The sequence below is a fragment of the Zalophus californianus genome, chromosome 7, assembly GCF_009762305.2.
Source record: "Zalophus californianus isolate mZalCal1 chromosome 7, mZalCal1.pri.v2, whole genome shotgun sequence".
Lineage (NCBI taxonomy): Eukaryota > Metazoa > Chordata > Mammalia > Carnivora > Otariidae > Zalophus > Zalophus californianus.
The window spans coordinates 64,482,164-64,626,342 of NC_045601.1; positions in this window are offsets into that span (position 1 = coordinate 64,482,164).

A 144,179-nucleotide genomic window follows, 5' to 3' on the forward strand; every position below is an offset into this window, starting at 1 on the left:
TCTATCTAAAGAGCAAAATTACACTAAATGAAATAAGCTAGTCACAGAAGGGCAAATATTGCATGATTCCACTTACATGAGGTATCTAAAATAGTCAACTCATAGAAGCAGAGAGTAGAATGGTGGTTGCCAGGGTTGGGGGTGCAAAATGGGGAGTTGTTCAAAAGGAAATATTTTCTAGAGATCTGTTGTACAACATAGCGCCTATAATTAACAATACTGTATGTGCAGTTAAAAAATTTGTTGGGAAGGTAGATTTCTTAAATGTTCTTAACACAAAACAAAATGAACAAAACCAAAGGGGTGTGAAAAAAATTTGAAGGTGATTGATATGTTACCTTGATTGTGTTGATGGTTTCACAGGTGTATGCTTATGCTCAAACTCACAAAATTGAACACATTAAATATGTGGGTATTTTGTATATCAATTACACCTCAATATGGCTGTTAAAAATCAATCGATCTGTATGGCAATTCTAGAAATCAGAATCCTCTTCCACAGGCTTTTTGTTGATGTTGATGTTGATGTTGTTGCTGTTCATTTAGTGATTTTCCTGGATTAAGTATGTACAGTCTATATTCTTTGTCATGTGTGGCCACTGAAATCTATGATTGATTTGCTTAGTGCTCATCTAATGAATGAACAGAAATTTCCTCAAATGCTTAGATCAAATAGGTCTCTTGTTCTTTGAAGAGCACTGCGTGTGTTGTGGCTTAATTTCCATGCTATGGCAGGCAGTTCACCACTTTGCATTAGCTTTCATTTTCTGCTTGCAGAGTCTCAAAGTCAGTCAGAGGTGAGATATTAGGGCCCTTCCAGGTCTTTTCTGGACATGTAAAAGAGTCCTGAACATGGGTTTTTAGTTTTCTTTTTAGATTTCTGGAATACACCTTAGCTTTTCAAGCTCCTTATGAACATCTCAGTTTCCAATCTTTCCCTTTTAAGCATTTTGGTCAGCCTTTTTGTTAACCCCAATGAGTAATGCCACCTGAGACAGACGTGAAGTTAAACAGCTGCTACTGATTGTTTCTGACAGATGCCATAAGGGTAGACTCCTCGCTCAGGGGGAGAGTTGTGACTAAGATCAAATAAAGACCAATCCTGAGAATGGTGCTTTTCAGCATGCTTCCAGATAGGCACATTAATGACAAATCTCTGGAGACGTGACTTTGCAGGCACTCCTAACTCATTCTGCCTCAAACTGCTGGTTTTAACAGCTACTGTATAGCAATTTTTAATATTATAAAAACATAAATCTTTTTTTTCAGAAAAATTAATTTTGACATTTTTGCCAGTGTTCTGGTTGCTTTAACGAAGAAGTGGATTTTCAGAGGTCTTACTCTGCCATTCTGAAAGTCAAATTTCTTCAAGTTCTAAAAGTACCACTGGTCCTTATTTGGCATTACCCTAAACCTGTGAGTTAATGTAACAATGTAAATTTGTAGCATTCTTTCCAGTCCAAGTATGTAATGATGCTTTACTTTTTTTTCTGACAGATATTGAACATCTAAGTCTTGTTGTATTCTATTTTCCTGTTGATATTACCCAACTGCTTTGTGCTGGCCTCAAGAAAGACTACCCGTTTCTGTATTTTTCACATGGCTACTATAATGAATCCTCTTAATTCTAACAGCTTTCAGTTTATTCTCTTGGATATCCAGTGGGATTCTGAATTTCCATATGCAATCTCATACTTAATGTTTGCTCTCTATACATATTTTCTCATTAATTAAACTCAGGCTTGAAATGGATTTCTTTACGGGTTATTATGATTTTTAATGCTGGAACACTTACCAATGATCACAAGGGCCCACCCTCCCATATCTGTGCTAAATATGAGTCCAAGTTTTGTGGTGAGAGCAGAAAACATCCTGGTCAGTAAACTAGATAGTTCTAGTTTTGCTAGGTGGAATATGCCAAGCAAGTAAGAGCATATGAAAGGTATTCTTTAGATTGATCTATTCTCTTGCAGTAGAGCTTGTGCAAAACAGAGCTGGGTTGACACTGTGGAAAGTGAGGCACTTGCCTTGGGCATAAATTTAAGAAATTACCAAAAAAAATTCAGTAATCAAGGTAAATATTTAATAAAGTATTTAAGAAATAAAAAATAATGTAAACATTTATGATGAATAAAGCATCTAATTTTTTTTAAAGTGCAGACTTCTGAGCCTTATTGGAGCCTGAGCTGAAAGGAAAAATCAGTTAACTGTCCTAACTGCCTCATCCTAGGACAACCCCATAAATAACAGTTACACCAGTAATTCTAGTGTTGCATTTTTTGTGATTTGGTTATATTTTTAATTAGAAAAAAATTCAGTATCATGAATGTGACCCATTATATTAAAAAATAACCATATATAGTTTTTTCATAATTTCACTGTTGGAGAAATATCTATATATGGCATCCAATGGCACTTGGTGTGGGACAGAAATTTTTCAAGACTTTTAGAAACAATAGTGAGAAAAATCTCCCGGTGTTTCCCTCAAAGTCAGGAGTATTGTGTCATTTCTTTATATACGGTCTTTATAGAAGACTGAACAGATTACAATGACTAGGTATCTAAAACCTTGTCACTGAATACAACACAAAGGAAAAAGTTTTGAATAACAACTTCATGCTTTTAATTAAAATTAATTAACTGAGCCCTTATGATTCAAGCACTGTTTCAGCATTGGGCATGTGGTGCTGGACCATATACTCAAAACTTTCTGCTCTTATGGATCTTATACTTTTGTGGAGGAAAGAGGTATAAATAACATAAGTGAAATACCTAATGAATTGATGGTAATAATTATTAAAGAGAAAAAGTAAAGCAAGAATGTCGGATATAAAAGATATAAAAGATATATTTCAAATAAGGCCAAAGAAGATCTTACTGAGAACTAATATTTGTGTAAAACCCCGAAGAAAGAAAAGGAGAAAATCATAAGGCTATCAGCAAGAAAAAAGATTCTTGCAGGGAGAAGAGCTGGTGCAGAAGTGTGAGAAGAATTGTGCCTGGCAAGTTCAGGAGGCAGCACAAAGCCAATGCGACTAGAGTCAAATGACAAGGTGAAGGGAAGCTGGGCATGGGGCTACAGAGAGAGAGACTAAGGGTGTGGGTGGTGGAGCAGGGCATATAGATATTAGATACTTTGTTTTTTTCCAAAAATGAGATAGGAAGTGAGGACTTTAAGCAGAAAAGCAATATGAGTTGGTAGCATTTTTTTTTCTAATAAAACTTTTATTTATAAAAAGAGTTGGCCAAAAGGATTTAGCCAGTAGGCCATAGTTTGTCAATACCATTCTAGATCATATGCCAGGCACATAGGAAGTACTTAAATAGACACTGGATGAATAAATGTATGATTTCCAAATGGTTTTAGTTAGAATATTATCAGAAAAGATAGAGCAAAATTGCATGACAATAAGTTAATTTTACTTTCTTTTGTCATAGCTCTTTGTTCAAGGGTGTCTTGTTTGATATACTTATTGCAGTGCCTATTGCTCTACTAGCTACTATAAAAGCAGTTTATGATATAGAGTTTTGGTCTCAAGGATCAGTATAAGGACAGGAATATTAATGTGTGGTTTTCATGTATCTGTACAGACATCACATCTAACTCCAAAATTACAATAATCCCTAACAGTTACAAAAACACAAAACGCTAATAAAAAGCAGCAAAAATACAGTCTTTGAACCCTACGGTATTAAAAAAAATAGATGCCCCAAATGGTTTCAAGATATTCCAGAAGTTGATTTCTCTTTTTCCATTAAAAGGTAATACTTAGGGAGAGAGAGAGCAAATATATCATGGAAAGAGGCATAACTATAAATCATTGCAAAACAACTGTATATACACAGGGACAACTTGATGTGTAGTATGCTATAGTGAAAAGAACAAAGAACTGACTTAATCTTAAAGCTGGTTCTGGTTCTGCCACTTCCAACTTAGATAAATGGTCAGCCTCAGTTTCCTCATATTAAAATTTAGAGTGAAGGACCCCTGGGTGTCTCAGTCGGTTAAGCATCTTCCTTCGGCTTAGGGCATGATCCCAGTGTCCTCAGATCAAGTCCCACATTGGGATCCTTGCTCAGCAGGGAACTTGCTTCTCCCTCTGCCTGCCACTCCCCCTGCTTGTGCCCCCACCTCTCTCTCTGATAAATAAATAAACACAATTAAAAAAAAAATTAGAGTGATACCTGTCATTTCTAATTCATAGGATATAGGGAGGATCAAGTGTGAAAGTAATTGTAAAACATCTTACAACCCATAAACAGCAATATAAATCTCAGAATTGGGTGGCTTTTTAAAGTCAAACATCTGCAGTACATAATGAGATGGAGATTTGCAAAGTATTAGGTATTTAACAGTAGCTTCATTCAAAGGCCCAAGACTCTTTATTTACCCACAGCTAACAAATAGCAGGTACATGAAAGATCTCCTCGCCACATAGACATGTCTGTGATTGCCTCCCTTCCTACTGAGACGATACAACTTTTTTGATTACAAGTATGAGAGAATGGTTTCTAACACATTCCTCTCAAAACTTTATAAAAGGACACATCGGTTATTCTGGATAACTGCCAACAACAACAACAACAAAAACCTTACTACGTGCTTATATTTAGTACTTATAATTGTGGGGGAAGGATAAAAGCAAGAATGTGGTCTTTTCGGGGCAGAGAATCCTAGTGCCTAGAATATAGAATGGTGCAAACTGACCCTAGAAACAGAGTAAGGCCATATCATGAAGGCTTTGTATCCATGCTAAGGAATCTGAATTTAAACCTATAGGCAGTGGGGTATCTCATCACCTTAGAAGGGGACAGGGGTGTTAATAAGTGCTGTTTACTAAACACTTCACTACTATTTTTATATACTCCATGTTGTTCTGAAAAGGATTTAAGGTGACTGTAAAAAAGACTAAAAATGCTTGCTGTATGACTACACTAGAAGTAAGCAAAAATGCTCTCTGCTCTTCCTGGTTCAATAGACAATCACATATTCTGGCGCACAGTGATGAAGATCGGAGTAAACAGATTTGGCCATATTGAGTGCCTGGTCACCAGGGCTGCTTTTAACTCAGGCAAAGTGGATATTGCTGCCAGAAGATAATGGTGGCAGGGTCCAGTTGAGTGACACTGGAGATGGTAAAAAGTGATAGAATACTGAATTTTGAAGACGATCCAATAGGATTTGCTTATTTTTTTAAAAAAGATTTTATTTATTCACTTGACAGAGAGAGACAAAGCGAGAGAAGGAACACAAGCAGGGGGAGTGGGAGAAGGAGAAGCAGGCTCCCTGTCAAGCAGGGAACCCAATGTGGGGCTTGGTCCCAGAACCCTGGGATCATGACCTGAGCTGAAGGCAGACGCTTAACGACTGAGCCACCCAGGTGCCCAAGAGGATTTGCTTATTAAAGAATTGGATTCGTGACTTTTAGAGAAATAGATGAATCAAAAATGGTACCAAACATTTTGACCAAGAAATTTTAGGAATGGAGTTGCAATTAACAGAGGAGGTGGTTTGTGCTGGAATCTCAGAAGCTCAGTTTTGGCCATTTTGTTTGAGAAGACATTCAAATAGAGGCTTCAGTGGGCAGTTGGATATTGTGGCAAACTGAATGATGACTCAAAGAAATTCATGTTCTAATCCTTAGGACCTGTAAATGATACCATATGTGGCAAAAAGGACTTTAAGATGTGATTAAGAATTTCAAGATGAAGGGATTATCCTGGGTTATCCATATGAGCCCGTGTAAGCATGAAGGTCCTTATAAGATGGAGAGAAGAGATCAGAATCAATAGTAGGAGATGTGATGTGATGATGAATGCAAAAGGTTGGAGTAATACAAAGACATGACCATGAGCTAAGGAATGCAGGAAAATTCTAAAAACTTCAGTTTCAAATCCAAGGAATAAATGGATTCTTTCCCAAAATCTCCAAAAGGGAACTGCTCTACCAACACTGTGATGTTAGATTTGTGACCTTCAGAACTGTAATGAAAATAAATTTTTGTTGTTTTAAACTTGTTTGTGGTAATTTGTTATAGCAGTAATACAAAAACTAGTATTATATATATATGCATATATATACTATATATATGTGTGTATATATATATAATATATATAATATATATATATATGTTAGTGTTCAGGTGAAGGATCTGGCTGGAAATATAAACTTGGCATATACATATACTGTTAGATGTGATCTGAAGAAGGAAGAGAGATAGAGAAGAGAAATCATCTAAGGAATCTAAGGAATGAGCCCTAAGATATGGCAACACTTGGAAGCTGGAGACCTGACAAGAAAGACCCATAAAAGAGACTGAGAAGGAGTGGCTTGAGAGGCAGAAGAAAAATCAAATTACGTAGTGTCCTAAAGATTTAATAAAGAGACAGCATTGGTGCTATTAATAAGAGAGTTGTAGAGGGTAGTGAGATGAAATCCTAAAATAGTGGACACATGAGAAAATGGGAAAAGGGACATTAAAGAATGCAGGTATAGAGAAATCTCTCAAGGAATTTTGCTGTAATGGGAGCAGAGAAATGATGCTGTCCTGGAAGGCAAAGTGAGGTCAAGAGACAATTTATTTTTTAATGATGAGAGAAATAGTATATTTTTGTCTGATAAAATCATCACTTACAAATGGAAAGACTGGCAATTATGGAAATAAGGAGAAAATTGCCAGAACAGTGTTTTAAAATAGGCAAGAAGGCATGGGAGCAAGTGTACAAGTGAAGAAATGGCCTTGGTGAGGAGCATTTTCAGCTTATCTGTAGAAACAAGAAGGAAGTGCATGGGCAGAGGTGTAGAAAGTTGATAGATACAGTAGTGGTAGTCTATAACAGTTTTTCTCTGATTGCTTCAATTTTGTTGAAGAAATAAAGTCAACAGATGAGAGTGAGGGTCAGGAATGGAGATGTTAGAGGGTTGAGGGGGAAGCATGTTGTCTTTGATATAATACTTCCCATATTTTTCCCCAGATGTTTTTTCTATCCCTAAAATCTCCCCTGTGAATATTGTATTTTTTATAAACTCTGTTTAGAGCAGTTTTAGGTTTACAATAAAATTGGGAGGCCACAGAGATTTTCCCCACACCTCCTGCTTTCACTCATGCATAGCCTCCATCATTGTCAACATCACTCTCCAGAGTGGTACAGTTTTACCAAGGATGAACCTACACTGATGCATCATAATCACCCAAAGGCCATAATTTACCTTAAGGTTCACTCTTGGTGTTGTACATACAGTTGGTTTGGGCAAATGCGTAATGATATACATCCACCATTATGGTATTGTACAAAGTACTTCACAGCCTTAAAAATCCTCTGTGATTTGCCTATTTATCTCTTCCCTGCCATCCCTTGCAAATACTGGCCTTTATTACTGTCTTTATAATTTTGCCTTTTCCAGAATTATATCATAGGTAGCCTTTCCCACATTGGCTTTTTTCATTTAGTAACATGCATTTAAAGTTCATCCATGTCTTTTTTTTTTTTAAGATTTTATTTTTTTGAGAGAGAGCACGGGAGGGAGAGGGAGAGAGAATCTTGAAGCAGATTCCGTGCTGAGCACAGAGCCTGACACAGGACTCGATCCCATGACCACGAGATCATAATCCGAGCCGAAACCAAGAGTCAGATGTTTAACTGATTGAGCACCCAGGTGCCCCATCCATGTCTTTTTATAGCTTGATAGTAGCTCATTTCTTTTTAGTGCTGAATAATACCCCATTGTCTGAATTACAACAGTTTATTCACCATCACCTATCGAAGGACATCTTGGTTGCTTCCAAGCTTTGGTAATTATGAGTAAAGCTGCTTGCTATAGACAAAGCAAAGCTGTGTGCAGATTTTTATGTGGACATAAATTTTCAATCCCTTTGAATAAATATCAAGGAGCATGATTGCTGGATTATATGGTTAGAGTGTGTTCGTAAAAACAGTTTGTAAAAACCATTTGTAAAAAAAACTGCTGGACTATTTTCCAAAATGGTCATATATTTTGCATTTCCACTAGCAATATAGGAGAGCTTCTGTTGTTCTACATCCCTGCCTCGGTGTTGTCAGTGTTTTGGATTTTGGCCATTCTAACAGATATGTAGTAGTATTTTGTTTTAATTTGACATACTCATTTGCCATGTCTATTATGTTCTTTGGTGACCATCTGTTAAGGTATTTGGCCCACCTTTTATTCAGATTGTTTTCTTATTAAGTTTAAAAGTATTTTTATATATCTTTGATAACCATCCCTTATCAGACATGTGTCTTTTGCAAAAATTTTATCTCAGTCTATGGCCTCCCCCCTTTTTTTCTAAATCTCTTGATACTGTCTTTCACAATGCAAAAAGTTTTTAATTTTAATGACATCCAGCTTATCAATTATTTCTTTCGTGGATCATCATTTTGGTGTTGTATCTAAAAAGGCATCATCATACCCAAAGTTACCTAGGTTTCTCCTATATTACCTTCTAGGAGTTTTACAACTGTGGATTTTATATTTAAGTGTATATTCCATTTTGAATTAATTTTTGTTGTATTTAATTTTTGAATGAGTTTGGGAACCCACTTAACTGGAGAGTAATCTCATACTGGGATCTGTCTCTACTATCCTCTTCTTCCGGTTTTCTGCTTCTTTCACCTCTATCTTCCCCTTGTATTACCATTGTTCTTCCTCTTGTTTTTTTCCGTTGTTCATACTCCATCATATTTTAACCTTGTGGCCTTCTGACCATGTTTTATTTTGTATTCAAATATTTTGGAGGCCTATTAAATCAATGATTATTAAATAAAAGCTCAGAATGTTGTTAGTGATCATATAAATGGTTGGAGATGAAAATTTTTATTTATATTGGAAAAATGTAAAGGTAACTAGAAAACAATTCTTCATAGAATATTTTGACAATCCATAGTAACATGAAGACTATAAAATAGGAGCAAATATTATCATGAAAAATGCCCTATTTATTTCACTACAGAATTAATAAATCTAGTACTTCTAAGAGTAAAAGAAAAATGTTCTTCCATTTGGCATAATAAGAATTTCCCACTGGTCTCTTAAGTTTATTTAAATGAAATTTGTTTTATCACTAATTATTAGAGAAGCAAAATAATTAAAAATAATTTAAGCCAGGGAAATATGATGCCCCTATTTTCAGACATTTTGTCAAAGGAGTACTTTTTTAATTAATTTATTTATTTGAGAGAGAGAGCACAAGCAGCTGGGTCAGAGGGAGAGGGAGAATCTCGAGCAGACTCCACGCTGGGCATGGAGCCCGATGTGGAGCTCAGTCTCATGATCCTGAGATCACTACCTGAGCTGAAACCAAGAGGCGGAGGCTTTACTGACCGCACCACTCAGGCGCCCATCAAAGGAGTATTAAGACAGATTTTATGCAATGGAATTATAGAGAAAGAGTAATATAATTACACATTTTAAAAGCGTTATGTTTTTGGTATAAATTATGCTATGCTAGGCTACCAAAGAGAGATAATTTGGCACCTCTAGTGCTTCGTAATCTATATTAATATTAATACTATAGAGTTGATAGATTTCATATTTATGCTATTCCAAAAACATAATTTTCATATTTAAAACTATATTTACCTTAATGAATATTTAAAAAGTCATTAAATATTCAAAGTGCATCTTCATTTAGGTTGTCTACAGAAAATTTTAAAGAGTAATGCATTTATTAAAACGCATTATTATAATCAAATGTAATTAGTCCTCAAATTTATTTCACATACATATTGACCAGAAAGAAGTTAAAAGAGACAGATTATATATACATATATGCAAATAGCATGAATTAAGGGTACTGGTTCAAGTGTGATGCAATGTTATTGGGCCCTGATTTTGAATAATGAAGAGCAATTCCTCCACGGAAAGTGAATATTCTATCATTTTTATTTTGTCTGTTTTAGTTACCTTTAACTATAACCAACATGTGTTTCGTTAGCATTTGCACTATCTGAATCAGGAATCTATATTTCAGAATGCTCAAACACTTTAATATTGTTATTGAAATATATATGGGCAGGGGTTATTGTTATTAGAGATGTTTGCAATGTTTTTTCATCAATGAGATGAGTGGTGTTAAAAGACATGGTTAGACTAGAAATATTTTACTGGTTCCCCACCTTTGCTGAATAACATGTAAGAAACTAGTAAGTCTAACATTCTCATACATGGAGAGGCCTCACTAAATGGAGAGTCTTCCAACCAATCTGACCAAAGTTTTGGCCGATTCTACCTTACAATATTTTTCCTCTACCTCTGAGTGAAACATCCTATCAAGGTGCTCTCTAGAATATATCAGGACAGAGGGTGAGATCTTCATTAAGCCTATATGAACAGATTGCTTGGGTGTTTTGTGTTGGCTTTCTAGTCAATGTTTGTAGCTTTATCAGAATTTGGAATAAGATTTGCAGTTATTGTGACTTACCAGCTGGCATTGAGATGGTGGGAGAAAAGATGCATAGCTCCTACTTACCTCTAAATGCCAGGGGCTACCAATATTTACTTAAAGTACCCAACAATTGCTGAACAGCCAAATTGGCATGGGTCCATTCAACACAATCAGTTAAGAACAAAACCTTGAAGGTGCTATGCAAATCACTAAAGTTTTGGAAGCACAGACAACTTTTCCAGAAAATCTTCTGCAACCAAAAAAGTGACAATTTTCTTTTGGGATAATCTCATGAACATGAATTCCAATTGTACTTAGATAAGAGATCAACTAATAACTAGAATGGAATATATTTAAAAATAACTGAAGAATTTCCAATCACTGCATGTTTTCTCTGGGCTGGAACTCAACTGATGAAAGATAGAGTCAAATATTTTTATCGCAGTTGCATACAGTGTTCCAACTAGAGGGACAGAGTGTTTTATGTGAACTCCCTAAGATCACAGATGTGGAGAGGCCATGATCCGAGAAAGAGATTTGTCAAAGGAGGCACTGATCTTGGTTTGCTCTTATATTCCTAATCTCAATTAGGTTCTTTGTATAACCAGGAATCATGCTACTCTTCACATCCACTCTTCCATGTGACTAGTGCATGCAATCTCCTCTCTTCAACATGTTGATCTACTCTTACCCTTACTCACTGATAATAAAGATGCAACTGGAGGAGAAATTCTCCATGTTCTCTATCACATCTACCTATATCTGTGCAAATATTCATCCAGAGGAATTCTCAGTGATCCTAGCCTTGGTCATGCCCTCTACTTGTGCACTAGAATCCATCCTATTTTACCTACTTAATCCCATCATTCCAGCAATTTTCTCTGTTCCCCAAATCATATTTTTCCCCATTCTGCTGGATTTTTCACATCTACCTATTTCCCCAATTCTAAAAGCAAATTTCTCTCGATTCTGGTGTTTAATGCAAAAGTTAAATCTCAGTTTTCACTTACTTGACTCATTAGCAACACTTAATACAATTGTTTTCTTCCTCTTTCTTGGAGCATGTCTTTCACCTGGCTTATAAAAAAAAAACAAGTTCGTCCTTTCTTCTCTTCCTTTCTTTCTTTCGTTAGTTTTAAAGGCCTCTAGTTTTTAAGACATTTAAATAATTAAAAACAACAATTCAAAACATAATTCCTTCTTTTCATTTCTAAATCTATTCCTCCCTCAATCTTTTCCATATAAGCTATGGCAACTTCATTCTTCCAATTACACAAGCAAATCTTAATGTGATCTTTAATTATTCTCTTTCTCTCATACCCTATAATTAATCTGTCAGAAAATTCCATTGGCTCCATCTTCAAACTACACTTGGAATGTGACTATAGTATCAATACCACCTTCCTAGAAAAAGACATTTTCTAATTTTTACACTTCTTCATTTGCTTTGCACACTCTATTCTCCACATTAACAGTCAGCTACAATCCTTCATAAGACTGCATAGGATTGTATTTCGTAGACTTCTGACTCCAATATTAACAGCTAAAATTTCTGTAGTGGTCTACAAGAACTTCCATCATCTAGTCACTCAATTCCTCTCCACCCACATCTCCTGTCCTTTTAGTTGCTCATTCTGAGTCTCTCATGTCTCCTCTTCATTGCTATTTCCTTCACCTGGCAAACTCTCCCCCCTATTTATACACATGGCTCACTTCCTTGACACTTTCAAGCCTTCGCTCAAATATCACCATCTCTGTAAGACCCTCTCTGGACAATCTTTTAAAATATGCATACATGCTCTCAGCCTCCCAAACTATTACCTCTCTTCCTTTTTAAAATGTTTATTCCTCGCATTTAAAACCTTTTGTGCATACTGAGTATTTTAACATCTTCTTTAAACTTAGGAATTTGAGATGCACAAGCCTGCCTGCCTGCCTGCCTGCCTTCCTTCCTTCCTTCAAGTCCACTCATTTAATCTTCATATCTGCCTTTTGGCATGGGTACTATTATCCTCTCCATTTTCTAAATAAGAAACTGAGACACTGAGGTTAACTAATTACTCCAGATCCCAGAGCATATAAGGTGTGAAGCTGAGATTCAAATCTAGGCAGATTGCAACCACAGTCCATGATCATAATTTCTACTTTATTTTGTTCACTGATGAAGAGTGACATAACAGGTGTTCAAATATTTATTGATTAGGTTATCCTGCATCATCTGGGGGACGTGTCCTGTGTTGTCTAGAAGCATAAGCTGTTATTATACTGTTTTCTGCAGTGCCTAAATGGGATATCTCTCAATTGATGGGGGCCCCCCAAAGGTGGTGTCTCAGGAGGTGAAAGGATTCACCCAAGGCAGAACAAAAGAGACAGAAGATTACTGAATACACCATAAGGGCGCAGCAAGCAAAGGAGAGGCTGTCTGCAACAAGGTAGTAGGTGGGAACTGTTTTTAAAGGGAGAAGAGGAAGAGGTATGGTGACCTATGGAATTCTTCCTTTTTTGGTAACTGTGCCTAGTTGTAAGTAGCCCACTGGTCAGTTAGGGCCTATGGATATTTTGAGGTGGGTCACCTGGTGAGCCTGTCTGTATTCCATTGCTCAAGCCTTTTTGCCTGAAAGTGGCCTTTACATTCCCCCCGACAATCAACAATAACAAATCTTTTGCGTTTGGGTGGAGGTCTCATCGTCAATAGCTTCTTCCTGCTAAATGAGGGGCATAGAGATGTCCCTACCAATAGCTGTCAGTCCCTCAGGGATTCTGTACAGTTACAGACCAGAGCACGGTATTATATTAACGTGCTGATAGGCGATTTGAGGGAAATTCCATGGTGGTCAGGTCCATGGGATTTATGGAGGGGACCCTCCAATGGTATGGACTGGAATCCCTGTTGAACCATCATTCATATATGGAATTGTTGGATTCTAGAAGAGGTAAATTTAACAAAGATATTAAAGAGAGGGGGACTAATAATTAGGAATATGAGTTTTGAGGCCAGGGATCCTAAGAAGGGAAGGAGTCAGGATAGCCATCAACAGGTTTCTTTCCAGGAAAACCATCCTTGTGCTGTATGGTCCCAGAAGGAGGGAACAATGAGAAGTTATAATGAGAAAGACAAAGCTTGGCCTGAAAAGGGGTGATGATTGTACTGTGAGAATAGGACATTAATGGGGGACAGCTCCAGGTAAGTTATGATTTCTGACCAAGTAAATTTAGAGAGGTTACCCTGAAGGAAATGGTCGAAAATGAAGTCTTGCAATTGGGAAGGAGAAATCCTGAGAGTTTTGGTAGGAAAGTATTCAGGGAGTTTTTCTAAGACAATATCCTAGAATGATTGTATGTGAGAGAGTAGGGATTGGCAATGGGCTGGATTCATGGGCCTCTAGGCCCTGGGTGTGTATCACCCGAGTCTTATTTGAATAATAGTCATAGATCTCCAACCAGCTAGCAGTTGTACTTGGCAGAGAGCTCCTCAGCTGGAGCTAGAGTGGTCTTGACTGATGGATCCTGGGGAGCAGCCACAAAGTTTTACCACTGCAGTGGTCAGGAGAACCTGATAGGGCCCAGTCCAGACAGGTTTGGGTAGTTTTTGGTCCTGCAGAGTCTTAAGGTGTACCTGATCCCTGGATTTAAGTTTTGGATATATATTACTTAAGGAAGAGGGGTCAGGTTTTGGATTGTACTAGTTCTGGTGGTCATTAATGGCAGACACAGTTTGCCCTAGGGATATTCTTTGATAGTTGACAAAAATCTTCCTCTAGTCCAGGAGTTTAACCAATCATTAAATGAAAGATAGGTATTGGTTAAAGTGCCAATTTGAGTAGTCATGTTTTCTAGTAACCCTGTCACATTTTTGTAATAATCTGGAGTATATACATAATACTCTGTTTTAATAAAGCATAGGTACCTCCCTGAGCTGCAGTCAAGATATCAAGGGTCATTCGGTTTTGGAAGGCCATCTTTTGAATTTGTGGTTGACTGCATGTCGAGTTTAGTTAAAGGTGGTTGCTGTATGCTTGACTAAAGCCCCTATTTGCAATTTTATATCAATAGAGGTAGCTCCTGATGCAAATATGGCTAAAGGATATAACCATACAAAAAGGACATGGCTAAAGGGAGCCCTCTTTGTTTGTTTCATGTCTAGTCTTAATAAATATCCTAATTATGAGGAATCACTGGCAAGTCGGAGAAGACTTGCCTCAGGAGTTGCCTCAGGAGATAAGGGCATTCCCAAGTGTATCACCTAATCCAATCATAGGGGAGGTGGGGCCATCCATGATCTCCACAAGTCCGTAGTTAACTCTATGGAGTGGGGTGCACTCTGGCTTTTAAGGAATGATTTTGTCATTACAGCCACACAGAATTGGTCAAGGTGCTAGCTGAGTTATACAATTGTTGGGGAATTAATCCCATTTTCCAGCTGCTTAACTAATCATATGCTCATGGAGTCCTGTTACTATCCTCACAGAGTAATAAGTAATTGTCTATGAGCTATACACAATTCCTGTATTGTGGCAATTTCTCTGAAGGTTACCTCAAGTTGTGTTCCTGAGGCAAACAACATTCAAAGACAATCAGAGCTAGAATTTAACAACCACAAAGATATGTTTAGACATAAGTTTTCTCCCTAAAATCACCCTTACTTCCAGAGATAGCCAAATTAAGACTATTCATTTGTAAAACAAGTCCAGTTTTAACGAAATTTGCCTAATTATTTACATAAGCTTAGCAAGTACAGCAATTAGTTATATAAATCTTTTAAAATCTGCTTTGCTGGAACTTTTATAAGGAATCTATATTGAACTTTTAGTAGCCTCTCTAGGCCAGAAACCAAGCCAAGTACTTGCCATCAGACATGCCTGAAATACCTGTACATTTGGGTGAACTCCTCTTCCCAAGCTCCCCAAAGCGTCCTGAGATTCCTGCACCTGCCAGGAAGTGAGATTCCTTATACACCTGGTAAGGCTGCTGGGAACTCTGTAAGCAAGGTATCAGGCCAACATTCCCAAGAGGCTTTATGGCTCCATGTTCATAAAATCAATTTCAGTTCCTTAAAGCTGTCCAGTCATATCTGAGTCTATGCATGTCTCTCTCAAATATGACATTCCAGTCAAAGCCTTGGTAAAACAACCAGTGTTTTTAAATATTTATTTACTAGAGAGAGAGAGAGAGAAAGAGCACATATGTGCACACAGATGGGGGAGGGGAAGAGGGAGATGAAAGCTAAACTTGGAGCCCCATGCAGGGCTCTACCTCAGGACCCTGAGATCATGACCTGAGCTGACATCAAGAGTCAGCTGCTCTACTGACTTGAGCCCATCAGGTGCCCCAATAACCAGGGTTTCTAGTGGTGTCCTGTTACAAGGAAAACAGATTCTTATTGAACTTATGCAAATGACTATGATTCCCATGGAAGAAAGAATACTGAGACCTTTCGAAATTCAGAGGTTTCAGGTAGAGAGAAAAGTTAAAAGCTTCAGTTTGTTGACAAATGAATAAATATTTTATTACATTTCTATAAGTCATAGGTATCCTAAGAGAAAATTTCCTTAATCTGGAAGAGCAAACATTAGAGAACTAGCAATGTTTAAAATAAGTGTCATGAAACTATAATAATTTTTCTCAATTCATTCAGTGCTATGTTGCTAATTCTTGTTCAGTTTGAATACAGCTTTAGTTAGTTCTGGAAAGTCTCACCCATTTCAGTTTTACAAAGATACTGAATACCTGTATTTGTCCTAAAAGTAAATCCTTTTTATGAATCTCCATGAAGATGAAACTCATTTTGCAAGAGAATAAGAACAATTATAAATGACAAAAACTCAAAAATGGACATTGTTAACAATCTGAAAGTTCATTATGATGCAATTGACAAAGAAATTCAGTTATTTCTGTGACACATAACACTTCAATAATCACAATATCAAGTGCTGATCTTATACCAGAACATAACATACCAAATAAGCAAGCCTAATTAGTCGAAGAAACTTTGTTTACAATTTCAATTGTGGGAAGTTTGTTAAAACCTTAGAAAGTTTTAAAGCACACGCCTAAATAGTATGATGGAGCATTAAAGACTTGAATAAGACAAAACATAGAAACTGGTTTTACTGGCCAAAGAGAAAACAAATTTGTTTATATTTTCTTTTTCTTATTATGTTTTGTTACTCACTATACATTACATCATTAGTTTTTGATGTAGTGTTCTATGATTCATTGTTTGCATATAACACCCAGTGCTCCATTCAGTACGTGCCCTCTTTAATACCCATCACCAGGCTAACCCATTCCCCTACCCACTTCCGCTCTAAAACCCTCAGTTTGTTTCTCAGAGTCCATAGTCTCTCATGGTTCATCTCCCCCTCCGATTTTCCCCCCTTCATTTCTCCCTTCCTACTATCTTCTTTTTTTAACATATAATGTATAATTTGTTTCAGAGGTACAAGTCTGTGATTCAACAGTCTTACACGATTCACATCGCTCACCATTGCACATACCCTCCCCAATGTCTATCAGCCAGCCACCCCATCTCTCACACCCCCCACCACTCCAGCAACCCTGTTTGTTTCCTGAGATTAAGAATTCCTCATATCAATGAGATCATATGATACATTTTCTTATCAAGTGCAGACCAACAATTCAAGAAAATTTATCTTTTTTTAACAGAGAAAGCAGAATTTCAATCTTATATCAATGCACTTTAAAATCCATTCATTTCAATCTTAGTCCATTCTGACCACACATAAAATTCCTTTCCAAAGATTTCCATTCACAAACCTCCTACAACTTTGCTCTGCATTCAGATTTTGTTCCAAGCCATTTCTCTCCAACCGGTGTCATTTTAGGACAAAACACTTTCTTCTACCTTCAACAAAAATGCATTTCCATTCCTTAGATCTTTCTTACACATACAGAATTGCTTCCCTTATTTCCATCAGTTTTAATTACGTTCAGTAATATTTAACTCTTGGAAACCTTAGTCTCCAGTGAAAACCAATTGTGAACTATTACACCAGAACTCTTTAGATGGCAAATTTATGAATCAATTAAGCACAAAGCATGTTTTCCAACAGACCCAAATATGCTTAGTTTCTTTGCAATAAGTCAAAAGCGCAAACCTATCTTCAGTAATCAGTGCTTTAGTATTTTATCTCATGTGGAAAAGATTGAGATGTCCAATGAATTCAATCCAATTTATCACCCAAGCAAAACTTTAAAGCTTCAGGTTACCAAAGACTTTGAGAGCTACCTTAACAATTACCTATGAAACCTTTGAAACAAAATTAACCATCATTTAAGTCATCTTCTGCTGACAAATTGCAACAGAGAACACAAGCTTATTTGACCTTCAGTAATCCTTGGCAGACTAAGTTTCAATTACTTTAAATACCAAATTATGTTCCACCTGGGTCCACTTAAAAGTCAATCAATTTTTTCCCCATTGTCAGTTTTTACCTGGGGCACCCTGGGGAAATCTGAAATGGGCGGTGTAGGCAGGCCACACCCAAGGTGGTGCAGAGACAGGAGGAGGAGGGGGAGGCAGAAAAGGTGAAGTGCTGCCAGAAGGCAGAGAAAAAAAAAAAAAAAAAAAAAACACCTGGTTCTAAAGCTGGGCTCATCAGCTCAGACAGGTGAGCAGACACCAACAAGAGGGAATAGGCAGCCCATGGAGGAGGGAGGGAGAAAACAGGGAACTTCCCCAAAACCAAGGGAGTTTCGACAACTGGTTGGTTAAAGTCTCTGTCCTGAGGAAGATTAACCACAGTTGGCTTTACTGATTATAGCCATTAATCCAGGAAATGAATGAGCAAAAGAAGCCATCACATCTATTAGGAGGAGGAACAGTGATATAGTCAGTATCTAATAGGTAGGGAGGTAGCTGGTTATTGGCCAAACACATTCTGCAATGTGTTTAGGTCAGGGTCCTGATTTAGGGCCATGAAACCGAACGAGATATGTATGGGACTTCCCGCCAATGGGAATGGAGCTCTGACTCGTGGTCGTGACTTCAGTCAGGGCCTTGTGCTGACCTGAGAAAGAGCCAGACCTAACATGAGGCAATGGACTCTTCTGGTGGCATTCCTCCAAAGAAAGGAGTCACAGCAAATATGGGGGACTGACTTTTTGGTAGTGTCCCACCACATTGGGGTGTTCCACCAAGACGGTCACAGCAAATGACATGGCACTTCCTGTTGTGGCATCCCCTGGCCACGGGTAGAGCCGGACACCAGTTCCACCAGGGGGTTAGAAAGAGGAGGGAAGGACTCACCACTCAGACGCGTGGGAACACGTTTGCCGGCAGATCAAGATGGCGGCTGGGTCCGCGGGAACAGAGGAAAAGGGGCGGAGGTGAAAGAAGCCAGGCTGCTGAGAGTCAGCCAGGGTCGGGAAAGGCATAGGAGTTAAGGAATTGATAGGTGGTCAGAGAGCTGGGCTTAAGCAAGTGTGCACAAACATCTGAGGGAAAGGTTTATATGCCTAAAACCCGACAACCAGCCACTGAACAAAGAATCCACCAAGGGACCTAAAGAAGATAAAGAAGTTGAAAATACACTGTGTAAGGCTAAACAATGGGTCGGGATAACAGGAAGCTAAGACATAGCACTATGCCCCACCAAGTCCTTGGCGCCATAGCCTTATATAGAAAAGTTCTTGCCAGGAGCCTGCTTCTCCCTCTCCCTCTGCCTGCCACTCCCCCCTGCTTGTGCTATCTCAAATAAATTTTAAAAATCTAAAGCAAAACCAAAAAGAAAAGTTCTTAAACTGACTAATGGGAAAACTGTTACCGGGGGTACACAAACTCTGGCCCCTGCCTACGTAAGACTCAAAAACCTTTAGACAAGCCATTGCCACAGCTTTCTCTCCTAAGGCCCTCCCGCAGGGAGTCTTTTTGCTCAACTAAGCTATTGCTTCTCGCCCTCTCCTTGCGTCATCTGGGACTCTCTTTGAGGACTCAAATCTGGGAAACACCTGACCCTTTAATGTAGCATTAAAAAAGAATGTAAATTATCTCATATTGATTTTGTGTTGAAATGATAATATTTGGAGTTTACGGGTCAAATATATTATTAAAATTAAATGTACCTGTTTCTTTTACTTGAAAAATTACATACGTGGTTTACATTACATTTCATTTGTACAGTGCTGATCTAGACAATAGCTGGGAAACAAAGGCTGGCCTGGAAAGTCAGTGGTGTGACCTCCCAAGGTTTAGTTTCAGCAAAGATGATGACTGAGCTTTTAGAACAAGACCAAGATGATTAGCTCATACTTAATGACATTTTAAAGATAATTCCTCCTGTTCACTCCCATCCTTTACTCTGATACTCTAGAAAGCATTTTTTTTTGTTATTTATATTGTCTCTCTCCAATCAAATGAAGTTTAAGGAAAGCGTTAATGTATCATCAGAACAGATCTCTAGTAATATAATGGGCCTTTGTATTTCATCAAGCATAAAATTGAATTATGTTATCTGACTAGAATTTGGTAAAGTTGATACTTAAATTGTTAATATCTTTACATAGAGAGGATAAGAGACTCCATCTCTGGACTTGATCTTGGAGTACTTATTTGTGGCCTGTATGTGTTTTTCAGTGAAGTACCTACTGAGTGCTTCACACAATCTCCCTTCAGCATTACAGATTGAATATTAACATCACATCTGGAAAAATATATTGAGGATTTCTGCCAGGACATGTTTTCTTTTTTTTTTTTAAGATTTTATTTATTTATTTGAGAGAGAGAATGAGATATAGAGAACATGAGAGGGAAGAGGGTCAGAGGGAGAAGCAGACTCCCTGCCAAGCCGGGAGCCAGATGTGGGACTCGATCCCAGGACTCCAGGATCATGACCTGAGCTGAAGGCAGTCGCTTAACCAACTGAGCCACCCAGGCGCCCAGGACATGTTTATAGTTTATTTTCTAGGAACCTATATGCTCTGGGACAAGAAGAAATATCTAACTGATCTATAAACTTACCTAAGGAAACTTTTAGAAGATGAATTTTTTCTGACATTAAATGTTTGTTGTCTGGCAATCATATATGCTACATATAATTTCAAATGAATTACTTAATTTTCTTTGTAAAATCTGAGAGCAATCAAGATTCTTCTATGGCATCCTTAAAACTTTGGACTACCTATAATTTCTTCACTGAAACATATCAAGGTGACATTTGACTACATCCTGTGCAGAAGTGTTATACCCAGATTACAACAATAGAGGCCAGTAAAACACTAGTTGTGTAATTTCACAAGACGAAATCATCTTGATAGAGGAAAGAAAAAAACCCAGCACTGTAAACATGTATGCCTCGTTCAACTCTAGCTATATTATCAAAATACTTTATTTTCATATGGAAGAGAAAATGAAAGAGCTTTTTAGAAATGTAGTGTTTGGCACAAAAACTGAAGATCATATGTGAGCTCTGAGAATATGGTTAAAATTTAAACTTTTTCTTGTTAGTGAAAATTTTTACTATTTTATAATAAAGACTTTTGGGGAAAAGTATTTTTTAATTTAGCTCCAATTTTTTTCTATGACCTTTGAACGCTAATAATAAGAATCTAGTCACCTCCAATGAATCCCTTTTATAGTAATAATACAATGAAATACGTGTAGTTCATTTACTGTACACTTTTTAACAAGCCTGAGTGTAATCAATTAAAAGGAGGAGCATATTCTAAGTTCATGAACACTTTTTTTTTTCCCTCATCCACAGACCTGATCCCAAAGTAAAATTTTAATTGAATTTTGTTGGTGTTTTAGAAGGGTGAAGAGTGGATTTTTAAAAACTATTAGCATGTTATAGACCTTTTTCAATATAATTCATAACAGCATAATACAGGCTTATTTACTTTTGCCAAAATAAATATTGGCAAAAAATATTGAAGCCTGACTAATTAGATTAGCTTTTAAAAATATGAGCCTGTTTTCATCTAAAAAATTTTAGACAGGTCAGTGGAACAACCTTCAAAGCATAACAGCTGAAAAAAAGTTTTTTAGGAAAAGCATAAAAATCTGTTCAACATATGGTAGATCTAACTGCATGGGTAATAAGAAAACAGTTATTTTTTTTTAATTTGGGATTTTTATATACCTTCCTGATTTCAATTGTGATAAAATTTGGAACCATAAATGCTAAAGATTTGAAGTTCTCTACCTTTCTGCCAAATCTAAGATAGCATTATTTTAGTTATTTAAATCTTATTTTTCTCAGATAAGTTACTTCATATCAGAGGAGGAATGAGGAATGACCTTAGTTACAGGCTCATAGTAAACTGTATGACACTTTGTGGTTTGAAATAACATGTTGTGATACTGTTATACTTTTTTTCTTATATATAAAACATTAAGACTATTCCATTCAAACTCTTTGCTCTTCAATCACAGTAAACAGAGGATAACACATAAAAGTATGAGTTTGCATTTATGTTTAAAAGAAAAGAAAGCAAAATTCAGTTAATTTCACCATGAATACATTTTTAAGCAATTGTCTGAATAATAAATGACTCAAAATATTTTATTAAAGATTTATTTGCCTCACTGCCCTAATCACATATCATGAAAACACTATCATGGTATATATTCTCGATTTATGCACACCATTCTAAATCATTTAATGCTCTCTACCTTCAGTCCATTTGCTGTGGATCCTCTTACTTTTCATGAAGTCAGAAAATTATATGGATAGAAATAAAACATTTAAATAACCATTCTTACCATTAACTTTATGTTGGTGATTTAAATCATTTTCTGGGAAATAGCTAGAGTATTATAACTCTCCTTATGGCCCTTGATGATGACATGTCAAATGGAAGCCTCAGTTGTGCAAGACTGCATGGACTACAGTTATGATAAACTGAGTCAGAACAAGGTGGTTGCATATCATGTAGCCCAATAATTTAACATTAAGTAATTGTTTACTAGTTAGCATGCCTTCATTTAAATAGCATGAAGAAAAAATATATATATATTTCATGTAAGAAACTATGATGTAAATAGGTCTTCACTGGGGCTAGATTAAAACTCATTCAAGATCTCTGAATCAAAACCTGAGAGACTAACCAGAAAGTCATTTATTTACTTGTGAATTGAACTAGTCTTAGAGTAGTGAATTAAGATCTAGTGTTTTTATGCAGTAAACTTTACATTCATTGAAGTTTTTATTCTTGAGGTTTCCTCACTCTCTGTGTCTGTGTATATATTTTAATATTTTAAAGACAAATTTTAATATTTTAAAGACAAATGACCAGTAGCATATTCATCATATAGAAAAAAGAATTAAATATTAAAAAGAGAGTAAGAAGTTTGAATAAAGTTATCCTGTATCTTCGAGGTAGGTCAGTTTTGTTATTTCTTTATTCTACCTGGAGCTCGAGAAGAAGGACTTTTGAACTGGGAATGAGCTTATTCACCAGAAAATGTCAGTAGGGTGAATAGTTCAACCAAAATGTAATACACATTTTGATGTATTTGGAACCAAGATCAATGAAGAACTTTTTAAGTGTTTCACTAGGAGGCATTAATGAGGCTGTTATCATTGGGCAGTTTCTCTTGGTAAATCCCAAACTGCTAATAACATAATAGTACAGAATAAAATCCTAACAGAATAATTTTAGCCAACAAACCAGAATAGAAACTAACTTTTATTGTGAGTGTTACAGGGTCATTTGTGTAAATGTTCCAATGAAGTCAAGCAGTTGTTTGTATTAGTGTTACTTAGAATTCCAGAAGCTTTCAAAAAGAAAGCAGTATGTCAATTTATTTAAAATCCAGTTTTTTTTATATCCACTTGACTAACCCCCTCACCTCTCCTCCAGCTTTGCTCAAATCTCACCCTCTCTTTGATCCTACCCGACAAATGTATTTGTTACTGTGCCCTCCACCCCTCTAGTCTCCACAACCCCTTGCAGTCTGATTCCCATCTCCTTGTTCCATTTCTTCCCCTTTCCCCCATACCATTGCAAGACTAGACTTTCCAGAAACGTATGACTTCTTGAACCTTTCAGCATAATAACTATGGTACTTGAACTATTCATAAGATGACTGTTTTCTAGGTTGGGACTTAGGTATCTCTAATAAGTTCTTCACCTAATTCAATCTTCACTTGAGAAAGAGAGAGAGAGAGAGAGAGAGAGAGAGAGAACATGAGCAGGGGGGAGGGGCAAAGGGAGAGGGAGAAGCAGACTCCCCACTGAGCAGAGAGCCCAATGAGGGGCTCGATCCCAGGACCCTGGGATCATGACCTGAGCTGAAGGCAGATGCTTAACTGACTGAGCCACCCAGGCGCCCCCACACTGGAAATCTTAGTTAAAGAATACTTATTAAGGAAATTTCTAAATAGAGAAAAAAGTTGCTAATTAGGAAAAAAATTCTCTTATTCTCCCATGACCCAAAGCCTTTCATTGTTAACTTCTTTGTGTGTCTTCTTCCACTAGTTCTTCTGTTCCAGTTATCATTTTTAAAATATTTATTTATTTATTTATTTATTTATTTACTTATCAGAGAGAGAGAGAGAGAGAGCACAAGCAGGGGGAGCAGCCGAGGTAGAGGGAGAAGCAGACTCCCCGCTGAGCAGGGAGCCTGATGTGGGGCTGATCCCAGGACCCCCGTATGATGACCTGAGCCGAAGGCAGAGGCTTAACCTACTGAGGCACTCAGGTGGGTCCCTCCAGTTATCATTTGATATCTGATTTTATGTTGTGATTTTTTTTAACAAAATATAATAGTGCAAGTACTTCCTGAATTATCATGAGGTCTTCAGCATCTTCATTTTTATTTTTATTTTTTTTAAGTTTTATTTATTTTTATTTATTTGAGAGAGAGAGAATGAGATAGAGAGAGAGAGCATGAGGGTCAGAGGGAGAAGCAGACTCCCCGCTGAGCAGGGAGCCCGATGCGGGACTCGATCCCAGGACTCCGGGATCATGACCTGAGCCGAAGGCAGTCGCTTAACCAACTGAGCCACCCAGGTGCCCAGCATCTTCATTTTTAATGGTTGCATGTTACCACATAAAATGTGTGTACTATACTCCCTCACTTCCTTATTTCAATTTATAGTTTGCCTGAAGAGGTTCTAGGTGTGCAGTCATCTTTAACTCTAGTCCTATGGTTATTACCACGTTCGTAGGAATTTTTGTAACTTTCAAGGCTCAGGCACTTGAAATCAAGAAAGAAAAGTGTTTATTTTTACTCCTCACCTATTGGAGAAACCTATGCTTTAATGTGTTATCAGAGTCTATAGAAGTTTTATTTATCTTATCCTCTTTCTATAGATTTGTTTTTGGAAATTTTCTAAATTTTCACAGAAATTCAGATAGGGCATATTTTATCCTGTCCTTTAATTGCATTTTAAAGACAATAAATCCCTTTCAGATGTTTTTTAAAAGGTTTTCATATTATTATTCATAATTGCTGTGCCTTTCTCTGTAGTGCAAATCAACAGTCTCATGCCATGCTTGTTGAAGTATTTTCCATAACCATTACAATCCCCAGTGATCTTTCAAAGACCTTTCTATGTAGCCACTCATTTGCATAAAATCTTTTATTAACATGTTATATAACTAAATATAACTTACATTTTATTATTTAATCATGTTTCATATCTTAGCATGAAACTACCAACGCAATAGGAATAAATATTTTATAGGAATCAAAACAACACTTTTAAACCCAGTGAACCTTCCTCAATCCCCCTTTAATTTTGTTGGACAATCAGTCCTATACTTTTTAGTCTAATGTATACATTTACAAAACTCATTGTGCATTCCCTCAGAGAGCTGATGATAAGATACATTCAGGTAAAACTATTCAGAAGATCCTTTCATCGAAATGCTTAACATGGCCCAGTTAAGAAGGACCCATCTTATTTGTTAATGACCTGTTTATTCAATAGTGTCATATTAACAGTGCGATTACATTGGCCAGGATGATTCATGGGACAAATTAAAGCACTGAATAAAGTGTATTGTACTCATTACGCTTCATTGTAAGTGAGCATTTTCACAGCATTCTGTAAGTATTATGCAACATAAAGTTAATAGGGAAACGGTACTAACCATGTTTCTGCTTTTTTATTTGATTTATGTATATGAGTTTCCTTTGGTGTTTTAAGTAGTGACATGAATATAATGTATTATTGAAACCATTACCACAGAGTAATAATTTCTCATACTGTGCTTAGGATTCATGCCCACTTTAGAATGATTGCATTTGTTGGTATGTTACAACTCTATCTAATCTGCCCAGTGTATTTAGAATACAAACATTATATGCAAGAAGGAGAGTTTTGATCAAGTTGTGTTATTATCAGAATAGCTTTTAATTAACAAATTATACCTATGGTATATACAGGTACATATGACAAATGTCCTGCTTACTTTCTGTTTAGTGTCGACTTACTGACCACAGCAGCTCTAGCATTCCCTTTGCTACATCCTGACTGGTCTAATCAAGGAAACTTGATAGCAATAAGGTGATGAGGCTGACAAAAATGGCAGGAAATAAAACTTACAAATTTGAAGATATATATCTTCTATTTTCGGACTGCTCATTAAAAATGTTATTAGTAATAACTACTGAAGCCATCTTAAGATGCATTAAAATTTTAATAAACCAATATTTTTTCAGAAAAAAATTATTTCTTTAGTGATCTAGGTAAGGAGTTGTAAAAGATGCTATTATAGAAAGACAATGTCTGACCATGTGCAGCAGCTCTCCTTTTCTTCCACTAGTGCTTTTCATTAATTGAGGTTGTTTATTATTCTGTTTTCCAGCCTCCCCAAATTAACAATACTTCTAATAGAAATGAGTCTCACTGGTCACCTAATACTCTGTCCAGCAAAAAAGGGGCAGAAATAAACATCATCTTCTTGCTTTTTAAAGGCTAAACCAGAAAAGCTAGGATGGCCAAGCTGAAGATTCACATTTTTATTATTGCAAGCTGTTTGCAAGATAGTAAAAACACATGGTTAAGTTAAATCAAAGAATGGTTTGAAAAAGCGTAAGATTACTAGATAAGTGCATTTATGCTAAGATGTCATACTTTCTTCAAATACTGAAGTTTAATATATTTATATTGCAATTATGGTTAGATTATATTTAGTGTATATTTGTATCATATGGTCAAAAATAAAATTTATGAAATGTGCAATTATACAGTTTTTTGTTTTAATCTCATAGAAACATAAAATCTTTTATTAACATGTTATATAACTAAATATAACTCACATTTTATTATTTAATCATGTTTCATATCTTAGCATGAAACTACCAATGCAATAGGAATAAATATTTTATAGGAATCAAAATAACACTTTTAAACCTTAAAAACCTGCTTAACTGACTGAGCCACCCAGGCACCCCTCCATTTCTCTACTTCCTATGCTTTTCAATGTCCCACTGAAATAAGCAAAAGAATATTAAAACATTTAAAAAATGATTAATGTAAAGGTGTGAGTCTATGTTCCCTTGAAAACAATGTTAGTAGAAGGGTAAATTGTGCCAATTTAAAAGAACAGTTTAACAACATATGTAAAAAATTAATTAGAAGATATTAGAAATGTGCAAATATGTATGTCCAAAGATATTTACACATAATTACTTACAACAATTAAAAAAAATACCGGCAGGGAAAAAAACACCCATCAGATTGCTCAAATAATCTATGCCTTAAGTGTACGTTACATTGCTTTAAAAAATATAGCAATGAAGACCATAGTAAACTATTCAGCCATTTAAGATATAAGTATATGCATTGAGTTAAATAAGCACTCAAATGCATGTGTGTGCCTATGTGTGTATTTTTCTGAGTCCAAAAATATGTGCTATAATCAATTTGTTTTGGCAGTTAAAGAGACAAATCTTAGAGTAGTCTTATAAGAGGTTTTAAACTTTGTAAACCTATTTTCAATGAATAAATACATATTACTTTTATTGCAAGCTAAAGAAAACGAGTTTCCATTTTCAAAAATATAGATACATAAGCCATTTAGTGTTTAGATATTATGAATTTTTCCATTTAATTTATTCATAATTTTATTACAGATCTTCCTTGCCTGTTTGAGGCCACACCAGGATAGGTCACAAGGATCAAGAAGTAAGACGTTGATAAGGATGAATTAGAGGAGTAGGGGTTAGGTGAGGTCATTGTGCACTCGAGATTTGTAGAGATTAGTTATGGTCATAAAGGGCAAGCACGGGGCTTATTGTTTTCCATAAATATTTTCTGAGAACTTATTTTATTGATTTATTCTTTAGTCCTTTGTGAATTCTTTAGCCTTATCAGAAGTACTTAAAGTCAATGTTCCAACAGAAGGAAGGCCTGGGTCATTTCCAGGGTTGCAGGATTCTGTTCTACCAGGCAAGGGAGTATGGCAGGGCAAAAGAACTGCATTTCCATGGTTAGTGTCCCTGGAGGGCAGCTTCTCCAATAAAACCTTTTGTCTCTGGAAATTTAAGACAGTCTCTTTATGTTTCTCTGAGTATTGAAGAACCTCTCTGATGTATATCAAGCAAATACTCCAGAGGCTCTCCAAGGCATTTTTGTAACTACATATCACATGACTTAGCTCAGGGCTATGCTTGTCCCTAAATTTTCTGGCAGACAATTAAGATTCACTTTGTCATTTGAGATTTTATCATCTGGGGGTGGGTAAAGAATACAATGCTTAACAGTCTGAATTTGAATACTGATTCTACCACTTTCTTGCTCTGAATCCTTGACCAAATCTTCAATTTTCTGAGCCTTAGATCCCTTCTCTTTTAAATGCAGATAACAATAATATTTACCTCATTGAGTTTTGTGAGGATTAAATAAGGTAACATATATAGAGAACTTAGAACTATGACTGGTATATATAGTACATGCTTAATATTTCTTTAAGAAATGTATTTTCAAATATTTTTTAAAATAGTATAAGACAATACCAAAACACTAATTATGTTTTTCAAATGCAAATAATAGACTTTCAATGAAAGTTATCTTATGCTAAATACTCTATGGGGCTAATTTGTTCGAATAGGTATCAAGGATCAACACCATGAAGCTGTTACTTTTTAGGGAAAAATGGTAGAACATTCTTCATTGTATGCCTTTATTTTTAATTGTGTAATACTGTTATACAGGTTATTATTTATATAGTGGAAGAAAATACAAGTTATTTTATGTGCAGTCAGTATGTTACCATCAGGAAGTGTTTTAATTGTGTAATTAAACTAAAACTAAATTTGCTAAAGTATCTGTAGTATATTGGACAGTACTGCCATTAGAGAAATACATCATGGAAACCACTCCCTGAGAAATATAGTGGATCAATATATTATCTAACTGAGATGTTACCGTAAAGATGTATTAGAAAAACACATCCAAATGAATCACTCCAGAAGCTATTACTCCAAAATGAAAATTCAATAGGCAATGTTTGTCATCCCTCAGTCCTAATTGTGCCACATTTCTATACTTCCCTGGTGTTATTTGTTCTTTTCTTACTTTTATAATCTTTCTTTTCACTCATACCTCCTCTTTCTCTCCTTGTAAATTACGTTTTTTCTCAGTGAGGACCCTTTTTAATTTTGTTCTTTTACTTCTACTTTCTTCCCTTTGTGAAATGATTTTGTTTTTGAAACTCTATGCTTATGTTTCTCTAATCAGTATCTCTTGCCTAATTTTAGATCCCAATTTCTACGCCAATTTACTATTACTGTATATTGGCACTAGCTATGTCACCCAAACTCATTGTGCTTCAGTCCAAATCCTTTACCTACTCCCACAAATTAGTTCCCACATTCCCAGAGTTTTTTTAGTTTTGCCAGTTTTACCTTGTAACCCATTCTAGTCCATGTGCTAATAATGACTCAGGGATCACTGAGCCTTAAGCCTCAAGCACTGACCTCTCTCATGGGTATTTGCTCAGACTTTGCTCCTGTTCTTTCAGTTGGCCAGTTATTGGCTCCTCTCATCTCCTTTGTGTAAGAATTGTAACTAGTGGTGGGTTGCAGGCTTATGTTATTTTGGTAAGTGATATAAATAATGTGCTTGTTACATAGTATGTGCTCAATAAATGTTAGATGCTATAAATTTCTTTATAGTTTTTCTCTTGGTCCTAACTCTCACTTCACCTCTCACGCACCTCTCCCAATGTTTTCTGCACATATTACATGTTCCCTGTGTTTTGCAACATCTTCCACTCAAGAAATGTTCAGTTTTGCCAATGACTTTGCCTTGATACGACCTGCATTGTTTGGACAAGCAAATGACAGCTACCATTATTGTTCAAGTTTCTAAATATTGAAAACTGGTGGGCATTTTTAACTTCATCAAGTAAATTATAGTACATAAGTATTTATACTTAAATTTACCATTTTTTTAACTGCATAAAATTCTAAGGAATTACCTTTTAAAGAAAAGACTTATCTTAAGATTATTACTGCTTTTTGGACATAAAGGTATTGTATATTGCAGGATAAGATGTGAGAAACATTGCCCTGATTGCATGTGGAGTCTGATAAAGAGGACATAGACATTACAGCATCTCCTCAAGTAACAGGACCCTAGTGGCTACATCAGCTTCCTTCTACTGCCAACTAGGCTAATTCTACACAGTGATGAGTAGAGCTAAAAAAAAAAAAAAAAAAATTAATTAGATGGGGAATATGGATAAAATATATAGATTCCTGCCTTAGGAAAGGACATTTAAGGTTAGCTACCTTAATAAATTCTTGGAAAATTCGGGCATATATATGTATTTATATTAATTTGAAATGAAATTGATACTAACAAGAATCATACTTACTGGTTTGCACTTTTGGAAATTATATAGGAAATTATTTGTTGAAATAGAATATTATTTTAGGGCCTCAGTATACATATACTTGTAAAGTACCATCCCATTAAATCTGAATTGGCTCATGACCTGCTTTATCTAACAGAATGCAGAAGAATCGAAGGTGTGCCTGCTGAGGATCAGAGCCGTAAAGAAGGCCTAGCAAATTATGCTTTTGTGCTTGGGGGTACACCAGCCAACTTGTAAGAAGTCTGACTTCTTTGGAGCCCCAAAGCTCCCTCGTCCATCCTGTGAGGAATTCAACCTACCCAACTGGAGAGACCACATAAAGAATAACCAAAGACCCTAGACAGCGGCTTCTGCTGAGTTTTCAGGTGGCAGCCTGCACTAACTCTCCAGAAGTATGAGAGGCCACTAAGAAGTAGATTGTCCAGCCCTAGTAAAGCCACCCTGTTGATGCCATGAGGGACACAGATGAGCTGTCACTGCCCAAATTGCAGAACTGTAAGCAAATAAAGGTTGTAGTTTTTAGTCACGAAGTTTTGAGGAAATTTGTTATGCAGCCATAGATAATGAAAACATTTTTTTTTCTGTCTATACTGAGGTATTTAAATTAAGCCATGACTGCCAGAGTTAATGTGATTTCTTTTGAAATATATTTTTAAAAGTACATTTGTGAAGTTTTCAAGTAGTAAGGCAAATTGTTTTTTTGTTATTACACCTTGCTGTGAGATTTATGGCTAATAACAATTCAAGATGTACAGAGTAATTTACAGTTGTATGACTAGGACACTGAAGTAGGAGCTTGCCTGCTTAACTATTAGTTTGATATACAGCATAATTAACTAAGTGATAGCAATAAAATTACATAGCCATGTAATAATTCATTTTGTGTTCATACACCATGTCCAATTTTTTCTGCGTTAACCTTTAACCTGTATTTTATCACTCACATAATGAATTTGTACAAACAGATGCTCATTTTATTTTATTTTTTAATTACATGAGGGATCTGGCATGATTATTTATGCAACTATTTTAATAAGATGTGGCTTTAGAACATTGTTATTGAAAAAGAACAAAATAGCTACTGAAAATACTTTAGTATAAAAAAGATTGATACTTCACAATGAATGTCAATATAAATTATTAAATTATAGCATTATTTAAAAATGAATCATAACATATATGCACATGCAATAATAGAGAAATAAAAGGAATAAGAAGAGGCAAATAACTGTTGATCATACTTATATAACCACTTGAAAAGCATATTTGTGTAGGGTGAGGTAGGAGACATTAGTCATCAGCCAATGTTCCCTAATGACCAATCTGTCCTTTTTTGAATGTGGATGTACTGGTGGGTAGATGATCCTATCACATCAATTATCTACTTCCTTTAGAATTAAAATACAGAATTTGAAAAGATGGTAGGAAATGATAGAGAACATGATTTTTCTGATCTATAATATTTCATTTTTCATTTATGTCTATTTATATAATACTTAAATGGAAATGTATGTAACCGAAGCAAAAATAAATAAATAATCTTATTTCAAGTTATATGTGTGTATATATATATATATATATATAAGTGGGTGACTCTTCCTTTATTCAATTAGGCCAATAGGTTAACATTTACTAGGCTACATCTACTTTTCCTGAAAATAGTTCAATTCTCTGTGTAGAACAAATATTTGGTAATTTAGAAGTTTTGTTGTGACATTTAGATGACTTCATGCTTATGTAAACAGATATATTTGTACACACCATTTTAGTTCTCCTTTATTTTCTTTTAACTATTATTTAAGGGATATTTTTCCAAACGTAAATGAGGCAGAGCTAACAGAGGCTGAAAATGTTACGGTGCAGTGATGATCATGTATATTAGATTTGTGTGCTCTCATTGTATTAATGTTCTTTCATTTGCCCCAAGGTTAGAAAGCATTTACTTTATTTTATATATTTGCCTCTTCTGTTCATAATTATTTTACCTGTGCTCCTTAGTACTCTACCGGAAGAAACTGGAACTAATAATAATTTTGATTCATAGTACAAATAAATTTCTAGTGATCATAATTAAGAAACTACTCTGATTCTTAGTTGACATAGCTCTACAGAGGTTTTGTTGATTGTAGCAAAAATAGCTTCTTTTTCAATTTCCTTAATTTCTTGCTGTTTCTATTTAGAGAGTGATACTTTTAAAAACTGCCACTAAGGCTCTATTACGGTTCTGCTGGGGGTTTAACTTATTAGATTTGGACCTAACCTTATCAAACGAGCTTCTAACTAATGATTATACTCTAAAGACCACTTTCACACTAATTGGCTTTCCCTGTTTAATTGTTTTACAAAATTGATAATTTAGGAGAAATATAATAAGCCTTTAATATTTTAGATAATTTGGCCCCTTTGTGGTCTTTAGAGGGTTCTCACTTAATAGAAAATTGGAATGCACATTGTGAAATTTAGGTCTTGCTTTCAGCACATGATTTGTAAAGACTACAGGACAGTATAAAGAAGATTTTGACAGTGCTATGGTTTTGTCATAGATGTTGAGATGGTTATGCTGAATGTTATATACTTTATCTTAAATTTTAAACTGCATAAGAACACTAATTGGAAAGTATTTGGCAAGGGGGATTTTAAATAATAATGCAAGTTTTAAAAGGATTTTTTAACAAATTTTTAATTTTCAATAGAGGCAAAAATCTATTTCTATTTCCCACTTCATACATTAAATTTGTGTCATTATTTACCCAGTTTTACTTTACAATAGCAGAATTTGTTTCCTGATTTCCAGAATAGTACATTCTACTGAACCATTCTAATATACCACTTTGAAGATTCTTGAGTTACTGTAAAATATTTATTGGCAGTGTTTATTTCTGAACTTCAGGTGAAGAGTTGCTCTGAATGCTTTTCCTAACATTTGCTCATGAAGTTGTAGTATGTGCTAGAAAGTTACTTACTGCATTGTTTTTTTAATAGTTTTTATGTCCTTACCAGCATTAGGAAATGAGTTCTCTAAGGACAAAACCCTGTACTAGTTTAGCAGAGACTGCCTTGGGACTAGCTGGGACATTCTATCCCATGAAGCACTCGGTTTTCCCAGGGTGGACTGGAAATGGGAAATCAAAAATAGATAAGCTCAACAATATATAGTAAATACGCCTTGATTATGTTTCTCTTTTGAACAAAAAACATAGAGTATTTTTTATTACAATAGAATATAAAACAGAGAATGACCATCCTACTATGTTATGGAGTGAACAAACTACCACAAAATTTGTCATGCTATGTCCATAAAATAAAGGTTGTTTGTTAGAAGGGTGGTGGAATAAAAAAACTTATGTTCACCCTTTTCTAGTTTCTTTGGTGAAATTTGGAAAAATATTCTTTTTTTTTTTTTTTAAAGATTTTATTTATTTATTTGTGAGAGAGAGAATGAGAGACAGAGAGCATGAGAGGGAAGAGGGTCAGAGGGAGAGGCAGACCCCCCGCTGAGCAGGGAGCCCGATGCGGGACTCGATCCCAGGACTCCAGGATCATGACCTGAGCCGAAGGCAGTCGCTTAACCAACTGAGCCACCCAGGCGCCCGGAAAAATATTCTTTTGGTGGGGGGAAGTGTGGCTGCTGGATTGACTTTTCTTCAAGTTTAATGGATACATGTGAAAGTTAACTTTGGATTTAAGGACAAAGTGAAATAGCTCTTATAACCATACTTTTAAGCATTTAGTAAGAGTAAAATAGTATTAAAGACTAAAGGATAAAAGAATAGCCATATTTCATACAAACAAATCAGAGATCAAATATATTGACAATTTTTAAAAGGAAATTGTTTAATCTTAAAGTCAATTTTTGTTCTTTACAGTTGCCCCCAAATTTAGATGTGTATTTTCTTCCTTTAGACACTAATTCTAGCTACACACCCTCAGTAGCAAACCTAGTTTCCAAATACTTTAAAATAGCCCCAAATTTCAGAAAACCAACATATAGAATTTTGAATAATACAACTGTAGATATGATTTAGATGTAGTTTAGAATATTGTACAGCATGATCCATAGGGTATATCCCACCAGATACACCATCTAATCTCAGAACCCAGCAAATGCCATCAATAAAGTAAGAAGTGAAGTTAATTACAGGCTTCCATTCAGGGTCCTTTTGCCACTGGTGGCCCATTATAATGAATCATTCTTCAAATTGAGAAGAGATTGACAGAAATTTTATAAACTTTTCACTCCCCATGTCTTCCCAGTGTAATAAGTGCCTGCTGTACACTGGGAAAGTGATTAAATATCAATTTCTTGGAAACCTGGGAATAATGTTTAAAAGACTAATGAGACGCTATTTTTACTGCTTAGGTACTGTGACTCCCCCATGAGTCAGAAGAACGCCTGTCATTCTAATTAGTCATCATTCGGCCAGGATTTTTTTTTCCTCTTTCTCTCTTAAAGGTCCCTAATTGGGTTATTTAGGAATTTTAAACTTAGTACATCAGTGGGAGGAATGTTCTGGTAAGATCAATATGATTGCCATGTCAAAATTCTTTTGATTTTTCACACCATAGGTAAGCACTAATTTTATTTGAAAAATATCATTTGTAATAAATCCATTTCCAACTGACTTTATTGCCAACATGAAACTTACTTTATTAAAAATTAGATTTTTAAATGCCTGAAAATGGTGTCTAGTACCAAAATTATGACTAGTCCCTTGTATTTGATATGCATTTAAAATTATTATTCCAATTATTCTGTCTATTTGAGTAAAGGGAGCACAATACACCTCCTATAATAATATCTGAGGTAGAACCAGTTCCTACAAAAGCAAAAGAAGACAATTTCTTTCTCCAACATTAAAATGAACTGACTACTTGCAATAGATGAAGTGTTCTAGTTTCAGGAGAATTTGAAAACTTTTTTAAAGCTATATCATGATTGTTCTAAGAGTCAGAGACCAGAGTAATCTTTTTATGGACAATAAGTTGGTATTCACCCAGATGCTCAGAGAGATATAAAGGGCTTTACTCATAGATACTTTCAAAACAATTTTCAAATTCTTATGGTATAATAAATATGCACTATAGTTCTTTAACCTCAGAGGTAGAAGAAGCCTGAGAATTAATTTACTTTATTCTCCCATCCAGAGTTTTATATCCCCTCTCTGATGGCTTGTAAAAGGTTAGAACTATACTTCCCCTTTCCTCCAGGTTTTTAGTGGATTTTTAAATCTAAGTAGGGACTGGGGTGCCTGGGTGGCTCAGTCAGTTAAGCATCAGACTCTTGATTTTGGCTCAGGTCATGTCCCGGGATTGTGAGATCCCAGCCCAGCCTCAGGCTCCATGCTCAGCAGGGAGTCTGCTTGAGATTCTCCCTCCCTACCCTGCTCATGTGTGCACTGTCTCTCTAAAATAAATAAATAAGGGGTGTCTGGGTGGCTCAGTCGTTAAGCATCTGCCTTCGGCTCAGGTCATGATCTCAGGGTCCTGCGATCGAGTCCCACGTAGGGCTCCCTGCTTGGCGGGAAACCTGCTTCTCCCTCTCCCACTTCCCCTGCTTGTGTTCTCTATCTCGCTGTGTCTTATCTGCCAAATAAATAAATAAAATCTTTTAAAAAATAAAATAAATAAAATAAAATAAAATAAATAAATAAATCTTAAAAAAAACCTAAGTAGACCTGACATTTATCTTTACTAAAGTTCTTCTTGTTAGATACGGCCCACCTATCCAAATTGTAAAAATGTTTTTTTTTGTATATAATTATGCTATCTGAATATCAACTACCCCCTCCAGCTTTGCACCAACCTGAACACACGTAAGGATGCCACTACTGTCTCGGTAATGTCCTTCAGAAAAACTTTGAAGAGGTAGTGTTATGATTTCTGTTCAAAATGACATCGATGTATACATAAACCTGGATATTCAATCAGTTATTAATCTATTTAAGAGTATTTTCTTCCAGGGTGCCTGGGTGGCTCAGTTGGTTAAGCGACTGCCTTCGGCTCGGGTCATGATCCTGGAGTCCCGGGATCGAGTCCCACATCGGGCTTCCTGCTCAGCGGGGAGTCTGCTTCTCCTTCTGACCCTCTTCGCTCTCGTGCTTTCCATCTGTCATTCTCTCTCTCTCAAATAAATAAAATCTTTAAAAAAAAAAAAGAGTATTTTCTTCCAACTCACATCCTCCATTTTCTTTTCTGCAAGTTTTTTTTTTTTTTTTTTTTTTTACGAAAGGCTTTGAAAAATGTTTTGCAAAAAAATCTAGACATGCCTGTGAGTGGCCTCTCACAATCTAATAACCCTATTAAAAGGCAAATGTCATCTGACACCAGTGTTTTCTTCTGAAACTTTTTTTTTTTTAATTGGGACATTTCTGTTTCCAACATTCTGGCTTCTTTCCCATTCTTCATGTATACTCAGCATAGGCATAGGTCAACAAAATTATCTGTAATTTTCTCTGTCCCTTCCTATATGAATCACTCAGACAAACAGCCATGAGTTCATTCATTGGAGCTAAATTCTCTTGCAATCACCTTCGTGCTAATAATTACCTTAATGTTACTTCTTTTCAAAGTTACATCTATATTTTAAAAATACACACCCGGAGAATAACTGAATCAAGTTTTCCTTTTCAAACAATATAAAACTAAATACTCATTGGAGGAAGTATAATTAAAAAAAACTTAAAGAAATAAAGTAAAACTCAACTTAGAGAATGCAAAGCTACACATTGATATCTACTTAAAATTTCCAGGTTTTTGGTGTTACAATTCTTCAGGTAAATCTATCAATAATCAGTCTATTAGGAATACATAAGAATAATAGGAAAAGACTCGATCAACTTTGAAAAATAACAAAATTGAATTTACATTTTATATGTATATAAAATGCTCTATCTATTATCTATCTATCCTAGACACATAAATAAACTGGATCATATATTAAATATCTCATCAACAGTGCTTTCGGTTATAGAACATACCAATTCTGTTATAAAACACTCTAGTGAAGATATTATTTTAAACTTGATAATCCATTTTGGACTTTTCCCTCTTGGTTACTGCTAATTACTGAGATATTATTCTCTGAATTTGGCCATTTGGGAAAATGTATGCAAAACACATACATTTTACCAACTCATGTGGTTTGTTACAGCTGCTGTGTTTTCTTAAATTTACTTCATGAGAAGCATTAATTTAAAGAAGATGTCCCACAACATGATTTTTTTTTTACTACATATTTTTGTTTGTCTTCATATCATCCATGGGCTAGAATAATCTACTAAATTATGCTGAATGTTGAGATGTAGGGCAGATTTTGCCAACAAAATTGCTTCTTCCCTTGAGCAATCAGATATTACAATTATATAACAATTATGATAAATGTTTCACACATCTAAAATGGTCAGAACTGTTGAAAGACTTCTCTATTTTCTGAGTCTGAAGAGCTAACATGCACCATGTTCCTGGCAGACTTATTTCCCCATGTGCATTGTATTGATTTTGATCCCTAATTGTGTGATCATTATTATTCAAAAAAAATGTTTTTGAGAACTAATTTCCAGCACTTAGTTTTAGCAAAGAATCATGCTCTTTGTCTCAATTAAATTCAAGATAATTATATGAAACACATTTTCTTTTTTTTAAATTTAAAAATTTTTTTTTTTATTTATTTGACAGAGAGAGAGACAGAGAGAGGGAACACAAGCAGGGGGAGTAGGAGAGGGAGAAGCAGGCTTTCTGCTGAGCAGGGAGCCAGATGCGGGGCTTGATCCCAGGACGCTGGGACCATGACTTTAGCTGAAGGCAGACACTTAACCGTCTGAGCCACCCAGGCGCCCCATGAAACACATTTTCAAAAATAATATGGCAAATCAAACAATAATGACCTAAGTATGATTATGGTCCTTGAAAAAAAAATGCTCCTGTTATCTTTCCTGTATCCATAATTTTAACCATCTTTTCCTCACACAGTGGAACCATGTTATAAATTTTTCAGGATATTCAGGTTTTTATAGATTTTCCTCATATGTAGATTCAATTAATTGAATTAAATTTGCTTAATCAGGTACTGCCTAAGGGAATAATTGCATTCTTGCATAACTGTTCTGAATCTGTATCATTGGTAAATTAGAGGGTTTAATAAGGGGCTGTTTCAGGAGTTAAAAACTTATTTTTATTTTCCATTTGTAAATAATGTACAGTGACTTGATGGCTTTTCATGATCATTATAGTTCCTGTTTGGAGATTCTCAATAGAACATATGAATTTTTGATGCAGTATATAAAAATATAAGGTCATTGGTTAGGAAAAAGTCAGGAAGAATTTAGTAAATGACCAGATATAAAGTAATGGATGAAGAGGAATATTTAAATGGAAGATCAGTTTCACAAAGCAATCTATTTTCTTTGTCCTATAAGGTTATGCTAATGGTTTTCCTTCCTTCGTAATTTCAGTGTTGTAGAGAAACAATTCAAACAAGATGGCCAAGGAAATTAAAATACTTCCAGGGGTAGATATGCTTTTGCATATGTGAAATTTTTTTCCCCTATTTATCCTTATCTTTAGCTATTTATTCATTTCAAGGACAAAGTCACATGATTTTCTTGAATGGGTCAACTATACTTTCATGAAAATTTCTAACAACTTACTAATTGAGAAACAACGTGGTACATATTTGGATGGTGGCTGAGTGCTGATTTCCTGCCTGCTCAATGCTCTGATTCCACATCTTCTTTTTTCTGTATACTATTGGAAAACACAATCAAGATGTTCTAATCGCCTTAGCATTCTTAGGCTTACTAGCAAGTGCACAATATATTATGAACAGATGTTCAGCTTAGCGGGAAGTCTCACTAAAGACCTGATATCCTGATCCTTTCCAGAAAATGTATAGCATCTGGCGTTTTGAAATAGAACTGCTCTCATTTATTCATCCATGGAATGATACTCCTGTGTGTTTAGTTACTATGACTCACTTTTCTGGGGATGACTTAACGCAATTTTTCTCATGAGAAATAACTTAGAAGAATTGTCAGGGAAAATACATGAAATAAGAAAATGGCATCATGCATTAAGACCATAGCAGGCAGCAGTATTCCCTCTATTTTGATTTTGGGTTGATTACTGCCATTTTTAGGATACCATATTTTATTTTAGGCCTGTTCCACATATATGCTATGGGACAAGTTGAATTTCAAAGAATTGGTCATTTTACTCATGTTCCTATCTTTCCTAAATATTCATCCCTTTGTGGAGTGCATTAAAATTTGCTTTGTCTTTTTAAAATGTCACTCAGGAACATATTCATAGAACTGTTTGTTTTATAACTCTTTTTTTTCTTAAACCAGCTTCAAATATTTTAAAATTTTCGAGGCTCAGCCACAAAAGCCTGCTTCTACTTTTACATTTTCATTCCATTGCCCTGGAATTTCGTTGTATACAATTAATTAATTGTTTTATAGAACACATCAGCCAATATTAGATAATGATTAAAAATCATCATTAAATTTTCTACTTTTAAATTGAGAAGCAGCATCCCTAGGAATTGAAAAAAGTACAACTAGAGGTGTTTCTAAAGGTATCCCTAATATATTTTAGAGCCTCTTAAAATATCTTGGACATACAAATTATTTTTCTTTCAAATGTTCAACATATTCAATTTGGGGGAAAAATAAATGTAGATGAGAGAGAGAAAGAGAGAGAGAAAGAGGGAGAGAGAGTGTCAGAGTCTCACAATCACTGATAAGACCTGGGAGTAAATCAGGAAAACTGACTGAAGATGTTGAAATGTGATTGGTGCTTTTGTCAAAACAGATAAACAAAACCCTGTAACTGTGAAGGAACAATGTCAAAAACAAACAAGCAAACAAGAAATATGGTGGAAACCCAAGAAAAGTAGATATAAAAAAGTAGAATGAAAGTAAAGAGAAAAGAAAGAAAACCATTAACATGTGATATGAATTAACTGGAGTAAAAAGGAACTTTGAAAGTATCAAAGTTGATCAAATGAAATACCCAAGCTATCATTTCAATGTTCAGTTTTTCCTGTAAGACAGCCAAACACTAAATATCAAATGTTTATCCACTATCTATTATATTACGGTCTACCTCCTAGCAGAAATAGTAGATAGAGCTAGCTAGGGAATATAATGCATTCTATAATACATGTTTAGGATTAGGTATAATTGCGAGTGAAAGAAACTGGTTTAATCAAGATTAAAATTTATTTCCTTCTTACATAGAGGCCCACATAAGCATTTTAAGGACTTATGGTATGGTCTGCATTATTAGCAGGTATATCTTATTACCCACCTTTTTCTTTATCATACTAAAAACTTGAAATTTAAGTGTATTTTCAGTTCCAGTCAACATGTCTGTAATTGCAACTAGCAAGAAGGGGGGAGAGGGAAGGAATTGGGTACAGTCATCCCTTTTAGAGAGGTTTTCTAGAAGTTGCATATGCCATTTGTTTCCACAACCCACTGGCAAAAACTTACTTACATGTCCCCTAGCTGCAATGCAGATTGGACATCATAGTATTTTTCTCAAGGTGGCCATATCCCCTGCTAGCAATGAGGAGGTGTACTACCATAGAGAAAGAGACTAGATCTTGGGAAACAAATGGCAGCATCAACCACACATGTGTTTCAAAAGTGTCTACCAATCACGAATAAAGAGAAATTAGAAGGAAAATAGTCATAAGCTTTGAAGTGCAATTGGAGATAATCACATATGGTTCGAAATTTGTGAAAATAAGATTATTAAGAATTATATTAAAAAAAGAATTATATTGATTTTTCCATAAGTACAGAACTTGGGATGTTAAAATTGCAACTTTTTAAGAATTCTGAAGCATTGAAAATTGTCAGTGAAAAGTCATACTCTGTGACTCATTTGGAACACTTTTATAAAACTGGTTTTAGGAAGGAGATTAGAAATTGTCACATCTCTGTCCCAATCTTCATTGGAATTTTCAAATATTTTTATGGACAAATGCAATTGAATAAGCCATGATTTTTCCCAACTACAATTTTGTCACTTTAAATACAGATACAACATTAGAAAGCTACTATAGTCCATCAAAAAGAATGAATAAACCATGAAGCTGAAATATAATTTTGTGCTCTTTTCAGAAAACTCATTTCTGAATGCAATCTAGACCCTGAATAGTTTTACAATGCCAGTGAGATCGTACTATTTATGATACTTACCATATTCGAACTTAGCATTTTTTCAGGAATTGTCTTCCTAATTTTTAAGAGAGTAAGTTTAGTTTGATTACTCTTACCTGCAATATTCCGTCAGATAAAATCTTGAGTTTTGCAAATGCAAATAATTTTAAGAGTAGACATTCTCAATGGTGAAGACAAAAAGGCATACCCCGGAACTACCTGAAGAGTGTATTTAAACTTTGTATTTTCTTTCCTGCCCAGATTCTGATATATCCTCCCACCAACGTGTGTGTGTGTGTGTGTGTGTGTGTGTGTGTGTGTGTGTGTCTGTGTCTGTGTGTCTGTCTGTCTGTCTGTCTATGTGTTGGGGAGGGTAGTGAAGAGTGATTTAAATTTTCTTTATTTAATAACATTCACCCACTTAAAAATATGATTTGCCTTATTCTGCTCAATTTTCACTTGATTTATCTAGTTGAGAATGATTTCATATAAATTTATTGTGAGTCATTTATTCATTCATTTAATTAACATTAGTATGTACAAAAATGCCTATCTATATCCTTCTATCTTTCTTCCTATCATCAAAATCTACCTTCATACCTCTTTTTATCATCCTGCCCCAGACTAGTTATTATTTGAAACATCTCCAATTCCTTCCCAAATCTCCTGTCTGTATTTGCCCCATACCAGCCTCACTCTTATCCAACCCCACTCTTACATGGAGAATATCATCATACTAGGCAGTAAGTGAGCTCCTCATCATGTCCTTACCCTCTATCTCTCAGACAGTCTAGTCTAGAAGACCAAGGTCACTGTCCCTTGGCCTAATCCTGCATCTGCCCCTTCTTTGAAGGTTTCTATACTTGGGTACATGGTTCTGTGTGTTTTCTGTTTTTTGGTCATTTTCCTATCTATAATTCACAGGAATAGGTTGAGATGAGCTCCAAAGAATGGAGCAGAATGAAGCCAAAATCAGTAGTCGGCAGATGGCAAGTGTCAGGACAGATGGAAAACTGAAACCAAATTCTCAGAGACAGAATAAAGCATTTGATTAATTTAAGAAAAAATTAAAGGAGGAAGGGGTTATCATTTATTTCTCACTTTGTCTGTTTTTCTATTTCTCACTTTTTCTCACACATACTGTAAAGTTCAGGAAACCTGCTAAGGAAGACAAAACAAAAGCCCATGTGTCTGCCAACAAGAATTAAAATAGTAATGTTTTCTTGTTTTTGTCTCACAATTTTTCTTCCTAAAAATGTAGAGTTAAAGACTACTGTTTTGCTCCCCAGCCTCATGCCTCTCCATCCCTTGAGGCAATCACAATCCAGATTTTGTTACTGTTATATATTCAGAGAAATTTATGCTTTTTATGTACTCATTAAATGTAATGTTACTTTTTATATTTGTATATCTTTTAATCTTTTTGTATTAATTCTTTTAAAAGTTAAAAGTTGAGAATTGTCACTTGCTATGAAGTTTCTGGGATTGTCTGAAAATAATGTTAATGAAAAATTTTCATCTTCTGAAACATCTTGAAATAAAATAAAATAAAATAGTTAAAATGTGAAGAACAACATAAATTGGTGACAAAATTGTATTGGAAGGAAAGGCAGTGCATTGTGGCACAAAGCAGATCTGTATCATTTAGAAGGGCAAGGAGACTGGGCAAGGCAGATGATTCTGTCAGGAGAACTCTGATAGAGGAGAATCCCCAGCATTGGTAGGTTGAATGAAAAGACCAGAAACCCATTTCCAGCAGGTAATCTGACCCTATGATCCTACTTTGTTCTATTCTGTGAACCTGAACTGAGGTTCTGACCCTAATCTTGATCTTTAAACAGTCTTCCATTTGTTCTATTAATATATTTACTAGATACTCATTGTTTTACCTTAGAGACCATTTTTGAAGCCTGGATCCCATATCCTGTATCCTGATGTTGTTCACTGCTTGCCGCAGCTCTGCTGACAGTTCTCCATCTCTTTGTTTCCAACAGCACCTAATAACTCAGCCCAGATCCCTGATTGTCTCTCTGTTGGATTGTTTGACACCCCTGATCCTGCCACTCTGATTAACCCTGCCACTGGGCTGAGCTCCGCAGAAAGGGTCTCGCCCCCTCCCATTGACATTGTGCTAGTGATGCAGAAATAATGGATAATGTTTTAAATGCTGCTGACAAGGCAAAGGACATTGATAATGAGAGTAGAGAAGTTAACTTTCTGAAGAGCAAGAAAATTGCTTGGAAGAAGGCTGATTCAGCCTTTGATTCACTAATTAATTTTTGAAAAAGACAGAAGTGTCACAGAGCCCAGGAGGTCATGGAGCTGAACATTCTTCATTTTAGTTCAATAAGAAAGAGGTAAATGGAAACAAATGCTTGGTATCGGAGACTTTCTCTGTAAAGCAAACTCTGCCTATGTCCTGCAGTTAGTATGTAGTCAGCCAAAAGTTCAACGTTGCAATAATCAGCAAAGCAGAACAAAAATGGATACTTATTATGATGCTCCTTGACCAAAGTGTATTGTGTTTACTAAGATAGACAAATTGATATAATATTTTTGGATTATATTTATCTCTCAAAAAAAGTTTTTACATGAACATTGCATAAAGATTCAATCCCTTCAGTTTTCTCTTATTAGCCACTTAGAAATCTCAAGGCTAATAAGAAATATTTACCAATATTTAAGTCATGAAGCATTTTAATGTACACTTCCTAAAATGATCTATTGAATAAATAAGGGACATTTGCTTATATTATATATATGTCAATTATTGCCATGATTATCAGAAACTCATCATGTATACATTTTTATTTACATGTATAGAATCAAATTTCCATTTAAAAATTACTCTGAAATTTAAGTAATTACTTGAATATTGTCTAAAACTTTCCCTTCACATTTTGTTTGTAGATTAAACAACATATTTACCAAATGTTACAAAATAATAACACTTTCCATTTTTAGTTAAACAATTTATTCTCTCCATCTTCAAAAATTTCAGTCGGAATTTTATTTTCATACTATGATTAATGAAGTCTATTTGCCTCATTTATTATTTAATGGCATATTATTATTTGTCAATAAAAATTTTGAATTGAATTTAATGGAGGTCATTTTCAAACTGATTTTAGAATGGTAACTAAAATGTCATTAAAAACACAGAATGAGGTTTTGTCACATTTAATGGAGTCCATTAGACTGTTTTGGGGAAAAGAACACAGAATAAAATGAGCACATTTTAATGGTCACTGTGTTGGAAAAACTTGGTATTCATAAGTACAAAAAAAACTGCATCTCTACTATTGTCCTTGTTTTAGACATTTCTGGTTTTGTAAAATAGTAAAATTGATTATAGCCAGAAAAAAAAGGCTTATTAAAATTTCATAAGAAATATTATGGGATCCATGTATCTATGGAAGTTGTTTTCAAAAATCCATATTCACATGGAATAAAACATGGAATGAAACAAAAGCAAGCAATTAAAAACAGCATTCCTTATTCCTATCACCACCACAGAAACTGCTAAGGGCAAGGCACTGACCCAAGATGTCTGATGGAGACTGACTGATAGGACCTTGGGGGCCTCACATTAGAGACTCCAAACTGACTTATAGGTAAAACTGGAGAGAGAATTTTTTTTTCAGGGCATTGTAGAGAGAAGAAAACTCTTCGATATCAGTTTGTGATTGCTTGAAAGTTTAGACTTTTAGCAATTTCAGAGGGAGATTGGGAATCCAATAAATTAATAAGTGGTGGGGAGGAATAGATATCTGCATACAAGTAATAGATCACTGTGGGAATCAGAAGAAAACCAGCAAAAACCTAGAAGACAACTTCAGAATGTGCCTGCATAGATGAGATTCCAAGATTCAATGGAATTGAATCATTGAACAAAGATTATTCCATACCCTCTACTAATTTCTATGCTTTTATTATCTGATCAATTGCTCATTGCATTTCTATGAGGAGGTTGCTTTTATCCAGACCTTATAAATTAGGAAACTGAGAGTTTCAAATGGTAAGTAACACACCCAAGGATCTCATTGATAATTCTTAGCAGAGACAGGAAAATGTCTTTCCTTTTTATATTATCAAGCTTTGGTTTTTAATCCATACACTAAAGCAATTCAGCATGATACAATGCCTCCTCATCTTAAAGTTTTTACCGTTAGTGAAGAAGCACTATTTTGTATTTTGTTGAATATAACTATGCCTGTTAATTGTATTATAAAGTATAAATAATTCTTATTGCATAATGTAAGTTCAATAATTTTCAATTAATTTTTTTGTCTTCATAAAGTCTCAAATTAGAGCAGCCTTCTAAGTATTGCTATGTATGGAATATCTTGCCTGGGTCTACTCGATATAGAAGTCAAGATTCTGATTCCAGGATAAGCAGACTTGGAAAGATGCAATTAGAACAAAATTTTACATGAATAAGGAATATTTTTAAACCTAAATTAAATTAATGAAACTTAATTTAGTCACGGGATGACTTTCTATAGACTTTTTCTGAAGGTCATCTACTCTATTTTAAAACCGATGTTAAAATGAAGCACATAGACAAGTCTAGAAAAGGCCAGGAACACTATTTACCAAAGAGATTAAAAGTATAAAAAGCTGTATTATGAATAGATAACAAAAGTATATATAATTGATAGACATCCAGGATGCCTCCACAATTGGGTGGCATGGGGAAAAAGAAGAAATGATTATTTACCAGTATCCAAAGGCTACCTCTGATGATTAAAGTACAAGATGATTGGTGAAAAGAAAAAGAAAAATCAAATTCAGGATTGCAGGAAAAATATTTTTCTTGGATTAACTTTGAAAATGAGGAAAATCTCTATTAGAACTAATCAAATAATATTTAAAGACCTGTGTTTCCCTAGAGGAATATTTATATAAGAAATTTATCTTTTATTTAATACTTGTAAGCTTCAGCATTCCCTTTATAGATATGATTTTTATGTGTAAAATACACTTATGCATAAAATTTATATTCATTATTCACTAAACATTTCAGATTTTTAAATGCATTTATAATAATTGCATTTGCTTTTATAATGTCCTTATGCAATATGTAGGAGATAAACTAATCAACAGTGTTGCCCTGCTCTGGTCACCACTGCAATTCCACTGCCAATATGTTAGTATCCTGATGACCTTGTGACTATTTACACTTTGACCACTCCAAACCATGATTACTAATATATTTACTAGGGTTAAGTTGGAGGCATTGATATGGTAAATACCAGAATTTAAACTGATTTTTTACAGAAATAGGTGGGAATTCCATTCTCTTAATTTAAAATGTAAATTATTTATTTAATTATGGCAGTTAAGGTAAACTAATGTTACTAGGTAAGTCAGTAAGTGCAGTCACATAAATCCAAAGCTGTTCTATTGTTTTCTAAAATCTGGCTATAACTATTAACCTATGATAATGGCTAACAGTACATGACGGACTCATTGACAAAAGGTTCATCTCATGAACTCACAACAGACCTGAGAAGTAGTTTGTCATTCCGACTTTAAAGATGGGGAAGCTGGCACTTAGACATGTAAAAATCATCTACCTTATTCACACAGTCAAAAGGTTGGGGAATCAGGATTAAAGCCTTGGCTGAATTTGTACTCCAGAGTTCCATGCAGACAACATCTACACCACTATCATGAAAGCCTAGCATCAGCAGGTGATAGAACAATGGGTTGGTGAGAGGGAGCAGTTTCACAATTGGGACTTTGTTTTCAATAACTTATTGTTTCAATAACTTTTTTTTTTTTTTTTTAAGTCGCTTGAAGTGGCTCAGTCGTTAAGTGTCTGCCTTCGGCTCAGGTCATGATCCCAGAGTTCTGGGATCAAGCCCCACATGGGGCTCCCTGCTCAGCGGGAAGCCTGCTTTTCCCTCTCCCCCTCCCCCTGGTTGTGTCCCCTCTCTCTCTGTCTCTGTCAAATAAATAAATAAAATCTTTAAAAAAAGTTGCTTGATTTTCATAGATATATAATCATAAGCATCATCATATGGTGGTTAAGAGCTCTGACTCTAGTGGTAGACTATCTGAATTCCAATTGTGGCTTCACAAGTCACCTTCTTAACTGTGTTAATTAATTTCTCTGTGTCTCAGTTTCCTCCTCTGTAAAATGGTGATTAAGTAGTACCTATCTCAAGGATTGTTATAAGGATTAAATGAATAATTCACACAATCAGTGCCTGGCACAGGGTAAATCAGTCTCTAGGCTATTATTATCACAAGTCATATTTGTAATATTAAACTGGCACTGATACAAAATGGCTGGAATCTATTGTTACATGGTCATTGCTATGGTAGACCTAACAGATTTATATCTATATATCTATACCCATAACTATATATATATGTGTAAGTTTCTATACAGAAGTAGAAGTTTTGAAGGAATGGGATTATAAAAAAAAAAGTCTGTAATCACAGATCTTTGTACACAAAGCGTACATACAGTATTTTTCTAAGAAGGTTCAAAGGAAGAAATTTAAAGGTAGAATCACAGGAATTTAAGCCTGATACTTATTCTTTCCAGAATCAATGAATATTTGAATGGAAAGGACATGCAGTGAAATGACAAATAGAATGGTAAAATTCAATGTACAGAAATTTCAGATAAACTTTTTAAAAAATATATACTTATATTTAATGTAGTTTGTGATAGTTGTTCAGAGTTGTGTAATAATCTGAATCTATTCCTGTTTTAAATGGAGTTTTTTATTTGAAATGGAGTTTGTGAACAAGCATGCTTTGACTATGTGGCCTCTGTCTATTACCTATCAAATTAAAGGGTATGAAGTGCACAATAACAGAGTAAAAATAATTATTTGCAGGGTGCTTCTTTCCAGAATATAAGCATTCACAACTATTCATGCTTACTTCCTTTTCATAAAGGATCATTGCACATTTATAAAAATGTTCTGATCACGTTTTCTATTTAGAACAAAACCAGAGAATAAAGCTTTATGTAGTAGAAAGCAGTTCTTGGTGGCAATAATCTAGATCTATTTTCCTCCTGACATGAAACATCAAAACACTCTTGGATTAGATTTAAATCTCCAGGCTTTACCGGTGATGAGCCTATTTTCCTCTTGATAATTGACAAAACTCCTAAACGGTTCAGGATTCAGGAGTGGAATCTTTAACTTAGTCACAGGGTACAATTGTTGAATAAAGTGCACATTCCATGTCCAAACTTCGTTATTAAAACCAGCATATCTGACTTATTGTAATAATCACAAACTTTCCTTTACTATCCTGGTATGTACTCAGATTTTTTACACTTTATAACCAAATAATTGCATTTTTCAAAGAAGCTCTTGGTTATTTACATATTATTAAATTTTGTGCAATACTAGACTTATTTTCTTTTCATATTTTACAGGTCCTTCAGATCACTCCCTGAGCTTATCTTGTTATCTAAAGGTATAAATAAGAAAAATCAACACATAATTGGCTAAGTGATAAAACAATGGGCTGCTTAAAATATAATCCAAAAGTTTGAGTCTAACCTCTTTAATCAAAATTTAATTTGAAAGTTTGAGTCAAGGAAAAATTCTCAGAGGCTTCCACGTACCTTTCTTTATGTCCAGGGGGGAAACTGGAAGTGTTTTCCTTTGTACAGTGCTTCACTGTTTCATACTGCACCCATACACCCTCACACCCTCCTCATACACATCCTTCTGCTAAGGTAGGATGACTAAGAGCTAGCTGGGATACACCTGGTATATAGGTAAAATGGATTGGGTTGGCAGAATGATGTTACTGAAGTCTGGTGTGCAGCTAGCTGTCCTATTCAGGGGTCGTCTTGCTCAGGCCCATGGATATAGAATGATTCTAGGCTGCAGCTCTTCCTTCAAAGAAAAGATGCAGAGGCTTCAGGCCATTAGGAAACAGAGGTGGGGTCTGAAAGCAAAGTAGGAATCAAGCTTCATTCCAAAGGCTTGGTTCCTATGTGGAGCAAAAACATGTTACAAGCATTCAGATGGGCTGTTCTGGGATCCAGTCCCATGTGCTATGTCCTAGGCCTCTTGTAGCTCTGAATTGACCATGTCAGTGTGTACTTAAACTGAAGTACATGCTTGTCCTCTGACCCCAACATGCTTTTCAGCATTATCCTTATCATGGGCAAAACTGGCTACTTTTCTTTACCTTAGCACTCTGCTGTTTCCAGCTTATTGTCCTTGCTTACATGTCTTCTCTCTGGCTAGAATTCCATTCCACAGACCCTATTGTGCCTCAAAGTGTCAAACCCACACCTAGAGAAACCCTATATGCCCTTACAAGGAGTGAGCTGCCCCCATTTGTTAGCATGGGTACAGAAACACCTGCTGAGGGTGACTAACCTGGACACTGGCTTTTTGCTGTGCTTTACCATAAACTCTAAGCCCTTGCATGTTCATGGGACTGCCCTTCTGGGACAAACTAGCACCAGCACCAGTGCAGTGATACCCTCCCCCAGAGAATCAGTGTGGGTCCATGCCACATCATATCCCTAAAATTTGGAATTTTGAAGCCCAGCCAGCCTCCCTGAGATAAAATACAGGACCAAGGTACTGCCAGGTCTAGATGGCTCAGACACAGACAGGATGAAGACAAGGATCTGAGGGATGGAAGGACACAGGAGGAGAGACTGTTTGCTCTTTTGTGAGGACTTCCTGAATAGCAGTGGGTGCAAACTCCCCTCTCTAAGGACAAGAGAGTGGGCTGATGCCACAATCCCCCCCGCCCCCATCCATCAGATGGACTTCAGAGAGCATCACAGTGCCAACAGTAGAGGCTTGAACCGCTTACACCGAGCCCCACCCCCTGCACTCTGCAGGTACTTTTTTTTTTTTTTTAACAAGGGCAAGTATGTCTGAGATCCAGAGCAGCAGTAGGCTCCCTCTCCCAGAAGACCAGCACAAACCCCCACACTCACAAGTCTACTGACCATAGAGTGTTGCAAATCTTCAGCTCCAGTGGAAATAAGATCTAGCCTCTTTTAACAAGCTGACCAAAACATACCTAGTTAAAACTTACACACAGTGGACAAGGTCCAAACACTCTCTACTGAAGGCAAGGAGAAATTCTGTAGAGGAGTGACTTGAGGGAAAACACACACACACACAAACACACATACACACACACACACCAAAAAACAGCCAAAACACAATAGGAGAGCACACACAGCACACATCAGAAACAGTTCCTGAAGTGGCAGGCCCTGGATAGTATATGACCTCTTCTTAATATTGCCCTAACTCCCAGGAGCAGGAAACATAACAGGATGTCCTAACACAGAGAAGACAGAGACCTAGACAAAATACAAGATGGAGGAATTTCATCCCAAAAGAAAGAACAAGAAAAGGTCACAGCCAGGGTTCTAATCGAAACAGATATAAGTAATATGCCTGGCCAGAATTTAAAACAATCATAAGGATACTAGCTGGGCTGGAGAAAAGCATAGAAGACACCAGGGAGTCCCTTGCTGCAGAGATAGAAGACCTAAAAACTAGTCAGGCCAAAAGAAAAAATGCTATAACCGAGATGCAAAGCCAACTGATATAATCACCACAAGGATGGAAGAAACAAAGGCATGAATAAGTGACATACAATATAAAATTGTGGAAAATAATGAAGCTGAAAAGAAAAGAGAAAGAAAAACATGGGATCACGACGGAAGACTTAGGGAACTCAGCAACTCCATAAAGTGAAATAATTCATATCATAGGAGTCCCAGAAGAAGAAAAGAGGGAAAAAGGGACAGAAGGTTTATTTGAGCAAATTATAGCTGAAAATTTTCCTAATCTGGGGAAGCAAACAGACATCCAAATCCAGGAGGCACAGAGAACTTCCATAAAAATCAACAAAAGCAGGCCAACACTTACTATATATCACAGTAAAATTTGCAAAATACAGAGAAAAGGAAAGATCCTGAAAGCAGCAAGGGAAAATAAAACCCTAACTTACAAGGGAAGACAAATAATGTTAGCAACAGATCTATACACAGAAACTTGGCAGGCCAGAAGAGAGTGACATGATATATTCAATGTACCCAAATGGGGAAAATATGCAGCCTAAAGAATATATAATCCAGCAAGGCTGTCATGCAGAATAGAAGGAGAGATAAAGAGTTTCCCAGACAAACAAAAACTAAAGTTCATGACTACTAAACCAGCCCTGTAAGAAATATTAAAGGAGACTCTTTGAGTGGGAAAGAAAACACAAAACTGACAAAGACTAGGAAGAAACAGAAAAAAATCTCAAGAAATTACAAAACAAGTAATAAAATGGCACTAAATTCATATCAATAATTAATCTGAATGTAAATGGACTAAATGCTCCAGTCAAAAGACAAAGGGTGTCAGGATGGATAAAAACCCAAGACCCATCTCTATGCTACCTACAAGAGACTCATTGTAGACCTAAAGACACCTTTAGATAGAAAGTGAGGTGACAGAGAACTATTTATCATGCTAATCAACATAAAAAGAAAGCTAGAGTAGCCATTCTTATATCAGACAAACTAGATTTTAAACCAAAGACTGTAACAAGAGATGAAGAAGGGCACTATATCATAATAAAGGGATCTATGCAAAAAGAAGATCGAACAATTATAAATATTTATGCCCCCAACTTGGGAGCAACCAACTATATAAATCAATTAATAACAAACATAAAGAAACTCATTGATAATAATACAATACTAGTAGGGACTTTAACACCCCCCTTATATCAATGGAGAGATCATCTAAGCAGAAAATCAACAAGGAAACAATGGCTTTGAATGACACACTGGACCAGATGGACTTAACAGATACATTCAGAAGATTTCATCTTAAAGCAGTAGAATACACATTCTTTTTAAGTGCACATGGAACACTCTCCAGAATAGATCAAATATTGGGTCACAAACCAGGCCTCAACAAATACAAAAAGATTGAGACGATACCATGCATATTTTCCAACCACAACGCTATGAAACGTGAAATCAACCACAAGAAACAATTTGGAAAGACCACAAATACGTGGAGGCTAAAGAACATGCTGGGTGAAATAAGTCAATCAGAGAAAGACATGTATCATATGACCTCACTGATATGAGAAATTCTTAATCTCGGGAAACAAACTGAGTGTTGCTGAGTGGTGAAGGGTGGGAGGAATGGGGTGGCTGGGTGATAGATATTGGGGAGGGTATGTGCTATGGTGAGCGCTGTGAATTGTGCAAGACTGTTGAATCACAGATCTGTACTTCTGAAACAAATGATGCAAGATATGTTAAGAAAAAAGAAAAAGAAGAAGATAGCAGGAGGGGAAGAATGAAGGGGAGTAAGTCAGAGGGGGAGACGAACCATGAGAGATGATGGACTCTGAAAAACAAACTGAGGGTTCTAGAGGGGAGGGGTTAGCCTGGTGATGGGTATTAAGGAGGGCACGTTCTGCGTGGAGCACTGGGTATTATGCACAAACAATGAATCATGGAACACTACATCAAGAACTAATGATGTAAAAAAAAAAAAAAAAAGAACTAATGATGTAATGTATGGTGATTAACATGACAATAAAAAAATTAAAAAAAGAATGAATGGGTTAACCAGGAAATTAAAGAAAATTAAAAAATACATATAAGCAAATGAAAATTAAAACATGACAGTCCAAAACCTTTGGGGTGCAGTAAAAACAGTCTTAAGAGGGGTATAGCAATACAGGGCTACCTCAGGAAGCAAAAATGTCTCAAACACAAAACCTAACCTTACACCTAAAGGAGCTAGAAAAGAAACAGCAAATAAAGCCTAGAGCCAGCAGAAGAAGGGAAATAATAAAGATTAGGACAGAAATAAATGCCATAGAAACAAAGAGAAAAACCTGTAGAAAAGATCAATGAAACTAGGAGCTGGCTCTTTTAAAGAATTAATAAAATTGATAAACACCTACCCAGGCTATCAAAAAGAAAAGATAAAGGACCCAAATAAATAAAATCTGAATGAAAGAGGAGAGGTCACAGCCAACACCACAGAAATATAAGCATTTATAAGAGAATATTATGAAAAATTATATGCCAACAAATTGGGCAATCTGTGAGAAATGGATAAATTCTTAGAAACATATAAACTACCAAAACTGAAACAGAAAGAAATAGAAAATTTGAACAGACTTATAATCAGCAAAGAAATTTGGTCAGTAATCAAAAATCTCCCAACAAATGAAAGTCCAAGGCCGGATGTCTTCTCAGGGAAATTCTACCAAACATTTAAAGAAGAGTTAATACCAATTTTTCTCAAACAGTTCCAAAAAATAGAAATGCAAGGAAAACTTCCAAAATCATTCTATGAGGCCAGCATTACCTTGATTCCAAAACCAGAGAGTGACCTCAATAAAAGGGAGAATTACAGGCTAATATCCCTGATTAACATGAATGCAAAAATTCTTAACAAGATACTAGTAAATTGAATCCCACACTACATTAAAAGAATTATTCACCATGATCAAGTGGGATTTATTCCTGGGATGCAAGGGTGGTTCAATATTCACAAATCAACCAATGTGATACACCATATTAATAAAAGAAAGGATAAAAACCATATGGTCCTCTCAATAGATGCAGAAAAAACATTTGACAAAGTACAGCTTCCATTCTTGATAAAACCCTCAACAAAGTAGGGATTGAGGAAATATACCTCAAATTCATAAAGGCCGTATATGAAAGACCCACAGCTAATATCATCCTCAATTAGGAAAACCTGAGAACTTTTCCTATTAGGTCAGGAACAAGACATGGATATTCACTTTCACCATTGTTATTTAAGATGGTACTAGAAGTCCTAGCCTCAGCAAATCAGACAACAAAAAGAAATAAAAAGCATCCAAATCAGCAAAGAAGAAGTCAAACTCTCATTCTGTGCAGATGACCTGATACTCACTCTATGTGAAAAACCCAAAAGACTCCACCCCAAAATTGCTAGAACTAATACAGGAATTCAGCAATGTGGCAGGATATAAAATCAATGCACAGAAATCAGTTGTATTTCTATACACTAACAATGAGACAGAAGAAAGAGAAATTAAGTCAATCTCATTTACAATTGCACAAAAACCATAAGATACCTAGGAATAAACCTAACCAAAGAGACAAAGGATCTGTACTCAGAAAACTGTAGAACACTCATGAAAGAAATTGAGGAAGACACAAAGAAATGGAAAAACATTCCATGCTTATGGATTGGAAGAACAAATATTGTTAAAATGTCTATGCTATCTAGAATAATCTACACATTCAATGCAATTCCTGTCAAAATACCATCAACTTTTTTCTCAGAGCTGGAACAAATAATCCTAAAATTTGTATGTAACCAGAAAAGACTCTGAATAACTGAAGGAATATTGAAAAAAAAAAAAAAAAAAAGCCTAGTGGCATCACAATTCCAGACTTCAAACTCTATTACAAAGCCGTAATCATCAAGACAGTATGGTACTGGCACAAAAACAGACACATAGATCAATGGAACAGAATAGAGAAGCCAGAAATGGACCCTCAACTCTATGGTCAACTAATCTTTGACAAAGCAGGAAAAAATATCCAGTGGAAAAAAAGACAAGTTTCTTCAACAAATGGTGTTGGGAAAACTGGACAGCCATATGCAGAAGAATGAAACTGAATCATTTCCTTACCCCCCCCACACAAAAAATAGACCCAAAATATGAAAGATCTAAACGTGATCTAAATGTGAAACAGGAATCCATCAAAATCCTAGAGGAGAACACAGACTGCAACCTCTGTGACCTCAGCCACAGCAATTTATTGCTAGACACATCTCCAAAAGCAAAGGAAAGAAAGGCAAAAAAGAACTTTTAGGACTTCATCAAGATAAAAAGCTTTTGCACAGCAAAGGAAACAGTCAACAAAACCAACAGACAACTGACAGAATAGGAGAAGATATTTGCAAACGACATATCAGATAAAGGACTAGTATCCAAAACCAATAAAGAACTTATCAAACTCAACACCCAAAGAATGAATAATCCAATCAAAAAATGGGCAGAAGATACGAACAGACATTTCTCCAAAGAAGACATACAAATGGCCAACAGACACATCAAAAAATGCTCAACATCACTCGGCAGCCAGGAAATACAAATCAAAACCACAATAAGATACCACTTTACACCAGTCAGAATGGCTAAAATTAATGTCAGGAAATGACAGATGTTGGCAAGAATGCGGAGAAAGGGAAACCTTCTCACACTCTTGGTGGGAATGCAAGCTGGTGAAGCCACTCTGGAAAACTGTATGGAGGTTCCTCAAAAAGTTGAAAATACAGCTACCCTATGACACAGCAATTGTACTACTGGGTATTTACCCCACAGATACAAATGTAGCGATCCAAAGGGGCACTTGCACACCATTGTTTATAGCAGCAATGTCCACAGTAGCCAAACTATGGAAAAAACCCAGATATCTACTGACAGATGAATGGATAAAGAACATTCTTTATCAATGGATAAAGAAATGGAATGCTACTCAGCCATCAAAAAAATAAACCTTGCCATTTGCAATGACGTGGTTGGAACTAGAGGGTATTATGCCAAAAGAAATAAGTCAATCAGAGAAATACAGTTATCATATAATCTTACTGATATGTGAAATTTAAGAAATAAAACAGAGGATCATAGGGCAAGAGAGGAAAAAAAAAACAAAACAAAATGAAACCAGAAAGGGAGACAAACCATAAGAGACTCTTAATCATAGGAAACTGAGGTTTGTTGAAAGGGAGGGAGGTGGGCGGATGGGGTAACTGATGATAGACAATAAGGAGGGCATGTGATGTAATGACCAGTGGCTATTATATAAGACTGATGAATCACTGACCTCTAACTCTGAAACCAATAATATATTATATGTTAATTAATTGAATTAAAAAAATAAAAAATAAAACTAAAAAAAATTAAAAACTAAAAAAATTTTTAAAAAGGCATGTAAGTTGGTGTAGCTATTATGGAACATAGTACGGAGGTTCCCTTAGAAAGTTAACTAAAAAATATCATAGAATCCACTAATTCCACTACTTGATATTCACTTCCTCCCACCCCCACATCAAAACTCCCCCCCCAAAAGAAAAGAAAAACCCCAAAAATACTAATTGTAAAAGATATATACATCCCTATGTTTATTGCGGCATTATTTACAATAGCCAAAATATGAGAGAAACCTATGTGTTCATGAATAAATGGATAAAAAAGTTGTGATATATATACATACATGGGTGATATACATACGCTATAATGGAATATTATACAGCCATAAGAAAGGATGAGGTCTTGCCATTTGTGACAACTAGATGGGCTAGAGGGTATTATGCTAAATGACATAAGTCAGATGGAAAAAGTCAAGTACTATATGATTCCACTTATATATGGAATATAAAAGACAAAACAAGCAAACGAGCAAAAAAAAAAAACACAGAAAGAGATCCATAAATATAGAGAAGATTATGATGGTAGACCGAGGGGAAGAGCTATGGGTAGAAGGACTAAGTGGGCGAAGGGAAGAGGGAGATAGTTTCCAGTAATGGAATGAGTAAGTTATGGGCATGAAAGGTACAGCATGGGGAATCTAGTCAGCAGTACTATAACAGAGGTGTATGATGACATTTGGTAGCTACGCTTTTGGTGTAGCATAGCATAATGTATTGACTTGTCAAATCACTATGTTGTACATTGGAAACTAATGTAACAATGTATATCAATTATACTTCAAGAATAAAATAAAGATTTCATGATGCAATGTGAAACAAGCAATGAGCATAACATTGACAGTGTTACAGCCTAAAGTTAGAGATATTCTTTTCAGTATGCTATGTACACCCAATCCATTTTCCTTTGTTTTCTTTTTCCAAAATCAGCTTTACTGAGGTATGACTGGCATACAAAAGTTGATGGGGATTAAGGAGTGCACTTGCAATGAGCACTGGGAGTGGTATGGAAGTGCTATATCATTATATTATACACCTGAAACTAATACTACACTGTATGTTAACTGGAATTTAAATAAAAACTTAAAAAGTTATCCATAAAAAAGAAAAAAGAAATAAAATGCATCCAGATTGGCAAAGAAGAAGTCATACTTTCACTATTTGCAGCCATCATGATACTTATATACAAACCCTGAAAGACTCCACCAAAAAACTGCTAGAACTGATAACACAAATTCAGCAAAGTCACAAGATACAAAATCAACATACAGAAATATTACATTTCCATATGCCAATAATGAAGCAGCAGAAAATCAAGGCATCGATCCCATTTACAACTGCACCAAAAACCATAAGATACCTAAGAATAAAGCTAACCAAAGAGATAAAAGATCTATACTCTGAAAACTATAGAACACTTATGAAAGAAATTGAAGAGGACACAAAGAAATGGAAAAACATTCCATGCTCATGGATTAGAACAAATATTGTGACAATGTCTATACTACCCAAAGCAATCTACACATTTAATGCAATCCCTATCAAAATACCTCCAGCATTTTTCACAGAATTAGAACAATCTTAAATTTTACATGGAACCACAAAAGACCCCAAATAGCCAAAGCAATCTTGAAAAGGAAAAGCAAAGCTGGAAGCATCACAATTCCAGACTTCCAGCTCTATTACAAAGCTGTCATCATCAAGACAGTATGGTACTGGCACAAAAACAGACACATAGATCAATGGAACAGAATAGAGAGCCCAGAAATGGACCCACAACTCTATGGCCAACTAATCTTCCACAAAACAGGAAAGAATATCCAGTGGAAAAAAAGACAGTCTCTTTAACAAATGGTGTTGGGAAAACTGGATAGCCACATGCAGAAGAATGAAACTGAACCACTTTCTTATACCATACACAAAAAATAAATTCAAAATGGATGAAAGACCTAAATGTGAGACAGAAACCCATCAAAATCCTAGAGGACAACACAGGCAGCAACCTCTTTGATATCAGCCATAGCAACTTCCTACTAGACACATCTTCAAAGGCAAGGAAAACAAAAGCATAACTGAACTATTGGGACTTCATCAAGATAAAAAGCCTCTGCACAGTGAAGGAAACAATCAACAAAACTAAAAGGCAACCTATGGAATGGGAGAAGATATTTGCAAATGATATATCTGATAAAGGATTAGTATCCAAAATCTATGAAGAACTTATCAAACTCAACACCCCAAAAACAAATAATCCAGTTAAGAAATGGGCAGAAGACATGAATAGACATTTTTCCAAACAAGACATACAAATGGCCAACAGACACATCAAGAAATGCTCAACATCACTCGGCATCAGGGAAATACGAATCAAAACCACAATGAGATACCACCTCACACCTGTCAGAATGGCTAAAATTAACAACACAGGAAACAATAGATGTTGGTGGGGATGCGGAGAAAGGGGAACCCTCCTACACTGTTGTGGGAATGCAAACTGATGCAGCCATTCTGGAAAATAGTATGGAGGTTCCTCAAAAAATTAAAAATAGAACTACCCTCAGATCTAGCAATTGCACTATAGGTATTTACCGAAATGATACAAAACTTCTTATATGAAGGGACACATGCAATCTGATGTTTATAGCAGTATTATCAACAATTACCAAATTACGGAAAGAGCTCAGTGTCCATTGACTGATGAATGGATAAAGAAGAGGTGGTATGTATACACACAATGGAATATTCCTCAGCCATATATAAGAATGAAGTCTTGCCATTTGCAATGACGTGGACGGGGCTAAAGCGTATTATGCTAACCGAAAGTCAGTCTGAGAAAGACAAATATCATTGATTTCACTCATAGTGAAACTTAAGAAACCCAACAGATGAACATAGAGGAAGGGAAAGTAAAGAGAGGGAGGCAAACTTCTCTATAGTTAAGAGGCTTTCAACTATAGAGAACAAAGTGCTCACAGATTGCTGGAGGGCATGTGGGTGGTGGATGGGTTAAATGGTTGAGTATTAAGGAGGACACTTGTAATGAGCACTGGGTTTTATAAGTAAGTGGTGAATCAGTAATTTCTACTCATGAAACCAATATTGCACTATATGTCAACTAACTAGAATTTAAATAAAAACTTGAAACAAGGGGCGCCTGGGTGGCTCAGTTGGTTAAGCGACTGACTTTGGCTCAGGTCATGATCCTGGAGTCCCGGGATCGAGTCCCGCATCGGGCTCCCTGCTCAGCAGGGAGTCTGCTTCTCCCTCTGACCCTCTTCCCTCTCGTGCTTTCTATCTCTCATTCTCTCCTTCTCAAATAAATAAATAAAATCTTTAAAAAAAAAAAAAACTTGAAACAAAAAAATAAAAAGTAAACAAGAAGTAAATAACTAAATAAATAAAAGGAACAATAAATGTTTTAGAAGAATCAAAAAAAAAAAAGAAGCAGCATAGAGCTTCAAGTTCAAATCCAGGTTCTGTCACTTACTAGCAACATGATCTTAAGTAAGTTTTAAAACTTTCATAAAAATTTATTTTCTTTTAAAATTGTGAATTATAACACCCATCTTGCAGGGTTGTTGAATGAATAATGTATGATGATGTTGGAGATATATATATATATATATATATATATATATATGTAAGTGCCTAGAACAGTCTTTCTATTTTTTCTATTCCTATTCTTTCCTTATTTTTCTGCAAATTAAATTATTATTTACATTATTAGCTTCGATCTATCAGGTATAATACAGCAACTGCTCTCTTCAGCTACAAATAATTGCTTGAAATAGTATTAATCCCCTGTAAACAGCATCCCATTTTAGTTGTACTTATTAGAGTGAAAACATTGGCCATACCTTTCAAGAAGAAAAATGAAGTTGATTTTCCCACTGGTGCTTTTTGATTTTTAAAATGATAGATTTCAGATGGACTTTGATTTACTCATGGCTTCAGTTCTTATAACTCAAATATAAGTCAAGGAAATTTAGTGACAGTGGCTGTACAGCTTTGAGGGAAACTTACGTAAAAACTGTGTTTGGGTGTACTTATAAAGTACTTGATTGAAAGCAAACCTTTAGGCACTCGTTCTAAGGTATATATGTGCTGAGATGGTGTCTGTCCTTGGTTTCGCTAAGCAACACAATCAGAAGCTTACAGAATATCTTGAATTTATTTTCTAAGTCTGTGTAGCTTAAATAATGACCACACTTAACAGTTGCATGGCATAAAATATAGTGTTTCTCTAGGAGTTTGATTTTAGTTTCAGGAAGACTCAATTACTGAAAAATAAACTATATTACTGTGTAAGTGTGATGTCTCACTGAAGTACCTTAGGGAGTTGTTTTCAAGGGGTCCTATACAACACATTGGTAAAAAAATGTCAAAGAAGCTTGTGTTCATGTCTTTTTTCCCCTTACCGCTATTAGGTCACAAGAATAATGTCTAAATGAAAGAAAGACTGGCGCTCTCAAGAGCAATGAGGAAACTTGATGCAAAATGTTTAAACTAAAGTTAAACAAAGGCTTTTTAACTAAAAGCTCCAAAAAATATTGCTTTCTTTTACCAAGTAAATAACCCAATTATAAATATTTATTTATTCTAAATAAAATAAAAGTAGTAACTGGGTAATCTTCATCAATATCTACTTTACTATTCATTTTAAAGTAAGCATTTGCATATTCATAGCTCCTCCTCACCAGTTTATGCTAGGGGCCACGAGATGTGAATAGCAATATAACAGTAATCAGGAAGAAAGTGGAAAATGTAAAAATATAAAGCAAAGGGATGCTGGCTGTTATGTCCCTGCTTTATATTTGTTTCTAAACCTGAATCCAGGTAAGTTATCCTATAATAAAGTATTTCTATAATAAAGTGTTGGGGATGAGGAAGTCTCCTTCAGGCAACATACATTACTGCTTAATCTATCACAGGCATTATGCATACAAACATGAACATGTGTCCCTGCTTTTATGTTCTAGCTGGGAAGGCAGATGTGTAAACACATTATTACCATTTAACTGTTCTAAACAGTTGAATGGAAGGAGTCTAGTATTATTGGGCTATCTTAAAAAGCTAGAAGAAATTCTTAAAATCAAGGGGAACTCAGCCTAGCGTAGAATACTATAATTTGTAAATGTGCAACTGTAATGGATAAATTCATGCAGTAACAATTACATAGAAAATCAAAGTGATACAAGTTTCTCTTTCCTAACAATTAAACTTAGCTTGAGTTTTCTGCTTCTGCCTAAGTAGATCCAACTCTTTTATTCTCAGTTGTATTGTTTTTTACTTAGTTCAAATATGAAAGTAGATATTTCCCTGTCTATTATAAAATCTATAAATTAACTTGATATTCCAAAGTTAGGGCTTAATGATTAGCTATAAACTGGCCCTTATTTTCTGCAAAGCATTGTGTCAGGTACTGGGTTGTAAAGATGTACAGGACAGAGCATCCCTAATCTAAAAGAGATGAATTAGTCTAAATTTCAATGTAATGTTACAATGGTTATTATAGAAAATTAAAGAAATGTGAATACATCAGCTTATGGAATTTATTAAAAATATTTGAAGGAAAACAGCAAATTTATTGGGCTATTACGGACATCTGGGCTTATAACCAGATTTCTTAATTTGCTGGTATGGTGGTGCCATGTCTGCCTCCCTTGAAATTACCTATGAACTTACTGGAAACAAAATACTTTTCACATCACCCTCAGAAAAGAATAATATTATTCCCTTGTGTTTTTAAAACTAAATAGATTTTTAAAATAAAGTCTCTATACAGAGTTTTATTAGGATATAAGACTTCATTTGAGTTTCCAAATTATATTTCTATTAAACTAATAGACTATTATTAGTATACTATACTAATGTACTGTTATTCAAATACACTACTTCTACTAGATTACTCATTTGGTAGAATAGTTTCCTTCCTTTCAAAAGCAGCGTGTATGACTATACTAAATATCTGTATTTCTTTCAAAGTTTGCCTAGGAGGTTCCTTGAATTTCTAATGTTAAAACAGTGATGCCCCTTTCGTGTACATAGGTTATTTTAGTAAATTTTGTGTTAATGCATCTTCTCTACAGTTGTTTCAGAATAATCTTCTCTTCTCCTTATTGCTCTAAATTTGCTACCTGTTTACAGGAAATGAAGTAATTAAGAATAAGCCAAATGATATTTAAAGTGCTTATGTTCCTGGGGCACGTGGGTGGCTCAGTCAGTTAAGCATCTGACTCTTGACTTCAGCTCAGGTAATGATCTCAGGGTATGAAATCCATTCCCACTGTTGAGATCCACGCTCAGCGAGGAGTACAAGACACCTCTCCCTCCCCCCACATAGCATAAGCTCTCTGTCTTAAATAAATAAATAAATAAATAAATAAATAAATAAACGAACCAAACTTGGGAATCAGGCAGCATAGCAAGCTCTTAAGAGGAGAACTGAAGTATGTCACTTGTGTTGCAACATTGGAAAGAATGGGTTATAATCATTTCTGTATTCCCTGGATAACTTGGTTCAAATTCATAATTCTTGGAGAGAGATTCTTATTTGCTAAACTTATGTCTTGTGCCTGTCCTTTGGCTTTATCTTGTTGGAAAGAAGAAGGATCAGGTAGAGGGATACTTCTGTCACCCTTATGTTTTATACAAGCACTTGAATTTCCTATCCCACAAAAACTGTACATAATGGGAGCCATGGTCAGTGGTGGTGGAAGAGAAAGACCCAAAGTGTGACCACTTACCGAGTTTCTGCTTAAGTCCTATTTGTTAATGTTGCATCAGGCAAAAGAAGTCACTGGGTCAAATTCAGATGGAAGGGATTCAGAATTAGACACTGTCTCTTGCTGGGAGAGGAGTTGCAACACACAAAACAAGGAGGATGTGAAGAATTTATGATCTTCCTTTGCAATCTTTCCCATGTATGTCAAAAACTGTTGTGTGGTCCATCTCCATTCTTTCACTAGAGGTTTCAAATCACTTATTTTATATCAAACACTGTTCTGGATATTGGAGATTTAATTATAAATATAAAAAATACTTATCCTTTAAAAAATATTTAATTTTTAATTAATCTCTACACCAAAATGGGGCTTGAACCTACAACCGCAAGATCAAGAGTCACATGCTCCACCAACTGAACCAACCTTACCTATATACCAGGTGCCCCAGAAAAATGCTTATTCTTAAGAACCATTTACTCTGAAGGAATAAATACAGGCAAAAATGATGACTGGAATACTATGTGCTATGGAAGAATATGCACAGTGTTATAACATTAAAGGCAACATTCAAAGAACTAGTGAGCCCAAAATTTTGGTAGAGGAGTGGACAAAAGTAATGCCTTCTGGAGAGGAGGACTTAAAGAGTTTAGTTTACAGGAAAACCACAACCTATTATTATACTTCTGAAGTCTCTAGTCATTTTATAAGACACAAAAAGGAAAAAATGGCATAAAGCCTGAAAAAAAAAAGTAGAGCCATTATGATTGCAGATGATAAAATTGTATATTTAGAAAACCAAAAAGGAACGACTAATAACTATTAAAATTAGCAACTAAATTTAACAAATTTGTGGACATAATTTCATTACTCAAAATTTAGTTGAGGTTTTACAGTAGCAAGAATTAATTAGAGAATAATATTTTGAATAGCATTTACAATTGTATGAGAAGACATCAAATAAACACCTAGGAATAAATTTGATGATATATATATATGTCTTCAACACTAAAACGTATAAAACATTAATAAGTACTAATTCTTACAGCAATCTTTAATGATACATTAAAAGATGGGGGATAGAGAGGGAGATACTGATTTAATAACATCTAGGCTAAAAAAATGGCATACAGTTGGATATTCAAAACCAGTTATATATATATATATATATATATATTTTTTTTAGGTGTGTCTCTGTGGGCTTTCTCCTGTCCTAAACAACTTCTCAGCCTCTGAACTATGAATCATACCACTTCTCTCCACTCTAGCCTCTCCACCACAGACCTAGTTGAAATATTCATGAATTCTTCCATGAATTACTGCAGTTGTGCTCTCATTGGCTTTCCTGTTCTGATTTCATACACATCAAATACAACCATATTTGAATATGTAACTATTCTCAATCAAAATGTGTTGATGGGTTACTATTACATACTTGATCAAACCCAAACTCCTTCGAACAGCATGAGTTAACCTCACCTCTATACCACCCTTGTCTCCTCCTATGAGGCCCTTTGCCTCATCTCTTCTCCCTCATTCTTCTTCTCTTCCCTCTCTTCCCTATAATCCCTTGATAACAGGGAAAATTCTTGGTAATCTTTGAAGTCATCACTCAAATTCACCTTTCTAAATTATACTCTGTCCTTCCTCTTAGCCTACTCTGGTAAACTATCATATGATTTCTGTTCTTCAGATATGCTCTGTATTTCACTATAGACTGACTATATTTCATTGTTTTACAAATGTCTATTTGTTTACTATATTATGAGCCACTTTAATGCAAATATCAAATCTTTACAGTGCCTGTTATAAGGAAAGTTTCAATAAATATGTGAAATAAACCAATCAGTTAATGAATTATTTTTATTCAGAATACTTTGATTAATTCCTTAAGGCAGGGAAATAAAAACACATACTCTGATAATTTTAAAGTTTACCCTAAATGATTGATAGATGAACGGTTTTATTCCACAACCAGAAACTGATATTTACTCTTAGCTGACTAACTAAATGATTTTTAAAAATCTCTATTATCTCTCTCTTAAGATGAAATTGTGATTTGTACATTACAAACTCTTCTCTCTGGCCCATATAGGATTTGAATTTAAATTATTCATGTTCCTTCAGATATTAGACTTATTACATACAGATGTATTCTATTAATATTTTGAACTACCATGTGGCTTCTGTCACAAAAAGCCTATAGAAATAAATCAAAATGTGAAATTGTGATTTTATTTAAATGAGACATTATATATAAGCTATTCCATACTATGTCTAAAATATATTCTAAAAAAAAGAGACAACAAAATGAAAGGCCCACTTCATTAATATACATCAGATAAAATGAGTATATTTCCAAAACAATGCAACACTTTTAAAATTCATTGCTCTTCTTAATTATTTAAGTTATGAGATAAAAGGAAATAAGGTGAAACTTTACATTTGTAGTTATAATGTTTATGCTTTAGGCTTCTGTGGCAATATACCTTCAGTTAATGGAAATTTTTTTTTCTAACTTGGGGATGCTGAGCACAATTTGTTTTGGGAGTTTAATTATAGAATTTTATTTTGAAATATGAGATAAAATTATAGAACTTAATTCTTTATGTGTACTGTTTCTCGAGGTTATAAAATGGAGAGAACTTACTATTTGTAAATTATATCTGCTCATTTCTATAAAAAAACTGTTTACTGAATTTGGTGTTGTTTTTAATTACTAACACATTTGTTTTTATTATTGAAAATCTAACTTGGGAATATTTAATATTGTAAATCTACTATATTTTTCTCTCCTGATTTTGTATCTTGGAATTTTGAGAGCATGGATGTTAAGTACATCAATTATCAGAATTAGAAAGTATTGGATTTGGAATGCTATTTGATTATATTAGGCTAAGAAATATGGCCTATCTGGCCAAACCATTCCTCCTATTATTAAGGGAATAATCACAAGTAAAATTAATAACCTATACTTGTCAGCTCTGACTGACTTTTGGAAAACCAGTGCTGAAGTCAACTGAATTAGTTGGGAGGTTAGGCCTATTAAAATAAAGGACAAAAAACCCCCAAATCAAAGCCAAATCTGAATCTTAAAATGAGAGCTTCCTTCACCTTAATACAAGCAGAAATGACAAAGATAGCAGTTAAAGTTTAGAATTCTTATATGTCATACTTTGAAAATATTTAGGAAGTTATTTTTTAAATTATGAAGTTTCTATTCATAATAACCTAGATGACAGAGCTCCTGGTTGCTGTGTTTAAGTACTGAATTTATACCTGAATATAGCTTTGGTGAAAGGGAGTTTAGATTCTAATTAATAAAAATATAAATTAGAAATTTATAAATTTATAAATTATCACTTTTACTTTAGTTTTCAGTTACTAGGGGAATTTTTGATGTACTGTCATAGAAATTTTATCAGAAGAATTTAATGTGTACATCTAGTAAAATCTAAGTAGTTTTGCATAATTATCAGTTTCTGGATGTCTCATTATCTTGTCATGTCTCTATATCAGTGTGTTTGTGCTTCCTGATTTTACTAGTAGTCCATTATGGACATAAAGTAACCAAAGTGAGTAAGAATGAAAAAAAAAGATCTTTAAAAGTATTTAATGATTATAACTATGCAGTAGTTAGTGAAAGTAAATTGAGTTGATAACCTGAGTGATGTGATGGGGCCAGTGTTTGCCCATATGAACTTCACAAACCTGGGACTGTCACTTAATATAATTTATGTTCATGAATTCTTGAAATGTTTTGCTTTAAAGAAAAAAATAATTTGTTATTATTAAATAATTATTATCTATTAATTTAGAAAAAGAGATAGAACCACATGTCATTTTTTATGTAATAATGATGATATGAACCCACTGGAACAAATCTTTCAAAGCCCTAAAAGGGCAAATACCTAAACACATGCTTCCGTAACACAAAAGAAATTAAGAATATGTTCTCTAGCAGGAATATCTATCTTGCCAAAGGTGTTATGCTGACCTCGTTTATTAAGAAAGGAGCAGAGGCAATTTAGAAATAGAAATCCACACTGCACTTGTTTAAGAATGGCTCTCACCCTACTTTATTTCTAATGACTACCTTTGGTAATAAAACCTTACTCTGAAAAAGTACATATAATATACATACAATCATATGAATATATATAGCATGTAATAAATTATAATTTCATAACATATATTGACATATGTCACATAAATATTGACAAGAGGCTACACAGGACTTTTGCACCTCAAAGCTGGCTAAAATACAAATGAAATAGATAGAGGACAGCAAAGTACATGAAAAAATCTTTAAATGTAGACTTTACAGAAGAATGACAAAAATGAGTTCCATTATTTGCAGGCCTTTGTAGATCTAAGTTAAAGAAAACAGATCTGAGTGATAAGAGAAAGCACTGAGAAAGATTTTTGAAGTGAGCTCTGTTAGAATAAGAAGAGGAAGGACTCTATATCCTTTTCCTCAGGTTGGCAAAGCAACGGGACCACTTTGATTTCTAAATTATGTTTCTTGAAGATGTGAACAACAGAGTAGAAACCCCCGACTTTCACAGAGATCTGGAGGATCAAAGATGAATTAACCCACTGCTTTGAAAGTGAAGAGAGCAGCACTTTGGGGATTAGTCGGAGGTAGTCATTGTACTGACATGGGTTTGCAATCCCAGACTCAGCCTTTTTCAAAGCAAAGGACGTGTATAAATCCTTCCTGTGTGCCAGGTATGGGAGGGGACAACCATGGTTCCTAATAGGTCCTGCTTAAGAAGGCTACCTGAAGAGTGGAAGAACTGTAACAGCAAGAAGATGAAGGTGAACTCCAGGCCCCTGGAGGCTAAAGGTGGAGTTGAAAGTGACCACCCAAAAGGGATTCATTCAGCCAGGTCAAAAGATCTGTAGGATGGAGGTCCCCAGGAGGGGACTCTAAAGAACCCACAAGAGAGAGTCATCAGGCACACATAGGAGTTCAAACGCAGCTTCTACTGCAGCCAGTTCAAGTCCCTACCTTAAAGTCTGCTCATGCCTCAGAGCCTTCCCACCACCTGTCTCATGTCTGCCCCAGGTCCCAATCAGAAACTGGTTAAACAAACAAACAAACAAACAAACAAACAAAAAAGACTAGAGAAAGCCAAACTTGCCTTTTTTGTTTTTCCTTTTTCCTTTTCCTTTTCTTTTTGTAAGCATTCAGGTGAAATGAAGTCCAAGAGAGGAAAATGGAAATAAAAAGGTTTAGATCAAATTTGCATTGAGCACATCTTGTTCACAACATCCACATGTCTTACCAAGATTGTGCTTGTCAGTTAAAGGGACTGAAGCATCTTGTCTTAACTAAGAGTGGGCAGAAAAGGCTTGGGCCAAACACCCAAATGGAGTGATGGCAATACAATCATCTTCAAAATCAGAGTCCTCAGCCTGCATCTTGTAAGAACATGTTATCTGTTTCATAAAACTGTTATAAAAATTAAATATATGAATACTTGTAAGGAACTTGGAAATAAGCTTGGCACACAGTACATCCTCAAAAAACGTTAGTTGTTTTTATTATGCAATAAACTGCTGATTTAATTTCATATAGACCAAATCTTTCTTCTGATAGAAATGATCAAATAGTAATTTTCATATGCCAAAATTGGCTTAACTGCAACTATTTATAAATAATGGCTTCTTGTATAATATTCCATGAAATGTGAAAATAGCAGATTATTTAACATACACAATTTAAAAAATATATAGTGCCGCAGAAACGGATTCAATTATTGCCTCAATAACTATACCTCAGATATCAATCCCAGAAAACTTCAATTTTCACTTAAATTACAATATATTAGGTGGCTTTATCTCTTTCTTTAATATATATTCCTATGTCTTCTGAGAATAATATAGACTTATCTTTCCTTTAACTCTGAATATTATTATAAATGGCATCTTTGTTTTCCTTGAACGAATTTGTTTACGTTATATAAAAATGTCTTCAATACATTTTATTTCTCTTTAAGCTTTGAGATGCAGGTCAATGGATAGATTTGCCTAAAACTGTATTTTTCTTGGTTGTTCCATGATGTATTTTAAACTATTCTAATTTCTGTCATTATAGCACAATCTTTAGGCTGTAGAGACTTAATATCATCTGGTCCTTGAATATCGAAGAAACACTAATAACATATATACTTTTTGGATTCTGAAGGTGAATATTTTAGACTTCATTACTATACTAGTTTAAGTACTCCCCCACCCAATTAGCACAAAGACTCTTAACTTCCTGAATTGGAAATGAGGAACACCATTTGCACTTGATTTTAGAATGTATACCAAAAATAATTAGCTTCTGTAACAGAGAATGACTCTGAATTTAAATGTAAGCCATGGCTATAGAATAGAAAAGTACTGCCGAAGCAAAAGGAATTCTAATGATTCAAGGACACTAAGTTTTGATTCAGTTCTCAGAAATGAAGTCAGGTATACTTCAGACCATACCAGAATCTGGAGATTTAATATGGACTTAGACATTCCATTGTATGGAAATCAAAGAGAAAATTCAACCAGCAGTGCCATCACTTTTCAGACATGGGAGCAGCTATGTGCACCAAAGTCTAAATGAGATGTAAGAGCGGCTCTTTTTTTAATTTTTAATTTTTATAATTCTTAATTTTATTGGTCATGATAACTAGTTTTCTTTTTTTGAGGTGCTTGATCTCTGGTCATCTCTGCTTTTCACCATCTCTATCTTACTTTTCGCTGATGGTCATACTTGTCTACTTTTAACTAAGGTCTTCATTCAATTTTGAAACCTGGAAGCTATGCATCATCCTATATTACATTTGCATTCATTGCCTATTTCTGAAATTTATTTGCTTTATTATTTACATATGTCCATATTTGCTTTCTATAAATTACTTTAAGTTCCTTTGAGGAAACTTATTTTATTCATATGTGCATTTGCCCCACAAAACTCACAGAATCTCTTATAATATGGTAGACATTTACCAGGGCACTAAACCTGGGGATAGGGACATTGAGGAGTAGATTCATTTTTGGGGGTCTTACTAGGGAAATCAGATTGTTCTGTTATCACCCAGGGCATCCAGTGTCCTCAGGTGTTAGCCACTCAGAACCTGAGTTGGTTGGCCATTTGTGTATATTCTTTAGGTCCAGATCTAAGAATGGGAAGCAGCAGTTTTCTATAACTTGTGAAATTACAATATCTAGTGAAGTATTAATTTTTATTTTTTGCCCTTTATATAATATTTATTATTTTAAAAGTAGTTCTCAATGAATTCAGAATCAGGGCGACTTCACATTTATTCAGTATATTTAGTAAACCTGAGAGATATTCACTCACCCATGCACAATATTTAGCAAGCTGTATTTATTTGTTGATATTCATGCATAAGCCTATTATTAAGAAATCACTTCAGCAACACTTTTGATATTGGACTAAGATCTTTCTCTTGTACTAAAGTGTACATGATAGGGCAAGTGCATAGAAGGCAGAAATGCTAGACAGAATGTGAGAAATTCTGGATTAGGGGTCCAAAGTGTTCTCATGATATTTTCAGGAAATCAGGGGAAACTGCATGAATGATGTGTCGTGTTTGCAGGCTTTGTTAGCTGGTGGTATAGAAGTGGAGTTGTAGGGTTGGATTTCATCCCTAGGGAAGAGTCTGAGTAAACATTTGGGGATAAAAACATGAAGATGTGTAAAGTAAACGGCAAACAATCCCACTATACTGGAAGACAGAATTGTGTATGGTGTATTAGAGTTCATCTTATATGCAAAAGCATTCTGGGAGGGCATTTATATTTCTTTTTAGCCTAGAACTGACATAATATGATCTGTACCCTTTAAATATTAGCATGTCAGTAGCATAAGGCCACGCTTATTTTTATTTCACTGAAATCACGTAAGAGATATACTTTACCACCACTTGCACTGTATATACATATACGTCATAAAAAAGATTCCGTAAAATTACTTATACTCACTTATAAGGGATGTGTTTCTATTTGTGTTATATTTTATTCTCTAATATGTTCTTCTGTTCTATTCTGTCTCTTTTTATTTAAATTTATTATTATTTTTTTTTTCCGAGAGAGCACATGTGCACATGCTAGCAAGGGCAGGGGAGGGGCAGAGGGAGAGAGAGAACCTCAAGCAGGCTCCACGCTGAGCAGACAGCCTGCCACAGCGCTCAGTCTCACAACCATAATATCATGACCTAAGATGAAATCAAGAGTCAGATGTTTAATGACTAAGCCAGCCAGGAACCCATATTTTGTCTCTTTTTAAAATAATGTTTATGGCCCATTAACTTCATTGTAAGGCCCTGAATTGGGTCATAAGTAGGAATTTGAAAACCACTGGTTTGGGGCATATAAATATTAGAATGAGTAAGTTTTTAGATAGGAGGGTTAGATAGAAAATAACTGCATTAGTTCTAAAAATTAAACCGATGTATGCATGAGTGGTAAAAATCAAAGAATGCATCCATTTGAGAGATATTTGGGAAGGAGTACCAATGAGTTTTGCATATGAAGGAGATTTGTGAAAATTAGGAAAATGAAGATAGAGGGAATAATTGCAAAATTTAGCAAGTTCAGGGAGAATAGCTGACTGAGTGAGAGAATAAATATGGGAAGTATATGACCATGAAAGTGCTTAGATGTTAAGTTTGCTTTTGGATATTTGATATGAAATATTTTCTGGTCACTCGGGTTAAATTCAAAAACAGAAATGCAAGGAAAGAAACAGTATGTTAGGCAATAGGAATAACCCTAGATTACTCTTGGATATGTTTATGGACCAGGCCTGAAAAAGATATAGATCATTTCCACTCATGTTTCCATTGGCCAGAACAGTCGTTTAATTATGAGGGGACTGGAAACATCATCTAGACACACACCCAAAAGGTAGAGGAAACAGAATTTGATGACTACATACTAGTGCTTACAATATTGTATTAGTTTGCTACAATTGCTGTAATTACTTAACACAAACTGAGTGCCTTAAACAAAAGAAATTTATTGCCTGTCTCATAGCTCTGGAGGTCCAAGATCAAGGTTTCAGTAGGACTAGTCCTTTCTGAAGGCTATAAGTAAGAATCTGTCCCATGCCTCTTGCCCAGCTTCCAGTGGTTTCCTGGCCATCTCTGGCATTCCTTGCCTTATAGAACCATAATCTCCAACTTCACCTTTGCATGGTGTTCTCACTATGTATATGTGCAAATGTCTCCTTTTTATAAGGACAACACTCATACTGAATCTGTGGCCCACACTATTTTAGTATAACCTCATCTTAACTAATTATATCTCTAACAACCCTATTCCCAGATAAGGTCATAGTCTGAGGCACTGGGGCCTAGGACTTCAACAAATGAACTTTGGGGGAGACTTAATTCAACCCATAACAGATATTAAGAGAAATCTGAAGTACTAAACACAGACTTGGAATCACCTGAATGGAAATGATGGATCAATTTCATCAAAGGAGCCTTTGGGGTAGAGAGAAAAAAGAAGGGTGCTGTGGATAGAGCTTTTGGAAGCTTATGGTGGAAGGGTGAGCAGGAAGAGAAGTTAGGGAAGTGAACAGATTTCTTCAGGAAAGCCAGGGGTGAGGGTCAGATGAGGATAATCCCAATGAGAATGCTACAGAGTCATAAAATCAGAGAAAGAGGGTGTTGTGTCCGAGGAGATGGTTTTCTAAAGGAAGAAGTCACCAATGCCAATATTTGCAGCTGTAATGCAGCTCTCCGCCAGGTTTGTGTTCAGGATTCTCTTTTCATAATGAGGACATTCTCATATGGAGAACAATAGCTTGCCCAACGTCTTCTAATGAGCTACTGTCAGCATTGGGATTGGCAATAAGAGCTCACAAGTCAGAAATAAGCCAAGTTCCTGGCTCTGTAATCTATAGATACCACCTGTCTGTTTTCACTGGAAGAAACAGTGAGAGAACACACATTTGTCTCCATAGGATTTTAACTTGTGAAATGTTTTGGATTGCTTATTCAATCTTTCTGTTATATTTTAGGGCCAAAAAGTTTTCTGGAGCTATTTCATGGCAAATCAGGGTCTACATATTAATGCAGTATGATCCTGTTATGATACCAGTGTCTCGGGAAATAGTATGGCATGCGGAAAGACTGCTAGCCTGGACATTATGTATCTTAGGTTCTAATTCTCACTCCAAGTGTGTGAACTTGAATAGGCATCAAGCCCTCTGAATATCTCTCTCTTCATGTTTGAAATTCATGTTAAACTACAAAAATACTTAAGATCTAGGACCATCCTTGCCATAAACTCCCTTCCTTATATTTCACAGCTGGATTAAGTACACATGGACTGGAAGCCCACCTGGCATAAGAGGTACTATTCTAGGCATGCTCACATACATTAATTATTTAATAATCTGTTTAATTTGAGTGATTTAATAGTGAGAGATTACCCTCTACAATTATATTCATGGAACATAATTTAAAATTCATAGACTGGTGGGAACTATAATCAAAATATGTTTCTGAGTCATCCCACCTTGTGTCATGAAAGCAGAGTGCACAACAAACACAGAGAAGCAAACCTTATTAAGCCAGAAAGGTAAGAACTGCATAACTTTTCTCTACTCTTGACGCTAGAAATCTGCAGATATTGCTCACCTGGTTCAGGTTTCCTTACACAGCAACACCCAGAAGGATTCATTACCTGGGAACTTGAAGAAAATGTCCAAATAATCTGTGAAGGGTAATTGTAACTATGTTCTCAAATGAGAAAAAATATGGATTTTACTATGTATTAATTTAAGATATATGTTTATATATATTCAAATTGGTATGTATAAATGTGTACATATTTTCATATCTATCTACCTATAAATGTGTAAATATAAGTAATATCCAGAAATGCTATGAAATGGGTTTTGGTGTAAACATTTGCTACAGGATGATGAAGTTAATCAAATATTTATTTTTTTTTACCTTGGATAGTCTAATTTATTTTAAGAAAAAATATAATTGACAAGAATAATCTGTATTGCAACTTTAGCATTCAGTCACTTTAAATAACTTCTAATATTTTATTTCCTCATAAGAAGAATAATCCGATTTGTATTAACTCTTGCTCTAAAAACAGAGAATTTTGGTGTCACAGAGTGAAAGGGGAGTGGATGAAGGTTTCTGAGAAGGAGGAGACATAGACACAATTCCTAGAGCCTAGGAAGGGGACAAATCTATGGACCACAGAGTAATGGGCACATACACCCTACTCCCTGGCTGTGACCCCAGGGAAATAGCCAACCTCAGGGAAATGACTTTTGGGCATGCTGGGTATTGAGTACTGGGGATCTAGCCACAACAAATTTTTCACAACAGGTCTCTAGATCAAAGGGACCATGAAGACCTTCACATTGGGTATCATGAATGTAGCTAGTGAGTGAAAGGGGCTCTCCAGAACCTGATTGTTAAATCATGTATCTGGTCTTTGTATAACTTTTGGGCATAGTCTCAAGAATAATATGCACAATAGGTTAGAGTTTGGTTTTATGTTGATAAAAAATATTTACACACATATATATATATATATATATATATATATATATATATATATATATATAGCAGTTTACTTGTTTTTGAACTGGAAGAAATCACTTAGCCAGGGACTAAGCGAAAAATATGCATTCTTTTCTGGTTTAAATTACTCCTCTTACAGCTCATGCTAATCCTCTTCTGTTTATCTTATGGCATTATTGTTTAATTATGTCTGTGTAGGAATCATTTACTTTCTTTATTTTATGTGCCTTACTGCTATTTTCAAAAAGTTCTTACTATTTACATCCACAAATGCTCATATTTCACTTTAAATGCTGAGCTGTTGTCAATTGATTTCCAGAGCAGCTTGAGTCCTCCAATACTCTCTGTGAAGGGAGGGTGCCTGGATTGGCTTATAACATAGGATGACTTTCATGAGTTTGGTTGGCTCTGCTATAACTTTCTATAACTTGAGTTAGGGGGTCAAAATTCATTTACACTCTAATCTAATGTGTGAAGAAAACACTGAGTTTTAATTCACTGTAACTGATCTAATTCTACTCCTACCTTCAACCCACTCATCTAGTTCACCTAGAGGAAAAACTAACCCTAAGCTTGCCGGATTGTGGTGTTATATTATTGGCCCTTCCAGTAAGGTCTTTCAATTCCTTTCCCGTCTTTGGTCTTTTGGCTTGGTCTTTTGATTCCTTTCCTGTCTACCAAATTGGCCTTCTCTCAAAACAGGTTACCTGGACAAAAGAACTGTCAAAGAGAAATTCCACTGGACACTTGTTAAAAATGACTAGGAAGAGTTTGTTCGAGACTATAGCAATAGAGGAGGTGCCTGGGTGGCTCCGTCAGTTAAGTGTCCCACTCTTGGTTTCAGCTCAGGTCATGATCTCAGGGTCATGAGATCAAGCCCCGTTTCAGACTCCACGCTCGGCACAGAGTCTGCTTGAGATTCTCTCCCTCTGCCCCTGCTCCTGTGGGAGCCCTCTCTCTCTCCCTCTCTCAGATAACTAAATAAATCTTTAAAAAAAAAGATTATTGTAATAGGGGAAAGAAATTAAACCCAAGTCTGTTTAAACAGATGTTGGAAAGAATTTTAAATGCTGGGACAAGTTCATGGAAAAGTATTGGAGGACTTTAGGGAAAGGCTAGTCAATGCGATTAGGCCATTTGATAAAGTGATATGAAGGTATTTACAGGACAAATAGCAAAATAAAAATTAAATTATAATTTTGTCTTTCTTTTGTGTTAGGGAAAAAGAACATGATCTTACATTAAACATATTTATAAAATATTTTTCTTATCTTTTTATATCTGTTCTTTAGAACAGATTAGACCAATTGCATTTGAATAAAAAAAATGTAATTCTGAAAACACCAGATTTTTGTAGATGCCAAGTCTTCATTTAGTTTTTTTTGGGAGAATTACATATGTAAAAGTTGGAAACAGGTGCATATATAAAACAAAGGAAAAAATTCATTGGAAATGCAAAACACTTTACAAATTTTGGCATGAATTTCTATGTAACCCTTAGAAAGAATTGGAAAGAATGTCAGTGAAATTCAAGAGACTTTTTTTTGTTTGAGTATTGTACAGTATCTTTTTAATATGAATTTACCACAATTTTCAGTTATTTTAAAGCAGACATTATTTTAACATCATTTCAGTAATCCCACTTTCTATTGGAAAGACTATCAGTAAAAATTTAAGAAATGCTTTTTGAGAATTGTGCACTGCCTTCATTAAAAGAATTTACTAGTCAACATTTAAATTATTTAAAAGTGAAAATATTTTGAAATTGTTTTAATATTTCATTTTTTCATCTTTTGTTTCTTTATGCATGTTTTTCAAAATAGACTGCCTACTATATTTCAAGCATTTTTCTAGGTAATAGTACATAAGGGAGGCAATGTGCCTGCTTCTTTGAAACAAACAAACAAAAAAAAAGTGCAAGGTATGTACAAAATAAAATATGCAATAGAATAAGAGTGAAGACTATTTTAGAATGGGTGTCTGAAAAGGTTAAGGACATACCATGTAATCTGACACTGTAGGATGATAAGCAATCAAAGAAAGATGTGTGAGAGGTGTGAGAGGGACGTTCCAAGCAGATAAAGTGATGTGAAAGGTTTTAGGAGAAAAGGACTTGGGGGTTAGATTAAGACAATGGAGGCTGAATAAGGGAACTGAGACAGGGAATGTTAGGAGACAAGATCAACTTGATTGATTTATTATTACTGTTCACTAGGATGTTGAGAGTGTAACAAAACTACTCCATAATATTGCTGCCTTGGCATCCATTTTGTGTGGCCAAGTGGCCTGCTTTGAATTGATACTAGCCCTTCCATTGAGCACATGCCCTAGTTAACAGCCTGCAAAGTCAAAAGTAAATGTAACTTCCTGATATGACTCCCCCCAACAGTGCTGTGATGAGCACTGTCCCAGTGCCTTCCCCTAATGCAACCCTTCTAAGACCCCTCCCCTCTTGAAGCTTACCTAGACTCCTTCTCTTTTTTGTTTGAACTGACCAGTCCATCTTTAGCCTGGGAACTCCAAAGCACTCCACCCTTGGACACCAATAAAGGCATATGCCCCAGGTCCTGCCATGCTCTACCTGTACCCTGCTTTGACTCCCCATGTGGTCCCTCCTGGTGTGCTGTATATATGCTCCAGGCTCTGTGAGTCATAAACTTCTCTATCTCACTTTTCCTTGTGGTCTTTTGTTGGACTGTGGCTCACCATCCACAATCCGGGGCTCTACTTGACAAATGTTAATCTAACAAAGTTACAATATATGGGGTATTGGGGAGGGTCCGAGGGATGCCACTGGGGCTGAAGGATCTAATAAATCAGATTATTTTCAGCCTTGAAGGCACAGAGTTATGAGCTGTTACCAGCCCTCAAAAAGATAAGCGGACTTCATAGGGTAAATAGTGAGAGATAAGGTCAAGGACATAATGCTACGCATATTTCCCCTGACCCCTCTGATGGTCTCCCCACTTCCTGTCAAGGCAAATGGTTGTGTTAGGAGAGCTTAAACCTTGAGGGCAAGTGTGAAGATGTGCTGTGCAGAAAGGCTTGAGATAGACTGAATGTTTGTGTCTCCTCAAAATTCTGAAAGTTAATGTTGAATTTGGAATGTTGAATGCTGAACCCAAATCCCAAAGTAATGGTATTTGAAAGTGCAGCCATTGGGATGTAATTAGGTCATGAGAATGGGGTCCTCGTGAATGGAATTAATGCCCTTATTAGAAGAGACCAGAGAGCTAACTAGTTATTTTTCTGCTATGTGAGGAGACAAAGGGAAGTCGGCCCTCTGTAACCCAGAAAAAGGCTCTCACCAGAACCTAACTATGCAGACAGCATGATCTCAGACTTCCAAGCTTCTAGAACTGTGAGAAATAAACATCTTTTGAATTGTCCAATCTATGGTCATTTGTTATAGCAACCCAAACTAAGACATGCTTTTTTCTGTTTTTTATGTGTTAATCAAAATTATTTTATCATGAGGTTGACAAGTTTTCTTGCAATAAAAATCTACTCAGATTCATTCAGACAGACTAGCATTTTTTTTTTCTTCATAGTTGTGGAATTTTCCTGAAGTGTTGCCAATCCTATAAAGGGAATGTTGACACCTGTACCACTACTCAGCTTAATTGTGCTTGAAGGAATACATCAATCAATAAGTAGTAATGAAGGCTGCCTGGGTGGCTGAATCAGCTCAGGTCATGATCCCAGAGTCCTGGGATCCACTGAGCCCTACCTCAGACTCCCTGCTCAGTGCAGAGACTGCTTCTTCCCCTCCCACTGCCCCTCCCCCCAACTCGGGGTCTCTCTTTCCCTTTCTCTTAAATAAATAAATAAAATAAATAAATAAATAAAATCTTTAAAAAATAAGTAGTAATGAGACATCTACTCTATGCAAGATATTTTATAAGAAGCAAATAGGATGACAGTCTATTCTGCAAGAAATTTTCTTCTACTTGGGTAGTAGTGATATAGGCCAACAGAAAATATAATTAATGAGTCAATACAACATCATTATAATATTCATCCACTTCATTATAATAGCAAAAATAAATTTACTGAGCACTTACAATGTCCAGATATGCTTAAGCACTTTTTCTTTTTTTTTTTTTCTTTTTAAGAGTTTATTCATTTGAGAGAAAGAGAGAGAGAGAGCACAAGCAGGGGGAGAGGCAGAGGGGGAAACAGGTTCCCCACCCAGCAGGGAGCCTGATGTGGGACTCAATCTCAGGAGCCTGGGATCATGACCCGAGTTGAAGGCAGATGCCCAACTGAATGAGCCACCCAGACGCCCAATGCTTAAGCACTTCTAAGCACAGATCCCATCATCCAATCTTTATATTAATTCTGTGAAGTATGTTGATGACATTATACCCATTTTACAAATAAAGAAACAAGGAGACAGAAAGACCAAGGAAATTGAAGAGCCCACAAAAATTAATATAATAGAAATTCAGAGAGGAGACAGAGCCCTTTAAGCTTAGGGAGAAGCGGAAGGAGATTTATATGAGGCTTGAGGTCTAAGTGGGTTTCTAAAAAAGAGGGGTTGGGGAAAGGAAAGGAGATGAAAAGCCTGGAGATGTAGCTTGGGGAAAGGTTTAGAGGTGATTTCAAGGTGATTGAAGGATTATTGAGTATACCTGATTGGCTAGAGAGGAAGGATCATGGAGGGCAGTATGTTGAGAGACACTGAGTGTTCATCTTTGCAATTTATGTCATGGGGCCATGTTGGAGAGTTAAAGAGTTAAGGAATTATTGTGGTGGTTCAGAGGTGTGATGATAAGGACAGAATTAGTGTGGAGCCACAGGGTCTGGAAATGAGGCAGCAGATGCAAGGGGATCTTTGGAGAGAGTAATCAATAGGCTTTCAAAACTGATTAGATGTGAGAGCTGTGCTGTGTCTGGTTTTGGAGGATTGAATTGCCTGAGAAGTGGCCACAGGATGGAGCTCTCCATTAACTCGCATGAAATGACAGCACTGGTCTTTAAGGAGAGGAATTAGAGATAAAACACAGGAGAGAATTCCACAGAGGCCTATGGAAATAAGGCCCTTTAATAGCAATAAATAAGAAATAATAAAAATAAGATTTTAAGCAAATACAAATTTCTACATTTCTACCTCCAAAGCACATCTTCCGAAACAAATCAAGAGCTAGTACGTGAGTAGAAATATATTTGCATTTGGACATCAAACATCATAAATATAAAAATTGCCGAGTCAAGGATATATAAATAATAAATTAAATAAATTTGTCATAAATAACATAAAACATCAGTGATAGCCACAACTATGTGTGTGTGTACACATATATTTGATATGTTTTTCACAGTATTACTGTAATATGAAAACAAAATACAAATATGATGTCTAAGTTGCCAAAATGGAAAATTGTTTGTCATAATTATACAAACAGAATTATCATATAATAATTAAAATCATGTTTTCAAGGACATTTAATGAGGTACACCATATGTATGAGATAGTATTAATTTGAAAAAATAACATATTTAGGAACATGTAAAGTATGATGTATGTCTAAAATTTTTATTTTACATTTTAAACATGTATATGTATTTATACATATACACATATGTATTTATTTATCAATAAGATTTGAAACCTGTCTATAAGCCAAATTTTTGAATGCATTATCTCCGGATTTCTAGATTTCTAGATTTATGGACAAGTTTTTAGTTTTAGTTTCTTATAAATTTTGTGCCATAAGAAATCATTAAAATGAAGCATCTTTAAAAACTAAACTGTATTATGTATCAGTGGTAAAGTACTCTTCTATTGCAGCTTAAAAATTTGCTCACAAATAATAGGTCTGGATCTTTTAATGTAGTTGAAGCCTCCCATAGGAGTTTACACACTCATGGCCTGGTAAAATTTAACTGTAGGTACAACCACTCTGGCTACCTTGAACTTCCGGTGTTGCCAGGAAGATAGCTGTACAGCGGTGCCATTGCAAATTAGCCTTGACTTGAAATACCCACCACTGGGCTGTGTACTTGACATTACCCAAGCAAGAGCCTTTCTTACCATTTGTGGTAGTAAAGCAAGAATGTTCTAAGCAGTTGTTACATACTAAGTTCAGCTATAAAGTTAGCCCATAACATAGGAACTGTTTCTGATTTTTTAGTAAAGCAGGTTGGGGGCCTAGGAGCTTAGGAAGCCTAAAATTACCTAATTCTGTTTTATGCCTTTCAATTTCAGATTGAAAAGAGATAACAGAAACAGAGTTATGATAAATAATTCCCATTTTGATGTACCATTACATTTCAAGCTTACCTTATATTTAAGGATTATAGCCTTCATGATACTGTAACTGGCTTTAGTCCCTAATAGCTACCATTTTTTGCATATTCACTGTGCCAAGCATATATACATACACAGTCATTCAATTTTTTATTTATTCCACATTTATTCCAGACAAAAGTAGTTACCTCATTTCTGTAAAAGAATGATAGCTCAGAACTGATAAATAACTTCCTCAAAATCATACTGCCACTAGGTGAAAAGAGGGGCTCTGATTGTATTCATGCCTGTCTGCGTGCAAAGCCTCTTTGCTCTCAGCCAGGCTTCTTTCTAAATCCTCTGGACACTCTTCCCCAATAATTCTTCACTAGTTCTCCTTTCTCCTCTCCAGTTACAAGCATTTCTTGGTGTTATTTCTTCTGTCTTTTTCTATGCTCATTGTTGAACTGAGCCAGTTATTTCACTTTGATAATCACTTTTGAGGGTAACTTCCACAAGTTATGTTGTGGCTCTAGCTTCTAGACTTAACTCTACACTTAAACAATTACATCTTTTTAAGTCAAACATTGTGGTAAACATTTGCTAAGGTGGCCTTAATGATCCCTGCCTCCCGCTATTTACACATTTATGCCATCTCCTCTTGGTGTGGATATGACCTTGCGATACATAGCCATGGCAATGAAAACTATGTATAATGTTATATTAAGAAACGATTCCGTGGACTATCCCTAGGATTTTATTTCTAGGAGCTGTGATTTCCCAAAAGCTCAAAAGTTTTATTTCCTACTACATAACGTATTTATGCTGGAGTTTCTGGGTGGTGCAGCCAAAGGTTTCTAAGGATTTGGATACCTCTCTCCTGGCTTTCTACTATAAGGCAGGGCCTCACTGTTGGTAACCTGAGCACATCCCCCAGGTCCTAACTGCTGCAGAGCAGAGGCCATGCACAAGGACCAGCCCTCACCCTCTTCTCCCTTTGTATCTTTTGAGCCTATTGTGGCAAATATTACCTTTCTAAAACTTAGGGGTCACTGTCAATATTTTTCTAATTATATATATACAAAATATATTATTATACATTATAATATAAATATGTGTATATTTATAATCTTGTCTCTTGTAGGAACGATTAAACAATAGAGGAGAAAGTAAGATTTTTTATTTCAATTTTGAGGAGCTTGCCATTGAGAAATGCCTTGGTTGAATGTTGGGTGGACAATCTTTTCCTACCCAAATCAGAGAGGTGATTGTGAACATCTCTAGGTGAAAAAGGCTGGTGGAAGTCTCTGATCCGGAAAAGACTTCAAAGTAGCTCATTAGCAAGACATGGGTGATTTCACAGAGCAGGATGAGTCAAAAAACAAGGATAATGAAGAGACTACAGGGCCCCCAGAATGCTGACATCCTACCCTTTAGGTTTCTAGGCTTGTAATCATGGAAGACACCTAGACATTGTAAGAGTCTCATCTCCACTCTCATAGATTATGTTTAATTTTTCTGTTACTGATAAACCAACTTCCTCACCTTGAGGTTGGAATTGCTTATACATGTAAGAGTCTAGTCTTTACCTTGACCAAATCACTTCAAGTCTCTTGGATGACAGAAAGGCTAGGCCTATCTGACTATAAAACTCAGTTTCTTTTCATTAAATAAGGTAACACAGTCATTTCTCTCAAGGTACGATTGATTTCCAGGAGAAAAAAAATATTTTCCGCAACACACGTTGGATAAGAAATAATGTAAATCATAACAAAAAAAGCAAAGCAAAACAAATCACACAAACAAACTAACATAATAAAATGGAGAAAGGCAAAGGGAGTCAATTGGATCTTGCATGTAGGATCATAGACTGGTATTTTAATTGTGATTTGAACAATGGGCAAGATTTGGACATAAAGTTCAGAGAAGGGGTATGGCAGTGGAAAGACTGGGAGAACATTCTACAAGTAAAGTTCTATTTTATTATAAGGAACAGATAAGAGAAGTATAAATAATATTCAGGGAAGAGGATATACTCTGGAGAATAAGGTAGATGAACAAAAACAAATAAGGAGTAAGACTGGAATGTGGGCCTTATTTTCTAAACATTGGGGAGATTTTGAAGGCTTTTTAAAATCAGAATGACATATGAAAGCAGAATGTTTGGTGATGTGGCTGCAAAAATAAGGGTGAATGGAGATGTTAAGATCTGATGAGAGAGTAAAATACTCTCAGTTAAAATTAATGAGGAGGTATCTCATTCTAGTTTTGATTTGTATTTCCCTGATGATGAAGATGTTTGCATCTTTTCATGTGTCAGTTAGCCATCTGGATGTCTTCTTTGGAAAAATGTCTATTCATGTCTTCCGCCCGTTTCTTAACTGGATTATTTGTTTTTGGGGTGTTGAGTTTGAGAAGTTCTTTATGGATTTTGTATACTAATCCTTTATCAGATATATCATTTGCAAATATCTTCTCTCATTCCATAAGTTGCCTTTTAGTTTTGTTGATTGTTTCCTTCACTGTGCAGAGGCTTTTTTCTTGATGAAGTCCTAATAGTTCAGTTTTGCTTTTTTTTCCCTTACCTTTGGAGACGTGTCTAGTAAGAAGTTGCTATGGCTGATATCAAAGAGGTTGCTGCCTGTATTGTCCCCTAGGATTTTGATGGTTTTCTGTCTCACATTTAGGTCTTTCATCCATTTTGAATTTATTTTTTGTGTACGGTATAAGAAAGTGGTTCAGTTTCATTCTTCTGCACGTGGCTGTCCAGTTTTCCCAACACCATTTTTTAAAGAGACTGTCCTTTTTTCCACTGGATATTCTTTCCTGTTTTGTGGAAGATTAGTTGGTCATATAGTTGTGGGTCCATTTCTGGGTTGTCTATTCTGTTCCATTGATCTATGTGTCTGTTTTTGTGCCAGTACCATACTGTCTTGATAACTACAGCTTTGTAGTATAGTGTGAAGTCTGGTATTGTGATGCCTCTAGCTTAGCTTTTCCTTTTCAAGATTGCTTTGGCTATTCAGGGTCTTTTGTGGTTCCATATAGATTTTAGGACTGTTTGTTCTAATTCTGTGAAAAATGCTGGTAGTATTTTGATAGGGATTGCATTAAATGTGTAGATTGCTTTGGGTAGTATAGACATTGTCACAGTATTTTTTCTTACAATCTTTAAACATGGAATGCTTTTCCATTTCTTTGTGTCCTCTTCAATTTCTTTCATAAGGATTCTATAGTTTTCAGAATATGGATCTTATACCTCTTTGGTTAGGTTTATTTAGGTATCTCATGGTTTTTGGTGCAGTTGTAAATGGGATCGATGTCTTGATTTCTCTTTCTGCTGCTTCATTATTGGCATATAGAAATGCAACAGATTTCTGTATATTGATTTTGTATCCTGTGACTTTGCTGAATTCATGTTATCAGTTCTAGCAATTTTTTTGGAGGAGTCTTTAAGATATTAAGGAGGGCACTCGTTGTGATGAGCACTGGGTGTTATATGGAAGTGATGAATCACGAAATTCTACTCCTGAAACTAACACTATATGTCAACTAACTACAATTTAAGTAAAAAATTGAAACATTAAATAAAATAAGACAGAAATTAAAAAAATAAAGTTAATGAGGAAATCTACTAGGGAAACTGCATTTAGAATAAAGAATAGGAAACATTTGGGTAAGTGAAACCGAAAACCCAAAGGATGTTAGAAGTTTAAAGACAGATGAACACTAATGAAAGGAAGGGACTCAAAGTTGTTTTTTGTTTTTTTTTTTTTTTTAGCCTATTTAAGTAGATGATGTTAGAAATAGGAAAGTCAGGAGGAAAAGGAAACCTTGAGTGGTTTCGGTAATATTCAGACATCTTTATTTTTGGAAATGTTAATTCTAAAGAAATCATGACAGTCAAATTTTCCAGCTGGGTCTAAAGAGAGACATTGGTGTGGCCATCAATAATTGGGCCACATACAAAGAAGTGTGCCATTATGCAAAGGCCAAAAGTGTCATTGTGCTAAGTGGGTCACTATATTTACAGCTTGTAGTGAGATTCACAATACAATTGTCCATCAATGAACATTTGTAAAAGGAAAAGAATTGTACTTAAAAAAATATTTCACAGTTTCTTAGAGTCCTTTCTTTCTTTCAGCAGGACATAGATAATATTTTCACCTAAAATAATGGGATTTACTGAGAAGTGGATAAATAACTTCTTTTTCCATGCCCAAAGTCAGAAAGTTAAAATTGACATATAGAGAAAAAAAAAAAAAAAAGCCTGGACAACACAGTATTATAGACCGTATGTGGTGAGGGCAAAGAGTGGATTCAGGGAAGGGAGGCAGTCAAATATCCTGGGATGGGAGAAAGGCAGCAGTGGAAGCATCCCCATGTGTACCTCCCAGTGCATGAGGTGTACAGAGAATGAGAAAGACAAAGAACTATAGAGAAAACACAAATGCAATCATGAGGTTCTATGGTAAGGTTAGCACACCCTAGAGATGATGGAAATATCATTCTAGGACACTTATTTAGATGGAGTTGGCAGTCCCTCTTGAAATGAGGATGGGGGCCCTCTGAGACTGTGATCAACTTAGGTATCAATAAGGACTAACCAACCTCAGAAGATGGAAGACCAAGAGCAGGAGGATAGATAATAAATGGAATAAAACAGTGAGAACCTCTTAGGCTTGCAATTTCTCCTTAAGAAGGAGAAATAATTGTAAAACTCCAGTATATAATGCACTGCTTTCTTGGAAACATCTGTGAATCATTGTGCGGCTGTAACTTAATGATTTATTAAATGTAGTCATTTTTAAAAAATTAATAAGAAGAATTCCTCTTTCAGTTATTCTCAAATGAAGAGTGCAGGGCCCTGTATTGTCTAGTAACTGCTATATCCCCAACACCTAGCACAATCTCAGACGATAGTAGACAATAAATATTTTTGAAGTAGTGAATGAGTAGGTGAATGAATGACTGAATTTACTCCCAAATTTACCATGGCACAGAAATCATGTAAGAGAACCTCTTGGGTTCAAGTGGACCCTAATGAACATCTTGTCTTCACAATAGTGTCAAAGTAGGAGTTAAGCCATCCCTGATTATGTCCCATCCCAGCTTCCACCAGCATGGTAAGAGCAAGTCTCTGACAGTTACAAGCTCAAGGAGTACAATTCTCTCTTAACATGTTTGCTGCTGCAGAGATAATTAGGACAGTGATTTAAAATGGTAGTAGTTTGGAGATAAGTTTTAAAAATTTATAATTCAACAGTGACCTGTGTACCAGATGGAATGTAAAACTCTGCAACTCATTAAAATGCTGCAATAAGTTAATTTAAAATAATTAAAAAGCTAGTAAATGAATAGATTTATAACCAATTTTAGAAACAATTGCCCCATCCTCATCACAAGATATGTTTCCTCTGATGAACAGAAAAATAATTATTTCTGTTATCTGCAGGATCTAATTTTAAACTAACTTCAATACACTGTCTAAAAGGTGGCTAGACGAATAGATAGCGGTCACATAGATGTGTTTCAGTGATGGTATATGGTTAATAAGAAATTGATAATAGTTTTACATCAATTATTTTGTCCATTCTAACATATTTTTCTAAAACCCTTTATTTCCCTTTTCTCAACTACATGCCTAAAATACATTCCTTAATATTAATAGAAACTTAAATTTTTTATTGAATATTCTATAAGGTCTCTTAATGTACTAGAGTTTTTGGCTCTACATTTCAGTTCTTTATACTTAAGCCAGCTGTATAAGGTTCCATTTTTGTACATACAACTACTTTTAGCACAGTAGACTGCCAAATTTCACTGACTTTTTTTTTCATGCTGCCTGTGCTATATTTATTATTCTCCTCAGAGTTTTCAAATTTAACAAATTCACAGATGCTTTCTCTGTCTAGGCTCATTTATGTAGATTTTTTTAACAGTAAATATGTCTACTGACCCACTCAACACTTCTCTTCTTGCAGCTCTGGTAAATTCTCGGTGTTTTAATCATCTCTTCCTCTCAGAAACTTGCCTTAGTGTAATCATTTCATTATGTGATGTTTGAAAACTGTTCTTAACCATGATAGCATGAGGTTAATAGGACTTAAAATATTGTTTGCACAGAATTTTATGACCTCAACACACCCATTTGTTTTTTATTAAAAGACATTTAACCCTCCTAATTGAGGAGAGATCAATATAATTTTAAGTTTTATGATCAACAGTACTTGGCAGGACACCTTACTGATCTCAGAGACAAATTTGAACACATTCTTGACAATGCTGGAAACCAGTATCTTAGCTTTGAAATCGTTTTTTTGGACCATGGCCAACTAAATTTCCAGAAAACTGATTTATTATTTAACCAGAAGAAATAAGCCATATTTTCCATTGGTAAATTTCATATTTTCTGCCAAGCATATCCTAAGCATTTAAATTTTAAGAAAAATATAATTAAGAAAATTGTGTCAAACCTTTGTCTTGAAGATAAAGAAATAAGAATGGTCTTTAACCATATAAATAACTTGAGTTTAATATGATGATATAATATCTTTGTTTTCATCTTTCCACTTCTAAAATTATAGCTTTCCACATCTTTCTGTTGACCTGATGCTTAGGACATTAACAAATGCCTGTAGAATTGAAATATTAGCATTTTTAATGTTACCAAATTTGAAAGATATTTTTCTTGGGATCCGTGAATCACATGGTAAATTCCATTTTAGTTGTTCATGATGATATTTCTTTAATACTGTAATTTCCATGTGTGCATGAATGATGTTTCTTAATCTGTGGTAAAAATAAACACTCTTATTAAATCTAATGTCAATCTATAATTTAGCAGCTAATCCCACTCAGTTGTTATGGTTGATGATTCTAAATTGAGAGAAAGAATTAGCCACAGCATTTCTGGGGCAAGTTTTGTATTTGGTTAAAAATGATAGATGTTGAGGGCGCCTGGGTGGCTCCGTTGGTTAAGCGACTGCCTTCGGCTCAGGTCATGATCCTGGAGTCCCGGAATCGAGTCCCACATCAGGCTCCCCGCTTAGCGGGGAGTCTGCTTCTCCCTCTGACCCTCTCCCCTCTCATGCTCTCTCTCTCTCTCATTCTCTCTCTCAAAATAAATAAATAAAACTTTAAACAAAATGATAGATGTTGAGGATCCAAGTACTATAAAGGTCATCAATTTCCCTGCATTTGATGAAAGCATGTTTTGTTTTTCTCATGGACTTATATTACCATGTTCTGCCTGATGTTGTAGTCAATAAAGATTTCCTAAAGAGCCATTTCCTTAAAGATCTTGATTCTTTTATATATCTAATTGAGAAGTTATCCTGAGATTTAACGAATCTTTTTTTTAAAAAAGATTTTATTTATTTATTTGAGAGAGAGTGAGCATGAGAGCCAGAAGGAGAGAGAAAGGGAGAAGTCAACTCTCTGCTGAACAGAAAGTCTGATGGAGGGCCTGAACCCAGGCCCAGGGGATCATGACCTGAACTGAAGGCAGATGCTTAACTGACTGAGCCACCAGGTGCCCCTAATAAATCTTAAAAGACATTTAACTAATATTATCTATTTTCCTTTGTCTTTTAGCATCCAGAAATTGTACCTACAATACCAATCAGAACTGAAATCTCAGACAGAGAATAGATTGATGAAAAAGAACTACAATTATAGCTCCAAAGAAAGTACTGGGATGAATTGACACACTGTTTTGTCCATGATTCTCAAAATGCAAAATTTGATATGAATTTCTATTTTACTAACATATAAGGATATTTCAATTAGCTTCCAACGAAAATTAAAATGTTGTCAACCACCTCGTGTATTCTGTTTGCTTATCAGGCCACTGGAATCCATTTTTCAATAATTGGTAGACGTATTTTTTAAAGTTTTACTATTGCAGAGTGAAATCCTACTTACTGTACCAGAGATTATGGACCTACTTTAGTCTAAGGATAATTGTGTAATTTTTTCCTTAGGTTAATTTCTATAAACGGCTTTTTCCCTCTTGAATGGTCATTGGATTCTCAATAAAACTATATTATTTTGTGGCTTTTAAAATATGCAGAATCCACTGGAACAGTAGACAAGTTCTCTAAAGTTATTGTCTTTGGGGATCTTACTTTTCATAAACGTTCTTTTAATAGATATCAGACTGAAATTCAATCTAGAACATATGAAGTGAAAATATAGAAGAAATATAGCTAGTTAGTATTTAAATAGAAGATTAATGGGGGGGGATAGGGTACAGCCCTGGACAAATAGTGAAATTGTTTTAACTCAAACTCACAGATGAATGATTCATATAAAATACTGCACATGTAAAAATAAAGAATTTTAGAGGAGTTATCAAATAATAATTTAAGCATAATATGTTGTCATACTTGGCAACATGGAAAAAAAGATTATACTTGCCTGAAAAATATTCAACACAGACCATACTAAAAATGATCAACATAGCCATGATACTGAGTAAAAAGGATAGTAAAAAGGATGGTTTTATTTTGTACAATTCATTAAAAGTGAAACTATGAGGAAAATATAGAGGCTAGTTTAAGGAAAAACCAAGGTAAAAACTAGAGTTGTTCATCTGTAAACTGTAAACTGACCAGAACTTTACCAGAATATCTGATAAAAGAGTAGTAAAAGATAGATCTAAGTCACACTAAACAATCAGAATAGTAGTTAGCTTAGAATTGGACATAGTAGAGGCGCCTGGGAGGCCCAGTCAGTTTAGTGTCTGACACTTGATTTCAGCTCAGGTCATGATCTCAGGGGTCCTGAGATTGAGCCCTGCATTGGGCTCTGTGCTCAGTGTGGAGTTTGCTTGGGAATGTCTCCCTTTCTCTCTGCCCCTCCTCCTGCTCTCTCTCTCTCTGTCTTTCAAATAAATAAATCTAAAAAAAAGAAGAATTCGGCATAGTAGATATATACTAATGATGGCAATATGGCAAAATTGATTTCACACCCACAGAATTTTATTATGATAGTGCAAAACACATAAATCTTTAAGTGGATTATTTAATAATACATACTATTATTTAAATGTACTTTTACTTTTATTAAAAAATATTCTACATTTAAAGCAATCCCTACCAAATACCAATAGCATTTTTTGCAGAGTTAGGACAAACAATCCTAAAATTTGTATGGAACCACAGTAGAACCCAAATAGCCAAAGTAATCTTGAAAAAGTAAAGCAAAGCTGGAAGCATCACAATTCTGGACTTCAAGTTATATTATAAAGCTGTAGTAATCAAAACAGTATGGTACTGGTACAAAAATAGACACATATATCAATGAAACAGAATAGAAAACCCAGAAATGAACCCATAGCTATATGGTCAATTAATCTTCAACAAAGCAGGAAACATTATCCAATGGGGAAGAAAAGAGTATCTTCAACAAATGGTATTAGAAAAACTGGACCACAACATACAAAAAATGAAACTGGACCACTTTCTTACACTATACACAAAAGGAAATTAAAAATGGGTGAAAGGCCTACATGTGAGACCAGAAACCATAAAAAGCCTGGAAGAGAACACAGGCGGTAACTTCTTTGACATCAGCCATAGCAACTTCTTTCTAGATATGTTTCCTGAGGCAAGAGAAACAAAAGCAAAAATAAAATATTGGGACTACATCAAAATAAAATCTTCTGCACAATGAAGGAAATAACCAACAAAACTGAAAGGCAACTTATGAAATGGAAGAAGATATTTATAAATGACACATCTGATAAAGGGTTAGTATCCAAAATATGGAAAGAACCTATCAAACTCAACAACCAAAAAATGAATAATATGTTTAAAAATGGGCAGAAGATATGAATAGACATTTTTCCAAAGAAGACATCCAGATGGCCAAAAGACAGGTGAAAAGATGCTCAACATCACTCATCATCAGGGAAATACAAATTAAAACCACAATGAGATACCACTTCACACCTGTCAGGATGGCTAAATTAACAACACAGGAAACCACAGTTGTTGGGGAGGGTGTGGAGAAGGGAACCCTCCTGCACTGTTGGTGGGAATGCACACTGATGCGGCCACTCTGGAAAACAGTATGGAGGTTCCTCAAAAAGTTAAAAATAGAACTACCCTATGATACAGCAATTACACTACTAGGTATTTACCCAAAGGACACAAAATTACTGATTCGAAGGGGCACATACACTCCAATGTTTATAGCAGTATTATCAACAATAGTCAAATTATGGAAAGAGCCCAAATATCCACTGACTGGTGTAGAGAGCAAAATGGAGTCTTTCACATCAAGCAGGGACCTGTGACAGGCAATGACACAAGCAGTTAAGGTACTGCAGCTACGAGATATCACTGGGACCAACATCAGCTGACGCCCCAGAACTGATAATGAGCAGAACGAAAGGAGGTCTGTAGAGACCCAAAACTGATTAAATCCCTTTAAAAGGAGGAGGATTTGGGCAACAAACTGTCAGACTCCTCAGAGCTGACCCCTCTATGTCTGACCACCTGAAAAAGGCAACTGCTACAGAAGGCTCTGCTGGATTGATCTCCAAACAGAACCGAGATCCTTTGCTGCTTTTAAGTGCTGTAAGCAGTAAGTGCTGAGGGCTGACCTGGACCAGACCGAGGCCTTATCTCAACTGCTCACCCACAAACTCACTTTGTGTTTGATTCGTTAACTTCCTGCACCCTTCTGTTACCTTGTTTGTTGTGTGGCTTGTCTTCTGTCCTGCTTTGTGTGCTGTGTAAGAAGCCAAGTTTAATCACATGGTGATTTGTCATTGAGTTTGGAATCCTGAACCCGCTTTAGAATTGTGATTTAATTTTGCTTTATGATTGAATAAAGCTGACATTGTGGAAAGACACAATCCGTGTGTGCGCCTTCATAGCATGCTTGTGACAACTGATGAATGGATAAAGAAGATGTGGTATGTATATACAATGTCACAAGCATGCTATGAAGGCGCACACACGGATTGTGTCTTTCCACAATGTCAGCTTTATTCAATCATAAAGCAAAATTAAATCAGAGAAAGAGAAAGACAAATACCATATGATTTTACTTATATGTATAATTAAAGAAACAAAAGAAACAAACAAAGGGAAAAAGAGGGAGAGAGGCAAACCAAGAAACAGACTCTTAACTATAGAGAACAAACTGATGGTTACCAGAGGAATGGGGGTGGGGAGGTGGGTGAAATAGATGATGGGGATTAAGGAGCGCACTTGTCGTGATGAGCACCGGGTGATGTATGGAAATGTTGAATCACTATATTGCACACCTGAAACTAATATGACACTGTATGTTAACTAACTGGAATTTAAATTAAAAACTTAAAGAAATATTTATTCTTTAAAAAAAAGATTTATTTATTTATTGAGGGGGAGGGGGTAGAAGGAGGGGGAGAGAGAAACGTCAGCAGATGCCTTGCTAATCATGGAGCCCAACACAGGGATCCATCCTACAACCCTGAGATCATGACTTGAGCCAAAAACAAGAGCAGGAGGCCCAAACAACTGTATCACCCAGGCACCCCAGGAAATAGTTATTCTTATTGATATAATTAATAATAATTACATCAAAATCCCAAAGCAGCTCACTGTTTACTTATAGCTTCTAAAGAACTTAGAACAGTGTCTAGTATAAAATAAGCTATATGTTTTATTAATGCTATATATTATACTGTTGTATTATATAAATATTTATAAGCACACTATATATTATGGCTATTCATTCTCAAAGACTTTTTAAAACTTATATAACTCTCAAATGGTTGCTGTAGATGTGAAATCAACTGGTCTTACTAATGAAAATTTAAAAAATCAATTCCTTCAGTTAAAATTCAGAGGGTTATAGAAAGGGAATAGAGAGTTCAGTTTTATATAATGCATATACAGAGTGTCTAATCTATGTATAATTTGTACAGATTTTTCCAGTTGGGGACTTCACTCCTGAGAAGTTTTACAGGAAAGTGTATTTAGGATGAAAGGATTTTCTATGATTCCAAATGTTTCTGAGGAACTTTTTTCTGATGTTCCTCACAGCGATAGATTGGGACTGATCTGACCTCTATTGTCCAGAGTCTTAGACCTTCTGGCAGAATTCTTGGTGGTAGAAGAGGATGACTTGTTCCCTTTCCAAAGAACACTAAATGAATTGGCTGCTTTCCTTCTAATTGTACAGATGATAAGTCCTTCAGAATGCCCTCAACAATGGGCTTCATTGGGAATAAAGGAATTTCAGAATTTAGTCTTCCAACCCTAGTTGAAGCTCCTGTGCTCTCACATGAGAAAATAGGCTCCTTAAGAGTGACACAGCTCTGTTCCCAGCTACAAAAATTTCCATAGAAACCAGAACAGCTTTGAGAATACAACCATTGGATCGCAGTGTTTAGATTACTGGCAGTAATCTAACATGAATCCTGTTTAATCTTTGGACTGTCCTCAGTGATTGGTGGAAATTATAAAGCATGTGTCAGAACCCTTCTGTTACAATGTTAGTGATGTATGGACCCTAGCATGAGAGCCTGATCTGGAACAGTTAGGACTATTAAACCTTGTAAATCATAAAATATCGTGAAAACTTCAGTTTTTACATTTCATTTTCTTTCCTTTTTTTTCTTAAAGATTTTATTTCTTTGAGAGAGAGACAGAGCATGAGCATGAGGATAAGCAGTGGGGAGGAGGCAGAGGGAGAGGGAGAAGTAGGCTCTCCACTGAGCAGGGAGCCTGACGTGGGACTCGATCCCAGGACCCTGAGATCATGACCTGAGCTGAAGGCAGACGTTTAACTGACTGAGGAACCCAGGCACCGCAATTTCATTTTCTTTTAAAATAGAATTTATTTTCATCAGGCCCATTATTTAAAAAGCCTAATGAATGGCTGAACCGATATTTTTAATATAAAATAAACGTCTTTACTGTATTTATAAGATAATTATAAGAAAAAAATACTATATAAGATAAGATAATACGAAAATTATTTTCATTTCTGAAGGTCTGCTTTCCTCTTGGTAAAATGGTGATATTAATAATAATACCTGCCTCATAGAGTTGTTGAAAGAATTAAATGAGTTAATACCTAGAACAATACATTTTCTGAAACATAGTACATCCTCCATGAGTGCAATAATGATGATTATCACCAATTTTCTCGAAGGGTATTTACTAGTAATAATAGTAAAATAATAATTTATATGTATCGAGTGCTAACAATATGCCAGATACTTTTCCAAATACGTTGTAAGTATTATCCTATTTCATTTTTTAAAATTCATTCAACAGATACTTACTGAGTGCCTAATTTGTGCAGGTTACGTTCTTGGTGCCACAAAAACAGAGAAACACAGCTTATGGTGTAATTTTTACTCCACTGGAATAAATAGAACATTAACAAAGAGTTGAACTTTGAATGTATTAATGATATAGAGAACCCTAAAGCAGGATAGATGGAAGGCTTATTGGAATTTCTGTCATGGATGGCAGTCAAGAGAAGCTGTCTCTGATAAAGTGATATCTGTGGAAAGACTTGAAGGAAATGAGGAGAAACACAGTAGTATTGGGGAGGAATGCTCCTGGCCAAGGGGGCAGAGTGTTCAAATTCCTGAAAGCGGAACAGACTCAGCACCATGGAGGCGAGTGTGGCTGGAGTCGCAGGGTCAAGGTAAGGAAGCTAGGAGGAAGCAAGGGAGGGCTTTTTTTTTTTTCTTTAATGTTCAGTTAGCCAACATATAGTAGTGTTCAATGATTCATTTAGTTACCTAACACCCAGTGCTCATCACCACACGTGCCCTCCTTAATACCCATCACCCTGGTACCCCCTCTCTCGACCCCCTCCCTCCTGAAACCCTCAGTTTGTTTCCCAAGGTCCAGAGTCTCTCATGGTTCGTCTCCCTCTCTGATTTCTCCCTCTTCGGATTTCCCTCCCTTCCCCTATGGTCCTCCGTCTATTGCTTATGTTCCACGTATGAGTGAAACCATATGATAATTGTCTTTGTCTGCTTGACTCACTTCACTTAGCATAATCCTCTCTAGTTCCATCCATGTCGATGCAAATGGTGGGTATTCATCCTTTCTGATGGCTGAGTAATATTCCATTATATATACATACCACATCTTCTTTATCCATTCATCTGTTGAAGGGCATCTTGGCTCCTTCCACAGTTTGACTATTGTGTACATTGCAAGGGAGGGTTCTACCCAGAATCTCAGAGGGAGCTTGGCCCTGTGGATACCCTGACTTTAGACTTCTAATCTCAGGAACTGTGAGACAATTTTTTTTTTTTTTTTTTTTGTCAGACACCCGTTCTGTGGCACTTTGTTCCAGCAGTCTGAGGGAACTGATAGCCGTTACTTTCTGGTCTGTGTGCTCTGTGTTTTGCTTCTGCCCTCCTAGGGAAATACAGAAGGTAAACTGCATTTCTCTAGTACTTCAAGAGTGACTTTTTTTGCAACAAGGAAACAGATTTCTTCCCCTGAGCAAAGATGTGGATAACAAAACCTATCTTGAGTGACACAATGAATTATCCATCGTAACTACAGCAGCTAGGCATGGGTGTTTACTTTTTTTTAGCTGATACCTATTGAGTTTTTACTGCACACTGCATACCATGCTACATTCATTAACTTGTGCCACTGTCACACAATTCTATGAGTTAGGTACCAACTATAGCTTCCCATTTTTTCAGACGAGAGGTTGAGTGACTTGTGAGTTTTGGTGGCAGCTTTGAACCTGGGCACTCTGCCCCCTCCCTGCTGCGCACAACCTACGTTCCCTGCCTTCTGTCTCAGAACCACTGGTGTACCGGCTACATTTTTAAATAGATGATGAGGTTCTTTTGGCTATTAATTCTAGATTCTGAAAGCTTGTTTTTCCAAGCCTTTTGTGTTTGTTTGCTACTGGTCTTTAATTTCTTTGCCTGTGGTTTGCTTTCACTTGTATCAGCTATTTTGATGTCTGTTTAGTATTGAATTAGCATTCCAGCAATCTCTCTGCCAGTACTAAATTGGCTCATTTTCTCTTCAATAGTTCAGTACACTGACCATGCACAGCAGCCTGTGTGATTTGCTAACTTGAGTCACTTGTGCTGTTATTTATGTTTGCTATAACCTGGTGTTTACATAGCAAGCTCTAATCTTGATTTATAATGATAACATTAATTGACTACATTTGTGTACCTTAACTCTACGTAATTTGCCTATAAATTTTCAGAATTTTGTGTTGTTTAGCATGGGAGGCTCGTGACTATTTTTGCAAGGCTGCCCTATCAATGTTGTTCTCACTAATTGGCTGGAGGTGGTGTAGAGCTTAACCTTACAGGAAGGTTTATGGTTTTCTGCCAAAACAGAATTCCCCTTTATCCCATCTTAGTGATGTTTACCTCTCCTATTGCTTTCTAAATCACAAGACCATGAGACCACTGGTTTCCACCTGTGACCAGAGAAATTCACCATTCAGTCACAAACATGAATTCCCATGAAAATCTGACCTAAGCTAATAGACAAGGCAGAGATCAATGGGAAGTCACAATGGCTTTTCCATAAGCCCTCTGCATCTGTTGGTTTTTAAAACTGGCATCACCTACGTTTGTCTCCACACCAGTGTTCTGCACCCAGGCTTTGTGTCAGAATCACCTGTGGCATTTTTAAAAGGGTATATGTGTCTGCTATCCGGGGCAGGGGGTCGGGTGGTCAGAGGGGGATGCTGGCCAATCTATTTGTAAATCACATCACATCTAATGCAGAGCCCAATTGAGAAGTCTCTCTGTCCATGGTTGGAAGGTCAATGAGGAACAGGAGGTGAAAATACACTTTCAGAACCCCGGCCCATTCTGGGAAACTAGTGAGCAGACCATATTTAGAGAGTGTTGAAGTCTGGTGTGAATCACTTTGGGTCACTCATCCTCTCTCACTCTGCCATTTCCACAAGACACACCTTTGTGTTTAACTTCAAATGACTTAGTGAAATAGCTGGGGAGAAAAGGAAAACAATAATGCTGAAGGCAAATGAGAAGCCCCACAGTTTCATGAAGGGAAAAGGTTTACCTATTGAGTTGAATGGGTCCTACCTCACTTTTCTTCACCTCCTGCCTCTCTGGGCCCTTCCAAAGACCTGGTCACATAGGGCAATTTCTCCAGTTTGTCCTAATCTGGGGATGACAATAAATAGGTACTTTTATTTTTCAAGAAAGATTCCCTACCACTTAAGATGTTTAATATTCCCAATAATATTTCACACGCAGGTCAATTCATTTGTCTCTTATTTTATCTGGTTTTGAACAGAAGATAAAATAATCATTTTGTAGAGTAAAAATAAACAAAATGCAAGTCTATCTAATGTTACAATTATTTCAACTTGATGAAATACACCCTGTGCAGCTTCACCCATAGATAATGCACTGTTGATAATAACTGTTACCAAATTAATGGATTGGTAGGCTCAACAAGCTAAAGATGGCAATTCTCCCCCAAATTGATATAGGTTTGACGCAATTTCTGTCAAGATCAGACCATAGATTTTGGTAGACATAAACAAGTTTATTCTGATATTTATATGCTAGGGCATGGGACCTAGAAAATGAAAACAATCTGAAAAAGAATAAAATGGGAGGAATCACTGTACCTAATTTTACTATTTACTATATAGTAAGCCTAATTAAGACACTGTGGTATTGCTAGCGGAATAGATGTGTAGAATATTTCTGATTTAATTCTTCTATCTGCAACCAAGGAAAGAATATCATGTTCTTTGAATAACTTTGTTTTGGTGTTTGTGACCAGTGTGGTTTAGGAACGTTGAGGGTGTGAAAACATTTAGCTGTTAGGACGGATTATATTACTCGGTAACCGGTAACCTTCCTTTTTCTTTCAATATTTCAAATATTTAGATTGTTTCAATATGACAGTACTTTACTACCTATCTGTAGTTGTTGCTAAGCTTGTTGTTCTCTGCTGATGTACATATAATTGTAACAAATTATAGAAATATCTTTTTAAAAAATTCTAAGACCCAAGCTTGAAATTCATTGGCCATATTTAATTTGAAATTTTAATGGAAAATGTGAAAAATGCAGTTACATGAAGCCACAAATTTGATTTTATAAATTTTTGTCTTGGTAAATTTATAAATTTGGTAGTATTTGCCAGTATCTATTTTAATTAACAAACTCCTAGACTGACAATGTTCAAAAGTTGATTTTGCCCCACCCTCTCTACTCCAAAAAGGTAAGATTGCTTATCTTAAATCAAAATAATCTGTGAATTCAACCAAGTATGATCACCTCTCCGTCCTGTATTATTTCTACTTACCATAACTGCTAGAAGTTAGATTTTGTATAAAAGAGCAGTTCTGACATGTTTTTTAAACCTCTACTTTTGAAATTATGATGTATGGTCACTTTGCAAGGCAATTGCTTGGAAAAGTTGCTTAAATGCAGATTTCCAGGACCCACCTCAGACTCACTGAATCCAAATCTCTGGGCATGGGCCCCCAAATCTGTGTTTTTGAAAGTTCTCCATATGATTCTTATCTGCCATACATTTTTAGTCTTACTTCACAGAATGTTTTTTTCTCTAGAATTCATACAAAATATTTTCTTCTCCTTGCATTCTATAGCACATATTAGTGAAATCATGTATCCTAAAATCGGTTTGACAATTATTATTGCAATTTAGTTTCTTTCGTTGAAACAGTGGTTCATTTGTAACCCCCCATGTATATTTATTTTGACAAAAATCGTACTCTGAACATGAGATGAATTAGACATGATTTCATCTACAAATGCCCCTTTACTTATGTCATTCATTTGTATTAAGTCTATCCAGACCAGTCTGTTTTCCTAAAATAAGAAAAGATGAGAAGCATCAGACCCAGGAGAAAGCAGTGAAAGGACTGAGATTATTGTGCTTGAAGCAGTCTTCGGCAAGGCAGGCACAATGCATCTATGTAAGGAGATATATGTTCTGTTCCTTTCTCACCACACATTTTCATTTTCCCCTGTGATCTTCAGCAGTTTTTGTGCAGATTGATTATTGTACAGATACTTAACAGGTGAAGTAGAATTCTTAGGAATATAAGGCTTTCCTGGCCACTCCATACATTGCGTCTTGTATATACATGTGCAGATATTTACTGAAATACATGCTCCATACTAACCTGTTAGTCTCAAACTTGAAAGGACAGGGTATCAACAAATTGGTATAAAACTGCAGCAGAAGGTTTTAATAGCTATATTCTGAAATAGTGTAGCTATAGGTGGGATTATTTTGCAACTGGATGAAGGAATTTATGATTTAAAGATCACCAATCCTTCCCTCCTTGTATATCCTATGCCACCACTTTCCACCACAGATCCCGTCCTTCCACAATTGCTCAAGATCTTGATGCCTCTTTTTTAAGCTTGTTTCTTTCAGTGTTTACTTCTCTGCTTTGTGTGTTCACTGTTTTCTTTCCATTAAAATAATTCCAGCATTCAAATATGCCCTGCTACCCTTCTATATTAAAAAATTAAAACAAAACAAAACAAAACAAACAAGTAAAACCCCTCTCTGGCAAAGCTTACATCTAACATGCTTTTCTTCATGTAAATTTCTCAAAAAAAGCTGTTTAGAATGACTGCTTTCACTTAATTCAATTTTCTTTCACTCTAAAATGTATTCCAATCTGGTTTCTACTCAAATTGCTACAAGAAAACTGCTCCTCGTCAGTCTTTAATGGCTAATGGATTTAAATGACCCCACATTTTAATCTCTAGCCATGAACCTGCTAACAAGATGCAAATTTATGTATGCACCTCCCCATTTGATACATTCACTAGAATGCTTCTCAATGATAAACTTTTATGTTAAAAAATTTACCTTTTGCTCTTTTCTATCAGATTTTACTTATTTTTGCTTTGTTTTTTCCATATTTTAAAAAATGGCACATCTATCATGCAGATACTCAGAATAGATATTTTTAAATCATTCTTGTCACTTCTCTCATTCTATGCTCTCGCTCAGTCTGTTCTCATTCTCTATATTCTTGACTTGGTATAGCTGTTTGCATTTCTGCTGGCATCAGTAACTCAAACCACTATCATTTTTTCTGGATGGCTGCAAAAGACTCCTGATTGGTGTCCCTGCTTTATTTCTGCCCTCAAAGGCATCATTATTCATAAATTGCAAAATGGTATTTTATAACTAGACAGTCAGCCATGTTATCTCCCTACTAAAAACAAAATTCAGTGCCATTCAATTGACTTTTTCCAAGGAGTAAACCTGACCTTGTAGGATCTAGGTTTGAATACCTCCCCAACTTCATTTCCAGACATTCTCTCTTTAACTCACTGTGCCAGTAACATTGTCCTCCTTCTAGTTCCTTGAATTTTCTGACTAATTTCCTACTCCAGGCATTCACACATACTATGAATTATCTGGAATGTCCTTTACTTGCCTGCCTAAAATTTCATCAAAGTCCAGATCTTAGCTTAAATTCCACATCCCCAGACTCATGCCTTAATTCTCTCATTTAAACTTATAAAACTGTGCAGGGCATCTGGATGGCTCAGTCTTGGTTAAGCGTCTGCCTTCAGCTCAGGTCATGATCTCAGGGTCCTAGGATCAAGCCCCACGTTGAGCTCTCTGCTCAGTGGGGAGCCTGCTTCTCCCTCTCCCTCTGCCTGCCATTCTGCCTGCTTATGCTCTCTCTCTCTCTCTCTGTCAAATAAACAAATAGTAAATAATAAATAAATGAATAAATAAATAATAAAATCATTAAAAAACTTATAAAACTGTGCTTATTTAGGATAGATGATTTTTTCAAAAAAATTTGTGTTCTTATTATTCATTTATATACTTATTCATTTATTTATTTTCAGTTTGTGTTTCCCACTGAAGTGTTAGTTTCATGAGGGCATAACTTGTGTGCATTTTTTTAAACCCTGTTTAGCTAGGAATTATCACAGAGTTTGGAAATATAAGGTATTTAATAAATATTTGTTGAATAAATAAATTGATTAAATGGATAAACAACTGTGATAATCTTTACTTCCTTCTTTAAACATCTCAAAAATAGCATATAATGATGCATCTATGACATGTGTTTCATGATATAAAGCCAAATAATATACAACATTTAAGGATTCTGAATTTGTTTTAGTAAATTAATGTAACCTCATTATAAATTGCTTGGAGCTATCCATTTACAAAATAATGCTACAAATGTGAAAAACGAAAGCACTGAGAAATGATTCCAATTTTAGAAAAGAACATTTTGAATGAGAACATTAACATTTGCAAAGACATTTATTTTCAATTTTTAGCAAGATGACTAAATGGCAATATGTGCTTTCGCTTTGTGTATGAAGGTGTAAGTTGGTTGATTTTACGTATATGCTGGAGTGTATTACATACTAAACCAATATGTTGAATCCAATTGCTCTCATTTCTCACTCTCAGCCCAGGATATGTTGTGATAGAGTCATGATCTGCTTAATGACACTGTGACTTATGCTTAATATAAGTTATAAATTTTCATTCTGGCATCTATGTAAGGTGGTGCACCCTTCTTGGTAAGTGACGATTCTCTAAGGACAAAATGATTGAAAGGATTTTTCAAGGTGGCAAGTTCAAGGTTGGTTTTCACGGGCATCTGATTCCAATTCACATACTCTGGTCCACTAAGCCATTCTGCCTTTTCTTATAAGGATCACTGAAGCCATATATACTTAAGTCCTGAACTCAAGTGAAACATCGTAAGGACTTTTCTGGGCTTTTTATGTTAACCTTTCTATGTTTTCAAGCTTAAATTATCAACCTTGATTTTCTCTGTCAACAGAGGGCAAGTGAGTACTCATGAAGCTTCATAATATTTATTTATTTATTTATTTATTTTTTGCGATAACAAGAAGCCTGGTGACAAGGAGATTTTTGGAGATTTTTTATTAGCTCTTTCTTATTAAAACAAGCCTTCTACTAAACAAAAATTTCAGGCATTTAGCAAAATTTGGAGCCTAGCTATCTTGAAGGTATGAAATTAGGAAGCCAAATTAAAGGCTAAGAAGTTATAAAAGTCTGTTAATGACATTTGTCTTCATATCTCAGAAGAATATAGGGTGCATCCTTTGTAATTTGAAAGTATTTACCTTTCATGAATTTTCCTACTTCTTCCTTCTTGGGTTTCTGTGGTTTATTCTCCATCAAGCAAAAAGGGGGTAGGGGTTAAGAGAGAAAGATTGCTTACTAAAGAGCCATATCTGTTAGTTACAAGAATGGTTGGAAATCTGCGTGATCTCTTTCCAGTTTCATTCTACATTTATGGATTGATGTATAGGTAAGAAAATATTTTCTCAATTATGACAGATTTGATTATCAATTAGCAAAATGATATCCATTATGTAACAGGAATAAAAATGTTACTTGGACTATTAAAAAACCCTCCATTGGTATTTTGAGATTCAGCCACAACCAAATACCCTGCCTATTAATAATGAAGTATTTTTTCCTTCTATTGTAACAGCTAGGCTATTGATAGAGTTGGTGAAATAAAAAACACAAATGCCCACATATTTGGGTTATTTTAGGTATCTTTTTTAATGTTTAAAATTTTTTTAGTGATATATGATTGACAAAATTGTAAGATATTTAAAGTGTACAATGTGATGATTTTATATACATACACATTGTAAAAAGATTTCCCCATTGAGTTAATTAATATACCATCACTTCATATTCTTACTTTTTTTTCTCTATGGTGAGAACATTTAAGTTCTACTTTGTTAGCGAATTTCAACCGTACAATACTTTGTTAAGAATTCTAGTGACCATGTTTTACATTAGATTCTCAGACCTTATAAATCTTTTTTTTTTTAGATCCTACATATAAGTGATACATTGTAGTGTTTGTCTTGTCTTTCACTGTCTGGCTTATTTCACTTAGCATTATGCTCTCCAGGTTGTTCCATGTTCTTGCATATGGCAGGATTTTCTTCTCTTTTTAAGGCTCAATAATATTCCATATTACATATACTACATTTTCCTTATTCATTCATCTGTAGAGAGATACTTAGGTTGTTTTCATACCTTGGCTATTATAAATAATGCTGCAATGAATATGGGAGTGCAGATATCTCTTTGAAATAATGGTTTTGTTTGCCTTGAATATTTGGGTTATTTTAAAAAGCACTTTTACTTTCTTTATTAAATTTAAAAGTTTGTTTTGATTATCAGAGATTGATCTTTGAGTCACAGATGACCAAAGCAATTATCTCCATAAACTTGATATTTGGCAGCAGAAAATGATGAATTATTTTATCTGCCAGGAAGTTCTCACATTTATTATAGACTTGAAGGAGGGTTGGAGGGTGAGTGATTAGCAGGAAGCATGAGGAGTTGAGGAATTTTTTTAAATTGTCATTTTTCTTTCTTTTTTGTCTCAAATCTAACTAAAGAAATTTGAAGGAAACTAATTCCAATATATTTCTAAATTTTACTCATCTCCAGAATTAATCTCTGGAAGCTTTTCTTAGGGAAAATTCCATAAAAGTACAAGTGCTTCCATTAGCTTTTTATTAAGTGGTCTTAATTGTTTTGGTGATGGCAGGAGAGAAAATCAAAGGAAAGAAAATTTTGAAACGTGTTTATGAGTATGGAGAGTTGCCAACCCTATATAGAACACTATAAAAAGATTTTATCTGATCTGGACTCAGACATCAGATAGAAAGTTTAGAGATACTCTTAGGCACTGTTAGGTCAATAAAGTGTCCCTAAGATGTGCTTGTTTCATATTTTCTACATTACACTAATCAATAGTACTACCAATTCTCCATCTCTATCACCACTAGGATCACTACTATCAAATTTAAAATAATTATGTTATTTTTACCATCATAAGCAAGTCACAAGTCTAATAACTTTATATACATTTTTTTCTCATTTATTCCTCACATGTACCATATAGGTGGGCATTTTCATTGTATGTGTATTTCAGATACAGTAATGTAGAGAACTAACTTTTCCACCAAATTTAGAGATGGGAATCTAACTGTCTGCCAGACATTTAAGTCTGAGTCTTAATCACCACATTGTATGATCTCCTAAGTTCCAAGGGGTCAGAGTCCCAAAAGGGGGTTGAGGATCCTGATAGCAGAGGCAATAACATGAAATTATGTGTCTTAAATCTTGCTTGGAAGATCAATAGTCACTCTTATTAGAAAGGCAAGAGTCTCAGGCTGCACTTAAACTTCCTGATTCATAGTCAGCGTTTTAACAAATTTCCTAGGTGAATTGTAAAGTTTGAGAAGACATGCTCTATCTTTTCAACAGCATATTTTGAAAAATATAGTCAACTTCTTTACCAAAACCTAGAGTCCCTAAATCCTTGTGACTTTCTCAAAATAATAGGCAACTAGGCATTTTGTTCATTCATTGACCCTTTTATTTTGATTTCTTTATTCACTAGACTGTTTTTCTTATTTGTACACCTATTTTGTGCAAGACACTTAAACATTATACAAGATACCAAGATAAAAGATTTTGAGGAGATAAATGTGCACAATGAAGAGTTATTTAAGTTGTCACTTAATAAATGCCATAAGTGAAAATAAAGTTTAGATATAGACAATATTTTTACATTCTGGAGATCTATCAAAAAAGAAAAAACTTCATAAAGAATTTCCTATCAACAAATAAATGAAGTATTCTAGAAGAAAATTTTCTTGATGTGCCTACATATTCCCCTTGTAGCATTTACTAACTTCTATTCTTTATTTATACACTAGGCCTAATGAGGAAAGTTTACAATTTTATTGTTTCTGAAATACATTTTCAACTTCTATGAAAATTGGACTATCATTTAACTTCCTTTTTTATTGGCGACTCTCTTGTCCTTAACTATTTCTTTTTAGAGATAACTTCTACCTAAAATTGTTTTTCAGATTCCAAAATCTAAACACTTGTAGGAGTCAAAAGTTGACTTTTCACGTCATCTTTCCTTTGGCAAATAACTCAAAATTCAAATAGAAGATCACAAGATTTTATTCAAAAACCTAAAGTGTTTACCTCTTAGAACTTCACATTCTATAGAAACTCCAGACTAAGTAGCAATAGTCACCACTTTGTGAATTTGATGGAACTGGTAGCTTATCTTTTACATGTTTGTATGTTCTCAAGGGAGAATGCTCACTGCCTGCATAAGCATTCAAATAACTCATGAAACAATTAGAAAACAAGCATTGTGATATAGAATATATTCTATTTCTAAGTGATAAAATTTAGACTTTTTAGAGTTTAGTGATTATACTAGAGATGAGTGTTAGAGTTTACATGAACAGAGGTTTCATGGAGGAAATTGAATTTCATCTTTGATTTGTTATTGGAAAGGAATGACTTTTAAAGGAGGTAGGAAAAGATGAAGAAGCATCATGAAAAAATATTAAGTTGAGAGAAGAAGGATATGTGAATGCCAATTTTTCTATAACAATGATACATAGATACCCAACCCCAACATGATAGGATATGGGGGAGCATGCTATTGTTTTTAAGATATTTTCATAGAAAATTACTATGTATCTGCATTAATATAATATTGCTTATGATTTTTAAAATTTTACACTACTGTTTATTATGTAAGTATCCATTAAAAGTACAACTTCATTTTTCAGTTTTGTCTTTAATATTTATCTACATTAATACATTTAGATAAAATTCATTTCAATAATTTATAACTACCCCATGCCTTATTTATCCCGATGGTAGCAGGCATTTGCCTCATTTACAATTGTTTTTGCTATAATGGGTTGCAATATCCATCTTATATGTATCAAAGTTTTATACTTATAAAAACTTGGGAAAATGAATTAAAAGGCATGAACTTTACTAGATATTTCCTGAATGGCTTTAAGAACCTGTTTTAACCATTTGTAGTCTCATCAGCAATGTATTTGTTCCTGTAATTCCATACCTTCTCCAACATTTAGTATCATCATTCCTTAAAAAAAAATCCAAAGAAAGTCAGAAGTTTGGCACTATCTGACATCAAGACTTACTATAAAATTCCAGTAATCAAGACAGTGTCATATTGATGAAAAGAATAGACAAACAAATCAATGGAAGAGAATAGAGAGCCCAGAAATAGATACCTCATATATATATATTTAAGTGATCATTGACAAAAGAGCGAAGGCCATACAACAGAACAAAGATAGTCTTGTCAACAAATGGTGATGGAACAACTGGACATCATATACAATATTTTTGTACATATCTATATATCTACATATGTGTAGATATAGATATAGACAGAACTGACACCCTTCACAAAACTTAACTCAAAACGGATAATAGACCTAAATGTAAAACACAAAACTATAAAACTCTTAGGAGAAAATGTAGAAGAAAATCTAATTGACCTTGGGCATGGTAATAATTTTAGACAACACCAAAGGTACAATCTATGAAAGAAATAATTGATAACCTAGACTTCATTACAATTACAATTACAAAACTTCTGCTCTGCGAAAGACACTAAGAATGAGAAGATAAGCCACAGGCTGGGAAATAATATTTGCAAAAGACACAACTGATAAAGGGCTGCTATTCAAATTATACAAAGAACACTTAAATTCAACAATAAGAAAACAGCCTCATCAATAAATGGGTCAAAAGACCTGAATAGACTCCTGACCAAAGAAAATAAACAGATAGCAAGTAAGCATATGAAAAGATTCTTAAAATCATGTTATAAGAGAATTGCAAAGTAAAACAACAAAGAAATACCACTACACATCTATTACAATGGCAAAAACTCAAAATACTACTAGCAAGTGCCAGCAAGGATGTAAAGCAACAGGAACTTTCATTCATTGCTGGTGGGAATGCAAAATGGTCTAGCTACTTTGGAAGATCGCTTGCCAATTTCTTATAAAACTAAACTTACTCTTACCATATGATCCAGCAATCTTGTTCCTTGATATTTACCCAAATAAGTTGAAAATTTATGTCCACACAAAAGCCTGCACACAGATGTTTTTAGCAGCTTTCTTCATAATTCTAAAACCTGGAGACAACCAAGATGTCCTTTAGTAGGTCAATGGACAAATAAACTGTGTTAAAACCAGACCATGGAATATTATTAAACACTGAAAAGAAATGAGTTATCAAATCATGAAAAGACATGGAAGATCCTTAAGTGAATAAGACCAAGTACAAGAAACCAATCTAAAAAGGCCACATAGGAGAGGAAAAGATGGTGGAGGATTAGGGGCCCTATTCCAACTGGTCCCCGGAATTGAGCTGGATATCTACCAGACCACTCTGAGCACTCACGAAATCAGCTTGAGATGTAAGAAGATCTGGTTCTCTACACACAGAAGATTGCAGGCGGTTAGTTTCGAAGTTCAAAGCGGAGAGCCATGATTCTACAGGCAGATATTGGAGGATAAATGGCAGCGGGAGGGAGCCTGGTCATGGGGATCCGACACCCCCGGTGAGTGAAAGCCTCTGTGCTGGGGATGGGGCACAGACTTGCATACTGGTAGCAGCGGGGAAAGGACTTTCATTGGAAACCAGAGCAGTGGGCCATGTACGAACTGGGGGCGGCTGGCGGATCTAGAAGCACAAAGGGCAGAGACATGCCGGACCTGGAGGCAGGACTGGGAGGGGCGCACAACCCAAGATGCTGCAGTTTATAGCAGCAAAGACAGAAACAGAGATGGTGTGGCCTGGAGAGCTCACTGAAAAACAGACTGCGATCTCTCTGCTCTGAGTCAGAGGGTTGGAAATGGTCTCTTCTGCTCTGACTCTTGGAAGAGATGGGGAAAGCCACCATGGAAAGCCGCCAGAGAACAAAATCCCCCCGAAGTTGGTTTTCACTGAGCCCATCCCCTGCCACAGGGGCAGGGCAACTCTGACCAAACAGGGCTGCCTGAGTAACAGCCTGGCAGTCCCCTCCCCCAGAAGACAGGCTGTGAGAACAAGAAGCCAGCAACCCTAAGGTCCCCAGAAAACAGGTGCATCTTGCTTGGGTTGTGGTCAATAATTTAGACTCTATACATTCCCTCAACCACCCATCAAGAGAATGACTAGGAGTAGGAACCCCCAAAGTAAGAAAGACTCAGAGATTATGATTTATGCTGCAGATTTACAAATGGATTCAGATATAACCAAGATGTCAGAGATGGAATTCAGGCTAGCAATTGTGAAGACAATAGCTAGAATGGAGAAATCAATTAATGGCAACATAGAGTCTCTAAGGGCAGAAATGAAAGCTGAATTGGCAGAACTTAAAAACGCTATCAATGAGATCCAATCTAATCTAGATTATGTAACAGCTAGGGTAAGTGAGGGAGAAGAACGAATTAGTGACCTGGAAGACAATTTAATAGATAAAAAGGGAAAAGAGGAGGCCAGGGAAAAACAACTTGGAATCCATGAAAATAGAATCAGAGAAATAAGTGACACCATGAAACGTTTCTAGGAACTACAGAACATTCATGAAAGAAATTGAAGAAGACACAAAAAGATGGAAAAACATTCCATGCTCATGGATCGGAAGAATAAACATCATTAAAATGTCTATGCTACTCAGAGCAATCTATACCTTCAGTGCCATCCCAATCAAAATTCCAATGACGTTTTTCAAAGTGCTGGAACAAACAATCCTAAAATTTGTACGGAATCAGAAAAGACCCCGAATCGCCAAGGAAATGTTGAAAAAGAAAAACAAAGCTGGGGGCATCATGTTGCTTGATTTCAAACTATATTACAAAGCAGTGACCACCAAGACAGCATGGTACTGGCACAGAAACAAACATACAGACCAATGGAACAGAATAGAGAGCCCAGATATGGACCCTCTACTCTATGGTCAAATAATCTTCAACAAAGCAGGAAAAATATGCAATAGAAAAAAGACAGTCTCTTCAATAAATGGTGCTGGGAAAATTGGACAGCCACATGTAGAAGAATGAAACTCTACCATTCTCTAACATCATACACAAGGATAAACTCAAAATGGATGAAAGACCTCAATGTGAGACAGGAATCCATCAAAATCCTAGAGGAGAACATAGGCAGTAACCTCTTTGACATCGGCCACAGCAATTTCTTTCAAGATATATCTCCAAAAGCTAGTGAAACAAAAGCAAAAATCAACTTTTGGGACTTCATTGAGATAAAAATCTTCTGTACAGCAAAGGAAACAGTCAACAAAACAAAGAGGCAACCCACAGAATGGGAGAAGATATTTGCAAATGACACTACAGATAAAGGGCTGGTATCCAAGATCTATAAAGAACTTCTCAAACTCAACACCCAAAAAACAAATAATCAAGTCAAAAAATGGGCAGAAGATATGAACAGACACTTCGCCAAAGAAGACATACAAATGGCTAAGAGACACATGAAAAAATGTTCATCATCATTAGCCATCAGGGAAATTCAAATCAAAACCACATTGAGATACCACCTTACACCAGTTAGAATGGCAAAAATGGACAGGGCAAGAAACAACAAATGTTGGAGAGGTTGTGGAGAAAGGGGAACCCTCTTACACTGTTGGTGGGAATGCAAGTTGGTACAGCCACATTCAGTGTGGAGGTTCCTCAAAAAATTAAAAATAGAGCTACCCTATGACCCAGCAATTGCACTCCTGGGTATTTACCCCAAAGACCCAGATGCAGTGAAAAGAAGGGCCACATGCACCCCAATGTTCATAGCAACAATGTCCGCAATAGCCATACTGTGGAAAGAGCTGAGATGCCCTTCAACAGATGGATGGATAAAGATGTGGTCCATATATACAATGGAATATTACTCAGCCATCAGAAAGGATGAATACCCAACTTCTACACCAACATGGATGGGACTGGAGGAGATTATGCTAAGTGAAGTAAGTCAAGCAGAGATAGTCAATTATCATATGGTTTCACCTATTTGTGGAACATAAGGAATAGCAGGGAGGACATTAGGAGAAGGAAGGGAAAAATGAGGGGGAGGAAATCAGAGGGGAGATGAACCATGAGAGACTATGGACTCTGAGAAATAAACAGGGTTCTAGAGGGGAGGGGGGTAGGGGGATGGGTTAGCCTGGTGATGGGTATCAAGGAGGGCACGTACTGCATGGAGCACTGGGTGTTATACGAAAACAATGAATTGTGGATCACCACATCAGAAAGTAATGATGTATTGTATGGTGACTAACATAACATAATAAAATAAAATTTAAAAGAAAGTATAGGGCAAGAGGCAGAGTATAAAACTAAGTGAATAAAATATTATTTTTTAAAAAAATAAAAAGTCTACATAACTGTATAATTCCAACTATTTGACATTCTGGAAAAGGTGAAATTATGGAGACAGTAAAAGGATCAGTGGTTTCCAGGGGTTTGGAAGAAGGATGAATAGGCAGAACACAGTGGATTTTTAGGGCAACGAAACTACTCTGTATGATGCTCTCATGGTGGTACATGCCATTATATATTTGTCAAAACCCATGGACTATATAATAGCAAGAGTGAACACCAATATAAAATATAGACTTAGTGTAGTAATAATGATGAGTCAATTTAGGCTCATCAATTTTAACAAAAGTACCAGTCTGTTAAGGTATGTTGATAGTGGGAGAGGCTATGTCTGAGGAGGGGCACAGGACATTTGGGAATGCTATATAATTTCTGCTTAATTTTGCTGTGAACTTAAATCTGCTTTAAAAAATTAAAGTCCAATATAAAAATCCAAAATAAACAAAGATCATTATCACAACTAAATAGATGAATGCTTCCTTAAAATTGTAAAATACTCAGTGTTCAAATATTCAGTTGTCTCATAAATTTTATATATCTTTCTTTTTGTAGATAGCTTATTGAAGAGTATATAATTAAAACTCTTTTATACTGCAGTTTCACTTGCTCTCTTTCTCTGCAAAATTTATTTGGTTACAATTGTTAATTGAGGCAATCTGTCTCTAGGGTCACCATTTTCCCACATTTGGGAATTTGGCAACTACATAACAATGGCATTGTTCAATAAGTTTTCTCAGTACTTTTTATTTCTTATGAATAAAAATAAAACATAGAAGTCTGGTTAGATTTAGGTTGCATGTGCATGAGTATGTGAGTGAGTGTGTGTGTGTGTGTGTGTGTGTGTGTGTGTGTGTGTAGTATTTGTTATTTGTTTTTTGGGCTTTTTTTGTTGTTATTTGTTTTATTTGGCATGGCTATTATACATATGGCATTCTGTTTTTCCCTCAGGATGCACATAATATTTGATTGTCTCTATTGATATTAGCAGTTTTATGATGACTGCATAGAACCATTAATACAGACCAAAAGGTGCTCTTCTTATTAGATCATGTCTTCTTTGTATCTTAGTTAGAATACTTCTCTAACGAGAAGATTCCTTTGTCTACTTATCTAGTGTGTGGTTGCCCAGTGGAATAGTTAGTGTGGGAAAGACGGGATCAATGTGTAATTGTTTCCTTTTTTATTAGCTTCAAAGTAATGAAAAACATCTTTCAACCATAACCAGTTGGTAGATGGTAGTTTTTTTTGTGTGTGTGTGTGTGTTTTGGTCTTATTATGATCTCTTGGCTTTAAACATATTTTGTATATTTTGATCTATTGCAAGTGATACTGATATTCAAACTTTCCATATTTTGTTCAAGTGGGATCCTTTTCAAATAGCTCCTGCATCATTTTTATACAGCACTCAACATCTTTGAAAGATTCTGTACTCTCTAATATGACAACACTGTCCATTTCATCTTGAATCTCCCCTGCTTCAGTCTTTTCTGTAAGGAGTTCCGATTCCTTCCAGTGAGAGGAAAAAAATGTATATATCTATATGGATACATATGAAATACCTATATATTTCAAGACCAAATTTCTTCATTGATAGTGGTTGGTAATTGTTTCTAAGCTTTTTTTTCTAGAAACATATAGGAAATATGTTTTTTTCTCAAAGATATTTTTATTAAAATTTCTCATTAACTCATATTGATGCATCTAATTCAAATTTAGGGCCTCCAGAGTTTTTACTTAATTTCTTTTGCATTATATATGTTTCTCTTATATCTGTGCTGAGAATTCCAATTCTCAATAACACTGTGACTGTAGAATTAGAAAAAGAAATCATTACTCATTTGCTTTATCCCACATTACACCTACAAATATATCAGTATAAAAATACAAACACTAAAACAAAAGTGATTGCTTCAATGTTTAAGATTTTATTTTGCAGGTTATTTTTTGTCAAATTACTATGTTTCAAAGTCACTTTTTAAAAATTTTCTCTCTTTCTACCACAAACTAAATATGCATTTAGGCCCACATGTTTCTTGTTTTATTTTTTAGAATTTCTTTTAAAAATCTAATTTTAGAAGTAAATGCAAAATGTTGGCAGATTCCTAAAGTCACATCAACAAAACAAAGAAGTCTAGGATCTGGGTTTGCCCCTCTATGCTATTTTCTCTCCCTTCTTAGGGGCAACAGTTTTCCTCCTTAATGTTTAACTTATTCTATTGTGTATTTATTTTTGTATTTTTAATGTAAACCTATCCCTCTTTCAAAATTTTGGAATGTAGGAAGGTTTGTGCATTTTTTCTTGTGGTTTCTTTCATATTTAGTCTTTCCATAGCACCCCTAATCCTTTTGGGGGGATATGGTCTATTGGTTCTTCATTATAAATAATAACAATTTTGTTACTCAGTTCTGCTTCCTTCTGTCATCTCTCTTCCCCAGCATCTAATTTGAACCATTCAGTTTAATTCATAGTTAATAACTATAAGGTCATCAATAAGCACGTTCTATTCCCTATTCTCTTTAGAGTTTGATAATGTTATTCACATTTGATTTAGCCTCAATTTTGATTCAACCTCAACCCCTAAATATTCTCCAATTTTCTTCATTTCCTAGAAATCATAAGTTTGGAATATATTAAAATATTATTTTCTGAATATACCATATGTTCAACTTTGAATCATATTTTTGAATATATTATCTAATTTTAGTTTCATAGTTTAATGAAATGAAATGATTAAATGAATTTGCTATAATGTAATATTTCATCCCCATCCTATTTTTCAACTTCCAGAAGATTCTGAAATTGGCTGTAGAATCTAGGGGTTGATAATTTCTTTTGATGTGTCAAAGAAACACAGCTCAAATTCAGGTCAAAATAAGATTCACAGCCGATGAGAACTGAGCATCTGTCTAGGTTATGGGAAAATGAATATTCTGGGAACTTGAAGATCTGATGGATACCAAAAGTCATTTACCCCTCCTAAAAAATCTTACAGTTTCCAGACCTACTTTTTAAACTCCTGTATAGACACAATACTGGATGTATTCTCTACTTATTATTAATAACTTCATACATGTAAATAGTAGAAAACATTTGCAAAATTTTCTTATATCAAGTGTACTTTAATTGCATTAGGCCTTTAACTCTATTTGTTTAAATACCTATACACAGTTAGGGGCACCTGGGTGGCTCAGTTGGTTGAGCGTCTGACTCGGTTTCTGCTCAGGTCATGATCTCATGGGTCATGGGATTGAGCCCCATGTGGGGCTCTGAACTTAGTAGGGAGTCTGCTTGAAGAGTCCCTCCCTCTGCTCCTCTGCCCACTTCCTCTCTGTATCAAATAAATAAATATTTAAAAAAATACCTATACACAGAATTATTTTATTTTAATACATATTTTATTTAGAATGGGATTCATTTATTCATTTAACAAATACTTATTGAACTTCGTTTTGATAAAATAGGCATTACCTTAGACTAACCCAGAAGATTAAAACAAGACCAACAGAAATTGAAAATAACCCTGAGTTTGAAACAAAATATGTAATATCTTAATGGATTATAATTACTCCATATGCTGCAGAAAGCAAGAGTTTCCATAACCCGAACCACATTCTTCTTAATTCTGGCAAAAGTAAGCAGCATGCATATCATCCTTAAAACTGACAAAATAGATAATGGAATGATCAAAATGGAAACGGTTCATTGTTGGCTACTTGGAACTGTAAGGAAAGATATGCTCTTTCCATCACCCTATTTCAGTAAGCATATATTATCAATACTGTCAGTTGTAAGGATGCAGCTTAAAACTTCACCTTTGTGAACTTTTTTGTACTACATACTCTTCATTCTATCAGTCATGTGAGAAACAGTATTTATAGAAACATATCTTCTGTGTACCTCTGATGTACCCTTCACTGTTGTTGGGGCTTGTATTAAAACAAGTCATATACAATGCAAGCCTTCTGATATTTTATAGTCTAGTAGAAGAGGTATGCAAACAGGCACTTCTAAATGCAGAGTGGAATGTGACAAGTGAATCTTCCTTATAGAATATCTAATTATAAAGCAATCAAAGGGATGGGAAGTAAAATTCCAGATACCTGGCTGGGCTTAAGTATTCCTATAATAATGTAATTTGATTTTATGGCCTGGAATCTACTCTGAAAACCCAAGATATAGGGTCATCCTTACTTGGCAAATGTGTATCTGTGAGTGTAATATTGTGTTGGCAAGGAGGAAAGGAAGATACCTCATTCCACCTTTAACATTGTTGTATTTCTGGCCAACAATTTAAAGAGGTTATGAAGCCATTGACCTAGAAATCATAATGCAAACATTGCTCTGGCAATCACAAATGCATACACTAGCTTTTAGAAAGTTTATAATTTGTATAAGTACATCTTTAATATTCTTTACATTTGCAAAGAGTTGTGAATCAGATTTGTTTACAATGTGCAATGGTTTAGAAAGCAGAAAATCTTATTGTTGTCAAATAAGATTTGTAGCATCATAAAAATGCACTTAAAGAAACATTTTAATATATTAGCATGGATTACAGCATATTTCACAATTTTGCTAAGTCACAAATGTAATGAGGAACTTTGATTTTCCACCTGTATGAGGAGCGAACTGAGTATCATTTCATGACTTGGTGAAGAGCTTGAAAATCTATGCCTGTATTTGTCTAGAATCATTTTTATGGCCAGTTAAATCTATTTAAAAATGACAAAGGTCCTTTCTGGAGGGTGAAATGAAGGTGTAAATAAATTATATATTTTGAAAAATATAGCTTTGAAAAAGAAACCAACAAAGCCTTGAAAAAGAAACCAACCAGAAAAATAAATGCCATAGATTTGTGCTGGGGAGACTCCAATAATTATAACTCTAGCTATGTGATTAGGTAAATTAGTTTATGTCTCTCTATATAAATCACGTCAATGCATTTGTCTATGCTATTTGTAAGCTTAAGAGCTATCTGAAGCCTCTCTCTATAGATTAGAAACCCTGCCCTATTTTCATATGAACATAAATATTGATGAAGTCATAAAATAACAAGGTTAGAGTGGATCTTATATTCAATTCAATCATCATTTTTGTGTGGTATTATAGGCTTTTTGACATATGATAGATATTACACAATTAAGCATATAATATTTTCCTGTGTTTGGTTACATCAGGGTATATTTTGATAGTAAGAGAAAGAGTAATTTCTGGAAGGTGACTATGGTAGCATCAGTATAGTGGTTTAATAATAGTACCATACAACCTATAGCACAGACCACGCTTGTGATTAAATCTCATCTGCTTCATAAGATAGTCATCAGTGCACATGTTTGAAACAGATCTGAATGTTCTGAGATTTTAGGGAAGCTGTAGCTTAATTTCAGGATACCAGGTGGTGCTGTTTCATTTTACAAACAAAAACTACTGTTACCAAAAGCTAGAACAAGGACATCATTCTTTATTAAGAGAGCAAGAATCCAGAAGAAGCCAGTTCCATACTTCTACATGCCAGCTATGATTTTGTTTAATGGAAAAATAGATAAGTTATATCTATATACACTGCACAATGTAAATACAGTGGCAATAACAATATTCACCTAAGGATGAAATGTTCATTTTTTAGTAGTTTACAAGGTTCTGTGGCCTGCAATATTGGCAGGGGCTGCACAGGTGCTGGCCTTCAGGGAATAACAATATGTGCTTTATGGAAAATGAGTGAAAAGTTAAGGTTTATTCCTAGTTCTTATGGGCTTTTTGTACTGACAACCATTTTACTGGTTCTGTAAATGAGAATCTAAGCTCACCTTTTAATTCCAAATGACCTATACCATTAAGGAAGACCAAAGGCTCAACTGTCTTCTATCTATCCAAATGCTAATCACCATTTGCCAATTTGAGTACTACAAAAAGTGAGGCTTTTTTTCATATCAATCTTTCTCTGTATTTATCATTACTTTACATAGAGAATATAAATGAGAATTTGGGGTCCTATTTCAATGTCAGATTTCCTTTGTGACATCTGTGAAATTAAGTAACCTTTCTGGGCCTGATTTTTAATCCAATTGTAAGAGACACTAACATTTTCACAGCAGTTCTTGAGGTGTTTGTAATGTTTGTAAAACAAATTGAGAGTTTTTTTTTTTAAATCATAGACATGTTTGTTTACTGAAAATTGCTAGTATAGAGAAACTTGGTTGTTTTGTGTATGTTGATATCCTCGGCAGATTTTTGATTGACATCTATAACAATTTTATCAGATGCTTCTTTATACCTCAATCTATTTATCTATTTGGTTGTTTTGTGTATGTTGATATCCTTGGCAGATTTTTGATTGGCATCTATAACAACTTTATCAGATGCTTCTTTATACCTCAATCTATTTTTCTTATTAGAGGTTTTGGCTACTAAAAAGAAAAATTAACTCAGAACTCTGCTGAGGACTTGTGAAATGTAATTATATCCTTTACTGATTTTTTTCCAGTCTTTTTACCCTGACATATCAGTTATTTAAATGTCAGCATTAATGTTAATTTACTTTTCTTTTTATAATTTTACATTTTCTTTACTAGAAGCTGACTCATATTTTCAAATAATAGGGAAGAAAGAACTGCACTATTCACTTATTTTGGCATAAAATAGACTTATTTAAATAATGCTGTATCCTCAGCTTTATGGACAGAATAAATAGTAGACTCATTTATTGATGATATTATATTACATGGCATTATTCTATGGAGTACAGAAATATCATTAATATAACCTCAAAAAAAAAAGTTCATGCCATCATAATCTAAGTCAATGAGGGCAAAGAAGGCGAGGTAGTTCATTTAAGAAAAAAAAAAAAAACTCCAACACCAAAATGTTTAATAGATAGTAACTAGCTAGGCTTAACCTGACAAAAGGAGACCACATAAGCTCTTATATTTCCCCAAAACTTAATGTCTAGGCACTATGGCATGAATATTAGAGATTTCTTCTTTTGAAAAAGTGTCTAATACTTTAGGAGGCACTACTGTGTAGAATTATAAATTATTTTTTTGGACTGCCTGAAAGCCTGTATTTGAAATATGGTTACTTACTCTTATATGGTCTTGGGCAAGTAAACCAATTTTTGAGTCAATTCCTTATGTGTCTATAAAATGGAGAGAATACTTACTTCCCTCATAGTTAGATCAATGTTTACATGAGGTAATTCATATATAGTGCTTAGCAATAGTAAACACTGAATAAGAATTAGCTATAGTTTGTTTTCCAGTAAACACATAATTTTTAAAAATCTCTGCAAATATCCTCAAAATACTTAATTTTTTTAAAAGATTTTACTTATTTGACACAGAGAGAGAGATACAGCAAGAGAGGGAACACAAGCAGGGGGAGTGGGAGAGGGAGAAGCAGGCATCCTGTGGAGCAGGGAGCCCGATGTGGGGCTAAATCCCAGGATCCTGGGATCATGACCTGAGCTGAAGGAAGGCAGATGTTTAACGACTGAGCCACCCAGGTGCCCCAAAATACTTAATTATTAAACTTTACATTTTTTCCTGTCATATGTATATGAAAGAGAGAAATGGTTAAAATTTAATTCATTGCTTCCAACGAGTACAGTATGGAAGAAGGAGGGGGAGCGGCATGATGTTACCATTTACAGAGAAACCTGACAAACACTACCTTAGGTAATCAGGCTCAGTATCAGCGGTGATGTCATTTTGATGATATGAATCCTTGATGTGATTTGATGAAATGGCACCTTACCTCTGTGGTCCTCCCCACAGAAACACATAACCTCAGTCTAGCCAGGAGATAAACATCAGACAAATCCCAATGGAGGAAGTCTGCAAAATTTCTGATGAGTACTCCTCAAAACTCTCAAGACAATCAAAAACAAGCCTGAGAAAAGATCACAGCCAAGGGGAGCCTTAAGGAGGCATGATGACTAATTATATAGAAGTAAAAGCACATGAATCTGTCATACTGTAATAAATTCTCTAACTCGAGAGACAGCACTTGGATGTCATTACTACAACACTCAGAGTCATCATTAACTTTAGGTGATGCCATTTCATATACCTCTGCATTCTGTGTAGAAATATGGATTCAATAATAGATAGATTGAATATTCAGGTTATTTTATTAAGATGGGATGGTAACACATAGGCTGTATTAGTAAACATTCAATTTTATTTGAATTAAACAGAAGAGAAAGAAAGGAAAAACAAAGGATCTGATGATCTTCAGATAAATGTTTCTTTGTCATAGGAGATGTTATTTGCAAAAGATCAGGCTAAGGTCAAGGATTTATGAAACACATTATGAGGTTGAATTATTGTTTTTTTTTTTAAATCTACATGTTTCAGTTTTCTATTTACTCTGGCTATAAATGATGAGGGAATTAGCTGCAGGATAGAACTTATTAATAGACCTACAAACATGACTTCCTAAGACATCTGGGTAACTGATCCTTGTTCTTGTTCCAAGCCCCGAGTCAAGGAATATACTATCAGGATTTGTAAGCCTGCAGAGGGTGGCAAATGCAATCTGGGCTGATGTGTATATGAGACCTCACCTTATGATTGTATTTTGTATTATGTAAATTCTAAAACTGATGAGGAGAACTTGGCCAGAGGAGATGGTCCCTAGCACCTATCAACTAGCTTGAATTAACACTATTTCAGGCTTAGGTATAAAAGCCTATGTATAGAAGGGCAGGGCTAAGAGTGGGACAGAAAACATATGAAGTGACTCACACACAATTAGAAAATTACTATTGTCAACCGCTTGTGAAGATTTTGGGGTGCAGATTTTTGTCGTTCCATTGTCTCTAAAACACTGATTTCTCCTCTGTGTACTCTGATTTTGCTGACCTCAATATCCTTTGGATAAGTAAACCCTGGGTGTTGATCTAGTAGTTTGTGTGCTTGGTCTTTTCATCATTTTGTTCTTACTTCTGACAATCTAATAGACAGGAAATACATTATAATGTTCACAGTTTCTTCTTTCTCGTAAAGTTGTACAAATTATATTATTATATTTTATTGTTATGGTTTATGGCATTTATCTCCATTTTGTAAACATATCTTGTGGTTCCCCTTGTTAGTGTCTTCATTGATTTTATATTTTGGTTCATTTGCTGACTGGGTCTGGTGTTCAAAAGGAATTTACTTTTCACAAAGGGACCATAGACATTCTATTACCTGAGTAATTACATGTTTGATAAAATCTCTCTCTTGCTTTTGTGACTAATATCTGGTCAGTGTCCACGGAGTCTTGGGCCCCTCTCAGAACTTTGTTCACATGGACTTCTTGTGTTGAATGTTAGGAACGGAAGTCTCAAGCTGTATATTTTTGTTCCTGTAAGGGTCTTTCTTTATCTTCCAGGATGACTAAAAATCTTTTATTTGTGCTGGATATTCAGTAATATAATTAGGAGATGAGTCATCATTAGCTGTATGATATCAAGCTTTTCCTGGAAAGTGGTGTTCCACTCAGCCTGTAGATGACTTCTTCCTTCATTTTAGACATTTTTTCTTGAACTGTATTATTGAATAATTTCTGATTCTATTTGTTGAGTTCTCTATTTCAGGAGCATAAACCATCCCAATATTGGATTATCTGAATTGTACAACTATTATCTGCTTTCATTGTGATTATAGCAGGATTTATCCCTGCAACAGAATAGCCCCTTCATTTTTTCTATGCAGCTCCTTGGTTTTTTAATCTTCCCACATCTTTTTTCTTTCCTTTTTTTTTTTTTTGCACTCTACCTATATTTTTAGCTTTGTAGTTTTTTAATTCTTATTCTCTTTTTAAAATTCTAATATTTTGTGTCTTTTTCTAACGTTTTTAAAACTGATTGCATGTTCTACTTAGCTGTCCTGTTACACTATGCTCTCCTCTACATCAAGATCAAAATTTTCCTTTGAGCCAAATAGGGTTTTGCTAGATTTAATAATAAAGAAACCCCCAAAATGCAATTACTCAAACCAGAGAGAATTTTATTTTCCCTTTACCTAACAGCTCAGGGTGGATGTTTAGGGTTGGTGGATAGCTCTCCATATAGGTATTCATGGACTGGGGCTAACGGAGATCCTGGGTCTTCAACACATAGCTTTCAAGTTCATTCTAGTCATTGCCATCCTCATCAGACAAAGGGCAAAACATAAATACCCAGGGCCGGATAGTTTCCCCTAAGCAAGAAAGGCACATATTTCAACAGTAGCAGTCAATCACACCTTATATTCCTTGGCTTCCATTTTTTTCTAGACTGAATAGTTATTTATTTTTATTCTACAGTGTATTTGCATATTTCATACATCATTTCATCATATTTAACAATATTTGGAGAATTTTGCCTGGATTTTCTCTTTGTACTGGTATATTTTGTTTAGTTTCCCATTGACTTTCTTCTGAGACCTGTTCAATTTCCTCTCTGAACTAACTTTTGAGGACATATTTTATATTCTACAGCATTTCTTAGTCACTGTGTCTTTAAGCAAGGGAGTATGGGAAGGAAATTAGAAACAATGCCATGAAGCTGTATTTTTTTCCCTTTGTCATCATCTTTTGAGGTTTATGGCATCAGATTGTTCCCTTTACTGTTCCTTTTTTGGATAACTGCAAATATTTTTAAATTTTTTATTATATGTATATTTCACCAAGGAAGAGTAGTATTTATTAGCTTTGATAAATTGTCATGATCATTACCAGAAGTATTAGTATAACTAATTTTTACTGCATTTTACTGTTTTTTTTTTGTATAGGCTATGAGAGTTGACACTGTTAGCTTGTTTGTCATTGTGGAGTAAAGAATATGTAGAACAGTGTCTGAATAGTAAGCTGCCACTGCAGCATATCTCAGCCAAGGGGTGATACATGAATAGTCACCAACTGGGAGATATAAGTCTGTATTTGATGTTTTAGGGGGAATTAAATGCCCATGCATTAAGTGAAATGTGCCTGGGGCTCCTCTTCCAAATAATACAGGGAAATTCTCTACCTGTCACCTGACCTTCCAGTGGAAATCAACACCCTCCAGATGAATTTTATTTCCTACACTGGAAGAACAGCTAGAAATAATTTCTACCTTTTGTGGCATTTATTGTTTGTTCTAGAAATGTAGGTAAAGTCCCTTATAGGGAAATCTATTCTATTTTTTTTATGACTTTGAATTGTCAAACTTCTAAAAGCAAAGAATTGTATTAGTAAATGAATGAACAGTTCCTAATTCTAAATACAATGGTTCATTAAATAGAAAAAAAAAAAACAACTTACCTAGCTTTCTCTAAAATTTTGATACTATCTGCTTCTATGTATAAGCCTACCTTGAAATATCAAAGTACTAATACAATTTAAAACTATTACTACTACAAACATGCATAAGCATCAAAATAAAAGGAGGAAACTTGTAAAAATCGTTTCCTTTGGACTGACAACAAACATGAGATCTTTAATTTAGAAAGTGAGTCTCTGAGAAAGGACCCATAATGAAACTACACATAGTTATACATAGAGCAGCAATTCTGTGTCTGGAATACAAGCCCCAAACTTGGATTTATGATTGCCATGTGCAATGTATTCCTTATACACTGTTTTTTTTTTTTTTTTCTTTTTGCTCCGGTTTCATTTTTATAGACTGTCATGTACTATATATGAACTCATTTTTACACTAAACCCTTTGGCAAACTCACCTCTGTATTTAAGGAATTGCCTGTCTATTTGAGAACTTGGCTTAAAACCACAAAGGGGCAAATGGTAGAAAGATGGCAAAAATCTGCTTTCTAGATCAACAGCCAATGAGCAGAAAATAGACATGTACACACAAGTTAGGCTGAGTATCTAAAATAAGTTATGCTTAATTATAAACTATGTAAATCTTTCATTTGCATTGAACCACAGGTTTTGTCAAGCTTTCCAGTCTGTGAGGAAAGAGAGGTGTGGGGCTGTCCCACACTGAGGAAGGCCCATACCTCAGGACTGAGTCGTCCTTTAGGAACTTTACTCAAGACTTATTGTACATCCTTGATCACTTGCTCCTCTTTTAAATTTGACTTTTTCAAAGTGACATTATTGGTCTCAGTGGTTTGCTAAATTCGGTTAACTTCTCTCTGAATTCCTTAGATTATAATCATACATGTGGGGGTTTACATGATAGACACGTTCCTATCACCTGAAAGCTAGTTTTCATAATAACATAATGCACTTGTTACAAATATAACTTAAAATATGGAAAACTACCTATGACACCCCTGTAGATATGTTTCTCCCACAGTCTTCTTCATCTCAACTGACAGCAATAGCTTTTTCTAATACCACATTTAATTCATCCACAAATTCTGGTGGCTCTATTTTCAAAATATATCCAGAATCTGAACGCTTCGCATCACTCCAATATGGCCACCCTGAGCCAGGCCACACTGAGCTCTTGCCTGGATTATTATTACATGGTGTCCTTTCTGGTCTCCCTGCACCGCCCCCACCCTTTCCCCAAGAGACCATGTGCAGCACAGCATACTGTTATGTTCTGAAACATAGTTACACTGTGTCACTCAAGGCCCTCTCACAAAGTAAAGGAATACAAACTCCTTTTAGCTGTATATTATGATCATTAAAGGCTTAGATCTAGTAAGGAAAAGTTTAGGTATTTATCTAATAAAATACAGATCACCATACAAAACACATGCTCTGTGTTTAAAGGCACTGGCTGAAGAGGCACACCAATCTGAATTCAAATTCAATTTCCACCAACAATTATCATGAATTATGACTTAAGAAATTTGATTAATATCTTCAAATATCAATATTCTGATACAGTAAATGGGATTAAAACAATGCCATACCATTTTATATGACTGTAATGATGTGCAAGATTCGCAATTCAGTCTAACCAGGATAAAGAAGCCACTTAAAATGTTTATCACAGGGTATTTCATTCTGGGAATTAGTTACAAAGGTGATGGGGATTTGGGGAAGCCATAAAAGTGATTAGCAGATAGTGGGAAACCCAGAGATTAGCAATAGTGGGAAATTACTGCCACCCTTAATTGGAGGACTAAATGTTGGGACCAGTAGAGACCAAAGTCATTTTTTCAAAGCTGGAACCACAGTGGGCCAGATATAAGCTTAAACAATTTGAAAATACTGCCCAGAAGAGACGAAAGTGAGAATAACCTGGCTTTTCCTTTCCCACTGCACTCCAAAATCCCACTGGTGTCTCCACTGCCCGATGCTGCCAGAAGCTAACCGACAGTGGTCCTGGCAAATGTATCTGAAGAGGTGAGTCCCTCTCACAAAGAATGGAACATGGGAAGAGAGAATAGATTGGAAACAATCAGACCCAAGCCTAGCACAGTCTGTCACCAAGATCTTAAAATTGGCTGTGTAGGATACTTAAGTGTTCATGCAAAGCAGCAACTTTAAGCTGCTGTGGCAGAGATGGTACATTATCTAGGAGGATAGAGGAAAGTCATTTTTATGGGCTGGGGTTCATAGATGTCAAAATTAGCACTGACTTAAATGTCAAGGTAAACATTTCTAGTGGATTTCTGATATTGGTCTATGCTTTTTATTATTTGTGTACCTTAAATACTTAATAAACCTTCCTTTTTAAAAATAAACCTTCTTAATGAGAGTAAACATATAATTGTCAATCGAGAGAATATTAGTAATCAAATTTTGAAAAAATAATTGCACATTATTTGAGGTAATTAATTTACAAATGTAAAGAAGCCATTGAAACATCTGAGTTTTAGAAATGAGAAAAATAAATAAATAAAACAGCCTAAATCCAGACCCAGAAGTGAAAAAGAGCAAAGCTGCTCCCTGATATGGAAATACTTCACCCTTAGTTTTAATGGTTTTTATTCATGATCAATGGGGAAAATAAGTCCCACAGGATTTTGAATTCATATTTATTCTGTTGACTAATATATATTTTTATATGTTAATGAACATCAACTTGAAATGTTAAGTATATCTTCGAAATGTATTTTTGCTAATTACACATTGCCTTGCATCATGGTATTGTTGAATTTCCATTCAATAACTTGAAAATTCAAGTAGTGTATTTTTTAAAGATTATTTATTTATTTTTGTGAGAGAGAGCGAGCAAGCAAGAGAGAGCAGGAGGAGGGGCAGAGGGAGAGGGAGAAGCAGACTCCCTGCTAAGCACAGGTGAGCCAGACAAGGGCTGGATCCCCAGATCATGACCTGAACCGAAGGCAGACGCTTAACCAACTGAGCCACCCAGGCACCCTCAAGTACTGTATTTGAAATGCTTAGAAAGTGTAGTTTGGAAGTAAGCTCAGCTTTGTAATACTATAATGACTCAGCATCTCAGGTATCTCAGATAAAAAGATCATTGAACCAGCATTCTTTCTTACTGTGTTAATACAAACCTCAAATGACATACATCTCCTGAGACAATTCTGAGTAAAAAAATATTTCTATTGCATAGAAACTCGGTGTCAGTGAAATTAAGAACCAGATATTTGCTGTGCAAAAGCTTTTATCTTAATGAAGTATGGAGTTCCTCAAAAAGTTGAAAATAGAGCTACCATACAACCCAGGAATTGCACTACTGGGTATTTACCCCAAAGATACAAATGTGGGGATCCAAAGGGGTACATGCACCCTGATGTTTATAGCAGCAATGTCCACAATAGCCAAACTATGGAAAGAGCCAAGATGTCCATCGACAGATGAATGGATAAAGAAGATGTGGTATACACACACACACACACACACACACACACACACACACACACACACACACACACACACTGGAATATTATGCAGCCATCAAAAGGAATGAAATCTTGCCATTTGCAATGACATGGATAGAAGTGGAGGGTATTATACTGAGCGAAATAAGTCAATCAGAGAAAGACATGTATCATATGACCTCACTGATATGAAGAATTCTTAATCTCAGGAAACAAACTGAGGGTTGCTGGAGTGGTGGGAGATGGGAGGGATGGGGTGGCTGGGTGATAGACATTGGGGAGGGTGTGTGCTATGGTGAGTGCTGTGAATTGTGTAAGACTGTTGAATCACAGACCTGTACCTCTGAAACAAATAATACATTATATGTTAAAAAAAAAAAAGAAGAAGATAGCAGGAAGGGAAAAATGAATGGGGGGAAATCGGAGTGGGGGGATGAACCATGAGAGACTATGGACTCTGAGAAACAAACTGAGGGTTCCAGAGGGGAGAGGGGTGGGGGAATGGGTTAGCTTGGTGATGGGTATTAAAGAGCACACGCACTGAATGAAGCACTGGGTGTTATAGGCAAACAATGAATCATGGAACACTACATCAAAAACTAATGATGTAATGTATGGTGATTAACATAACATAATAAAAAAAAGAATAAAGAAAAAAAAGAACCAAATGTTTGTATTTGAAAAATAAATTTTTGCTTTGACCCATTTTCCACCTATAATGAGGCAAGATCAGGTGGATCTCAAATGTTTTTGATTGGTTTGGATAACTCAATAGATATATCCTTCTATTGTAATTAGCAGCATTGATTTAAAGTCTACAGAAGGAAAAACAGGAAGCTAATGCTCTAGGTTAGAAATTAGGTTAAGAATAAAAGTGGAAATAATAAATGTTTAATTGATGCAGATTCAAAGCTCTGGAAGTGAGATGAGGTCTTTTCTTACTAAAGATGAAGCTTTTTAAAAGTAAGGCTACACAAAATATATGAATCCTGGTCTAATTTTATTTTGTTAGTTTGAGGTTAAATTTCTGAGATTACAGTAGGTATCTTGTCTTCTGTGTCTACATTCTGAAGTATCAACAGAAATATGGCTATATTTCTTCCTATAGTAGTTGACTTGAAAGCCCCATGTTTTTGTGAAAGAGATTGCAAACAAATTCTACAGAACTGTAAAGTGGAAGACAATACTAGGAGGAAAGAATTACCATTGCTCATTTATTTTCAGTGAATACGCCTACCTTTGTTTCCTTCAGAATTACATAGAAACAATATTGACAAATATATAACACTTTCTTTTAACCTAAATTCTCAGCCATGATGGTTGCTGACCATTCTCTTATTTTTCTTTCCTGAAAATTGTAAAACAGCATTTGAATTTCTTAGTACATTTAGTGTTGCCTGAATGAGAACATATCACTCAGTGAGGTCTGAGGAAAGTTCCAAAACATCAATCAGTTTATAGTCTTTAGGTAAATTCTGTCATGTTTTGTTTTAGTTGCTTTCTAAACCTGTTCCCATTAGAGTGCGTAATGTGGAGTGAAATTTCTTATTACAAAGTGCCACTAATTATAGGCAACCATAACTGTATTATTTTAAGTTATTGTATTCCTTAGACTTAAATGATCTCTATTGTGTTTAAAGTTAATGTTTGATGAAAACTTGTTAATATTTAAATAGTTTGCCTACTGCAATAGATTCTACTGAGAATGCGAGTATATCATATGATCATCTTTGAATGAATAAAGAGAAAATCTCAAATGATCTTTCCTTTGGTCAGGTACACTGACTATTTTTAGGACTTGAGATTTTTCAGTTCACAAATATGATTGATACGAATTTGACTAAGTTTATAATCTTCATGTTTCCATGTTGAATGTGATTTGTTATTGTATTTTGGTTATCTTTTAGAGATTTCAAAATTTATTGTCTGTGCACATTTTCTTAATAGTAGGAAACTACATCTTAGGAGATTACCAATAAAATATGAAAGATTGATGAATTTTATCTTTTGATTTACCTGGAATCCTTTTATTTATCAATGTGGTAACTTGATCAGTAACTCATTGGAGTCATCCATGATTTTTAGGAAAGAATTACGATTTTAACAAGAAAATGCAAGGGAAATTTAAATTGTTTTGCCCTTAAAAGGTAGAACATTGTGATTTAGGGCAGGTAAGGAGTCCTAGGAATGAGAAAATCAGCTATAGGGCTAAAAGAGTAGTTATATGGTTCAACAGAATGCCCTGAACGTCAGAAAGCCTGAATCTCCTTGGACTCTGATTTGTTTACATTGATGTTCTTTCAAATCATGCTTTGTAGTGTGCTGTTAAACATAAGTTGACTATTGGGGCACCTGGGTGGCTCTTTGGATTAAGCATCTGCCTTCAGCTCAGGTCATGATCCCAGGGTTCTGGGATGGAGCCTACCATCAGGGTCCCTGCTCAGTGGGGAGTCTACTACTTCCCCTCCCCTCTCCCTGCTCATGCTTGTTTGTGCACTCTCTCTCTGTAAATAAACAATCTTAAAAAAAATAAACTGTTTTAAAAAATAAGTTGACTATTTTTTTAATATCAAATGTGAAAATTCCTGAGCTTCATCTCTTACCTCACACACAGGCAGGGCAAGAAATAGATAACACTTGCCTTATAAGTCCTTTTTATTTTGGACAACTTAAGTTTTCTGAAGGAAAAAGAATAAATAACCTAAGGGACATCCCTTGTCTCTTTGAAACTAATTGGGGCCTAAAATATGAGAGCAAACATCTCTCTGACTTTCAAGTCTCAATTTTCTAATGTCTCCTTAGAATTGGGGTGCTCTCATAATGAGTAGTGATGCATCAGCAATACATTAAATTTTTATATTTCTCAAGAACTTTCACTCAAAAATCCATATCAATATCTTAAATACACATGAAGTGCTTGACCAAAAAAAAGCCTGCTATTTTGAATAGTAATTTTCAAAGTGCTTTTTTGTACATTATTCCATTTGTTACTCAAACTTAAAGAATTTCTCATGAATATAGATTAGAAAAGCTGTACTTTACAGAGAAAGAAATTGAAAAGTCAGAGAAAAGTGGTTTTCCAAAATAAATGAAGTGCTCTTAGAAATGTGTTTTTTTGATTTTGGTTTGAAGACACTGCATTCACTAGGCCATGGCTACCAGAAATCCCAGTGAAACAGATACTGCTTACCAATAATGGGAATTCCCTTTTCAGAGAATATTTTTGTCACCTGTGGAAACATTAGCTTTCTGCTAAAATTCCATAATTGGAAATAATCTTTCCTTTCCCCGTTGCATTCTTTCATCATGGAGATTTTTGTCTTCTCTTCTAGGACATAAGAATTACTCATATACATATTTCCCCTAGACTGCGAAGTCTGGGACCAGGATTGATTTATCTGTCTTCCATAACATCTAACAAAGTGTTTTTCATATGGTAGTACTTAAAATGTATTTATTTATTTAATAAAATATGTCACTATAATTTTGAACCTCTGTAAGAAAGGAAAGTAATGTGAGACTTTGGATAAAACAAACTGCAATATTAGGGAACTATCAGAAATTTAGTAATAATAATTTACCAATTTCTCCAACAAGCTATGGAAATAAGTCAGTTATCTAAACTGAAAGATGTTTGTGGGAGTCTTAGTTAAAATATTATAATAAGAAGCAATGAAAGGGTCTTTATTTAAGGACTTACTTAAGTTCTTATTAAAGGCCAGATGAAAAATTTATTTTTAACTTGTGCAATGGACAACGTGAGCTGGGATATTTTGTGGAAGCTGGTCAACTTTATTTGGACTGTGTCAACTACAGAGAATAGAAATATTCCTGTAATGTGTTCATTGCATTAAGAATTTGGAGTAAAAAATGGCTCCTTCTTAGGGCACAACTACATGCTAGAACTAGTATGAAATCCTCCTAATTTAGGTACTTTTGGTGATGAGAGTTTGGAGTAAAGTAGCATATTGTTACATTTACTTATGGCTTTTAAGGAGCTTTAAAAAATTCAGTACCTTCAAAGTGGAAATACTTTCTTGATTCATAAAATAATAAACAGCCAGTCTTCTATCCTTGAGGATATTCCTGTCTATAGCAAGAAGATAAAAAGGCTGGTACTACTGCTTCTGCCACAGTCATACATATTGCTAAGATTTCTTAATAATAACCTTATGGTTTATACAAATTACATATGTGAAAATGTTTCTGAACGTTTCACTTTCGCCCTGGATGACTGCATAATGATTGAGCTACAGCATTAAGTAGTAATCTCGTCTCATTTAAATCAAGTAAATCAGAGAAATTATCTATGTCTTATGCAAAGTCAAATATACCTCTAAAAGTCTAAAATGATTTCAAGTTTAGCACTACAGATACTCACACAGTGGTAATTCAAATTTTTTTCTAGTCCTTCAAAATAGATTCCTTTGTTCCAGTGACGCTGAATAGTTAGTATATTTGGGAAATTTTCAAGAAAATCTTAGTGTAGTTAGAAAAACACACTATCTTTTATAGAAACTTTATAATATGTTGTATTTGAGGGGTGTTAAACTTCACTGTTTATTTGATATCAGAAACATGAGTACATCCAATTCATATATTTATTATAATCAGAGAGATTAGGATCCTTTAGGTTCTTTTTTGCAGACATGTATCTCTCTCTCAAGTGCCCTCAATTTCAGGAGTTTTTAATCCGTTTCATTATTCATACGACATTATTACAATGGTTCTTAAATATTCCAAAAAAGATTATTGATAACATTGAGCAGCATCTGGTCATAAGCAGATGTATTTTAAGTAACTTGATTCATGTGCTGAGAATCTTCAGAGAAGGCCAACACGTGATTCATATCTAAAGGCTTTCCTAACTATCTAGTAGAAACTGACATGAAGATCGCCATTTCTATTAAACAAGTGTTTACTATTTTAAACATTATAGTTGACATGCTATTTAAAAAGCATGGTAGAACAAAAGCATTTAAAACCTGTGAATGTTTTATAACTATTTGGAATTAACTCAAGATAGTATTTTTAGTGGTTTGGTATTCATTCATGTCAGTTATCTCAAAAGATGTTTAATTCATAGTTTACATAGTTTAAACATAATTTAATTCATTTGAATTAATTTCCAATTCCTGGCATTAAACAAAAATAGTATACATTGACTTAAATATATATTACTAATACAGTTATTTACATACCTGTATATAATTATGATTTTGAATGTTTGATATGGGTTCTTCATCTGTTAAATTAATTTATTAATATTCAAAGTTATGATTATGAAAAATAAAATTTTAAATAAGGCATGGAAAAAACATAGACTTTTGAACTTTCTGTGGAGGGGTTCTTAGTACAAAAAACTAGTGCAGATACCTTTTTAACACATCAGACTGCGAAACAGATACCAGTCTTTGCTGGAATACCACCAAATGACAGAAAGCTCATTACCTAATAATGTATTCCGCTCCATTATCAAATGGAGTGGAATATTAGAAAGAGAATCTTTATGTTAAAGTGAAATTGCAAAATATTTATATGCAGAGTGACTTGGCTATAAAAATTATAGTTGCATTCCTTCTTCTTGATATTATTACTCTTAAGTGTTAGGCACCAGATCAAACAATCACCAAATAGAGCAAAGGGCATGGGCCTTTGACGATTTGCTGATTTCTGTACTGCAAGACCTAAAGTTCTAATGCATGTGAAATATCCCCAAAAGGAAAATGGCATGCAGCCTGTATTAGAATTTGTCTGACCCAAAACCACTGCCAAAAGATCTTCCACAAAATTAGCCATTGGGGAAATACCAGGCAAGAAGGCTGCTCAGTTCCTAGAACCCCTTGTTAATGTCCACTAGTCTCCCCAAGCCTGGAGAAGCATCAGAGGCAGTACTGGTATGTGTGTGGAGGGTGGCTGTGGAGGCTATCAGCCAGTATCAGTCCCAGCTGGCAGATGCCCGTTCTGATTAGCGGTTTTAATAAGGCCTTGTCGTGTTTTACTGATCCTTAAATATTTTCAATACTTCGTATGAATATCCTTAGTGTCTTAACGCAAGTATTGAAGACTGGGGTAAAGAAGGGGTGTAACAGGGATATTTGGAAGAACCTCATGGTTCTCTTCTGTTGCCACATTCAGAAACAAATGAGCTATCTCTTTGTTTTAATAAGGAAAGAGCACATTCTACTTAGAAAAAGTTTTATTGGTTGAATTAAGACAAAAATGTAATAATATATAATATTAAAATAATGCCATGAATTTTATTTTTATTTTAAATGTTATGTGTAATTTCTAGAAAGAAAATGTGAAGTGAACTAATTAGGTTTTCCTCAGTATTCTATAATTACTGTTTTTATTTACTTGCTAAGAATGATGCCTTAACGGACTTTATGATAAAATGCTTATTTCATTTTAAAATAGAAACTGAATGCTGTCAGGATTATTATTTATCAAAGTAGGTAAAAATGAACTGACCCTGAAAAGGTTTATTTTGTGACGTGCATTTGTAATCATTTGGTTTAAAAAGTTCATTTCAGTAAGCAAGGGAGAGTTAATGGCTCCCATTTGTAAATAGGTGACATAACTTATTGTAATGCTCAATTATCTCTGGTCCATGAATTGTTCAATTATGCAAGCACTCATCTGCCCAAGTAAATACTCATTAAGGTGAGCATCTATGCCAAAAATACAAATTTTCTGTATTTTTACCATGTGTGTATACAGTAAACTCCAGAGAAATGGATTAACAGCACCAATAAAAACCAGGGTCTACATATAATTTGAAAAATTAGATGCCCATTAAAGAGCCATGAAACGGGTTTGTTTAAAAACTGCATAAAACTGTCTCATTAGATGCATTCCCTGCCTGGAGAGTAATAAATGAAGCCTCACATTAACACCCAAACCCTATTTTTTTTTTTTTTTAAGGAAAAATGGTCAAGGGTGAAAGAAATAAGAATCTCACTCAAGTCATAAGTTAGAATAATAAATAGCACACACACTCGCCCTGTAAGTTCTTCAAACTCGGTGAAAAAAGAAGGGTTCATGCATCTCATTCAAACTTCAAAGCTACTTTCCCCTTTTTATGTGTAAACCAAAGCTTTCAAGAATGGAGGCCAGGTTTCCTTTACAATTTAAAATTCAAAGAGCACCACTTTGAAATTTAATAGAGCAGTGTTTGCTAAAGTAAACATTTTAGTCACAGTGCCGGCAGATGCCTCCGTGCGTCCGCAGCCCTTTCTGTAGGTATTAAAGCGGTGCTTCAAACTATTGGAATGTCTCTTCCCCAACAGCCATTGAAAAGATCGAGATTTCACGGAACGCAGCATCCTACTTCTCCAAACAAAATACACCTTTGGCGTTAAAGCAATTTTGAGACTTAGAAACTTCTGATGGCACTTTAAAAGTTGTGCTTCAGAAAAATCACACAGGAACATTGAAAATGAGCATTCCTGATTCCTGCTAAAGGTTTTTACCACCGCCACCCCTGTCCACAACCACATGGGCCTGGAGAAAAAGGCCCCTGGAAGGAAGAGAGAGAAGTGAGTTAGACAAGCATTTATGGTGATCAACACGTGGTGTGAGAAGCCTTTTGTGTTATTATAAAATGGGTTACTAACACTGCTCAGTGAAAGGTGCTGTTTCTTTTACAATGCATACCAAATCCAATTACGGAGAAAGAATGGGGTTTTTCTTTTCTTATTGAAAGCTAAACCAGCTTACTAAACCATGTAATTTTTTCCCAGTAAGCCTAGAACATAAACATGTATATGTATTAAAAGGACTTTTCTATGCATTGACTACTACATGTTATCAAACATCTTTTTTATTCTTGGGTATTTTCCTGTTGTTTTAAAATTTCAATTCTATTTCATTTAGAATCATTTAGATGGATCAAGAAGTTGCATAATTAATGGTAGAACAACATGTAAATCTAGTGGTCTCGCCAATGCTTTAGAAAAATAGTATTATTCTAACTTAAATTAGTTTATCTTTGCCTTCATCCATATATACATATATTTCCAAATCAATATGTTAATTTATAAAAGTGTTACTAGTCAGATTTTTCCAAACAATAATTAGAATTCATTTCTCTTATTTTTAAGCCAAAATATATTTTGGTAATGTTCTATAAAAATACTATATTTAGAAATACATGTATTGTCATAGTATACAATCCATATTTTTATTGAGTTAATAAATAGGAATAGGTGAATCTCTTTCAAATTTAAATTCAGTGTTAATAAGAGAAAGAAAAATAAGTTTCATGTTAGCTATATAACCCTAACTTCTCAGTTATAAACATACACTGATCTTTAGAACTGTAGGGAGTTATCCTTACAGTCCATGGTATGTTTAAATACACTGTTTTTAATGACTCGTACGAACTTTTTTCCAAATGAAATTCAATTAAAATGGAAAAAAAAGAAAGAAAGGCGCCATATTTCTAAACATGCAAGAGGCAAATTCAAATGCATTCTCCTGTTTGTTGTGTTAGGAGTGGAATATGTTTTCCCTTTGGCACAATAATGGTAGCATTGCAGTTTTCTGGCAGCAAATCGCTGCTGGGGGTCACCCAATGTCTCTGATTTGCTACAGCGCTTAATCTTCCACAAAAGCTGTTTCCTGCTTCATATACACTGAACGCCGGGAACGTTATCCTTTAAATCATGCCTAGCTGCTAATTAATGGATGTATAAATGTCTAACAGCCAAGTCTTAAAGCGGAGCCACGAGTGAGTACAGCAGACATTTTGCATATAACTAAAATAGAATTCTGATAAACCACAAACTCTGATTTCTCCACATAGCTATTGTTATGCTGTGTGTCGAACCAGATTTAAGTGCATTTGAGAAACTTGCTTGAAAGCCATCTGAAACTGAAAATATATTAGCAGGGCTACAAGGGTTCAGCAGCATATTATTAGGTTACAGGGCTACATTTCTTTCTCTCTTGTGTTTCTCTTGGATGTCTGCATGTTGGAAGCAAAACAAAGACTCAAGATTCTGAATTTCATGCCTGGATTTAACATTATGTCATTGTGAGATTTTTGTCACCATAATTCTTTAAACTTTCTTTTCTAAAACAAAGAGGGGTGCCTGGGTGGCTCAGTTGGTTAAGCGACTGCCTTCGGCTCAGGTCATGATCCCAGGGTCCTGGGATCGAGCCCCACATCGGGCTCCCTGCTCGGCAGGAAGCCTGCTTCTCCCTCTCCCACTCCCCCCGCTTGTGTTCCCTCTCTCTCTGTCTCTCTCTCTGTCAATTAAATAAAATAAAATCTTTAAAAAAATAAAATAAAATAAAACAAATAGAAATTATTTGCATAATATTTGTTTTGTGTCTTTTTTATGTGGTCAAGTGTCATTTGAGAGAACACAATTTAACAGGATCACCTAGGAAATCTGACTGCATTTTACGCATATTGAGCATGTATTACATGTCATAGTAAGCTCTTCTACACTCTTAATTTCTCATAGTCCTATTCACCATGCCCCCTACTATAGGAGAGGTGTTCATATCTTTAGTATCCAGATGAGAACAAGTGGGTTAGAAACTGAGAAACTTGCTCTGGGTTTCACAGCTTGCTAAGGTGAGCAATCAGAACTGTAAATCAAACTGAATACTGGTTGACACCAAGTCCTTATGCCATTAAGTACTATAATATGTTACTCTCCCATTCATCTTGACTTTATGTATATAACAAGTTTTGTATCACAAAAAATTTCTAAGGAATAAAGAAAAAAATAACTCCAGGATAGCACAGGAAGGGACAAAATATGATTAAGCCGACAACAAAGAATGACAGAAGAAACCAGTTGAAGGGGATGACTACTGCTTTCCAAAGTAGTGCCAGAAATCTTGATTGCCCTCTTATTTTAAGAATCATCTTCAAATTCAGACAATGCATCAGACAAAATACAGGGTCACTCTCTATCTAAATGTAAAGGGAGAACAGACTCTGATCATGAACATGGACTGAAATTCCACCTCTAACAATTCTTAATTCTTTATCTCTAGGAATGTTAATTCACTTCTCAGAGCCTTAGGCTCCCAAATCTTCAAAAAAAGCTTATAAAATTATTATAGAAATCACCTAGCGTATATCTGCCAAATAAATGAAAATTAATTGTTTAGAATCAAAAATTCTGATTTCAAGTCTAGCTATGCCATGATTAGCGATGTGATTTTAAGCAGGTTACTTAAGTGCTCTTTCTTTCTTCTCAACTGTAGAAAGGCTTAATCATGCTCACTGTATGGGTTGCTGTAAGGATTCAGTGACATAAGGTTTACAAAATATTCCATAAAACAGAAAGAAAAGTCTTTAACCATTTTTTGTTACTTGATCTTCTCCCCTCCGCCATCCCAAGTGTCTTCCTGGTCTCCTAAGTTACCACACATCCCACAGGTGACTTTCCATAAAGTGCCCTGTTTTCGAAAACGATGTAACTTCCTATCTGATAATAACTCTCAGTCCCTTAATATAATGAGTACAACTTCATCATGCAAGGAACTTTCATTTTTACCTCAAATTTATTTGTATTAAGCAAAACTTCAGCCAGAGGTGCAAATAAAATGAGAAGAAAATGAAGAAGCCTGAGGGAAGATGGCCACAAGGAAAGCAGGCCTGCTTTGCAAAGTGACTAAACACACCTGCGTGTTAGGTCAGTGCAAAAGAAAAAGCCCCGGTCCCTCACGTGGTCCTCATCCATTCTCTGCCTCTCACTGTGTACCTAACCAAGAAAGGGAGTCTGACAAATGACAGTGAGAAAGAATCCCACATTTGAAGACGGCAAGTGCAGCAGCCCCTCTTGCTGTAACAGAGTGTGAATTGGTGTGTGATTGTTGTGAGTTTGTGTGGTGTGTGTATCGTCAGTTTGTGTTATGTCAGAAAAGGATGAGCTCAATCTGTGTGAGCTCATTTGGCCAGACAGCCGTAGATTTTACATATACAGTTAATAATGGGGTATTTTATTTGAAATGGGCACCTCTTAAATTTCAGTAAGGACTTTGAAAGTTTTTGAAAAATAGGCAGCAAACAAATTTACATTCTTAAAATAGGAATTTTAGAATGGGATAGCGGTTTAGAAATGATCTAGCACAAGGCACATCCAGGTAAGGACAGGAAATCTTCTATGATGGGTGTCCTTAAAATCTCCATGAATGAGGAATTTGTTATTCCATGACACGGTTTGTTCCAATGTACAAATTCAACTGAAAATCACTTATTCTGAGCTAAGTTTTGCCTCCTGAGAATATGAGTTTGATTCCAGCTATTTTGGAAACAACTCGGGGATGAATTCCTCTCTTGTCCATGATAATGTTTCACACATTTCAGGACCGATGCCACTCTCCACTTAATCTTTTCTTTCTAAGTAGTTCTTTCAACAATTTATCAAGTGGCCATTCCCAAACTATTTTCATATTCTTTTACTGATGCTCTAGACACAGTTCTAGTTTATAAAAATCACTATGGTGGCACAGATGCAACATAACATTTAATATTTGGACTCATCAATGCAGAGGTACCATTCTATCCTGTGATGGGGCACCAGACTTCTGTGAGTGTGGGCTAAATTTGCATTAGCTTCATCGCCTTAAACAACACTCTTGAGTTGTATTGGTTTTGTCATCAGATAAAAACCTCTGTTGTTTTTCACATGAACAGTGACTTGATAGGACTCCCATGTCCAGATTTTGTGCAACCAGAACAAATAATATTAAAATTTACATGGAACCACAAAGCTATCTTGAAAAAAAAAAAAAGAAGAACAAAGCTAGAGGTATCATAATTCCAGATTTCAAGATGTCCTACAAAGCTATAATAATTAAAACAGTATGCTACTGGCACAAAAATAGACACACAGAACAACAGCACAGAACAGAGAACCCAGAAATAAAACCACATTCATATGGTCAATCTATGACAAAGGAAGCAAGAATATACAATCAGGGAAAAGAAAGTCTCTTCAATAAATGGTGCTGGAAAAACTGGACAGCTACATGTAAAAGAATGAAATTGGACCACTTTCCTACACCATACACAAAATAAACTCAAAATGGATTAAAGACCTGAATGTGAGACATGAAGCCATAAAACTCCTAGAAGAAAACATAGGCAATAATCTCTGAGACATTGGCCTTAGCAACATATTTATGAATATGTCTTCTCAGGCAAGGAAAACAAAAGTCAAAATAAACCATTGAGATTACAGCAAAATAAAAGGTTTTGCACAGCAAAAGAAACCATCAATAAAATGAAAGGCAATCTACTGAATGGGAAAATATATTTGCAAAAAACATATCCAATAAGGAGTTACTATCCAAAATATATAGAGAACTTATACAACTCAACACCAAAAATCCACAAATAATCTGATTAAAAATGGGCAGAGGTTTCTATTATATTGATTTCTGCTCTGATCTTTATTATTTCTCTTCTGCTGGGTTTAGGCTTTATTTTCCATTCTTTCTCCAGCTCCTTTAGGTGTAGGGTTAGGTTGTATATCTGAGACCTTTCTTGTTTCTTGAGAAAGGCTTGTATTGCTATATAGTTTCCTCTTAGGACTGCCTTTGCTGCATCCCAAAGATTTTGAACAGTTGTGTTTTCATTTTCATTGGTTTCCATGATTTTTTACAATTCTTCTTTAATTTCCTGGGTTGACCCATTCATTCTTTAGTAGGATGCTCTTTAGCCTCCATGTATTTGAGTTCTTTCTGACTTTCCTCTTGTGATTGAGTTCTAGTTTCAAAGCATTGTGGTCTGAAAATATGCAGGGAATGATTCCAATCTTTTGGTACTGGTTGAGACCTGATTTGTGACCTAGGATGTGATCAATTCTGGAGAATGTTCCATGGGCACTAGAGAAGAATGTGTATTCCGTTGCTTTGGGATGGAATGTTCTGAATATGTCTGTGAAGTCCATTTGGTCCAGTGTGTCATTTAAAGTCTTTATTTCCTTGTTGAACTTTTACTTAGATGATCTGTCCATTTCAGTGAGGGGGGTGTTAAAGTCCCCCACTATTATTGTATTGTCGATGTGTTTCTTTGCTTTTGTTATTAATTAGTTTATATAATTGCCTGTTCCCATGTTAGGGGCATAGATATTTCCAATTATTAGATCTTCCTGTTGGATAGATCCTTTAAGTAGGATATAGTGTCGTTCCTCATCTCTTATTACAGTCTTTGGTTTAAAATCTAATTTGTCTGATATAAGGATTGCCACCCCAGCTTTCTTTTGGTCTCCATTAGCATGGTAAATGGTTTTCCACTCCCTCACTTTCAATCTGGGGGTGTATTTGGGTCAATGAAATAGAAACCAAAAGAACAGTAGAACAGATCAACGAAACTAGGAGCTCGTTCTTTGAAAGAACTAACAAGATTGATAAACCCCTGGCCAGACCTATCAAAATGAAAAGAGAAATGACCCAAATAAATAAAATCATGAATGAAAGAGGAGAGATTACAACCAACACTAAAGAAATACAAATAATTATAAGAACATATTATGAACAACTATATGCCAGCAAATTAGACAATCTGGAAGAAATGGATGCATTCTTAGAGATGTATCAACTACCAAAACTGAACCAGGAAGAAATAGAAAACCTGAACAGACCTATAACCACTAAGGAAATTGAAGCAGTCATCAAAAATCTCCCAAAAAACAAAAGCCCAGGGCCAGATGGCTTCCCAGGGGAATTCGACCAAACATTTAAAGGAGAATTAATACCTATTTTTCTGAAACTGTTCCAAAAAATAGAAATGGAAGGAAAACTTCCAAACTCGTTTTATGAGGCCACCAATACCTTGATCCCCAAACCAGACAAAGACCCCATCGAAAAGAATTACAGACCAATATCCTTGATGAACGTGGATGTAAAAATTCTCACCAAACTATTAGCCAATAGGATACAACAGTACATTAAAAGGAGTATTCACAATGACCAAGTGGGATTTAACCCTGGGCTGCAAGGTTGGTTCAACATCCACAAATCAATCAATGCGATACAATACATTAATAAAAGAAAGAACAAGAACCATATGATGCAGGAAAAGCATTTGACAAAGTACAGCATCCTTTCTTGATCAAAATTCTTCAGAGTATAGGGATAGAGAGTACCTACCTCAATATCATAAAAGCCATCTATGAAAATCACACAGCGAATATCATTCTCAATGGGGAAAAACTGAGAGCTTTCCCCCTAAGGTCAGGAACACGGCAGGGATGTCCACTATCACCACTGCTATTCAACATAGTATTAGAAGTCCTAGCCACAGCAGTCAGACAACAAAAAGAAATCAAAGGCATCCGATTCGGCAAAGAAGTCAAACTCTCACTCTTTGCAGATGATATGATACTTTATGTGGAAAACCCAAAAGACTCCACCCCAAAACTGCTAGAACTCATACAGGAATTCAGTAAAGTGGCAGAATATAAAATCAATGCACAGAAATCAGTTGCATTCCTATCCACCAACAACAAGACAGAAGAAAGAGAAATTAAAGAGTCGATCCCATTTAAAATTGCACCCAAAACCATAAGATACCTAGGAATAAATCTAACCAAAGAGGCAAAGAATCTGTACTCAAAACTATAAAATCCTCATGAAAGAAATTGAGGAAGACACAAAGAAATGGAAAAATGTTCCATGCTCATGAATTGGAAGAACAAATATTGTGAAGATGTCAATGCTACCTAGAACAATCTACACATTCAATGCAATCCCTATCAAAATACCATCCACTTTTTTCAAAGAAATGGAACAAATAATCCTAAAATTTGTATGGAACCAGAAAAGACCCAGATAGCCAGAGGAATGTCGAAAAAGGAAAGCAAAGCTAGGGGCATCACAATTCCAAACTTCAAGCTCTATTACAAGCTGTAACCATCAAGACAATATGGTACCGGCACAAAAACAGACAGCTAGATCATTGGAATGGAACAGAAAGTTCAGAAATGGACCCTCAACTCTATGGTCAACTAATCTTTGACAAAGCAAGAAAGAATGTCCAATGGAAAAAAGACAGTCTCTTCAACAAATGGTGTTGGGAAAATTGGACAGCCACATGCAGAAGAATGAAACTGGACCATTTCCTTACACCACACACAAAAATAGACTTAAAATGGTTGAAAGACCTAAATGTGAGACAGGAGTCCATCAAAATCCTAAAGGAGGGGTGCTTGAGTGGCTCAGTCAGTTAAGCGTCTGCTTCGGCTCATGTCATGATCCCAGGGCTCTGGGATCAAGCCCCACATCGGGCTCCCTACTCAGCAGGAAGCCTGCTTCTCCCTCTCCCACTCCCCCTGGTTGTGTTCCCTCTCTGTCAAATAAATAAATAAAATCTTTAAAAAAAAAAATCCTAAAGGAGAACACAGTCAGCAACCTCTTCGACTTCACCTGCAGCAACTTCTTCCTAGAAACATCGCCAAAGGCAAGGGAAGCAAGGGCAAAAATGAACTACTGGGACTTCATCAAGATAAAAAGCTTTTGCACAGCAAAGGAAACAGTCAACAAAACCAAAAGACAGCCGACAGAATGGGAGGAAATATTTGCAAATGACATATCAGATAAAGGGCTAGTATCCAAAATCTATAAAGAACTTATTAAACTCAACACTCAAAGAACAAATGATCCAATCAAGAAATGGGGAGAAGACATGAACAGACATTTTTCCAAAGAAGACATCCAAATGGCCAACAGACACATGAAAAAGTGCTCAAGATTGCTCGGCATCAGGGAAATCCAAATCAAAACCTCAGTGAAATACCGCCTCACAGCAGTCAGAATGGCTAAAATTAACAAGTCAGGAAATGACAGATGTTGGCTTTGATGAGGAGAAAGGGGAACCCTCTTACACTGTTGGTGGGAATGCAAGCTGATGCAGCCACTCTGGAAAACAGTATGGAGGTTCCTCAAGAAGTTGAAAATAGAGCTACCATACGATCCAGCAATTGCATTACTGGGTATTTACCCCGAAGATACAAATGTAGGGATCCGAAGGGGTACGTGCACCCTGATGTTTATAGCAGCAATGTCCACAATAGCCAAACTATAGAAAGAGCCAAGATGTCCATTGACAGATGAATGGATAAAGAAGGAGTGGTATATATACATACAATGGAATATTATGCAGCCATGAACAGGAATGATATCTTGCCATTTGCAAAGATGTGGATGGAACTGGAGGGCATTATGCTGAGCGAAATAAGTCAATCAGAGAAAGACATGTATCATATGTCCTCACTGATATGAGGAATTCTTAATCTCAGGAAACAAACTGAGGGTTGCTGGAGTGGTGGGGGGTGGGAGTGTTGGGGTGGCTGGGTGATAGACATTGGGGAGTGTATGTGCTATGGTGAGCGCAGTGAATTGTGTACGACTGTTGAATCATGGACCTGTACCTCTGAAACAAATAATACATTATATGTTAAAAAAAAAAAAAGAAGATAGCAGGAGGGGAAGAATGAAGGGGGGGAAATCAGAGGGGGAGATGAACCATGAGAGACTATGGACTCTGAGAAACAAACTGAGGATTCTAGAGGGGAGGGGGGTGTGGGGATGGGTTAGCCTGGTGATGGGTATTAAGGAGGGCACGTTCTGCATGGAGCACTGTGTGTTATACGCAAACAATGAATCATGGAACACTACATCAAAAACTAATGATGTAATGTATGGTGATTAACATAACATGGTAATAACAATGTCAATTTGTGAAAAAAAAAATGGGCAGAGGATCTGAATAGACATTTTTCCAAAGAAGCCATACAGATGGCCAACAGACACGTGAAAAAAAATGTTCAACATGACTAATCATCAGAGAAATACAAGTCAAGATGAAATAATAGTTAAATAAAAAGGCCATTTATTCTTTTAAAAAAATAGTTCTCTAATAAGCATTTAATTTACAATCATAGTTTTCAAAAGATAATCCTTACTGGATTTTAAATTTTATTTCTGGAATGAATCAATAGCATCATAACTTCATAAATGTATCATCAATAGTAGGATAATTTATGCTGTCCCCTATAGGTCTTATGGTCTTTGGTCTTTGCTCAATAATGTGGAACAAGGAAAATCACTGCTTTTCTTAATATTTAAGTAATATTTCAGTTGCTTTTTATTTCCCTAAAATATAAAAGAAAGCCAAAGAGATGTTACTTACAATTATAAACTGTGATAACTTTACAAAATTTATAGTTCTCCCCATTCTTTATCTCTGTACCTGGTAGGATTGTACCTTCCCCTACCCTTGAAGTTAGGAATAATCATGTAGTGGGCTCTGGCTGATAAATGATAATGGAAGTGATATATTTCCTTTCTAGGCAGTAGTTTTTAAGAGCCAATGTGCAATTCACCACAGGCATTCCCCCACGTTAGTATCCAGCAGCAATCTAGATTTTAGATACATCATCCTGGATAGTTGAGAAAAGTCCCCAGGTAAGCCATGATGGACATGTGTGCAAATAAACCATTATTATTTTGTGTCATATTGGGTTTGGAGTTATTCATTACCTTCACATGACCTAGCCTCTTCTAATACAGAAATAATTATATCCTGAGTATCTTGGGGAAAATGTTCCTTCTTGACGACCCTCAGCCGCCCCTACTCTAGGTTATTTGTCCCTGGTTCTCACCACATTATTCCAGAGGTTAGATGTGGTGTAAAAATAGAGTTTTGTAAAGATATTAAGGTCATTCTTAAAAACATCTGCATAGTAAATAAGTGGAGCATACTTTTTATTGGAGAGGCTCTTCCAGATCAGTTGCAAATTGAGGTGAATGTTCAGAGGAGGGACTACATTTCAACATATTAGATAATATATATTAAATTAATCCAAATAGATCCAAACACTGGAGAAATTTAACTTCTCTTTCATCTAAGAATTTCTCTGGTATCAGAATTTAGGCCTGAAGACAAGGCTGTAGACATATTGGCCATGTATTCTACATTGTAAACTCTGGTATGCTTTTCATATTGAATTCTGACATTTTCTGTCCTCATGTCAGATGGTGCCTTATTTCAGATGACACATCCCAGGAAAAAGTCATGTGTCAGTCACCCTATCGATACAGTGCTTTGAGTTGTTTTTCCTATTTTGATGATATGTATGCATTGACCAATCCATGTCGGACCATCTCATTTCTCCTAATCAAGTATAAAATTGCAGGAATAATAAATTTTCCAAGTTGAAAAGTTATTGCATGGAAGAGACCTGTGTTTTCTACCCCCTTAAGATGTAATATGTGGATACATTTTTAGTTGAAAGTATTAAAATGTTCAATTTCATGTTTGTTTCTTGTTGATTCCATCTGCTTCTACTGTAATTTTAGGGCACTTTCTTCACCTCTATCTTCTGCATGTTTGTTTAATTCTGAGACTTTGCCCTGTTTGAAATAAATGTGTTAACTACTGGTTTCCATGTGCTCCTTGGATCTGGGCAATTTTTTTGCACATATCTTTAGTTCCAACCTCCTCCACAACATACTCAGTTCTGGAGCAAAGCTGGGATGTTCATTTAAAATATATGAGAACCTACTTTGTACCAGCCACTGGACTATGCTCTGGCATCCTGCTATGAGTAACACAATAACCTTAGTAAGAGATGAGCAGTTGAACAAATAGTTACATTCAGATTTTGTTATAATTAGCATGTAGCATTAAAATAATTATGTCCACCATTCTGACAGAGCGTAGAACTATCAAAGGTGCAGGATAGCAACTGAAGATGTGTTCTATAGGATAGAAAGTACTTGGACTGGTTACCCAAAGCATTGATTAGGAAAAAAAAAAGTATATTTGCCATATATATGTATATGTGTACATATATGTATACAATATATATACACATAAATACACACATAAATGCACGCATATGGTATATGTATTGTACACATATATTTCATATACACATATGTGCATTTGTGTATATATGTATATAAATATATATTCATTTTTAATGGAGTCATAAGCCTGGCAAATGTCTAAGTGCAATTTATTTCATAATTGCCACTAAGCACTAACCAATGTACAGAAAAGAATGAAAAATTTAGGATTATGAGTAGAAAAAATTAGTTTGGACAAATTCATTATCTGTGTATCTCTTTTTCTCTTTCTCATCTATCCATCCTTCCAGAAACATGTTAGTCACCATTCACACATTAAGACATTAATTATTGCACTTGTGGGGCTTTTCTTAATGCTTTACAAACAAAATTTTGAGTAAAGAAAATAATATACTTGATAAACATATCAGGCCTTCACGTTTTACATTTATTTCTGACAATTTTAGGTGACTTAGTAATTTTGTTCTAATTCAAATATA